Genomic DNA, 144,179 nt, shown 5'->3' on the forward strand with positions numbered 1-144,179 from the left:
GATTTATTTGGATGAAAAATACTACTCAGAGCAACATTGTTCCTGGCTCTGATGAATTGAGCATGTTGGAATTGCCAACATTGGGAGAAAACGGAGACTTTCAAAGAGTGTCCTTTGGAAGTGACACTGCTTCATGATTCAGCCAAACTAATCATAAGAAAGGATTGTATGCAAGTATGGCAACAATGACAGCTGACATTCCTTTCTGCTATAGCAGTGTTTCAGTACTAGGAGTATTTCATCTACAGATAATATTGTTACATTTCTGTCAATAGCTGAAATTCTCTGTTAAACAAGAACTGTGGTGGCAGTACACCATTTTGTATTTTCTTTCTCTCTCAACCACAAACACACATACTGTATGTATATACACATTCTGAAATTATGTTAAGAATTCAGCACCACATATAAGGGGTCAAATATATTTTAATGGCATCTACAATCCAACATTAATTGAAAATTCAGATGTATTTAGCAATCATACTGTTTGGGAGGGATGCAAATAAAATATACTGTAAACAGCTCAATATCATAGTTCAGATATTTAATGAGAACTATGGCTTCTTTCTAAGCTATAGAATCAAATGGAAATGATTACAAAGTTTAGCTATCAAGAGATGGGTTTTAGATTTTGGATGCCCCAAAATAATATATGCAAAGGGAAAAAAACAAAGAAACACAGTAGATCATACAGCTTAGCTAAATCCTGAAATCTGAAATCAAAAATTATTAAGATGGTTTCCCCCAAATATCATTTGAATACTCTCTCTACATTTTCTAGCTTGATATGACAGCACCTAAGAAAATATTCCCACTACTTTCAGCATCACCATTTGATGTTTTCTGCCCTTTTCCTCTAAAGGGCTGAACCCTTCCTTCAAAACTGCATTTACTTACACTGCATTTCCAGACAATGTTGATTGATATTTCTGACAACCCTCACCTTGAAATTATAAAAAGGATAGCATAAATTCCACATCACTGGATCAGATGTATGCAGAACTGGTACTGAGAGTTCAATTCGCTTTCCCAGACGGTTCCTGTTACTCTGTTAAGAAGTGAAGGCAGGCCATAGCTGCAGGCTACACTATAGAAAGAATCTGATACAGAGACAGATTTTGCAGGGTTTTTTGTCAGATGAATCAAAAGGTTTTGTGCAACTGTGTTTCTCTGACAGGTTGAAGGTAGGAGTAATGGACTGTTAGTTTTTTAAACAAAGGTCTCATTCACTGCCTGTAGTTAGCAATTTGAGGGCTTTCTGTAGATTCTGCACTGCAGTGCTTACATCTTCATACTGCAAAGCACTGCCAGCATATTTGCAGTATTTCTGGGCCTTGGCAAAGTCTTCAGGAGTCAAACGAATTTCCCCTGTGAAAATAAAGACAGATGACCAAAAGTTAGGGTCATTATATAACACACATATTTACTGAAGCACTTGAAATGACTTGTTAATATCAATTGTGAATACCAAAGATGCCTGATACCCTTTATGAGTAAGCCAATACTTTGAGAGAGATTTGCCCTTTATTTGAAGCCACTAAGGAAGGCTTTTAAAAACTCTAGTCAATTAAAGGGTAATCATGTTACAATCTACACAAAAACCAAGTACAATGCCTCATGCGTTAATCTTACATTTCCCCTCTTTTCCCCTCAGCTGGGAACACAACTGAGGCCATTCATGCTACTTCTGTATAATTTGTCTAGACAAGGGGACATCCCTGTTACAAGATACACTCATCCTGTGATGCAAGATATGCACAGCATTGCTGTATATTCTTTTCCCTGATGAGTAAAAAGGAGCCAAAAATTATGTATTATTAATACAGCAACAATTTGGTGCAAGCAGCAGAATTTTACGGAAGAAAAAAACACGAGGAACTTGTTCATTTGAAACAAAAAATTAATCCTCTACACTTAATGGAAAGTTTGAAACTACAGGTGTCTCAACATATATTTATGAGACAAAGGAGCTTCATTTCAGGGTGTGTGTGTGGGAGCTACCAGCTATTTGGTGGGCATAGACTCATTGGAACTTGTAGCTTCTTTGGCGCAACCTATTAAAATGGTCCATCTCAGGAGTTTTGTGGATCCGGGTGGATTTATGATGGCTCTAAATTTCAAATATGTATCACTGCAAGTTGAGCTTTACATTCCAGAATGGATAAATCCAACTGTCTCAACTGGAGTAAATCCACTGGATCGGTGGGACTTATTTCTTTTGCTTACAAGTTACCACGTATACAGTGGGCTTACTCTAGTTGGGATTAAAATGACTTCAGCAGAGGAACTGTTTACATTGATGGAATATTACATAACTGCTGTCCATTACAATTTTTGAGTTACTTCCACTGTTGAAGAACTAGATTTGTTTGCATAATTAGTGTTAGGTCCCAGCCAGCTAGGGCACCAAGGCCTGCAGTGTTTTGGGACCTGCACTTTGACATAGATAATGATGAGGAATTTACTGACATTGCACCCTCCACAGAGGGGCCTTTACAGCTGCAGGTGCCTGAAAATGTTGACGCTGGAGATTTGTTAATTGGAGAGGATTCTTCTAGTCCTCCCTCGCAGATAGAGCCAGATGTGGAAGAAATGCCTGGGAACGGGGTTTTTAATCGTAGAGATTTTGTGACTAGACAAAGAAGTGCAAAACAGGAAAACCGCCGCAGCCAGAGACTGGCAAACAGATGGGAAAATGGGTAGCGTTCCCTTGGGAAAGTTTTGGGAGTTTGTACTCCCCAAATTCTGAACAGCCCAGAATCTGTTAAAAGTGTGTTGTTCGGTAGATTCCCTTGCGGTGTCAGCGATGCTTTTTGGAGAAAGGTTTCTCCGTTCCTAGTTCCTGTTTCAAGTTTCCAGTTCCAGTCGGGCCGTGCCATGCCGCAACTCTCAAGTAGACCCTGACTTTACTTCGGATGTTATTCCTTGTTCCTGATTCAAGTTTGCCTCAGCTTTAGCAACTTTGTTACCTTGATTGCTACGAAGCATTTCCAGTAGATAGAAATCTGTTTCCTGCCAGCCTTGCTTCCCTGTATAATTTCATGGACTTTGATTTCTTGGGAGAACTATCGAGTTCTCATTGTGGAACTGTCACTGACTTTCTGAAAAGAACTAATCCTTACTCAGACTCTATACCTAATTCCTTTTGGATTTATAATTGTTTTAATAAAGATATAGTGTGTTATATTGGCTCTTGTCTGGTTTTCGAGTGCTCACGCTGCCTTGGGGTGCAACAATTAGTGTTAAGCGTCAAACCTGGTATTCATTAATTATTTTTGTTGTTCTAATGAAGTTAACTAGCTGGGTTCGAATGTTTCCTTCCTTGAGTGGAAGGAGTCTTCCTTTGACGGATGAAAACATTCTGTTGCAGGAAGCGCCTTCTGCTGGAGGAAGGGAAACTCTGGATCAAATCCAATGCATTTGGCAATGACTGAGTAGTCAACTGGCCAAATCTTGTTTTGATCAGTTCACAGCCCAACCTTTCTAACAACTTATAAAAATACTCAGTTTAGGATTCTTTCTATTATTTTGGATATACTTTTGAAGTATTTATTTCAGAAGCAGTCAAGCTTCTGTGTGCCCATAGCAGACAATATTCACTTCATTGCTGCATCAAATATAACAACAAATGTTCTGTGAAAAATACTGAATTTCTGTCAACTATAACTTCAGTACTGAATCACGTAATTTATTTTACACTTATATTTGTAATATGCAGCTGAAAATCCATCAGCATAAGTTTAAGTCCACATTTCATTTTTAAGGTTTGGTCAGTGGTGACCTCCTTCCCTTTGAAAAACACAGCAAGAACAAATTACCCCAAAGACCGTCTCAAGGACATTTTGTTTTTTTATATGAAGATGCCAAAAGCAACTTGAAAATCATTCTTTTAGAAAACAGACAAGGCATCAGTCCAGTATTCACCGGACTTTTTGGAACAAAGCCTAAATTAACCAATCTAATCTTATTTTTACAGTACCTACTCTATTACATGTTATGTTGGCAACAGGTCTTATTATTATTGAGGCCTACTTCAGATATCATTATAGCAACATTTCAGGAAAAGGGTTTACCATTATTTGTAAATGACTAAGAAAAAACTGGAAATATTTCAAAAAGAGAAACATTTTAAAATAAGAGAGTTTTATATATATAAAGTAGATGCTTTTTGCATCAACTGAAAGAACCAAATTTTGGAATATCAAAAATATTGACACTTAAGTAAGGCTCTGCCTTTTGCAGCCTAGAAAAAGCAAGACTCTGCAAATCCAAGGATAATATTAGCATAGTAGTTATATTTGTTGCTGCAATGTGACAGTCCACAGTTAACTTCTACCAACTATGAATCTTTCAGCTAAACAGTTTGGCACCTGATACAGAAGCTGAAAATTTATTCAGATCAGAGATAAAGGAATTTGGCTATTGAGGAAGGGAAGCAATTTTAAATATATGAGAAAATATGTATCTATTTTAAAACTGGCTATTTGTGGAAAATGGTAGAATATCAGTTAGTCATACCTTTCTTGATGTCCTAGACAATCTGCGTACCTAGACTAACAGTTTGGGGTTTTTTATGTACTGCAATTTCTAGAAGCCTTAGCTAGTATGGCCAATGGACAGGATTTCTGTGAGCTTAAATTGAATCTGTTGAGAACCACACATTCATACATTACACAAAACTGATCAACACAGTTTGCCAGGATGTGACCTCTTTGTTAGGTTAATACAACTATGTCCTTTTCATAAGATAACAGATAATTAATGAATGCCCACTACAGTAAGAAAAGCAAGGGTAATTTGCTTATATGTTTTAATATTACTGCATTCTGTTATAGTGTGGCATATAGCTATCATTAATAAGTAACTGCTTTCTGAAGTTTATGTGGAATTATTTTATTACGGACCTTTATTATTTATTTATTTATTTATTTACTCCCAGCATTGGACCTAAAGTGGCTTACTAATAGGATAAAGAAAGGTAAGCTTAAAAAATCATAGAAAAACTAAATTAGATAATCATCACATTAAAGCATAATTAAATTTTAAAAATATCATTATAGAAATGGCTGATCTTATGCTTCTCATCTGATATTACTATATATAGCAATAATAATAAGAATAATAGGCTGCTGTTTCTCCTAAAAGATACTCAAAGCAACTGATAGCACTAAAACAATACAATATATGGTCATCCATCAAAGAAAACAGTAACATTGCCATTTCTCTGGTACAAAAACTAACAACTTTCAGGTCTTCTTAAAAACTGCCAATGTATTTGGATGTGTGGCATGAAATCCATATTTCTTTATTTTCAACATAACAACCACAGCATTTTAAAAATCTAAGTCTTTGGCCACAGACACCCTAGTGAAAAGCACATCAGTTATGATAGATCGGGGTGGGCAGTGCATGGTTTGGGCGTGGAGCCACCAAGAAGGGCAAGATGCGGCAGAGGATACGGAGGGCTACTTTTCCATTGTGGTTGGAGTGAGGCAGCCTGCTACAGGTTCAACCAGCCTCCTCACCCCCCAAGAACTCTGAAAAAAAAAACCTGAAACTGGAAGAGACTTTCACTTTTGATTTTTGGGTTATGGATTGTTGTGGAAGCCTCTTGACCTGGCAAAACTAAAGCCAACTGCTTCTGAACTCCTCTAGAAACAGTAAACATAATTTTTCATAATTTGTTTCCTATATTTTCTTTCTTGAAGGGAGAATACATATGACAAAAGCCTTGGTGGTCACACATAGTCAATCAGGCACACTACATCTGCCTCATTATGGAGTATATATGATTCTAAGGGATGTATGGATGGATTGCCAGTATCTGACTAGATTCCAAGACACAGGCAATGTATTTTATATGGCAAAATTGTAAATGTGATTTAGAACTTCACAACAGTCAGTGTACTTTTCATATCTGGACAACATATATTACCCTTCTGAGCAGTTCTCACTGAACAAGACTAACTGTTATTCCATTTTGGCATTTTCATATTTTACAAAGCATGTAAGACAGTTTTAAGTTAGAGGGTCAAAACGACATCAAAATATGTTTTGTACAAAATGACAACAACAACGACAAAGTCAGTTTTGTGTGATCACACAGAATGTTCTAATTAGAATTTTTTAATTTTTAAAAATTTTATAGCACATTCTAGTTGCTTCTAAAGCGTTTTGTTTTAACATATTGAACAGTCTCACACACAAAATAGGATAGGAAAGGATAGCAAAGGAATTATGCTGCACATAATCTACTAATCCTAACGTGTCTAATCCTGGCCAAATATTACAATAATAACATTCCATCAGTGTTTTGATTATAGAATAAGTTGGAAAAATATGACACATACAAGCAGTCTCCAAGTTATGAACAAGATAGATTTTGTAGGTTTGTTCTTACGCTGAATTTGTAAAGTGTAACTCCAGCCTATTTTCTTTAGCTTTGGATAACGGAGTGAAGGGTTATCACTCCTGTGGTTTTGCTGTCTGGGCCAGAAGACTTCACTTAACTTTCTGTCCCTGTGATGATTGGATTTAAAAAAATTGGCTGGTTGTGGAAACAAGGATTGGCAAGAAAACTTCAGTTGAAAGACCTTTTCCCTATAACTCTTTCAGGAGAGAATTTCCCTTCCAAGAGGTAGATTTCTTTCAGTTCCTGTTGTCTTACGCCTGTTCTTAACTATGAGTCGCTTGTAAGTCGGATGTTTCTAACTTGGGGACTGACTGTAATGTCATATATATATATATATATATATATATATATATATATATATATATATATATAAACATACTCTTTTTTAAAGCATGAAATACTATTTTTATGTGTGAAGGGCTTTCAGCTAAAATATTAAGAATGACTGCTGCTAGAAGTCATGCTTAGTTCAGTCTTTATTCTTTTAAGACAATTGTTGTAAATTTATGCATTACACTTACTTTCAAGTACAGGTCTACAATTCCATATTCATATTCAGTCATTAATACTTTTTGAATAATTCAAATTGTTGTAGAGAAACAAAATAATTACCTCCAGGTTGGACATTATAAAGTGATGGATCTACAATGGGAATATTTTGAGGAGTGGGTTGAATTGTACTGCTTGTCACACCTGTGGGTTAAAAAAAAAGAAAAAAACCCCTCTGTTTTTGCATTTCAAACAGCTGCACAATCTACTTTACAGGTTGCTGTGAAATGTGCTGCTTCCAAAACAATATAAACTCCTTTTAAAATTAAACATTAAGAAGAACCTAATAACTGATATACAATGTCTATAATCTCATGACTTTATTTTAAATGCAATGAAAAATAATTTATAAAATTTCAAAATATTTTCAAAAAAGAACATTAAAACCATAATTTATGAGCCATATATTAATATAGTATCTAATATTAAAATGTTTATGTCAATTTGTGATTTTAATAGTTCAGTTACACAAACATGGAAAAGAAGTAAAATAAACATGTGATAATTGCACACCACATGTGAACAGCAAGATTAGAAATTTAAGGAAAAGGGATCACACAAGCTTCTTTTTTCACATACATACGACTCTATGATTACTGCAGTGGAAGTAAATTGGAAAGAAACAATTAGGCTCCTTCTCTGTTAAAAGTCCAAGTCAATATTTAAATAACAGCCACTACAAAGAATCTTTCTACTACTTATAAGGCTTAAACACATTAACTCCGAAGGAAATTCCACTGTTCAGTGATGTTTAGATCTAAATAAGTGTTTAAAGGATAGAACTGAATATGCTACTATTTCACTTTTTCATCTTTAAAAGTGTTTAAATATACTACAATTATATTTCATTTTAACTCTTACTTCTAATTAATTTAACCTTGTTTATAGCCAGTACAATTCCTCCACTAGAACATCTACATCTTCATTGCCAAACTTTTCTCTCATATACACAGAAGAAGAAGGGAAAAGCAAAGTGCTCCTAATAAGATCTAAGATTCAAACCTTCAGCTCAACCCTACAATAAAACTATAGCTATATCAATTTACTGGGAAAATATTCACAGCCCAAAATCTAACATTAACATTGGTACTTACTTAGGCGATCCCTCGTAGTTCGAGGAGGAGTGTCTTCCATCTTTGGTGTCTTGGGGGTGGGTTCTTAGGTGGCTGAAGAGACCTATTCTTGATTTGCATGTTCTCCCGCAGTGAGGACATCGGTTTCCAGGTGGAAGGCGGTCCCAGTCAGGGTTGGCTTGACGGGCCTTCGTCTTGGCACGTTTCTCCCTTAGACCCTCCATTCGTGCCTCTTCGAACTCCGCAGCACTGCTGGTCACAGCTGACCTCCAATTAGAGTGCTCAAGGGCCAGGGCTTCCCAGTTCTCAGTGTCTATGCCACAGTTTTTAAGGTTGGCTTTAAGCCCATCTTTTCCTTCCCACCAACATTACGTTTCCCGTTGTTGAGTTTGGAGTAGAGTAGCTGCTTTGGGAGATGGTGATTGGGCATTTGGACAATGTGGCCAGTCCAGCGGAGTTGACGGCGTAAGAGCATCGCTTCAATGCTGGTGGTCTTTGCTTCTTCAAGCACACTGACATTTGTCCACCTGTCTTCCCAAGAGATTTGCAGGATTTTTCTGAGGCAGCGTTGATGGAAACGCTCCAGGAGTCGAGTAGACCGTCTGTAGACCGTCCATGTTTCGCAGGCGTACAGCAGTGTTGGGAGGACAATGGCTTTGTAAACAAGCACCTTGGTATTTCTATGGATGTTTCTATCATCAAACACTCTCTGCTTCATTCTGAAAAATGCTGCACTCGCAGAGCTCAGGCGGTGTTGTATTTCAGTGTCAATGTTGACTTTTGTGGAGAGGTGGCTGCAAGGTAGCGGAAATGGTCAACGTTTTCTAATGTGACACCATTTCTAATGTGACACTGGCATTGCAGAGGGATTAGCTGGTGCCTGTTGGAAGAGCACTTTGGTTTTCTCAATGTTCAATGAGAGGCCAAGCTTCTCGTATGCTTCTGTTTAGAGTGGCTTGTAAGTCTTGGTTTTGTTCCCTGCATTTTTTTCTTGGAGTTGTCATGCAGTGAAGATCGACCACTGTTCCTCTGGAGGGACGGAAGCCGTTCTGGGATTCTGGGAGGGTGTCTTCTGAAACAGTGAGAAGGCGGTTTGCAAGGATTCTTGCGAGAATTTTCCCAGTGGAGGTTAGAAGGGAGATACCGCGATAGTTCCCGCAGTCTGTTCTATCCCCTTTCTTGAAAAGGGTGATGATTTTGGCATCCTTGAAGTCTGTTGGGATTTTTTCAGTCACCCACACTTTTTCAATGAGCTGGTGGAGTTGTTGTATCAGCTCAGGTCCACTCTCTTTGAAGATTTCAGCAGGGATCCCATCAGGTCCGCTGGCTTTATTGTTTTTTTGTTGGCTGATGACATTGCTGACTTCTTCCAAACTAGGCAGTGCTGCAAGCTCATCCCTGGTTTGTTGTTGCGGGATTTGTGAGAGGGCCTCTTCGGCCACATTGGAGCTGTGATTCAGCAGGTTCTGGTAGTGCTCTTTCCAACGTAGTGCAATTGTTGTTTTGGGATATTAGGAAAAGACGGGGTCGGAAACAGCAACTCGAATGGCATCTTGCTTCTCACCAAATGCGGACAGCACAACCTTGTCATCACCAACACACTCTTCTGCCAGCAAAACAAGCTCAAGACATCATGGAAGCACCTCCGGTCAAAGCACTGGCACCTTTTGGACTATGTAATTACACGTGCCAGAGACTGCCGCAATGTGCTTCTCACAAGAGCCATGATAGGTGCTGATGACTGCTGGACAGACCACAGGTTAATCTGATCCATGATGGCTATCAAGATCGTCCCCAAACGCATACTCCAAGGAAGAAAAACTAGGCACAAAATGAACACCCAAGCCCTTCAGGAGCCCTCCAAATGAGCCCTTCTCCAAACAACACTCAAGGATCATCTACCCACAGAACACCTCAAAAATGCTGAGGAACATTGGAACAAACAGAAGACCTCCATCATCACAGCCTGCGAAGAAACCATTGGATACCAAACTAAGAAACATCAAGACTGGTTTGACGATAACGACAAAGAAATCCAACAGCTAATTGATCACAAAAGGAAAGCCTTCCAAACATGGCAGAGAGACACCAACTGTGCTGCTAAGAAAAAGATCTATGCCAGTGCAAAATCTGAGGTCCAAAGAAGGACCAGAGAACTCAAGAACATCTGGTGGACAAAGAAGTGCTGAAGAAATCCAACACTTTGCAGACACCCATGATGCTCAGGGATTTTTCAAAGCCACAAAGATAATTTATGGACCAAGAAACCGTGGCATACAGCCTCTACGCTCATCAGATGGAACCAAACTTCTGAAGGACAAAACATCAATTGCACTACGTTGGAAAGATCACTACCAGAACCTGCTAACATTGGTAATGACGCAACAGCATGGTATTTTTCCTCCTCTCATCATATCTCCCTGAAAACCAGTCCCAAAGGGTTTGCCAAATCCCAAGGCAGATTTACCATGACATTTAGATATTTTTTTCAAACTATAATATTTACAGTATGTCACAAAGGAAACATATACTATAGGAGGGATTTAAAAGAGAAAATGGCCAAACATCACTTGTCACCTGCAGGTTTCAACTCACACCATCCATGTACACTTATAAGTGAGCAACAGCCCATCTTTGACACTGTCACTTTCCTCTCACAAGCTTTGTGTTCTTGGCTTAGGTTTGCCTAAACAAAGGCTTCCAATCCTGTAACAGACTGAAATACCAACTTGATTCCTATTTCAACTCTGAAAACAACATTACAAGAGGCAATAATGTCACTCACAACATGAGCAGCTAAATCACTTGCTCAACTTACAATGTAGTCAATGCTTTATTTTGTCAGCAGTTTCCTTTTGAATTCTACAAGGAGTCGGATCTCTCTACTTCTATGCAAAATGATGGACATTGTCATTGACCTGAATTTAATGTTTGTACATCAAAGAAACTTCAATATGAAAGGCTCTCAAAAAACAATTCATTACGCAACTCCATTCTATAACCAGTGATTTTAATTGGGATAAGAATGGGTTGCTTACCTGTAACCATGTTTCTTCGAGTGGTCACCTGTGACCGCTATGCATTTAATAAAGACTCTTGGCCCGGTGGACAGGCCGAAAGGGAGAACGGAGAAACTGTAACAACGGCGAGCAATCTTAAAACTAAGAAACCTGCGATGGGAAGGCCTAATAGAAATGTGGAAGTAGGCTTGCTTGAGATCAACAGTCGTGAACCAGTCACCCTTCGAAGTAGGGAGAGGATCACCGGGAGCGTCATCATCCTAATCTTTCTACATATGATGTAATAATTCACTCCCCGAAGGTCTAGGATAGGGCGCAAGTCACCATCCTTCTTAGGGACCAGGAAGTACCTCAAGAAGAAGCATCTACCTAGGTCCGGGCCCCCAAATCTGGAGACTCGGTATCTTGGTCAATGGCGTCAGGCAATATATGGGGCTCTAACAGTCCTATGGAAGAGCCTGAATCTGAGTCGATAGCAACATCATTTAGTTGTGATGTCTGGACTCCGGGGGTAGGTTGCCTCCCCTGGATAGGTGGTGTAGGAACCTGGGCAGGAGCAGCCACTTGTTGAATCCGAGGATGGTTCTGTGGTAGCTGTTGTGCAGAATAGCCCGTTGAGCCCAACTGTTGGGCTGGATACATAGGTGCGCTCATGGAAAGGCATAGTATCGAAGCTGCTGGCTAAGATGGAGGTGTTAAAGCCCCTTGTCCATGTGCAGAAGTGTGATGAGTTCTTGAGGAGTGGTGCCTACCTACGAGAGGAGCGATGAGGCATGAGGGAGCAAAAATAATCTCTGGTATAAATTGGGTTCCTGTGGAAATAATAAGGGGAAGGAGACCCGATTCCATAAGAATGCCCTCCGTAGGTGGAGCTTCGAGACCGAGATGAGCGATCTTCTCCCGAGCAAAAGCTCCATGAACTTGAGAAGGGGGACCTGTAGTGTCTCCTACGGGACCGACGGTGGTGCAAGCGCCTTGAGGGTGCATGGTCCCTTGCTTGAACCCTACACCCCTCAGCCATGGCTGTTGTGGCTGATGATACCATCCCTAAGACGGCTGCAAGGGGCACAGGTTCGTGCGGCACTTCTCTCTCTCTCTGCAAGGTCGGGGTGGTGGCGTGGCCATCCGGCTCTCGGCTGCGCTCGTGATCGATCCCTCTGATGACGAGAGCCGTGTGGAGCTAGGGAGCTCGAGCTCTGGGGCGGAAGGACCCGCCCCATCCAGTCCCGGTTGGCGGGTCGAAGGTCCCAACACTGCTGACTGATCCTCCCTAGGGCTATTGCTTCCGCTGGGGCTGGCAGCGAGTGGGGGAGTCCACGCCTGAGCACTTGGTACTTCCCCTCTTTGCTTGTTGCCTCCCTCACGTTTTAAGGGGCTCTGAAGCCCGCAGAGGGGACCTTGGGTCTTTTAACCTTTGCCTTCTTCGGGAGAGTGGGTATCAATTCCGGGGCTCCATCTGAAGGTACGCATAGTTTGGTTGAGGGCACAGGGCCATGGCCAATGCCACTATTGGGCTTGGAAGAGGCCCATTTTGGAGGCTGAGCAGGCGGTGGCAGCAAGACTTGCTCATACAACAGTGCCTTTAAGCACGTTTCCCTGTTTTTCCAGGCTTGCGGATAAAAGCCTGACAGCGTGTCCTTCGCCCAGGCATAGAAGGCACATTGCATGGCCATCAGTGTCAGGCAACTTGCCTCCTCACTGACAGCACTTTTTGAAAAGGCAAGGAAAGAACTGGCCCGAGGAGTAGTCGACAGTTTGGGTTCAATCACTGCGATCAGGGTCCTAATCAGCAGGCAAAGAATGGTCAGGTGAGGTCAGAAGTCAGATCCAACAATTCAAAGTATATATCTATCGCTAATTTAGAAAGGAGTGTAAAAGGCTAGAGAGCAAGAGAATCCAACTGAATGCGGCGTAAAAAAGGAACTTGGGTGTCTGCCCCTCCCACTACCTATATATACTACAAGGGGAGAGTGGGCAGGGCCCCTGCCAAAAATTGTATCTTTGAGCTTCTAGAGCAGGGGTCTCCAAACTTTTCAAACAGGTGGCCAGTTCACGGTCCGTGAGACAGTTGGAGGGCCGGACTATAGTTAAAAAAAAACTATAAACAAATTCCTATGCACACTGCACATCTCTTATTTTGAAGTAAAAAAAAGGAACAAATGCAGCCTCAATGTTAATCATCATCATCATAATAATAAAAATAATAAAGAGGGTGTGAAGAGACCCCTTGGGCCATTTAGTCCAATCCCCTTCAACCTTTGTGCAACAAAAGCACAAGCAAAGCACCCTGACAGATGGCCACCGAGCCTCAATGTTGTTAATCATCATCATCATCATCATCATCATCATCATCATCATCATCATCATCATCATCATCATCACACAGTCCTAAACACTTAGGAAGTATTTAACTTGTGATTTTGTGATACGAAATCCAGCATATATATCTCGTTTGCTTTGTTATACTGAGTCTTTGTGTCAATAATAATAATAATAATAATAATAATAATAATAATAATAATAATAATAATAATAATAATAATAATGAGGGTTGGAAGAGACCCCTTGGGCCATTTAGTCAACCCCCTTCTGCCTTTGTGCATCAAAAGCACTAGCAAAGCACCCCTTAATAATTAATTATGAATTCAATAATAATTAAAATACCATGATAAACAACCAAAGCTTTGGAAGGTGCACACCAGGTGAGGGAGGAGGTGGGAAAGGCATGCACCTTTCCCTCCTCCCTCGTGCCGCACGCAGAGGAAGGAGCCACCGCCGCCATGGGGGCCAGATAAATGGCTTCAATGGGCTGCATGTGGCCCCCGGGCCTTAGTTTGGGGATCCCTGTTCTAGAGAATTCCAAAAGGTTTAGGCAGGTGCAGAAAAACCAATATGTGTGCATTTCACAGGGACCACGAAGAAGGAATAATTATTATGTTAAATTTGTTAAGTGGCATACACAGTGCTTGGTGAACTAGCAACTGTTCTGTGGATGGCCAATACTAATAAGGTAATTCTCACTGGCAATACACTTTACACTTAATTGTTATCACACTAATTGCAATCTCACCTCCACCTATGTGTGTAGTATATATACCTGACATTCTGAATAAAACTAGTCTAAGAAAGCTCAAGCTAGAATAAAGTTGTTAGTCTTTCCAATGCCAGAGCAGTCTTTATTTCTGATAATGATTTTATATACTACTATTAGTGGAAAGTTTAACTGAAGAGTTTTTCTTTTAGCAGTAGGCATAAGACTAAATATAGAGATATATACATTGCAATTTCATCTTAGATTGGATTGATTTAGGACAACATTAAGTGCTGTGCTACACCCACTCACCCCATTTCATTTCATTTGGTTCTGAGTAGAATACGACAGATACCTCTTCATCTAATCTTTGCATTACCACATCTATCTATCTATCTATAATGATATAATAATAATAATAATAATAATAATAATAATAATAATAATAATAATACTTTATTTATACCCCGCCACCATCTCCCCGTGGGGACTCGGGGCGGCTTACATGGGGCAGAGGCCCAAACAACATAAGGACAAAATAAAGGCAACATAATACAATCACAATATAAAACAGATAAAACAGTAATGCAATATATCAATTAAAACAACAATACAGGGTAAACAATTACATTAAAAACACATAAAAGGTAAGGCCGTAATAAATACAGGATAGATTATTAAAAACCCTCTGGGGCTGATTAATTAATGACTGTATCTCCGGAGGCCTGCTGAAACATCCAAGTCTTCAGTTGTTTCCTGAAGGAAGATAGAGAGGGAGCCAACCTAATCTCCCTGGGGAGGGAGTTCCAGAGTCGAGGGGCCATGGCCGAGAAGGCCCTCTCTCTCGTCCCCACCAAACAAAGTTGTGAGGAGGGTGGAAGCGAGAGGAGGGCCTCCCTGGAAGATCTCAGCAACCGGGTGGGTTTATAGGGGACGACACGGTCACGAAGATAGGCAGGTCCCGAACCATTTAGAGCTTTATAGGTAATAACCTGCACCTTAAATTGGGCCCGGAATATAATCGGCAGCCAGTGGAGCTGCTTAAACAGGGGGGTTGACCTCTCCCTATAAGCAGCTCCAGTTAGTAACCTGGCTGCCGACCGTTGTACCAACTGCAATTTCCGGACCGTCTTCAAGGGCAGCCCACGTAGAGTGCGTTACAGTAATCCATCCTTGAGGTAACCAGAGCGTGGACTATCATGGCCAAGTCAGACTTCTCGAGGTACGGTCGCAGTTGGCGCACTAGCTTTAGCTGTGCAAAGGCCCTCCCGGCCACCGCCGACACCTGAGCATCAAGTGACAGCGATGAGTCCAGGAGGACCCCCAAGCTGCGGACCTGCGCCTTCAGGGGGAGTGTGACCCCGTCAAGCACAGGTAGCCACTCTATGCCCCGATCGGCCTTATGACTGACCTGGAGGACCTCTGTCTTGTCAGGATTGAGCTTCAGCTTGTTGGCCCTCATCCAACCCATTACAGCGGCCAGGTCTAGGATCCGAGGGGCTTCCTTGGAAGTAGGACAAAACAACAAAACAACAAAACTACACATCCGAGAAACACTAAACTTGGCAACACAACCCCTCATCCATGCCTCTACGTTCATACAACAAAAAGAAAAGAAAAATAAAGTCCTAATTAGAGGGAAAGGAATAATTGTTTTTTATCCAATTGCTACCAGTTAGAAGGCTAAACTCTGCCCACTTGGTCTCCTAGCAACCTACTCAGCCCAGGGGACAGGTACAGTTAGGCCTCAGGCCTCTTCCACACTGCCTATAAGATACAGATTATCTGATTTTAACTGGATTATAAGGCAGTGTAGACTCAAGGCCCTTCCACACAGCTATATTACCCATTTATAATCTTACTAGCTGTGCCCGGCCACGCACTGCTGTGGCGAAGTATGGTGGTATGGGAAATAAAGTATTGAGGAATTGGTGGTAGCTAAGGTAAGGGGTCCCCTGGGCTGAGTGGGTTGCTAGGAGACCAAGTGAGCGGAGCTTAGCCTTCTAACTGGCATGCAATTGGATAAAAACAATTATTCCTCTCCCTCTAATTAGGACTTTAATTTTCTTTTATTTTTGTTGTATCAACCTAGAGGCATGGATAAGGGGTTGTGATGTCAATTTTCGAGGTTGTGGAGTGTTTACTTTTGTTGTTTTGTCCGCTGCTATGATGCCATCACTCTTTTGTATATATAGATATTATCTGCTTTGAACTGGATTATCTTGAGTCCACACTGCCAGATAATTCACTTCAGTGTGCATTTTATACAGTGTAGAACTGTAATCCAGTTCTAAGCAGATAATATAAGATTAGAAATATACATACAGTACAGTCTCACTTATCCAACATAAACAGGTCGGCAGAAGGTTGGATAAGTGAATATGTTGGATAATAAGAAGGGATTCAGGAAAAGCCGATTAAACATCAAATTAGGTAATGATTATACAAATTAAGCACTAAACATCATGTTATACAACAAATTTGACAGAAAAAGTAGTTCAATGCTCAGTAATGCTATGTTGTAACTACTGTATTTACAAATTATCACCAAAATATCACAATGAATTTAAAACATTGACTAAAAAAACATTAACTACCAAAAGGCAGACTGCGTTGGATAATCCAGAATGAATAATCCAGGTAAGCAAATGTTGGATAAGTGAGATTCTACTGTAATATGAAATAATTACTGTGGTAATCTAGTCCAACCCAATTCTGCCATGGAGGACACAATCCAAGCATGCCCAACAGATGGCCACCCAGCCTCTCAATAATAATAATAATAATAATAATAATAATAATAATAATAATAATAATAATAATAATAAGATCATACAATCATAAGGTTAGGAGACACCCCTAAGGATCATCCAGTTCAACTTCGTTCTACCATGCAGGACGACACAAACCAAGCACTCCTGACAGATGGCCATCCAAGATCTGCACAATAATAATACAAATCGAATCATAGAATTAGACAGTTAGGAGAGACCCCTAAAGGCCATCCAGTCCAACCCAATTCTGCCATGCAGGACACAATCAAAGCACTCCCAACAGATGGCCACCCAGTCTCTCAATAACAATAAGAAGAATAAGAATAAGAATATCATACAATCCTAAGGTTAGCAGATACCCCTAAGGATCATCCAGTTCAACTTCCTTATATCATGCAGGAGGACACAATCCAACCACTCCTGACAGATGGCCATCCAATATCTGCACAATAATAATACACATCGAATCATAGCATCAGACAGTTAGGAGACACCCCTAAAGGCCATCCAGTCCAACCCAATTCTGCCATGCAGGACACAATCAAAGCACTCCCAACAGATGGCCACCCAGTCTCTCAATACTAATACTACTAATAATAATAACAACAACATCATCATACAATCCTAAGGTTTGGAGTGACCCCTAAGGATCATTCAGCTCAACTTCCTTTTACCATGCAGGAGGACACAATCCAAGCACTCCTGACAGATGGCCATCCAGCCTCTACATAATAATGATGATCAAGATGATAATAATAATAATAATAATAATAATAATAATAATAATAATAATAGAAGCATAGAATCCAAGAGTTTGGAGAGACCCCTAAGGGCCATCCAGCCCAACCCTTTCTACTATGCAGCAGGACACAATCCAAGCATTCACAATACATGGATAACATATAAATACTATACAATACTACACAGGGACATAGACCCCCCTCTACCCTCACCACTTTCACAGTACATAAACAACCAAATGCATACTAAACATAAAGACAACCATACAACAGACATTCAATACCACCACTACCTCAATAAGTTCTCACCAACACCACCAGACAACGCCACAGCAACGCGTGGCCAGGCACAGCTTGTGTGTGTGTGTGTGTGTGTGTGTGCCACAAAAGACATAATCATCCAGTCTATGTCTTTCAATAAAAAAACCCCTAGAAAAATAGTCCAAATTACAGAGGATGAGGAAGAGCCTTTCTCCCACTAACTGCCAGTTAGAAAGGTAGGCTCCGCTGCCTTTAGCCCCCCCCCCCCCCCCCCCCCCCCCGCATTTAGGCCCTTTGTATCCTAGCAACTCCCTCAGGCAAAATGGTGCCCAGGGCAGAGGCAGAGTGCACAGGCCTCATCCACGCTGCCTATAAAATAGATTATCCGATTTGAACTGGATTATATGGCAGTGTAGACTCAAGGCCCTTCCACACAGCTATATTACTCAGAGTGCCAAGGCAGATAATCCACAATATCTCCTTTGAACTGGATTATCTTGAGTCCATACTGCCATATAATTCAGTTCAGTGTGGATTTTATACAGCTGTGTAGAAGGGGCCTTATATAATCCAGTTCTAAGCAGATAACAGAAGATTATAAATACAATATGTAATAATTACTGTGGTATAATAATACAGAACAATATAATTTCTAAAACCAGGACAGTAAATAACGAGCAACAGTCTGAAAGCAGGGAATTTGGGAATTCCAGAAAGAAAATAATCAGGGCCAGCTTACACTTCCCAACAAAGGATTCCCCCAGGCCGGAAGCAGCCAGGCTCTGAAGCTGCAAAGCGATTAAATGCTAATCAATGTGGCTAATTGCAGCATTCATACCTGCCACACCGAGACTATTAATTTCTATTCAAACTGGCCAACCAAGGATTCCGCAAGGTAGAAAGCAGCCAGGCTTGCAAGCAGCAAGGCTATTCAGGGCTATTCAACCTGGCCAACCAAGAATTCCCCTAGGTGAAAAACCCCCAGGCTTTGAAGTCAAGAGGCTACTCCGTTCCATTCAACCTGGCCTAGCAAGGATGCCCTACATAGAAAGCAGCCAGGCTTTTAAGCTGCAAGACTATTCAGTGCAATTCAAGCTGGCCAAACAATGATTCCCCTACAAAGGAAGTAGCCAGGCTTCAAAGCAGCTCTTTGATTGAGGGTGATACTGCAGCTATTCCAGAAAACGGCCAGGCTTTGAGGCTGCAAGGTTATTCACTGCTATTCCACCTGGCCAACAAATGATTCCCATTAACCACAGCAATGTGTGGCCGGGCAAAGCTAGTATTCAATAAATCCACAGAAATGACCTGATGGGGCATACATTATAGAATGGATCAAGGAGCATACCGGTGCTGTGAGGCACTTCAGCAGGAGTGTTAGCTGGAGCATGAGCACCAGGCGGAATCTGTATACCAGTGTAATTGCTTGTGGGCACATTGCTTGTGGGCACATCGAAGGTGGAGGATGGCTGTGAGTCTTGGTTGGATAAGGCTGGGGAGCCAACTTCCTCATTTTCATCATCTAACAAATAGAGAACAGGGACACACTGATTATTTTACTGATCTGCACTGCAATTATTTACAGATTTATAAATATACACCAATGGGTTTTGCAAAAAGGTATGTTTTAGGCTACTTTGCATGGCAATCTTGTAGCTCCTTTGAGATTGAGAGAAAGAAGTTGATAGCATAAATTTGCATAGATTAAAGTCTACTTCCTCAGACACACAGAGGCACAATGACTGGTTGTGTGTCGTTCTGGAAGGATTTTATGTCTGCGTTTATTTTTACAGCATGGTGGTTGAGAATTACAGGGAGAACAATACTTCATGAAAATACTGCATTTTGATAAGCTACAGAAGAGAGGATTTCTGTATCGGCCACCCTTGTTAATGATAGAAACTGTTCTTTGGTCATCACTTCAATTATTTTAGCTAGGGACACTTGATTTTCCTTCTTTTTCAAAAATATTTATGAACCACTTAAATTTGCTAGAAAACAATTTTATAACATTTTATTTTTAAAAATATATTACTGAACTAGTATTATTTTTGTCTTGTATTAACTTGAGGCACATGCAAGCTAGATTTCTTTCTTTTTTTAAACTATCTGTTTGGATCAGATTGAGAACCCATCTAAAAGAAAGGATTGATATTTAGAATATTCAGTAAAATGTTCTTTAAAAGTTGTATTATATGTGACACATAAACTGCAACTTTTAGGGTCTTGCAGTGCCAGAGATCATATAGAAATGTATTAGTATTCCAAAATATCCCCAAAAGTTTCATAATTCTTGCTTTGTGCAGTTGAGAAAGAAAAGCAGCATTGTTTAAGTCTACTGGAGGACTTCCCCCATTCCTTTCTGCTTGCTCATTTTTTCCTTCTCTTGCAAGGCCCGTACTGAAAAAGAATGAAACTCACTTTCTTATAGCTTAGTATTGGCCATGGAACAAAACTGATCAAAAGAGAAATGCTACCACTGTTTTTAATTCATATGAGCACTTCTGAGTTCTCTGTCCATAGTAATAAAAAATGGAGACTGGTTAATTTTACATTAGCTGACTGCATAAAATACTGACAGTATCTTTCTTTTTATATCTCTCAGGCATAGGAAAGGTACACTTTACAAGCAAACAAACTAGCTAATAATTTAGGGAAGAGGATAGAATATTTCAGGCACAAAAGAGGCTTCATAGAACTCTCACAGTGGGAGCTGTGAATTTAACTTTCATAATACAGACACTGGCAGGAGTCTGTAAAAGACATGGGTAACCTCAAGGCAAAGATTGCTGTAGGCTGTAATAGCAGCAAGTATCGTCATTGAAGACAAAGCCTTGAAAGTGTTTCAGTTTCCAGGTAATGTAAAGTTACTCTGGCAATTTATTTAAGGCACATTTGCATGTTTCTGCATCTCCTATAGATAACTAGCTCATAGTATTCCACAAAAAAGGAGCTATTCCCTTTGTCTGACAGGAGTATGAAAGGGTACTTTTACAAAAAAAGAGTCAAACAAAAATTATGTGGACAACAGATAACATGCTTGCACATTTCACCCCATATTACCAGTTATTTGTCATGTTAGCCCACAAATGATGGCTCCCTCTCAGTTAGAAACATTTGGGTGGGGACAGGTAGAAGAATTTTTACTGATTTTGCTTCTCCTAGAGCATCGCCTCCCACACTGTTCTGGAGCTCTAATATAACAGCTATTTTAGGGAGCACCAAGAAGGAGAGGAAGGAGGGTAAATTAATGAAAATTGCTTCTACTTCATTCTTTCTGCAGGAGTGGTTCTGTGAATGGAAGTCTGCTCAAGGGAACTCTGAATCTAACCCAAAAATATATGTAACATTTGAAGGGGAAAAAGGGATTACAAAATTCTCCTTCCAATCCAATAGGTCCAGACTGTGGAGTCTCTCCATTTTTTAGACAGTTATGAATATAAGCTGCCTTCCATCTTGCATATTTTCTGTGCTGAATATTCTAAAAAAAAAAAAAAGATAAAATGTATAGTTAAAAATACGAAAATGTATAGTTAAAATCTTTAATTGCTTAGGCTGCAAATGAAAAGTACATAAAGGCAAGGAATGCTTAAATTATAATTATTCACACTTTTATACTAGTTTGCTAGTCCTCTGTTTCTGTATATTGGCATTACAGTTGTCCTTTGGTATCTGCTGGGTTTGGTTTCCCAATGATGTGTTGATTTTCAGTTACTTTTCCTTCCTCAGGGGAAGAAGGGAGTGGAAGCCTTTTCCACCAGCCTCTTTCTTCTGGCACTTGGCAGAATCCACACATTTTTGAATAACAATGTATTTGGAAGAAGTTCTTAACTGATATCTGTATGGTTTTTTAATAGAGAAAGAAGGTATGTGTATAATCGTGATAAAGGAATATTAGAATGAGGTCCAGATATTCCTTTCCTGACAATTTTTAATCCTACCATGGCAATTCACAAGTCTTTGAGTTCAAGTTTGTTTTCCAGCACTACAGGCTTATAATGTGCTCACAATCAAGAGTTGTTGGATAACAGACTACATTTGTGATGCTTTTCTCTCTTTCCTTCCTTGGCTCTTGCTGTTATGCTGCAATGAACAATATGCAAGCTTCAGAGGTTTTTTTTTTTTTTTTTACTATTTACAAGGTGGTTGTTTCCTAGATAAATGTTAACAGGAAACAGTGACAATAACAGGGGCACAATCTATTTCTTATGGATACTGGGTTATTTGCTCCTTGGAACATTTGTGGTGACTGGGAGGGAGGATCACAAATTTGCCTCTTAATGAGAATTAGAAAGTCGCCGGATCAAGGGATTAATGTGTTTGTATATATTTTCTGAACAGCTCTGATTTTTGAATATTCTAATAGAACACTATAAATTATCTGGAAAGTGTAAGAAAGAAGCTTGCTAAACTGTTCTTTTCTCTAGTAGGAAGTGATTATAATATAGTAATGCTAATATTTTAAATTTCTATGTGCTATTTTTGTCAATATACTTTAAGTATATTCATTAAAATATGCAGTTCAGTCTCAGAGATGTAGGCTTTATTCATAAATTGAATTCATGCATCCTGCTTCTGGGATATGAATTACTTTAACATGGGTTTCACTAACTTTACAGGCATTCCAGAGGTCTCTTTGACTAGCTTTGGAGTTCGCCTACACCAATTGAATGATTTTTATTATTTCTGCCTAAGGCTTTCAACATTTCTGGCATTCTTTTCCATTTGGGTCTCTAATTTTGTTCATTTTGCACCATTTCTTCAACTTTATTTTCCAAAGGGGAGATGCCAGAAAATGGAACATCTTGTTTAGAATTTATCTGATCCAGCATGTTCCAGACTAAACCTTCTGCAGAACATATGTCTGCATGGGAAAATCATGGTAGACTTGGCATACATTGTTATTTTAGTGTAGTCTTTATGATGGGTTCCATTTTTACTTTTAAGAGGTATAGCTAACTCTAACCCTGTTCAGCCAAAATAATGAGCCTTTGTTTAAATAAGAAACATGTATGGGGAGTTGCTTAAACAGTATTTACTCTATACTTTGACAAAAGCAGGGGCATGTCACTAAATTGGCACAAACTACAAGTAATTCACCATGCCCTCATTTATTATTATTGGGATTGTCCAGCAAAACCACTATGTGGCTACTCAGGAAAGTTTTGTGTTATCTGACATGGCTGCCATCCTTATATAAATAGATTCGATCTGCCTTGCTTTCCCTGGATCTCTAGACCCTTTCATCAATACAAGCTACCATCTGGCACAAGGTGACCATGAAACATCACTATAAGCACCTAAATAAGGGTTTATCAAAGTTCGTTAGAGTTGCTTTGATGTTGCATGTCAAACAGAATTTCCCAGGAACTAGACCCAGTGTCATACAAATGCAATAAAAGGAACCAACTTCTGGCATAAGCTCTGGATTTATGCAACTAAATAATGTGTCACAATATTTTTCTTTTAAAATCATGTATCCCATAACTGTTTATTATAATTAGAATCTTATCTTCTGCAGAAAAAATGATTTTGTGTTTCTGTTTTTTAAACGGAGATCAGAAGTATGTAGCAGTACTCACCTTCCTATCTCAATATTTTATTCAGATTGTCTTGTTGGTGCAAATATATTAAGAATTAGACAGCAGAAGCACATAGTCCTCTGTTTGGTCCTACTCTTTGCACAAATGGATCTGTCATTTTGTATTACTGGTTTGTCTTTACATATACTTATCATTCTGGCTGGGATGTTAATCCCAGTTAAATATTGGACCCACTCCTGAACCATATATCATGATCATACATCACAGGATACCTTTGAAGGAGACTACAATGCCTTATTTCTTTGTGGTCCAGTGGGCTGAAGAAGCTAATTCTACTTCCACGACACTTCCTCACATATGTAAAGGATAATATTAAGCATTATGTGTTTCAGCTACTAATGAAGTTAGCCTTCCTTTGGGGCTACTCTTTATACAGAAATTTCTGGAGTTGTATAATACAGTTCCCAAAGAAATGTAATATTAATCAAGCTTTGTTATAAAACACCTAAACATCCAGCTTGTTAAAATCAATGCTATTTGTGGTTGTAAATACAGAAGTCATTAAAATAAGTGTGCAGCATCTGGGATTGTAATTTTTGTCACCAACTAATAAGACCACTTTCATAGATGCCCACCCTAATACTACTATAATGGCTTATAACTAGTATAACAAAGCAGCTGTTTCTATTATGTGAAGAAAATATTATGCCAGGATCCAAAAATGCATGTAGCAAGTTTCACCCCTTCATCATGTAAAAAGGTAGGGTTTGTTTTTCAAACATTTTATAATCTTAAAATCTCTTGTCCAAAAATACACTTAACTGCCTGAACCTGAGGTACATTAGCTATGGATTTCAGCATTCAAGGTTTGTAATGTATAATGACTGTTACGAACTTGTGACCAAAATCTAATTGACACAATAGAACATGTTATTTCATAGCTAATAGAAACCCAATCTGAAGGAAGAAAAAGGAGGCTACACCTTCTTCTGGAAGGGACTGCCTGAAGAAGAGCGAAGAATACACGGAGTTGGCTTTGCTATTAGAAATGACCTGGTGAAGCACCTGACTGAAGCACCCACTGGCATCAATGAATGACTCTCAACCCTCCGAATTAACCTTGCCAAAAACCAACAGGCAACCATCATATGTGCCTATGCACCAATACTAGATGCTGACGAAGACATCAAGGAAAAAATGTATTGTCAGCTGGACACCGTCCTATCGGAGATACCTAAGGAGGACAACATCATCGTCCTGGGGGACTTTAATGCAAGAGTCGGACGGGACTCTGACCTGTGGCCAGGGATCATAGGAAAAGACGGGGTCAGAAACAGCAACTCGAATGGCATCTTACTTCTCACCAAATGCGGAGAGCACAAGCTTGTCAGCACCAACACGCTTTTCCGCCAGGAAAACAAGCTCAAGATCTCATGGAAGCACCCCCGGTCAAAGCATTGGAACCTCTTGGACTATGTAATTACACGTGCCAGAGACCGCCACAATGTGCTTCTCACAAGAGCCATGATAGGTGCTGATGACTGCTGGACAGACCACAGGTTAATTTGATCCACGATGGCTATCAAGATCGTCCCCAAACGCAGACTCCAAGGAAGAAAAATAAGGCGCAAAATGAACACCCAAGCCCTTCAGGAGCCCTCCAAACGAGCCCTTCTCCAAACAACACTCAAGGATCATCTACCCACAGAACACCCTGAAAATGTTGAGGAACATTGGAACAAACTGAAGACCTCCATCATCACAGCCTGCAAAGAAACCATTGGATACCAAACTAAGAAACATCAAGACTGGTTTGACGATAACAACAAAGAGATCCAACAGCTAATTGATAATAAAAGGAAAGCCTTCCATACATGGCAGAGGGACCCCAATTGTGCTGCCAAGAAAAAGATCTATGCCAGTGCAAAAGCTGAGATCTAAAGAAGGACCAGAGAACTCAAGAACATCTGGTGGACAAAGAAGGCTGAAGAAATCCAACACTTTGCAGACACCCATGATGCTCAGAGATTTTTCAAAGCCACAAAGATAATTTATGGACCAAGAAACCATGGCATACAGCCTCTATGCTCAAAAAATGGAACCAAACTTCTGAAAGACAAAACATCAATTGCACTACGTTGGAAAGAGCATTACCAGAACCTGTTGAATTGCAGCTCCAATGTGGCCGAAAAGGCCCTCTCACAAATCCCGCAACAACAAACCAGGGATGAGCTTGCAGCACTGCCTAGTTTGGAAGAAGTCAGCAATGCCATCAGCCAACAAAAAAAACAACAAAGCCAGCAGACCTGATGGGATCCCTGCTGAAATCTTCAAAGAGGGTAGACCTGATTTGATACAGCAACTCCACCAGCTCATTTAAAATGTGTGGGTGACCGAGAAAATCCCAGCAGACTTCAAGGATGCCACCATCATCACCCTTTTCAAGAAAGGGGATAGAACAGACTGCGGGAACTATCGCGGTATCTCCCTTCAAACCTCCGCTGGGAAAATTCTCACAAGAATCCTTGCAAACCTCCTTCTCCCTGTTTCAGAAGACACCCTCCCAGAATCCCAGAATGGCTTCCGCCCCTCCAGAGGAACAGTGGACATGATCTTCACCCCTTGACAGCTCCAAGAAAAATTCAGGGAACAAAACCAACCTCTGTACATGGCATTCATTGACCTTACAAAGGCATTCGACACAATGAATCGCAGCGCTCCCTGGACCATCCTCCAAAAAATCGGGTGCCCTGACAAATTTTTGAACATCCTTCGGCTCCTCCATGATGACATGATGGCAACAGTCTTGGACAGCAACGGCTCCCAAAGTGACCCATTTAAGGTGGAATCAGGTGTCAAGCAGGGATGTGTTATTGCCCCTACATTATTTTCCATCTTCATCGCTATGATACTTCACCTTGTTGATGGGAAGCTTCCCACCGGAGTGGAAATAATCTATCGGACAGATGGCAAGCTATTTAACCTCAGCAGACTGAAAGCCAAAACTAAGGTCACAACATGTTATAGAACTCCAATATGCTAATGACAACGTGGTCTGTGCGCATTCAGAAAAAGACCTACAAGCCACTGTAAACACCTTCGCAGAAGCATACGAGACACTCAGCCTCTCACTGAATATCGAGAAAACCAAAGTGCTCTTCCAACAGGCACCAGTCAATCCCTCTGCAATGCCAGGAATACAGCTTAATGGTGTCACATTAGAAAACGTTGACCATTTCCGCTACCTTGGCAGCCACCTCTCCACAAAAGTCAACATCGACACTGAAATACAACACTGCCTGAGCTCTGCAAGTGCAGCATTCTTCTGAATGAAGCAGAGAGTGTTTGATGATTGAGACATCCGTAGAGATACCAAGGTGCTTGTTTATAAAGCCATTGTCCTCCCAGCCCTGCTCTACGCCTGCGAAACGTGGACGGTCTACAGACGGTCTACTCCCAACTCAAGAACAGGAAACATAATGTTGGTGGGCAGGAAAAGAGATTAAAAGATGGGCTTAAAGCCAACCTTAAAAACTGTGGCATAGACACTGAGAACTGGGAAGCCCTTGCCCTTGAGCGCTCTAATTGGAGGTCAGCTGTGACCAGCAGTGCTGCAGAGTTCGAAGAGGCACAAATGGAGGGCCTAAGGGAGAAATGTGCCAAGAGGAAGGCCCATCAAGCCAACTCTGACCGAGACCGCCTTCCACCTGGAAACAGATGTCCTCACTGCGGGAGAACATGCAGATCAAGAATATGCCTCTTCAGCCATCTACGGATCCATCCGCAAGACAACAGAAACGGAGGACTATCATCCTCGAACTACGAGGGATCGCCTAAGTAAGAAAGAAACCTCATTGTTTTTAATGAGATTTAGTCATCTCTAACTTTAGCAAAGTTAGAGACAAAAATCTGTTTCTCTGTGTTGTGCTGTTAATGACACATATTACTTAACTGTGCGACTTACCTCATCTGTTAGTTCTCCAAACACTGTCAGGACATCTATTAGAAGACTTGCAGTATAAAAAGACTTAATCATGTTTCTGGAGAGAGGAAAAATATTTTAACTTCTCAAATGGTTAAAAAAATACACTACTGCAAGCAAATGAATATTAAATTGAGTAACTTTCACACTCCCACACAAGCTGAAGAGAACAAGAGATGGCTACCTAAGGATATCTCTGCCTCAAGTACAAAGTTGTGGTTGTTCACACCAGTAGCTTGCAAGAAGTAATTTCTGTATTACGTAAGTGTATGAGAGTAGGTTGCTAAATTGTTCTGATTATATTTGTAGAATTACCCAGTTTTGATTCCAAATTTATCACAATTATGAGTTCCTGTATGAATTGCCTTTATTATGCCACTTACTTGTGAAACCGCCCAGCTCGATCTTCATTATCTGCATAAAGAAACATTTTCAATGCATAATTCTCCACATGGGCACAGCCAACTATTTCCTGAGTAACAGCCTCGTTATCACCCAGCTGCTTCTTCATCTGAGAAAATACAGAGATGAAAGAGATAATTTACATTTATCCACATAATGAGCAGTAAGGACATATCTCAGATTTCTATTTCTCAGGCCTATTGCTTGATGTGGCCTACAGGGCCAAAGAACCTCCCATGTTCAAAACAGTTCCTGCACAATGTGTTGTCGAAGGCTTTCATGGCCGGGATCACAGGGTTGTTGTATGTCTTTCGGGCTGTGTGGCCATGTTCCAGAAGCATTCTCTCCTGACGTTTCGCCCACATCTATGGCAGGCATCCTCAGAGGTTGTGAGGTACCTCACAACCTCTGAGGATGCCTGCCATAGATGTGGGCGAAACGTCAGGAGAGAATGCTTCTGGAACATGGCCACACAGCCCGAAAGACATACAACAACCCAGTTCCTGCGCATTTGTATGCTGAGACAGAGAGATAAAAAGAATGGCATTCTCCTATTCGGTCCTTTCAGCTGTTGGTTGTGGTGCTTCTGTTATTGCTCATGTTATAAGAATGGAATATAATGAAAATATGACTTTGTTCTTTTTGGGGAGTTCCTATTCATTGTTTGTTAAAGTAAAATATTCCTGAAACTGGCCCCCTTGCCTTCTTACACAGTCTAGCTGGGATTGTGACATTATCTGAGCAGCTTTATCTAAGTATCAGCACTTTGGCCTTGGATGTAACAATTTAAGTGCAATACACTGTGTAAATCATCAACACTATCAAGTGCTAAAGCTGTAAACTATATGGGAAATTTCACATGTTCTCCTCTCCAAATCTCTTTTAGAGAGATCCTGAAATTCAACAAATACACTTAATTTTATCTAATGTATATTTATACATAATTAGGATGAAATTATTTCCTCAGCAATCAGTAATTTTCTGTTACACTTTGTTTGCTTTTATAAAGAAGCATATGGTGGTACTCTCATGCCATATTAATTCAAGTGAGCAAATGAACCAAAATAACATCTATCTATCTATCTATCTATCTATCTATCTATCTATCTATCTATCTCACGGATAGTTCTGGGAATGTTTGTCAGAAAATGGACCTGTAATGTAGAAGAACAAAAGGAGTGAAGTAGAAATGATTGTGCACTGTTCACCATTTTATTAATAAAAAAACAACTTTTTGGTATTTTTATTTTGTTTACTCTAAGATTAGGAACATTCCCTTAAAAAGGTGAACAGCAACATTAATAATTTCCCAACAACCATAACATATTATGTTACTACTCAGCTTGAGTCAGTCTAAATTTATAGATGTTCTGGGACACATCTATATAAAGACTTAATATTGTCTAACTTAAAACATCTTTTCTGGGCAATAACAGACAGTAGAGCTATAGTTTCCTCCTGTGAAGGCACTTGTAGCATTTAACATAAAGAAGGAACTAATGAAATTAAAACCTCCTGTTCAACCTAACTGCATCAGTGACCTGAAAATTTACTGGAATGCTTAGTCAAGCAGCCTATTGCAACTGAAAGACCTCTTTTCAAAGATGTTACAGAGCACAAGAAGCCTCAGGTTTCCTAATAAAATCAGTAAAGTAAATAACACTGTTACAGTTACAACAGGTGGGTATAAGGCACCTGAATAGACTTACTGTTGGCATTTAGGGAAATCCTAGTGTAGCTTTACAAAATAAAAACAAAGGATATTAGACTAAACTTAAATTTATGTGGCCAAAAACTACAGAAAATATGGGGATGGCAGTCTATTTTCTAATACCAATAATATTAACTAAATTTACAGGCCGGATATCTGTAACACTGATGCAGTTACATCAGAAAGGGATTCAGTTCAGGTGATATTCTGATATTTCTTTGAGTACAATAGTTTAAAACATAGCACAATGTAATCCTGTCATTCTCATATCATCGCTGTCCATTTTGTCCCCATCTATGGTTTTCTTGAGAAGCCTACAGAATATTGTTACAAACACTTTCAATCCTTAATATAAATTGGGCATAGAAACTACAGGTTGAATGTTTATCTTAAATATACGCTGTTTAGATGTATCGATAATGAATGGCTAGTAGAGGCAAAGAAGAATGGAAAAAAGAAAGCATACAAGCCTGCAACACACTTTCAAAGCCCTATGCTAAATCCAATTATTATGAAGTAAGTCCCATCAGGTGGAATTTAATCAAGCTTTTCTATTAGTGGAAGAACATTCAAAGACCCAGTTAAGACATAATCTCAGTTCAATAAATCTCAGTTTACTAGATCAGAACTAGCCTTCCATCTGCATCCTCCCTCCTCAAACCGTCTTGTAGTCCTGGATTTAAGAAAGATGCTGCCATTTGCTTACCAGTTGCTTCCAATGGCTTTTGAACCAGTAAATTGTGATTTAAATCAGTTTCCAAATGTTTGGGAACCTCACACAGCTCTCACCCTACCACACACACACACACAAAGAATATTAGACTACCCTTATATTTATTACATGGCCAAAAACTACAGCTCGGGCCCTGCCTATCTCTGTGATTGCATCTCCCCCTATGAACCAGTACGGGCTCTAAGATCTTCCGGGGAGGCCCTCCTCTCACTCCTACTGCTGTCACAAGCACAGTTAGTGGGGACGAGGGAGAGGGCCTTCTTGGTGGAGGCCTCCTGGCTCTTGAATGCCCTTCCCAGAGAGATCAGACAAGCACCCTCCCTATCCTCTTTTCGCGAGGATCTGAAAACCTGGTGGTTTCTGCAGATCTTTGAGCAGGGCTAATCCTTGGCCCTCCCAGCTATATTCCCACTCAGCACTTTGCCCACTTCCTTGCTGTACTGTGGCACCTGACATGCCTAGCACCTTATAGCTGGCCACCCCAACATTGAATCCTGGTCACTGTATCTTGCTTCATTGATGGAGTATTCTGTCATTAGTTTTTAAGTCTTTGTTAACTGACTGATTTGTATGTCTTGTGCACTTTTATTCACTATTGAATTATCTTGTAGTTGTTGTATGGTTTTAAGATGTTATATGGGTTCTGTTATATTGGAAACAGCCCTGAGTCCCTTGAGGAGATAGGGCGGTATATAAATACAGTTTTATTATTATTATTTTAAAACATGGGGATGGTAGTTATTTTCTAACACCAATAATATTGACTAAATTTACAGACCAGTTATCTGTAACACTGATGTGGTTTATATCAGATAGGGATTCAGTTCAGGGAGGCTGTCTCCACTCTCCCATTTCTTTGCTTAACAAGACAGACCTAAAACGTATTGGGAGACATGTCATCATTGGCCCACATGCTTCCTGGATCATGTAAAACACCTTTTAACGTCAAATAATAAAAAAGATGGGGAGGTTTTACTGGATTCTCGGGTATCATTAGTATACTGATGAAGCACAGCTCTGTCTCTCTTTTGTAACTGAGAAAATGAGGTTATTGAAGTCCTCTATCTCTGTCTGGATGGAATGAAGGATGGGGCCTGGGTAAATAACTGGGACTTGATGCTAACAAGATAAATGTTCTGTTATACCTGTACCAGGTGGGACTGTACTCCTGTTGAGAGATCAAATGTGTAGCTTGGGGTTGCTCTTAGATCCAGCAAAATTACTAAATTACTAAAGCTAGATTACTATCATGCCAGGGAATATCCTTGCCCACTTGTTTTCTTTCCTAGGCAGAGCAGATCCAGCCACAGTGGTTTGCATTATCTGTACTGTAATACTGTATACTCTTTAAGAAGCTATCCTTGAAAATTGTTCAGAACTTACAGCTACTATAAAACATTGTAGCTGCAATGTTTATAATGATTAAAGGCCATATATATCATCTGGTCTTGCACAAACTGCACTATCTTGCAGTTTGTTCTTGCATTCAATTTCGGATTAATCTGTTATTGACATACAAATGCCTGCCTGAAATTTAACATCCATACAGCAGAGGCCATGTTGCATGTCCTATCACCCTGTGATAGGATATGCAACAAATGAAATGACTTTTCTGCAGAAGCATACAGACTATGAAACTCCCTCCCAAAGGAAGTCAGACTGGCTACATCCTTTTCAGGTTGCCAGTGTAATTATTTTGCATGAACTTTGATTTTTAAAACTGGGGTGGGATGGAGGTAGGGGAGCTACAATTATTTTAATTGTTTGTAGAATTCCATGACATAGTCATGTTAGTGTGGAACATAAATATGCAAAAGCTTAAAGATTAACTAAAAGAATAAAGTTGGCAGCATAAGTCTACTTTATCAGATATTTGAGACATTGTTTTTGTCTCCTTAAAAGTGACTTTATTTGTGAATTCAATGTTTTAAATATGTTTACCTCCTGTACATTACCTAAGACAACTGAGCAGGGAAGCAAAAGAGAAACATTTCATGTAAAACAAAACAAAACAAAGAGGAGTATGCTGGATGTTTCCCTTTCTTTCCCTTACTTTCTTTCTTTCCCTTACTATGAGTTTCTCTCTCCCTGTGAACCAATCTGGGAATCCTGCACAGATAAATGCCACAGAGTAAAATATAATGAAATAAATAGTTAATAGCACCAGAAACAATCTTACAGTCATCCTTATGAAAGACCAAACACAAGGGAATTTTCCTCTATGTTTCTATAACCAAATACCAACAATTATAGACATAGCAGATAGACTTACAGCCTCAAGTTGATCCATGAGTTTGCATAAAAATTTGCGGCATTCTGGATTTTTACTATCAATCTTCATACCTGTCTGCATGGCATACAAACGGCCTGTAAGAAATGAGACTCAGTGAGGATGGTATATAAAAATACAATCTCCTTTATGCCACATTGGGGTTTCTTAAAAACTAGATTAATACCACATCACCATTATGTTTCTTGTAACAGAGGCATACAAAAAGTTGACCCTAGAACAGGCATGGGCAAAGTTCAGCTCTTCAGGCTTTTTGGACTTCAACTCCCACAATTCCTAACAACCTACTGATTTTTAAGAATTGTAGGAGTTGAAGTCCAAAACACCTGGAGGGCCAAGGTCTGCTCATGCCTGGCCTAGGATAAAAGAACTGTGCAAATATAGTTCTACATATCCAAGAAATTCTGAATCCATATTTCTGAACAAAAAAAGTCTTATCCCTATCTCCCACCATGTGATATGGTAAGCTTTTGGAAGTTGATGGGCCTTCAAAGCAGTTTGGGACTCTTGTTTAATAGACTGCTGTATCAAACAGACAAATCAAAATTCAAGTGGAAGTGTTCAGGTTGAGCTACTACAAGAAGACATCAACAGAAAGTATTTAAGATTTATGAATGGCTAAATTCCTGGAAGGTTTCATCTTGAAAAATCTTGAAAAGGATAAGGAACAGAATGAAGAATCATTCCATAACTGGTAAATAAATGGGTGTCACGACCCAGGCTACAGAGCACCAATAACCATACGCAGAAGCCAGAATCTATCTAATATCTTTATTAAGGAAATATATAAAGTTAGTAAAAGCAAATGTAAAAGATAGTCCAGAAGCAGACCTTTCAGGAAAGGTCAAAATTAGTCCAAAGAAATAATGTCCAATATGAAATATTAAGGTCCAAAGTTGTAATCCAATAACCGAAACACTCACTTTGCCAAGCAAAGTGAGGGGAGATGACAAGGTCCTTTAGTCCATAAAACTTGAGCGTGGCTAGGAAATAACTTGATCTTGAACGTGGAACAAGGTAACTAAGAACAAGAACAAGGTCCGTGGAATAACTTGATAAATCCGTGGAACAAGGCAAGGATTGATCCTGGGAAACTAGGCAAAGTCCGTAGATCAACAAGGCTGGGAAGCAAGGCGAAGGCTGGATAGCAAGGCAAGGCTTGAGCAGGAGCGAGGCTTGAACCGGAGCGCGCTGTCCAGACACAACTCGCTCCGTAGGCTGACGAATTGACTCCGCGAAGTTGCTACGCGGGCAAAACACCTATATAGAGTCCAACTTTCTCACCAAAGCGGTTCTCTGGGAATCAGAAACGAAAGCTAAACTCTGAGACCAGATGTTAAACTCCTTAAAGATTCTCACGAGAACCAGTGTTAATTGGCAACATTCTTAGCTGCTATCCTCGCACTCCTGCGCGAAGCTGAATCCAAACTTCTCTGTTGTTTACAAAACTCCCGGCGCAAGAACACGGGAGAAGTAGGCTCTGGGGTTGTTTGACATACTTCTGGGGCACAACTTTCTTGCAGGTGTAAGGTTCCCAGATCTGCCTGGGAAAGATCTGGCTGAGAGGAATCCAGTTCAGACTGGGAAGGTAAAAAACCCAAGTTTTCATCTTCATCAGGAATTACAATGTCCTGAGCAGGACTACAAGGCCCATGGTTCATCACACTATCCCCCTCCTCAAGGCCCCTCCCAAACTGGGGCCCTCTCCCCGAGGCGCGAGGTCGCGGTTTGTTGGGATAGGTCAGATGAAAGCGACGGGTTAGATCAGGAGCATGGACTGTGGAGGCGTCTTCCCAAGAGCGTTCCTCAGGCCCAAAACCCACCCAGTCAATGAGATATTGTAGGCGGCGGCGATGAAAGCGAGAATCCAAAATGTCCTCAACCTCGAACTCCTCCTCCCCATTCATCAAAACAGGAGGGGGGGCCGGTTGGTCTGTATCAGGACGCACACCATCCGCCGGAAGGAGCAGGGAACGGTGAAACACTGGGTGGATGCGCATTGAACGCGGAAGTTGGAGTTTGAAAGTCACGGGGTTTAATTGCGCCACCACTGGATAGGGGCCGATGAAACGGGCATCTAACTTCCGGCAAGGGCGGTGGGAGGGCAGAAAGCGAGTGGACAGAAAAACCCGATCTCCTACCTTGATTTCAGGGCCCGGCTGGCGGTGTTTGTCAGCGTGGCGTTTATAGTCCTCTTTGGCTTGGTCCAGTTGCTGGAGCAAAAGTTGTTGCACCGCTGTGAGTTCCTGCAGCCAATCCTCTGCTGCGGGAACTTCTGAAGTTTCAATGACAGGGGGAAAGAAACGTGGATGGAAGCCGTAGTTTGCAAAGAACGGCGTTTCTTTTGTAGAAGCTTGAACTCCATTATTGTAGGCAAACTCAGACAGTGGTAACAGAGAAGCCCAATTGTCCTGTTGGTAGTTTACATAACAGCGAAGATACTGTTCCAAAGTGGCATTGGTGCGCTCCGTTTGCCCATCTGTTTGGGGATGATGAGCTGAAGATAAGCGAGAGTCTATGCCCAGTAGTTTTTGTAGTGCCTTCCAAAAACGAGAGGTGAATTGAGATCCACGGTCTGTGACTAAACTCTTGGGCAATCCATGTAGTCTGAAAACATGCTGAAGAAATAGATCCGCAGTTTCTTTGGCCGTGGGGAGGCCTTCGCAGGGAATGAAATGGGCTAACTTGGTGAAAAGGTCCACCACCACTAAGATCGTGGTGAATCCACAGGAAGGTGGTAGGTCAGTGATGAAATCCGCGGAAATTATTTCCCATGGGCGAGATGGGGTAGGAAGGGGGTGTAAAAGCCCTGAGGGCTTTTCCCTTCGTATCTTGGAGCGCTGGCATACTGGGCAGGTGTTGACATATTTTTCTACATCCTTGCGGATCTTGGGCCACCAAAAATCCCTTAGGATCAAATGCATAGTTTTAAATAGTCCGAAGTGTCCTGCTGGTTTGCAGTCATGACACAGGCGAAGCGCTTTTTCCCTGCCCGGTCCGGGTGGGATATAAACATGATTTCTATAGCAGAGCAGCCCATCTTTAAGCGAAAAGGGAAAATGCAGACCTTGGCGAAGTTGGTCCTGCGCCCAGGCATCTGCTTGCTGACTAGCCCTGATTTCTTGAGCACAGATGGGTCCTGGAGTAGGGGAAGTTGAACCAATGGGAATGGATTTGGTGTTCCCCACCGTGAGCGTGGCAAAGTTCTCGGGTTGTAGCAGTTGGGATTCAGAGGTCTCCTTGCGTCCTGCAGCGTATTCCGGTTTACGTGACAGGGCGTCTGCTTGCTTGGTTTGGGCTGGGGTCACGTAATGGATCTGGAAGTTGAAACGTTCAAAGAATAAAGCCCAACGTTGCTGCCTCTGGTTTAGTTTGCGGGCAGTTCTTAGGTGTTCTAGATTACGATGATCAGTGTGGACTTCAATGGGAAATTTGGCCCCTTCTAGCCAATGTCTCCAAGTTTCAAAAGCTGCCTTTATGGCCAGTAGTTCTTTTTCCCAAATGGTATAATTTTTCTCTGGTGTGGTTAGTTGACGGGAGTAAAAGGCACAGGGATGAAGGTGGTCTCCCACCGGTTGTAAGAGTACAGCCCCAATTGCCACATCCGAGGCGTCCGCTTGCACAACAAAAGGGGTTCCAGGATCTGGGTGCTGTAGAATTGGCTGGGACGTGAATAATTTCTTTAGTTGCTGGAACCCTTTCTCTGCTTGATCAGTCCAGCGGAAGGGCTGTTTTCCACGGATGCAGCTAGTGATTGGGTCAGACCAGTGGGCAAAATCTGGAATGAACTTGCGGTAATAATTCGCGAACCCCAAGAAACGCTGCACCTCTTTCTTGTTAGTTGGCGCCCGCCAGTCCAATACTGCTGAAACCTTGGTTGGATCCATGGAGAGCCCTAAAGGCGAGATGCGGTAACCAAGGAAATCTACCTCTTGTAGATCAAAGGCGCATTTTTCCAGTTTGGCATAAAGTCCATGATCCCGCAATCGTTGTAACACCATTTTGACGTGGTTCTCATGTTCTGATTGTGATCTAGAAAACACCAAAAAATCGTCCAGGTAGATTATCAAGAACCTGTCCAGATAGTCCTGAAAAATGTCATTGACAAAATGCTGGAACGTTGCGGGGGCTCCGCATAAACCGAAATTCATAACTCGGGACTCGAATAATCCGAATTTGGTCTGGAAGGCGGTCTTCCACTCGTCCCCTTCCCTGATGCGAACTAAGTTGTAAGCCCCCCGAAGATCCAGCTTGGTGTAAACCTTGGCTCCTCGAAGCCGATCCAGTAGATCCGAGATTAAGGGCAGGGGATAGCTGTTCCGCTTGGTGATATTGTTCAATGCTCTGTAGTCCACCACCAATCGTAGTTCCCCTGACTTCTTCTTCACAAACATCACTGGAGAGGCGGCTGGGGATTGAGAGGGTCTGATGAATCCCTTGCGAAGGTTTGTCTCTAGGAATTCCCTGAGAGCTTCTTGCTCTGGTTCAGTCAGGGAGTAGAGATGCCCTCGCGGGATCGGGGCCCCCTCCACCAAGTCAATGGCACAGTCATAAGGTCTATGTGGGGGTAATTTCTCGGCTTCTTTCTCATTGAATACATCCCAATACTCGGAGTACTTCTTTGGCAAGGTGATGATGGGCTCGGTGTCTGTGGCATGGCATACCTTGGCTACGAGGCAATGGTTTTGGCAGTACGGTGAAGCAAACTGCAGTTCTCTGTTGGACCAGGAGATGTTAGGGTCGTGGAGAGTCAGCCATGGAATTCCCAAAATCACAGGGAAATGGGGAACCTCGGTAACAAAGAAGGAAATCTCTTCCATATGTTCTCTTATCCACATCCTGGTGGGTTCCGACCATTGACTTACGGGGCCCGTCTTGAGGGGGCGGCCGTCTATGGCTTGCACCACACGGGCATTCTTGAAATCATGATATTGTAATCCCAGAGAGTCGGCATACTCTCTATCAATGAAGTTGTTGGTAGCTCCAGAGTCTATCATGGCGTGGATCATGACGGGTCCCCTTTTTGCTGACCATAATGTGACCACGAGAAGGAACAGGACCCCGGTTGGCGGCTCTTGAATGGATTTTTTGACCGGGTTGGCGAGCCTCTCTACACCCGGTCGTTGGCTTCCCCCGCCGGCTGTGTGCCAGTCGGCTCAGACGTCTTCGTCTCCGTGGAGGACGCCGCCGCAAGCCGGGCGGCAGGCTTCCCCTTGGCTGGGCACTCTCTGGCGAAGTGGCCCCCGTTCCCGCAGTACCAACAGAGGTTTAAGCGTTGACGACGGGCCTTCTCGGCGGCATCTAGTCTGGGACGCACATTGCCCAACTGCATCGGCACCTCCTCGCCTCCTCTGGGGTATGGGGTTGGCGGTGGGGGTCTCCACGCTGGACGTGGCTGAACGCTGGCGGGAGCGGGGGGTTTTGCCCCGGCTCTACTGCCCTGGCCTCGAACCCACTGTTTCCTGTTGGCAATCATGACTTCAGCCCGTAAACATTGATCAATGAGTGTCTCGAGGGTCTGGGGAGGATCCACCTTGGAGATTTCTTCCAGCATTTCAATGTTGAGACCCTCCCGGAATTGTCCTCTGAGGGCTACATCGTTCCAGCCGGTGTTGTGGGCCAACACTCGGAACTCGGCTATATACTGAGACATAGGTCTGTCTCCTTGGAAAAGGCGACGGAGTTTGTGGCCGGCTGCCTCCAAATTGTCCTCGATTCCCCAAGTCTCCTTGAGGTGGTCCAAGAAATGTTGCGCTGATCTTAGGTGTGGAGAGGCTTGGTCGAACAGTGCCGTCGCCCAGTTGGCCGCTGGCCCGTCTAGAAGACTGTAAACCCATGCCACTTTGATGTCTTCTTGGGGAAACTCGGCATCACGGGCCTCTAGATAAGCTTGACATTGGCGACGGAAAACATGAACCTTGGAAGCTTCTCCAGTAAACTTGGTAGGCAACGCCATGGCCGGGAGGCGGATTCCGCGCTCCCGCAAGCCCTTTATTTCTCCATCCTGGGCGTTGAGTCTGTCGCGGATGCGATCCACTTCGTCCTTGCTGATGGTGTAGCTCAGTGGCTGCCCACCGGGCACGGTTCCGGTAGACATTCTGGCCAAGGTTAATTGGTGCTTAGGGTGGCGGAGTCAAACTGTCACGACCCAGGCTACAGAGCACCAATAACCATACGCAGAAGCCAGAATCTATCTAATATCTTTATTAAGGAAATATATAAAGTTAGTAAAAGCAAATGTAAAAGATAGTCCAGAAGCAGACCTTTCAGGAAAGGTCAAAATTAGTCCAAAGAAATAATGTCCAATATGAAATATTAAGGTCCAAAGTTGTAATCCAATAACCGAAACACTCACTTTGCCAAGCAAAGTGAGGGGAGATGACAAGGTCCTTTAGTCCATAAAACTTGAGCGTGGCTAGGAAATAACTTGATCTTGAACGTGGAACAAGGTAACTAAGAACAAGAACAAGGTCCGTGGAATAACTTGATAAATCCGTGGAACAAGGCAAGGATTGATCCTGGGAAACTAGGCAAAGTCCGTAGATCAACAAGGCTGGGAAGCAAGGCGAAGGCTGGATAGCAAGGCAAGGCTTGAGCAGGAGCGAGGCTTGAACCGGAGCGCGCTGTCCAGACACAACTCGCTCCGTAGGCTGACGAATTGACTCCGCGAAGTTGCTACGCGGGCAAAACACCTATATAGAGTCCAACTTTCTCACCAAAGCGGTTCTCTGGGAATCAGAAACGAAAGCTAAACTCTGAGACCAGATGTTAAACTCCTTAAAGATTCTCACGAGAACCAGTGTTAATTGGCAACATTCTTAGCTGCTATCCTCGCACTCCTGCGCGAAGCTGAATCCAAACTTCTCTGTTGTTTACAAAACTCCCGGCGCAAGAACACGGGAGAAGTAGGCTCTGGGGTTGTTTGACATACTTCTGGGGCACAACTTTCTTGCAGGTGTAAGGTTCCCAGATCTGCCTGGGAAAGATCTGGCTGAGAGGAATCCAGTTCAGACTGGGAAGGTAAAAAACCCAAGTTTTCATCTTCATCAGGAATTACAATGTCCTGAGCAGGACTACAAGGCCCATGGTTCATCACAATGGGGAGGAGGAACAAGCATGCATACTGCTGACTGACTCTCCAAAAAGCCCTTTCCTTTCATCCATACTCTTCGATTTTGGTGGCAAGTGACTAGATTGGCAGTTTAGGTTGCAATTCATTAAGCAAGAAATGAAAGAAGCTTAACAATATGCTACAGTAGAGTCTCACTTATCCAACATAAACGGGCCGGCAGAATGTTGGATAAGCGAATATGTTGGATAATAAGGAGGCATTAAGAAAAAGCCTATTAAACATCAAATTAGGTTATGATTTTACAAATGAAGCACCAAAACATCATGTTAGACAACAAATTTGGCAGAAAAAGTAGTTCTATACGCAGTAATGCTATGTAGTAATTACTGTATTTACGAATTTAGCACCAAAATATCACGATATATTGAAAACATTGACTACAAAAATGCGTTGGATAATCCAGAACGTTGGATAAGCGAGTGTTGGATAAGTGAGACTCTACTGTACTTGTTAAATGGTTTTATATTGTCACACCTCTGAGCATACAAACTGAAACTGCAGGTATTTTAATGTTAAGGTCTATCTTTTATGAAATCCCCCTTTAGTCTATGGAGTGTGGTTCCCGTATCAAAAGCAGAGGAATCTTGAAACCAATATGTCAAACTATCCATTAAAAATGATTTGGGCAATATTAATAGCAAGCTCAAGCTCAGACACATTTCCTGGCAGGAGTAAAAGAGCTGTAGTATTAATTCCCACATACCGTGAACATCTTTAATTAGACTGAATATAACACAATATCACAAAGGACTAAGATGGGAACACACAGTAGCATCTCACACAAAATGCAATTTAAAAGATTCCATAAACATCAGCTTTCGCTTCTATTTACCAAAGTACATGATATAAGCTGCTATTTAACTGTATATCTCAAAACATGTTATAAATTAAAAATTCTCCCAAATCACATAACAACTGACAATTTCAGAACAAGACAATAAAAACTTAAAGGCCTAAACAGGCAAAGTTTTCAAAAATGCCAATAGGATGGCATCCAAAAAATGTAAAGTAAGACAGGTGTCTCTGACCATCATCTGCCTTTCTTTATGGAAGAAGAATGGGCGCAGAGTCGGAATACTTTGACTTACGAGGATGCAGAGTATCTAGTTCCCAGGGATTTTTTTTTTAAAAAAATGCTTAATGTCATTTTTATTTTTACAAGATTTGAAAACGATTACAAATAAAAAACATAGCGAAAGTTGAACCATATGAACAATGTAAAGTGTAAAGCTTTAAAAATATTTGGCAAATCCCAAATTCATGATGTAGTTAATGTACTGGAGACAGACAACATATATAATGGCATCAGCCTGAAACCTTTCTTAGCTTGATATATTAACAATAAATGTCACATGAGATCTGTTAGCCTTGTCATTAAACCCTATTTCCCTGGGCCATGTTCCAGTAGTGTCATAGAAAGAAACACTTGCAAAGTACATTAAAATGGTCAAGTTCAGAAGTAAGCAATATATACCTTGTATGTTAATTTGTGAATTAAATATTTCAGCTGCTTTGCTATGTACAAGAGACTAGCTCCTAAACACTTGCTGTTTAGAGCAGGAATAGGCAACCAAATGAAGTGAGAGGGGTGACAATGACTCTCATGGGCTGTCACATACTCTTTTAATTTTTTTCTCTATCTACATTTGATTAAGTCAAAATGCCCATCCCTCCCAACTGAACATATGGCAAAATGTGTCCCATAATGATGATGATAACCCGCTTCTTCATTAAAACCCTATTAAAAGACATACAACAACATATACAGAGTTAAAATATAAGTTAAAATCCACTGATAAAATGCAGATAAAAATTCACAACTTAAATTGACCGGGTAGGTTTGCAGAAGAGATGAGTCTTCAATTGTGTCTTAAATTCTGACAGTTTATCTAGTTGTCACATCTCTTCCAGAAGGTCATGCCATAGTCAACTGATGAAAAAGTTCTCTGGGTGACTGTTGCCAGTCAGGATCTGGTAGGTTGGAGGAGATGCCCTCAAAAAGTCCTAGGTATGCAGGGCAGATTATATGGTAGAAGACAATGTTTTGCACATTTGGGAGTCATGAGTACCTAATGGGCCACTCTGGATTCTTCCTTATTTTTTGTTTTTAACTAGTTAAGAGCTAAATGTTATTTTGATCTTACTGGCAACCAAGCCAGGTTGTTGTTCATTACCCATTGCTCATTTTGGATTACTTTGTTGTCATGGCCATTTGCCTTCATGTCATTTTGACTTTTGGTAACTATAAGGCAAACCTTAGGAGCCCCTGGTGGCACAGCAGATTAAACCGCTGAGCTGCTGAACTTGCTGACCGAAAGGTTGGCGCTTTGAATCCGGGGAGTGGGGTGAGTTTCCGCTATTAGTCCTAATTTCTGCCAGCTGAGCAGTTTGAAAACATGCAAATGTGAGTAGATCAATAGGTACCTCTCTGGCAAGAAGGTAACGGCGCTCCATGCAGTCATATTGGCCACATGACCTTGGAGGAGTCTACGGACAACACCAGCTCTTCGGCTTAGAAATGGAGATGAACACTAACCTCCAAAGTCGGACACGACTAGACAATGTCAGGAGAAGATCTTTACCTTAACCTTTACCTAAGGCAAACCTGTCATGGTGTTTTCTTGGCAAGACTTAGGCTAAAACAATGTGACCTGCCCAAAATCATGAAATAGGTTTCTATAATACCATAATTGAAAAATACATACTGAAAAAGCGGAAGACTTTCAAAACAGACCTAAATGTACTTTCAAAGGTGCTGAAAGGATCTCAGAGTAGAACTGGAATTCACTCCCTGGACTCTGTCTGTTTTATGTAGGTACAAATTTGCCAGCCTCTGCACTGGACTCAATTATTTTCTTTTTGAGGAACAAGGCAAACTTTGAAACTGTGTCAAATGATTTACATATGTGCTTTAAGAACTATGAACTACAGTAGAACATGATGTTCTCTGAGAGAAGCAGCTTGTTTTACAAGACAATTAATTGAAGAAATGAGTTACACATGCTACTATAAAGTTTTGTAAGTCTGAAATGTAATTGGTAAAACTGACAAGAACAACCCTTCAAAATACAACGGAAAGCGTTTTCTGTCTTCATGTGTTATCTCTTCTACCCTCCTTGCCATACTTCCAAAATCAGTAAGGACATATAATGCTACTAACAGAGTCCGCAGATTATTACTTAAAGAGGGACATACAATCACCTGGAAAATCTAAAGCTTTACTCCACAAAAGGAACATTATTGTTATCAACTGCTGTCATGTCAACTTTGAATTAGGGTGACCCTTTGAATAAGAAACCTACAAATTACCTTGTTATCGACAGCCCTGATTTTAGGTCTTTTAAATTCAGGGCCATGGTTACCTTGCTTGAGTTTGTCCATCTTATAATGCAGCCTTCTTATTTTCCAACTACTGTCTACCTTACCAAACATTACCGTCTTTTCTTATGAGTCATGTTTCCTCATGATATGCCCAATATGTCTCAGTTTAATCATTCTAAGTAGACATCAGGCTTGATCTGCTCTAGGACCCATTTATGTGTCTTTTTGGCAGTCCATAATACGGACATTCTACAGCACCACATTTCAAATAAGTTGATTCTCTTCCATTCAGTTTTCTTCACTGTCCAGTTTTCACAATTCTACATAGAAATTCTAAGTCATGGACAATGTTGATACATTTTTAGAATTAAGATTTTATCTAGCACAGGCAGTCCCCAAGTTACGAACAAGATTGGTTCTATAGGTTTGTTCTTAAGCTGAATTTGTTTCTAAGTCGGAACAGGTTCATTTTTAAGTGCAACTCCTGCCAAATACATATTTTGTAGCTTTTGATAGCATAGGGAAGGGTTAACACCCTTCTGGTGTCTGTTCTGCTGTCTGTGTTCCTGTTCAGAAGATTTCACCTCACATTCTGTCCCTGTGATAATTGGATTTTGAAAATTTAGGTTGTTGTGGAAACAAAGATTGGTAGAAAGCTTCAATGGAGACTCCTTCCCCTCATGATAGTAACTCTTCCAGCAGTGGATTTCCCTTCCGAGGGGCAGATTGCTCTTACTTCCTGTTGTCTCAGCCCCGTTCTTAACTATGAGTCATTTATAAGTTAGATGTTTGTAACTCAGGGACTTCCTGTACTTCCATAGTTGCCCCTCAAGTGCAAGACTTTTTCAAATTTCTTGAGTACAACTGCTATTCTAATTTATGAACCAAAGGATAAAAAATAATTCAACTATTCTCTTCATTGTCATTATTTTTGTGTTTTTAAATCTTCAGTTGTAAATTCGCCTTTGTACCTTGTTTTCTTAAATTTATTCAATTACTGTTTCAAGATTTTGGTATTTTCTACTAATAGTGCTGCTACTGTTTTCTAACGTATGTTGACATTATGATCTCTAGTGCATTTTCCTTCTCTGAACCCAGTCTGAACATCTGAAATTTATTATTCTGCATATGGTAAAAGTCTTTCCTGTAAAAATTTGAGCATCACTTTGCATGCATGGGATGATCGGGCATGTCCCCAAGTAAGCCGCCCCAAGTTCCATAGGGGAGATGGAGGTGGAATACAAAAATAAAGTTATTATTATTATTACAATGATCTTCCCTCACTTATCGCTGGGGTTACGTTCCAGGAACACCTGCAATAAGTGAAAATCCGCAAAGTAGGGACACTATACTTATTTTAATATTTATACAATATAGACTATTTTAAGTCTTTATCAACCAATTGTGTGTTGATAAATCGCCTCCTTCTCCTTCCATTGCCGCTTGGGCTCCCTTTTTCTCCCTATGGCTTCTCCTTCACAGATTCTTTGTCAGGGCTTTGATTGTGCTTCTTTTTTGACTTGGGTGATGATTGGAGTTTTTATGAAGGTATCTATCTGTGTGTGTAGGTTTTCTGTAAACTGTGTGGCCCAATTGTTGATTGGGTTTGCAGATGACCAGAACATCTAGAAATGGCAGTTTTCTTTCCTTTTCTTTTTCCATGGTGAATTGGATGTTTGGGTGGATGCTGTTAAGGTGGTCCAGGAACTTGCTGAGTTCTTCCTCTCCATGGCTCCAAATTGTGAAGGTGTCACCTACGTATCTGAACCAAACAGTTGGCTTTTTTGGTGCTGTTTCTAGGGCTTGTTTTTCAAAGTGTTCCATATAGAAATTTGCTACTACTGAGCTGAGAGGGTTCCCCATGGCCACTCCATCTTTCTGTTCATAGAATCCATTGTCCCACTGAAAGTAGCTAGTGGTGAGGCAATGGTGAAACAGGGCTGTGATGTCTTCTGGGAAGTTTTGTTTGATTAGTGTGAGGGTGTCAGCTACCTTGGTAAATAGGGACACCACATCGAAGCTGATCAGGATGTCCTTGGTGCTTAGCTTTAGTTTTATCTTTTTGTCATCTTCCATTTTTATGTATTAATAACTGTACTTGCCCCTCTGCACAAGTTGCTTAACACTTGCATTTAGGAATCTGACTCTATTTAGATTCTCATATGTCCTTAAAGAGGATACATGTTTAAAGGATTCATCTATTATTTTTCTTTGTGGCTACAGATAGTCATTTCTGCATTGTTCCCTGACATCTTCTTTGGCTTTGGTACAAGGTTCTTCTGGCTCTGTTTCAAATAGGTTTAATAGTGTAAATCTTTTCTTTTATATGGTTATTAAATGCTACAGGAATTTGCTTCATGTTGTACTTTGACAAGGTGATTTATTTAGTGTTCTCCTTTAGCCTTCTGGTTGTTTTTTATATTAGCAGCTGGATATTAGCCTCTCTGTATTCTGCTTTCAATCAATTTAGTTGATTTCTAATTGGTAATCAAGTGACATCCATATATACAGTTGTCCCTTGGTTATGCAAAAAAGTGTGTTTGCAATAAACGGTTGTCTTTATAAAATTCAATCATTCTCTTGCTTAATGTCTTGATCCAAGGCCAATTTTTCCAACGATGTTTGATTCTGCTGTTTCTTACTTTTGTATTCCATAACTTTATGATTGTCAACATGTCTTGTTTTGTTGTATAATCAGTTTACTCCTGGATCCCAGCATAGACTCTTTCAATGTTCCTCCTTTTCTGCATCTATCCGTGAAGCATAGACCTGGATCATGGCAATAGTGACTGGTTTTTCCTGTAATCATCTTGTTAATATTTGGTCAGACTTTGAATTGTATCCTCTAGCTTTGGCTACATCTCTCCTTGCTATTAATCCCACCAAATGAGCCTATCCACCTGTAACTTGCTCATTCCAGGTACATATTGCAATGCTCATATGTTCCATTTCTTGTTTTACAATGTCTAGCTTCTCATAAATAATGCCTCAAACATTCCATGTTTCCATAACATATACTGTGCCGTTTTGGACTTCTTTTCATCTCTGCACATGTCAACAGCTGCATGCCTTTGTGTTCAAGCACACCATTAGATACAACTCTGCTCACACTGGTTGTTTGCATTTACCCAATGTCTGGCTGAGTGCATTCTGAACTGGAAGCGTCATGTTTGACCACTACCTCTTGCCTTTACCATGCCTCCTTTTGTGTAGTACTAACACATGTTGGCTCTGGTGCCACTGCTGCTGTCTCTGAAAGATCCTTTACTTGTGTCATCCCCTATTACTGCTGTTGCTCAATAGATATTTCTCACATTTTGACTGGTTTCTAGCAAAAACCTGTCTGAGCTGGGATGTACTACCAGCAGCAGTGTTACCAGCAGTATAGCCTCTTGCTTCCCAGGAGCACACAGTGACACAACAGAAAGGTGGTGCCATGGTTAGTGAATATCTGCCTTCTAATGAAGCATACATCTTAGAATATATATTATTGAGTGCATTCAAATGTTGTTTTACTTATGATGACTCCAAGGTGGTCCTATCACAGTGTTTTCTTGGATATATTTGTTTAGAGGGGATTTGCCTTAGCTGCCCTCTGAACTTGAGATGGTGGTACTTGCCCAATGTTGCTCAATCAGTTTCCATGGCTGAGAAAATCTGATTTCTAGTTGTAGACTAATGTAGTTTAAATATCTAGCTCTACAGTTTATGAGCTATCACAGAAAATGCAAAGTACCTTTGGATCAACATAGCAAAGGAATACAATAATAAAGAATGTGTCCGTCTTAGAAAAAGGACTACCACACAGGGCAGAGACAGAGATGTAATGCTCCTACAAATGTTGCAGCCTAAAAAAGAAAGAAAAAAAGGCTCCTCCTTTCCTGAAAACCTGAAATACATACAGTACTTTAAACTCACACATAGACACTACCTAATAATCACAGACAAGAAATAGCACGTAAGTAAATAAGCAAGAGCTGGCAGAGGGTCAGAGCACTTCACTCCTTCTCTGCACTCTATCCCTGCCAAGAAATTCTCTCAATGCCCATAACTAGACCTAGTAGATTAATTTATATGTTATTAACTACTAAATTATCTTAGCTGGTTTACTTGTAATTCCACAGTTTGCTTACTTACATTACCATTGTAGCACCATTAATGGGCAGCACAATGTAAATCAGTTATTTATTTATTTTTAAAAAGCACAAATACTTTCACATTAATTCCTTTTCCCTTTCCCACAAATCCTCAGTGCCACTAAAAACTAGGTCCAGAGCATTTTCCTGGGTTCTGGATTTTTTTCCAGGGCATGTGAGGGATTGCAATGATTGGGTAATAATAATGTTCTCAATTCTTCTGGCAAAAACACTCTGCTGACCGAACTGATAGAATGTCTGCCCACTGTGAGAGAAAACACTACCAAAATCTTAAAGACAGTAAAGGTGTCTTTTCACTTTTGCCAATTAGGGGAGGGGGGATTCAACCCAGAATTAACCAACAAACAAATGAAACACATCTTCAGACTCCAAGGTGAAAAGTGGCATACATATCTCCGCATTAACGCACTAAACAGGAAACTGATATTTAAAAAGAAAAGGAGGAGAAGATAAAGTAATTCTGTAACAGCTCAAAAAGTTCGTAATGTCCAGAGCAGCTTAGGACAGGGCAGAGAACACTATGCAAGAAACCGAGGAGTGTTTTCCAAAGCAAACTGCGTAATAAGAGGCATCAGTAGTTGAAAGCAAAAAAAGGCAAATATTTCACAGGGCACTCCTAAATACTTAGGTGTGCACAAAACAGCTGTGAGGATTTTGTCCAATATTTATCTTGATGGCTTGAGTCTAGAAAGGTACCAGTGGGAAGGGGATAATACTGGAAAATGCCTTTCCTAGCTCTTCCTTCTTTTTGCAACTCTTCATCCATACAATCCTCTCTTGAACATTGGAAAACAGCCCTGAAAGAAGTGTGACTCAAAAGGATAAAGTACACAGGGGATTACTGAAATTTTGGCAAAGATACCTTCTGCAAGAGTAAAGGTAAAGGTTGAGTCCAGTTGTATCCGACTCTGGGGGTTGGTGCTCATCTCCATTTCTAAGCCGAAGAGCCGGCATTGTCCGTAGACACCTCCAAGGTCATGTGGCCGCCTTGACTGCATGGAGTGCCGTTACCTTCCCGCCGAAGCAGTACCTATTGATCTACTCACATTTGCATGTTTTCGAACTGCTAGGTTGGCAGGAGCTGGAGCTAACAGCAGGCGCTCAATCATAGAATCATAGAATAGTAGAGTTGGAAGAGACCTCATGGGCCATCCAGTCCAATCCCCTGCCAAGTAGCAGGAAATCGCGTTCAAAGCACCCCCGACAGATGGCCATCCAGCCTCTGCTTAAAAGCCTCCAAAGAAGGAGCCTCCACCACAGTCCGGGGGAGAGAGTTCCACTGCCGAACAGCTCTCACAGTGAGGAAGTTCTTCCTGATGTTCAGGTGGATTCTCCTTTCCTGTAGTTTGAAGCCATTGTTCCGCGTCCTAGTCTGCAGGGCAGCAGAAAACAAGCTTGCTCCCTCCTCCCTATGACTTCCCTTCACGTATTTGTACATGGCTATCATGTCTCCTCTTAGCTTTCTCTTCTGCAGGCTAAACATGCCCAGCTCTTTAAGCCGCTCCTCATAGGGCTTGTTCTCCAGACCCTTGATCATTTTAGTTGCCCTCCTCTGGACGCTTTCCAGCTTGTCAACATCTCCCTTCAATTGCGGTGCCCAGAATTGGACACAGTATTCCAGGTGTGGTCTGACCAAGGCAGAATAGAGCATGACTTCCCTGGATCTAGATGCTATACCCCTATTTATGCAGGCCAGAATCCCGTTGGCTTTTTTAGCAGCTGTATCACATTGTAGGCTCATGTTTAACTTGTTGTCCACGAGGACTCCAAGATCTTTTTCACACGTACTGCTGTCGAGCCAGGAGTCCCCCATTCTGTATCTTTGCATTCCATTTTTTCTGCCGAAATGAAGTATCTTGCATTTGTCCCTGTTGAACTTCATTTTGTTAGTTTCGGCCCATCTCTCTAGTCTGTCAAGATCATTTTGAATTCTGCTCCTGTCTTCTGGAGTGTTAGATATCCCTCCCAATTTGGTGTCATCTGCAAACTTGATGATTGTGCCTTCTAACACTTTGTCTAAATCGTTAATAAAGATGTTGAACAAAACCGAGCCCAGGATGGAGCCTTGCGGCACTCCACTCGTGATTTCTTTTCAAGATGAAGAAGATGCATTGGTGAGCACCCTTTGGGTTCGTTCGCTTAGCCAATTACAGATCCACCTAACCATAGTTTTGTCTAGCCCACATTTTACTATTTTGTTTGCCAGAAGGTCGTGGGGGACTTTGTCGAAGACCTCACTGAAATCCAGGTACGCTACATCCACAGCATTCCCTGTATTGACCCAACTTGTAACTCTATCGAAAAAAGAGATCAGATTAGTTTGGCATGACTTGTTTTTGGTAAATCCATGTTGGCTATTAGCAATGACTGCATTTGTTTCTAAATGTTCGCAGACCACTTCCTTAATGATCTTTTCCAGAATCTTGCCTGGTATCAATGTGAGGCTGACTGGACAGTAATTGTTTGGGTCGTTCTTTTTTCCCTTCTTGAAGATAGGGACCACATTCGCCCTCCTCCAATCTGCTGGGACTTCTCCCATTCTCCAAGAACTCTCGAAGATGATTGCCAGTGGTTCTGAAATAACTTCCGCTAGTTCCTTCAATACTCTTGGATGTAGCTGATCTGGCCCTGGGGACTTGAATTCGTTTAGAGAGGCCTGGACAACTTGTTTCCCTATTTGGGGTTGGATTTCCCCCAATCCTTTGTCCATTCCAGGTTGCTGAGGTTGAAGATGGCTTTCTTTTTGTGAGAGGACCGAGGCAAAGAAGGCATTAAGTAGTTCTGCCTTTTCCCTGTCCCTTGTCACCATCACCCCATCTTCTCCTCGCAGAGACCCTATCGCCTCCTTATTCTTCCTTTTTCTACCAACGTAAGCAAAGAAGCCTTTTTTGTTGTTTTTTATGTCCCTAGCAAGCCTGAGCTCATTTTGCGCTTTAGCCTTGCGAACCTTTTCCCTACAGGAGTTGGCTATACGTTTGAATTCTTCTTTGGTGATTTCTCCCCTTTTCCACTTCTTGTACATGTCTCTTTTGAGTCTTAGCCCGGTTAGAAGTTCTTTGGACATCCATTCTGGCTTCTTCGCACTTGTCTTATTTTATTTCTTTGTTGGCACTGTTTGCATTTGCGCCTTGAGTATTTCACTTTTTTAAAACTCCCATCCATCCTTAACTCCCTTGTCTTTTAATATTGGCATCCATGGAATGCCACACAGTAATTCCTTCATTTTTTGGAAGTCAGCTCTCTTAAAGTCAGGAATGTGTGTTTGACTTGTCTTAGTTTCAGCCTTCCTTTGTATGGAAAACTGCAGGAGCACATGGTCACTTGCCCCTAAGGATCCAACCACTTTGACTATATTGATCAGGTCTTCCACATTTGTTAAGATTAGATCAAGAGTAGCCGATCCCCTTGTTGCCTCTTCTACCTTCTGGACCATAAAATTGTCTGCAAAGCAAGTGAAGAATTTGTTTGACTTTGTACTCTTGGCCGAGTTTGTTTTCCAGCAGATATCGGGATAGTTGAAATAGCCCATGACTACTATATCTCTTCTTTATGCCTGTTTGGTCAGCTGTTGACAGAAGGCTTCATCAAGTCCTTCATCCTGACTCAGAGGTCTGTAGTAGACACCCACAACGAGATCTTTTTGAGTCCCGGTTCCCTTGATTCTTATCCAGATGCTTTCAAGCTGGTTTCCCGGATTACAGTCTCGCATTTCTTCTGCAATGTAACTGTTTTTGACATATAAAGCTACTCCCCCTCCTCTCCCCTTTGTTCTATTTCTGTGAAAGAGGTTATAGCCCTCAATGGCTACATTCCAGAGATGGAAGTCATCCCACCAGGTTTCAGTGATGCCTATGACATCGTACATGTGGTGCTGTGCTAAAAGTTGGAGTTCGTCTTGCTTATCCGCACCCGGGATTTGAACCTGGGACCTTTCGATCTGCATGTTCAGCAGCTCAGCGCTTTAACGCACTTCGCCACCGGGGCTCCTAGATAAATGGTATTTTTATAAAATATTAGCAATTACAGAGGTCTAACACTGGAGTAGGATGTTCCTACATTCTTGTACCAATTGAACTTATTTCGAATAATACTTTGTAGCTTGTAATTTAACATATCACAACCCTGCTTTATTGTGTGGTTGACAAATCCTTTGAAGATTTATGGGAGAGGAATGATTTGCAACTCAGAGCATTGAGGTGGTTGTGCATAAGGGGAAATGGCAGAGCAGAAGTTCTGTATAGTATCACAACATTTCAAGTGACAGGAAAACAAAAAAAAATTCAACATCAAAAAGATATGTATTCTGCCTTTAAAAAACCAAAACTTAATAGCCATACCTGAATAGCCTCCACACAGCAAAAGCAGATTACTTAGAAGAACTGAGATATGTTTATTACATTTGTGAAGACAAGATGGGGGAATATGGCAACTCTATCTTTTGATAAACAAATAACAGAGATATGCTGTTAGTGGAAGAGTACCGAAGAGAACATATAATCAAAGTTCAAAGTTCAAATATGTATCAGCTATGATTTTTGATTAAGGTAGAGGAAGCTGTATTATCCCTCATTGTAGTGTGCAGTGTTTAATTATGTTAGAAGCGAATTGAGAACATACTGCAAGTTGCTTCTGATGTGCGAGAATTGGCCATCTACAAAGACATTGCCCAGGGGATGCCCGGATGTGTTATCATCCTGTGGGAGGCTTCTCTCATGTCCCCACATGGGAAGCTGGGGCTGACAGACAGAAGCTCACCCCATAGTGCGTATTTGAACCATCAATCTTCAGGTCAGTTCAGCCGGCACAAGGGTTTATCCCACTGCGCCACTGCGGCTCCTAGTGCACAGTGTTGTTTAGTGTATACTGTTCCTGTACTATATAAAATGTAGAGTTTATGTACAGATCGAGTACCCCTTATCTGAAATGCATAGGATTTCAGATTTTTTTCACGCTTGGAATACTTTTTTTTACGCATGTACATACCCTGTTTCCCCTAAAATAAGACATCCCTAGAAAATAAGACCTAGTAGAGGTTTTGCTGAATTGGTAAATATAAAGCCTCCCCCAAAAGTAAGACCTAGCCAAGTTTTTGTTTGGAAGCATAACCGCCAAACAGAACACCAGAGCATGCAGGATTGGTAAATGTACGTACCATAAGAGTGTTGTACATGGAAATATTGGTAGTAACAAGAAATTCTTGATAGGATTCACAGTTTGTCTGGTTATGCTGGTTTGTGATGACAACTACTGTACAGTATATAATAAATGTTCAATTTTTTGTTCAACAATAAATGTGAATTCTTCTTCATGGAAAAATAAGACATCCCCTGAAAGTAAGTCCTAGAGCATCTTTGGGAGCAAAAAATAATATAAAACACTGTCTTATTTTCGGGGAAACATGGCACCATAGATATTGATGTACATGGAAATAATGATAGTAACAAGAAATTCTTGATAAGATTCACAGTTTGTCTGGTTATGCTGGTTTGTAATGACAACTACTGTACAGTATATAATAAATGTTCATTTTTTGTTCAACAATAAATGTGAATTCTTCTTCATGAAAAAATAAGACATCGCCTGAAAATAAGACCTGGTGCATTTTTGGGAGCAAAAATTAATATAAGACACTGTCTTATTTTCGGGGAAACACGGTAACGAGATAACTTGGAGATGGGACCCAAATTTAAACACAATATTCATTTATGCTCCATACAACCTACTACACATAAATAATTTCATATGCATAAAAATGTGTACACTGAACGATCAGAAAGCAAAGATGTCACTATCTCAGCCACCCATTTGGATAATTTTGGAATATTTTGGAATTTCAGAAAAGGGATGCTCAACCTGTTTTTGTTTGCTGCTCAAGAGACTCCCAACTCATAGAAATACAATGGAGAGCAGCATCATTTCTTTTTGTTTCAGACAAACATCTGAGACATAACTGAGCAAAGCCTGTATTAATTCCCTTAATCTAGGTTTTCCTTAATATTGTTTTTTATACATGAAACTTGCTTTGTGTTAATAAAATTAGGGTACTGTTCCATTATCTGGGTGGAGACCACCATGGGCACTAGAGAGAAAAGGAATGTCCCATTTATGGAGATGGAGGGTGGGTAGGAAGAAAACCATTTCCCCCTTTTTCTGTTATTCCCCCACCCATGTTCCTGTCATGGAACAACCCTCCTTTATGAGTTTGGAAAGGGGGGCATAGCCAACGAAAGTGGGGAAAATAAATGTCCCCCATAAATGGGACAACAGTTCTCTCTCTAGTGCCCCTGGTGGCCTCCGCTCAGATGATAGAACAGTACCAAAATTATAAAACAAACTGAAAAGCCACAAACTGAAATGGGTTTCACCACAAACCCACAGAGGAATTCCCCCCCCCCACCATGTGTCCCACAGGGCTCTTGCCTGTTCAAAGCACATGCCAGTGTCCCCATATGATTTTGAGATTGCCTTGCAATGTTGGGCCAGGAGAAGAGGGAGTGCATCTACACCTGCCATGGGCAAACTTCGGTCCTCCATGTGGACCGAAGTTTACCCATGGCTGATCTACACAGTAGACTTAATGCAGTTTGACACAACTTTGACTGTCATTGCTCAATGGTATTGAATCCTGGGAGCTGTAGTTTGGTGGGGCACCAGCACTCTTGGACAGAGGATAAAAACCTTGTAAAATGACTACTCCAACGACCCTACTTTAACTGCTGAGCAACAATAGTTAAAGTATTGTCAAACTGCATTAAGTCTACAGTGGGCATGGGCAAACTTCGGCCCTTCAGACTTCAACTCACACAATTCCTAATAACCAGTAGGCTGGGTTGCTGTAAGTTTTCCAGGCTGTATGGCCATGTTCCATAAGCATTCTCTCCTGACGTTTCACCTGCATCTATGTAAGCATACTCAGAGGTTGTGAGGTCTGTTGAAAACTAGGCAAGAGATGTTTATATATCTGTGGGAAGTCCAGGGTGAGAGAAATAATTCTTGTCTGTTTGAGGCAAATGTTAATGCAGCAATTGGCCACCTTGATTAGTATTTAATGGCTTGCAGCTTCAAGGATTGGCTGCTTACTGCCAGGGGAGTCTTTTGTTGGGAGGTGTTAGCTGGCCCTGATTGTTTTCTGTCTGGAATTGTCCTTTTTCAGAGTGTTGTTCTTTATTTACTGTCCTGATTTCAGAGTTTTTAAATACTGGTAGCCATATTTTGTTCATTTTCATTACTTCCTCCTTTCTGTTGAAATTGTCCACAAGCTTATGGATTTCAATGGCTTCTCTGTGTAGTCTGACAGGGTAGTTGTTAGAGTGGTCAGGCATTTGTTTTATCAAATAATATGCGGTGTCCAGATTGGTTCATCAAGTGCTCTGCTGTAGGCTGTTAGGAACTGTGGGAGTTGAAGTCCAAAACACCTGGAGGGACGAAGTTTGCCCAAAGCTGATCTACACAATAAACGTAACACAATTTGACACCACTTTCACTGTCACTGCTCAATGCTGTTTAATCCTGGGAGCTGCAGTTTGGTGGGCAGAGGATGAAAACCTTGTAAAACTACTTCCACAACACCACAGTATTGAGCCATGGCAGTTAGTGTCAAACTGCATTAAATCTACAGCAGGCGTGGGCAAACTGGAAGGCCGAAGTTTGCCAATGCTAGGTTTACAGTGTAGATCAGTGGTTCCTAACCTTGGGGCCTCCAGGTGTTTTGGACTTCAGCTCCCACACTTCCAGCAGGTAAACTATCTGGGACTTCTGGGAGTTGAAGTCCAAAACACATGGAAGTCCAAGGATTGGGAACAAGTGGTGCAGATCCACAAGGGTGGGAAGGAATGCGTGCCTTTGTGGAGGGATCTGGAGCAGGGATGCCGCGCCCAGGGACTCACACTGAGAACCTCCCCCGTCCCCCAAACAAGAGAAGCAAGCATGGCGCGCCCCTGAGCATGCGCACTTGATGCGGGAAAGGGGCTCCTGGCATGTGGAGAGGGAGGGGTCCTTTGGCTCCTCCCCCTCCGCGCCTCTCATTCCCGGAGACAGAGACAAGGAAGGGGAGAGGGAGACCGCGAGGGCGTCCCAAGTGGGCGGGGCCCCGCCGGCCGTTGGCACCACTCACTTACAATAGTAGGCCACCACAGGCTCCCGCTTCTCGACCTCCTGCGCAGTTCTCAGGAAGTGCTGGATGGCCTTCAACGGCGGGGGCAGCGGCGGAAGACCCGAGGCCGCCATAGTGCTAGAGGGCTACCCCGAGCTCGGTGTCACTAACTACTACGGATCACAACCGCCTCAGTTGGTATCCTAAGCAGTTCCGCTTCCGGTGCGATGACTGAGGCTCTAGCCCAGCACAACTTAAACGACGCATGCGTAATGAGTCGTGACGGTGAAATACCCAAGACGCGCCAGCAGCGACATCTTGCGGGCGGATGAAGGAAGGACAAGCAGAAGGGGCTGGGCTTGTAGGCTTCCAGGTATAAGGCAGTGTAACTCATTATATGAGTCTGCACTATGCCTGGGCGAATTTCGGCCCTCCAGGTATTTTGGACTTCAACTCCCACAATTCCTAACAGCCCACCGACTGTTAGGTATTGTGGGAGTTGAAGTCCAAATCACCCGGAGAGCCGAAATTCTCCCATGCCTGGGCTGCATTGACCTTATGCATATTCAAACAGCAAGAATTGGCAGTGTTGTATGGGACACAGGAAAATTTCCTTTTACAAGTTGAGTGTTTTTATTCAAAATGCTTGGGGCCAGATGTGTCTTAGATTTTGGAATGCTTGTGCTGGCACATGTCTGCACAATGAGAAATCTTGGAAATAGGACCCAAGTCTAAACACACAATCCCGTTTATATACATCCCATGTATATATATATATCTTATACTCATCACCTGAGGGTAATTTTATACAACATTTTAAATAATTTTGTGTATGAAACAGTTTCAGAAAGCAAAGGTGAGACTCCCCCAGCCATACATACTGTTGTCTGAGTATTTTAGAATTCAGGATTAAGGATGCTCAGAATTAGCTAAGGCAAAAATCTTCCATTTGTGGAAGAAGAAAGATCGAAAAATGTAGTAATAATAATATAATAATAACTTTTTTTTTTTAACCCCACCGCCATCTCCCAATTGGGACTCGGGGTGGCTTACACATGGGGCAAATGCCCTTAGATACAAATACAAATAATCCATCAAAAAAGAAGATAAAAATAAAACAATAAAAGTAACAAAATAGTTAAAACACAATTTCAATAAAACATAATAATATCAAGCAGTGAACTTTCCATAGTGCAATGGGAGTGGTCGGTATACAAAGGCAAAGGCATGGGCTAGTGAAAACAGCGTAGATAGGGCCGGGTATTGGATGAAGTGAGATAGCAGCATAATCTGCTATGCTGCTAGATAGGAATGGAGAAAGTTAAAAAGAGGCAAGATGAAAGCCTACTGTCCCCTTTTCAAAGTGCATCAGAAGCCGATAAAGGAAGTCGTTGTTTCTGGGCCTGACTCTATTCACACTTGTGTTCCAGCATCACAAATGTTCGCTGCCCTTTAACAATGTGTTACCCGGCCAGTAGAAATAAATTACTAAACCTATTAGCAAACAAATTTGCTAAAGATGAAGGGGTGATAAAGGATTGTCTTCATTCAATAGCCAGTGTCCCCTAACTTTTAATGACAATGCTTCTCTGCCTTTTTTTTTTAAGGGAGGGAAAATGAATTATGTATGAGCACATTATTTGGGACGAAGGCACTATGTCTTTCAAAGTTTATGATATGGATGGAAACTGAACAGATATAGACTTTCCACACCTTCAAGATATTGAAGTTATGCTTGATTTTCATTTTCTACCAAAGACTCATGAAGTTTCCCAGTTGAAGCACAACAATACTGTAATAGTAACATACAAGGAACATTTACAATAATCGTCAAAGGCTTTCATGGCAGGAATCACTGGGTTGTTGTGTGTTTTTCGGGCTGTATGGCCATGCTCCAGAAGCATTCTCTCCTGACGTTTCATCCACATCTATGGCAGGCATCCTCAGAGGTTGTGAGGTATATTGGAAACTAAGCAAGGAAGGTTTATATATCTGTGGAAAGTCCAGGGTGTAAAAATAAAAAACAAAATAGATGTATCAGGCATTTACAATAATGTCTGATACATCTATTTTATTTTTGACATGCACAGTTTATAAATATGGTTATGATAGGAGAAACAAAAGACTTGTAAGCCTTCTTTACAGGCGCCATCAAATCTTAACATATTTATCGTGCAGTAACAAACTTATGAGTTACATGCTTATCATGTGAGTTAGTACCTTCCCATTTGGTGTTACTAGAGAGTTAGTTGGGCTGTTGACATTTGTGTTTAAACTTGGTGTATTGACCCACATGGCTTCTGGTTTATGGAAGTCATTCCTCATTCAGTGATGTCCAAATAACTGAATTGGGATGCTATCGCCTTGCAGACTGATACACCTTTCTTCAACATATATTGAGCCAATGTTGCAATGTTTACTAAACCTCTCTTTCATTCTGTTGAGTTGAGCTCTGGACACCAACAACACAAGGTGCATCTATGCTGCAGAATTAATAAAGTCTGACACCACTCTAACTGCCATGCTAGGGAATCCCGGCATTTATCGTTTGGTGAGGCACCAGCACTCTTTGGCTAAGAAAGTTAAGACCTTGCAAAACTGCAACTCCCTTCATTCAGTAGCACTGAGCCATGGTAGTAAAGGTGGTCTCAAACTGCATCACTTCTACAGTGTATGTGCACCCTGCTTCTAGCTCTGTGGCTATACTGAGTGTATATTGTGCTTTCAAAGTTTTAAGGACAAAACTGAGAAGGGTTAAGTTTGCGAATGACTACTACAGCTCTACAGAATTACCCATATCCCCTTTGATACAAGTCGCAGGAGAGAGGAACAAGATACACTGCCCATAATGCTTTTATGTGCTGCTTGTGGAGTTTCCTAATTGACCACAATGGGGCTTAGGATCCTGGTTGATAGAGACCCTTGGGATCGTGGTTGATAGAAACCCTTGGTATAATCCAGCAGTACTTTAAAAAGTGCTACTTGCAGGGATAGGATGTGAGTAGAATGTTTTTACTGATAAACATGTTTGTACACATTGCCACTGTGTGTGTTTCAGACCTTTGTTTCTCAAGGTTTTGTTGGGATTTCCATTTTCTGGGCAAACCCATGCTTTTTGTTCTTGTTTTAAATGACAGTTTTTTATTTTTCTCTTTCCTTCTCCTCTCTAGCAGATTATGTAATCTGAATTGGGGAAAGACCACCACTTTAAAATTTGCCATTTATATCACATTGCAAGGTAGGAACATACTATCCTCTATTGTTCTTTATGACTTTACACAGTTAATTAAACTTGTCCACTGAATAACAAGTTCTTTGTCCCCTGTTCATCTCCATTCTTGTCAAGCTCACAATGGGCCAATTTCTTTCTTAATAGTAACAGAATAATTTTGACCCCAGCAAGCCATTTTTATTCCAAAAAGTACTAAGAAAGCAGTAAGCAAAATTACTTCTGCAGCAGAGAAGGCATATTGATTAACCCTGCCTCATGTTTTGTTTCTCTTTATACTTTAAATCCATCAACAGGGAATAATTCCCATTGTTTACTTCACTACTCATGTCTCCCACATCAAGGAGCCTAATCATATTTTAATATAGGAAAGGTATATAACCAAAACAAGGCTATATGTAACCATTTTTGTTTGTGTTTTTGGATATAAGTATACAGGAGAAGATTGTAGAACCATATTTAAACTAAGTCTGATGGTGGAGTTCACTTTCATAGAACTTGATCCTATGCTGTCTTCTCTCTATCTTCTCTCCAATTCTCTGCACTTCCGAAACGGAATCCCATGGAGGCCATCACATGGTTGCCCATGGGACTCCATTGTGGCGGTGCAGAGAAACAGAGGGAAGACACCATTTTGAGGAGTCGGGTGCTGCCTGACTCCCAATGACCAAAGACAGAGAGAAGGCTGATGGAAATGGGGAAAGGCAGGGAAAGGACATGCATCCTTGAAGAGGGAAAGACATAGGACCTTGACGGTTGGGAACAAAAGATGGTTCCCTCCTCTTTCCCCCACTTTCATGTGATGAGGTCCTGAGACATGTTAAAGAATCATAGAACTATAGTGCAGCATGGAACACCAAATTTAGTCCAACTCCCAGCTCATTAGAAAATCCACGCAAAAGCATTCCTTTCATATTGACATTCAACTTTTGCTTAAATATCTCCCATGAAGAAGAATCTGTTTGGACTGTAGTTTTCAGTTTTTTTGACTCTGTTGACTAGAGCTGATGGGAGCTGCATTCTAAAAACACTGAGGCTGTGCTTTGTCAATCGTGCTGTAGGAAAAATGTAAAAATGCCAGCTTTGTTGGTCTATATCAGTTCTAATAGGGTTGTATCTCTATAATGATCACATCTTTTGTAAAGGTGATGTGCCTTTTTTGTTTATTGAAGGCCAACCCACCAAAAACACTTTGCATTTTGTCACTGGGAGAATCCATTTTCCCTCCAGCTACTGTGAGGATTGCAGTTGGAGCATGAAAGACTGAAGGGTATGTGAAATTATTTCACTCTCATCATTATTTCACCCTAAATGATTGTACTTGTACTTCATGAAACTTTGTCCTCCATGTACAGATTCAAAATGGGTTTGGCAATAATCTAACTTATTTTCATCAGAATGTATAACACAGTCACATACGTCATATTGTTTTGAGTAAAAAGTTTTTATTTTACCTGAGATCATACATTTGAAATCTGGGGGGAAACAACAACTCATTTGTTTATAAAGAAACATGGATGGATATTTGATAAAACAATAATAAGCATATCGCAGCTGAACAAAAAACATTGCACAATGTAAAATAGCATTAATAATTGAATGGAAAACAGCATCTGGCCAGTTATTGCCTCTTTAATAACAGTTTGATTTCTAGCCATCAGCCAAAACAGCTTTTCATAGTGTGGGGGTAAACATTATGCCACGTGGTGTCATCAAGCTGCTATTAAAATCATGGGGTGGTTTGGGAGAGAAAAAAGAATCTGGCAAGCCTAATTCACAGCATCCTTTTTATATACATAATCTATATAACTGATATCCATTCAGAAACATAAAACATAAATTTATAAGATAAATAGTCTCAGAAACCATAAGTGTAATTGTGTGATCCCTATAGGAAATATAGGAAGTTCTGACAGTAGGGTAAGCTCCATTTAACAGCAGGTCCCACCCAGTTTCTGTTGTCAAGTCACTCTTTCTTAATCTAACCTCCAAGGTTATTGAGGGTTTGTTAAAAGTGTCACTTTGAACTCTTTGGGTGATGGATATGTTACTAATGTTTCAAATCGAATGCTAACTACTTGTCACAGTTGAGCTGGGTTTTTTAAGCATTAAACAATTAGTTAGCTTTAAAATGTGTCTTTTTCTTTTTAATACATTCAAAGTGCTCATACAGAATATACAAAACACATAGACACCATTCTGAGAATAATGTGCAAAGGAACTGGATAGTACAGTTTTTCCCATTGCTTTCACTTCCAGTAGTTCTTTGTGTCTTCTTTTGGCAAATCAATGATTGTTTTTATTTTCAATTTATATATTATATATTTATAGTAGTAATGCAAAGTCTGAAAAGTAGGACTGCTGCTGGGAAGATTATGAAGAAGCGTAGAGCCCATGCTGTTTGTATCTTCTGTTGTTTGGACTTGGGAGCATGGCTAGAGTGCATTAATGATCTAAATTACAGCCAAAGCTATATATAGGGAAGTCTTGAATTTATAATTGGGATAAAAGGGTCTCATAAATGGAAAAGAAACAAGACTGCCGTGTATTACGTTACAGGAAAAATCTGTAAGAAATATTGAACATTGGCTTGGCTCCATATTAAATGTATGAGATTTATACTGAGCTGTGAATTCATTGAATATTATGCATGTTATGAAGTCTGGCTGACCTGAAATATCAACATCAGACATGCATATGTATGATTTTTTTTCTGTGTCAGGAGCAACCGGAGTTGCTTCTGGAGTGAGAGAATTGGCTGTCTGCAAGGACGTTGCCCAGGGGGCGCCCAGATGTTTTGATGTTTTTACCATCCTTGTGGGAGGCTTCTCTCATGTCCCTGCATGGAGCTGGAGCTGATAGAGGGAGCTCATCCGCGCTCTCCCCGGGTGGAATTCGAACCTGGCAGCCTTCAGGTCAGCAACCCAACCTTCAAGTCACAAGGCTTTTATCCCCTAGGCCATCGGAGGCCCCTATATGTATGATTGTGGCACTTTTCATACTTCCCCCCATGATCTAATGCCTTTTTGTTGTTTTTAAAATAGATAAAAGCCTATTCTGTATAGTGTGTTTGTTCTGCAGTCCGCAAGTTTTTAATTTATATTCTGTATTTCATTCAAGATTACTTTTGCAGTCTGGGATTTAGTGTTGGAATACAAATACAAACTCTGTGTGTGTGTGTGTGTGTATATATATATATATAAAATGCCTATGTGCATCCTTTCCATTAGTGTTTATTCAGAAATTCCTTTGGGTTAATGGACTGGGCTTATAGAAATATTAAGGATGGATTGAAATATACTTAGGATATACCAATAGCACTAAATTTTAAATAGTAGTCTATAAATCAGTTAAAGAGATAATTTATTTTGCAATAGACTTAAAATATTACTTGATTATTTACGGAACTATAGGAAAGTAAATGTGAAGACTGTCAGCATATATGTGGTTTTCAGTGCTGTCAAGGAAGCCCCTCTGTTACTGAAAATGGATTAATCATTTATAACCTTATAAATATAGAAACATGTCCAGCAATTTTCCCATGTCTGTCTTTCAGAAAAATGGCAGAGTGGCTTGACCTCATTGTTTTTCTTATCCATTATCTGTCAGACTAGTACAATTGGCACAACACAATTACATCCTTCTTCCACTAAGACATATAATTTCTTACTGATTACAAAATAAATTGGTGCCCTCTCATTATCTTATCTAAAACTACAGGAAATAGTGAATTAAATCTCTTTCATTCCACAACAGTAAATTTTCTATGCATGAAATATTTTTGGCAAGTTCCTGTACAAGTAAAAAATATAAAACAAGAACAGAGGAAATAATTTATCAGTGTCTGATATTTCAAATAAGCAGATCATATAGAACAAGGTAAAACAGAATGGAATATAGAACAAAAGAAAGAACAGTTTCAAAATTCTGTGTTAAAAGTAATTTACACGCAGCAAAGAACATAGCTAATTCTATTCTGAACAGAAACTACTTCATAATGCTAAAAGCAATGTTATAAAATGGAACCAGTGAGTGTGTTCTCTGAAGAAATAGCTGTTAGTCCATGCAACAAAACCAACAAGAAACATTGACATCTTAAAAACTAACACATATATTATGGCAAACCTTTGTGAATTATAATATGCATCTGCTGAAATGGGCAATCATCCATGGAAGTTTATATTGTATTTATAAATGGGTCAGTCTTTAAGGTGGCATAAAAGTATTTATTGTTTGTACTGAATCTGGTAATTCAGGACTGATTGTTGGAGTCTGTTTAGTGCCTGGAATTGTTCTTTTTCTGTATGAGGTTTAAAATAAATTAAATTTCCTAATTTTGTCCAATAAAACCCCATGTTGGAAAACACAATATGTTAAAGTTAAAATGCATTTATGATACTTTCAGTAACATTTGTTTGCTTAAATGATGTAAGTGACTAGCCTCCTGTTTGTCTCTACCCCAGTCAATAAAGTTATCATTATTCTCCTGATGTTAGAGTGTATTATCAAGTATTTAGACTCACAAGAAAGCTACATGTCTACTTGGAAGTCTCACCTGAGGTTCAGTGACATTTGCTTTCACTTAAGTGTTTGTAAAAGCTGCATTTATTTCACTGTAGGAGACCAAGGTCTGAACTCCAGTGTGTGCGTGCGTGTGTGTATGCACATTAATATAGATATAGAAAGTGTGTATATGTGAATTTGTTGCGCTAAAAATTCAATCAAGGAGAATGCCCTATAGAAATATTTAAAGATATTTTAAGGTGCCTATTTGCCCTGTCACCAAATTTTGGGATTTGAAAAAAAGTAATTTCTGTTTAAAACAAACAACTGCATTGTACACAAAAATATATGTTGATAACATATTAATTAACAAATAAAATGTATTGTTAATAAAGAAATTAACAAAGTTATTGCGTATTCAAGAAACCTAGCCTTCTATACAAGATTTCAAAAACTTCTGCAATACATAACATAATTGTGATCACAGTAAAAGTGTACATAGCAATAAGAAAGATTGTCTTTTCAAAATGTTCTGGTACCATGCATCTGGTAATATTAAACTTTTTATCAAGGGCTCCTGCATCACATCTGTAGAGTGGGTTCACTTGAAAACCAAAGAGCTGACTCTGGAGCCAAAAAGCCACAACTTCAAGGATGATCCTTAACAGAACAGAGAGAATATAAAAAACGGTGTAGGCAGGTCTTTGAAGGATATCTTCCTGAGCGATGCTTTTACATGCAGCATAAAGATGGAAAATGGCTCCAGGTACCAGTACGGTCACTAGTTGTAAAGCCCAGAATACCTAAAGTGTAGCAGAAACTCGGCTGTCAGATCATTTATGACTGTACCATACTATCTGATATGGACATCCTTCAGAGTATCTTGAGACGTTTGCTTTGTTCTTTGTAGATCATCTTAAAATACTATTTTAAATATAGCATTTATCTGAAAAATGATATTACAATTTATTTCAAAATATGGTTCATTGTATATGAACAATGAGGTGGGGAGTTGAATGCAAGAGTGTCTAGGCCTACACAAGCCTTCAATGCAGTCCTGATTCAGCGTAATGTACACCATGTTTCACTTTTTTTACAATGAACTGACTTTTTTTTTGCATTATATAAAGACTAAATGAGGTGGGGCAGGGGTAAATGGTTATTCTCATGACACATAGAGTCTATTTGCCCTAAAACCCACCAAGGTTTCTTAACACAGTCTTCAGACAGATTATGGCAGTGTAATCAGTTTTGCCAGTTCTGATTCAGAACCAGCCATAGCTGTTCACTCTCGGTCCCACTTTCCCTGGGCTCAGGATGCCAGGAGACAGCACTTACCATACCAGCCCTGTGTCCTTGCCTAGTAGGGTGCAGAATTGCTAGTGATCATTGTTCATCTCATCTGCTGATGCTTGTTGGGCGCCAGAGTGTTTGGAGAAAGGAGAAGAAAAGGAGAAAGCAATTATTCTCCCCCACTTTTCCTGCATGACTGGTGTCTTGGGGCAGCATCACTAGATGTGAAGAGCAATGGCCGCCTGCAGTTTCATGTCTGATGGTTGCTTCTAAGCTGAGGACAATAAAGGTGGCTGTCCAGCAGCACCGAACTGGGCTCAGCATCACTAAGCCATGCAGACTCCTTTCAGCCATCAGGCCAGTTCAGTTTACACATGCAGACGCCTGGCAGTGGCCAAATCATAAAACACTTTCATGGTGTAACACACACATATAAACACTGCAAGTAAAATATAGATAATGATAAAGTAAAACCAACGTTTCTGGTCATCTACACATCAGAAGGGACATTTCAACTTCTCATTTTGCCAGGAAGTAACCTGTCAGGGAAACATAGTTCTGTATCACCACTTCATTGAAACCAGCAACATAGGATAGGAAAGCTGCATCAGTGTTTACAAATATCTTGAAGTTTTTGGAAAGTTCTGCATCGGAGGGATATAAGATGTGTACAGCATCCCAAGCTGGAAGAACTATTGGCTTTCAAAACCTTAAAAGTTTGTACTTTTGGAGAAATCAAACATCAAAACTTCCCTCAGTTTTTACTCTAGATGGTTCTCAAATGGCAAAACTGTTAATTTTGATTCTTGCTTTCAGCTACCATCATATAAACTAGTTATTTTTGTGAAGCAGTGCTCTACCTGCACGTACACTTCATAATTCCCTTTCAGCATATTAATTTATCCTGTGTTGTCTTACAAGAGAAAAATAATTACCTGTGGGGTTATAGGCCTGAACTGGTTGTAACAGAATAGATTAACTTCCCTCTTGTCTGGCTCACAGCTGAAGTGTAAGGCTTCATTTCCATAAACAGCAAAACCCAAAACACCAAGGAAGAACATTCTCACTGAGCCAAAGAAAAGTGTGTGGAATTGTCCAATCACGGTTGGAGGCCTAAGCTGTAAAGAACCATACAGAGATTAAATAGGAAAGAATGCAGAAAATGAAACAAAAACATATTTCTTGAAGGTTTTATCGTTACTCTCCATTATTCCTTCAGTATAGTGAATCTTTCAATTTATGAAAGCAATATGAAGATTTATGGTTTAAAGTAGTTTATTAATGATTTTCTGCTAGTATTGTTTTATCTAAATTTGACTCCAGGGAGATGCAGTAGGAAAATATTGTTTTTTAAAAAGCATTTAATGATTATTTTCTCGTGAAGGAAGATTCTTGTCTTCTTCCAGCCACAAAAAAATGTGTTGTCACATCACCCTTATGGAAATGAATACATTCATTATTAAGAGTTTCATGACATTTGGGATATCTTCCTTTTAAATATTAAATGAAGTTTGATAAAGATTTTAAACTCTTAGCCTAGAATGGGAAATATAATCCTCCATATTTTTGGACCTCAGCTCCCACCTTCCCTCACCATTGCCTGTGCTAAGGATCATGGGAATGACAACATTTGGAGTGCAATGAATGTATCATTCCAATAATCGTAACATATTTGGTATTTTAGTTAGGAAAAGAAAACATTTAGTACAGCTTTGGAGACATGTTCAACATTTGTCTCTAAAGTGATAATATAAAAGCTATCTTGGTTAACCAAATCAGGGATTGTAAACCCAAAGAAAACTGAGATTCAAATGACCCGAGGCCAAATGTAGATTTCAAAGGTTCATTTCCATATTATAGTCAAGACCAGAATTGCACCCTCCTATTGATGTCAGCTGATTTTCCCCCTTCCAATTATAGTCAGACATTACATGGAAGGCCTTCTGGATCCAGACAGTGCATTACAGAGCATGCTACAAAATTTCCTATAATTGAGATTTGATTCAATGGACAACTTATTGATTTTTTAAAAATAGCACGACCTCCCAATAATCATTCCAGTAGGAATAACCATGTATACCAGATCAAACATTTTCTAATTATAGTATTGCACTATAAGAACTGGTAACTTACATAAGTATTTCAGACAGACAACCAAACAGACTCATAAGTATTTCAAATACAGTTTCAAAACTTTTAGGCTACTTATACAAGTGTAATTATAATCAACAAGTATCATTACAATCAACTATTGTTTGGCCTTAAAATAATGTGTTGACATCTTGCGTCATTTCTAGAACTTAGCATACATTTTAAAAATTAGACGCTAGTAGCAGAATACACAATTGCTTTTAGGGAACACAATATTCCATTCTATATACTGGGAATGTTTTTTGTTATAGCCTCTGTATTTACTCAATTGTTTGTAACAAACCCGCCTTTTGAATCCTCATTATCTCCCAATAATGGGATTTGTTTTTCCACGAGCACTTTTCATCTCACTCATACTTACACATCCTTCATAGAAGTTCTTGATGTAATTTAAAGACATGTCTTGTAAGATGTTCTCCTAGTACAATTGTGGAAATAATTCCTACGCTTCATTGCCAATTTGCTGTCATCGGGCTCATTCTGGTGCTATTACTCTCTTCTTGACCTTTGCTATGGAAAACTCTTGTCACTGCACAATTTTGCTGTTTTATCTCTGGGGCCCCAATTAACCTGACACTTTCAGGGATGGAGGGAGGGGGTTGGGGGAAGCCCAAACAAAAGCTGTGCACATGTGGCCTGCCCAATAATCCCCTGCAAACGCAGTCAGCAAAAACAATCTCTCAACCCAACCTCATAAACTAGCAGCCGGCAGCACAATGGGAGAACGTGCAACTGGCCACCGAGCCACCTTGTTATGTTAGAAACACATGACACCCCCTGCCTTCACTCCCAGGGCTGGTCTAGGTGCCAGCTATCCCCAGGGCTAGTTTTTCAAAACAGCACACAACTGGCTTAGCTGTGCTACACAAAAGAGATGTATCAACTAGCTCTGAATACAAAAACACTACTTGGAACATCGTCATCTCTGTAGGGCTCCTTCCTCCCATTGATTCCCATGTGAGAATCTACAATGTTCTCATATAGATGGAGAATGACGGGTGTGCTGAAAGAAATCTAATTGCTGAATTATATCATCTTTAAAAACACTATACACTTGTCTTCGGGTTTTACACATTAGTCTCACATTGAAAATCATTGTATGTTTGAGAATAAAAATAACTTCCATAGCCAAAACATTGCAACATTAACATTATGCAAAACCATTATCTTTATGGTTTTACAACAAATTTCTGTAGATTTACTCAACATTCATCATCTTCAGTCTTCATCTTCCATCTGAAATCATGACCTAAAACAACTGTGTTTTCCTACTCCCATCTCTAGATAGATTAAGGCCCCTTCCACACAGCCCTATATTCCAGAATATTAAGGCAGAAAATCCCACAATATCTGCTTTGAACAGCCACACATTGCCATATATTCCAGTTCAAAGCTGATATTGTGGGATTTCCTGGCTTGATATTCTGGTTTATATGGCTGTGTGGAAGGGCCCTAAGGTAGACAGAGACGGAATGATATTTCTCTCAGCCCCATTCTTTATCACATATCCTATCTTATAGTTCTAATCTATTTTTCCTTTCTTCTTCATTTATTGCAAGCTTGCCAGAGTGAGGGCCCTTCTACACAGAATATCAAGGCAGAAAATCCCACTATCTGAGTGTGGACTCAGATAACCCAGTTCAAAGCAGATATTGTGGGATTTTCTGACTTGATATTCTGGGATATAGGGCTGTGTGGAAGGGCCCCTGAAATATCAAGGCAGAAAATCCCACAATATCTGCTTTGAACTGAGTTATCTGAGTCCACACTGCCATATATTCCAGTGCAAAGCACACAATGTGGGATTTTATTCAGCTGTGTGGAAGGGGCCCCAGATAACCCAGTTCAAAGCAGATATTGTGGGATTTTCTGCCTTGATATTCTGGGATATAGGGCTGTGTGGAAGGGCCTTGAGTTATCTGAGGGCCCTTCCACACAGCCCTATATCCCAGAATATCTGCTCTGATCTGGAATATATGGCAGTGTGGACTCAGATAACCCAGTTCAAGCCAGATATTGTGGGATTTCCTGCCTTGATATTCTGGGATATAGGGCTGTGTGGAAGGGCCCTGAATTATCTGAGTCCACACTGCCATATATCCCAGTTAAAAGCAGAAAATGTGGGGTTTTATCCAGCTGTGTGGAAGGGGCCTGAAACTGGAGAGGGCCCCTATATCTTTAATGGTTGCCTAGAAAAAGGAACGCGAGGAGGTGACACTGGTCAGGCAACCAGATAACATGCAACACCTGCTCAAATTCCCTCTTCTACGTAAGGATTACAGGCACAGGAGCCACCAAGAGTTCAGTTTCCAGCCTGGGAATCAATCCTGTGCGCTTTCACGCCGCCTTCCAGCGTCAGGACCTGAGCAAGTCTCCCAAGAGGACGCCTTTCCTTGGCCTCCCCAGGAGCCTTGGGGGCTTTCCCAAGGGAGCAATCCAAGGGGAGCGGGGGAAGGCTGGGGTTGTGAAGCCAGCCTGGAAGGCGAAGGCAGGCGAGCCAGTGGGGCTGGGCGGCGGGGGGGGGGGGGGGGGATACGCACCAGCCGCAGTCCTGGCGTGGCGTTGTTGGGGCTCCCCATCCGGCCGGCCGCCTGCCTCTCGCTCCAGGGAGACGCTCTGCGACCATCCTCGAAGGGAAAGGCTCTCCGGTCGAAGCGAAGGGCTTCCCTCGCCCTTTTCCCCCGCCCAGATGACATTCGCGGAGAGAGAGAGAGAGAGGCAGAGAAAGGGAAGCGTCCCAGGACAGTCAGCGACAGCGCTCCACTCGCAGTGACGCTCCCACAGCCCCACACTTTCCCCTCCCTCTTGCTCCCCACTTCTTTTCTCTCTGGGCAACTCAATACTCAAACGTCACCACGTCGAACACAACCACACGCACAGGTCCCACCTCTCGGAACTTTAGTGAAGTTGCACTTAGACTTGGGGACGGGGTGCATCTACATTGTAGAATTAATGCAGTTTTGACACCGCTTTAGCTGCTATGGCATCCTGGGAGTCGTTGTTTTAACATCGCCGTCCCAGCCAAAGAGCGCTGAGGCCTCCCCAAACTACAACTCCCAGGACTCCATAGCATGGAACCACGGCAGTTAAAGCGATGGCAAGTTGCATTAATTCTACACTGTAGATGCAGCCTTACAGAGCCTCACGCCCAGAGATCCTCTTCCCATTTGGCCATCGGATAGGAAACCCCTGGCATTTTTCGCGGTAAGGAGGAACAGCAAATCCTCGCTCTCCGTTGAATCGCGATTGTTGTTTTATGTATTGTCGAAGGCTTTCATGGCCGGATCACTGGGTGAGTTTTCTGTCCTGTATGGCCATGTTCCAGAAGCATTCTCGCCTGACGTTTCACCATCAGGTTGTGAGGTGTTGGGAACTATGTTTATATATCTCTGGAATGTTCAGTGTGGGAGAAAGAACTCTTGTCTGTTTGAGGCAAGTGTGAATGTTGCAATTGGCCACCTTGATTAGCATTGAATAGCCTTGCAACTTCAAAGCCTGGCTGTTTGACTGCCTGGGGGAATCCTTTGTTGGGAGGTGTTAACTGGTCCTGAAGCAGCCAGACTTTGAAGATGCCAAGCTATTCAATGCTGATCAAGCTGGCCACTTGCTCAGGCAGACAAGAGTTCTTTCTCCCACCCACAGATATATAACCCCCAATTGTCTAGTTTACAACACCTCACAACCTATGAGGATGCCTGCCATAGATGTGGGCAAAACGTCAGGAGAAAATACTTTTGGAATATGGCTATACCGCCTGGAAAATTCACAGCAACCCACTGTTGTTGTATGCCTTCCAGTCCTTTCCGACCCATGGGAGCTCTAGCAAGGGATTTTCTTAATATTTATTCAGAGGGAGTTTGCCTTTGCCTTCCTCTGAGGCTCAGAGAGTGTGGCAACTTATCCCCAGTGGGTTTCCATGCTCCAGTGGAGACTCTGGTCTCCAGAGCTGGAGTCTGACACACAAACCAGCGTGGTGTTTCGACACCTGAGGAAGGAAATGATATTTCTCCCCATTTGTGGCAGAACCCCTCTGCAATAACAGCAAAGTAAATGCAGTCGTTCTTTCTATTCATAGAGCATGTATCCATGAATCCATCCATCCATGAAAATATTTTTCAAAAAACTTGATTTTCTTATTTATATAAGGGGCTCCCTGGATTTCAGTATTCACAGGAAGTCCTAGAACCAAACCCCAGCAGATAGGAAGGACCAACTATAAGTAACATTTTGCTGTTTTTCCATGATACTTATAGAAGGAAGCTTCTGTATGAATTTTCTGTCTTTCCATGATACCCAAAGCCCCTCCTTCCATGTGAAGAGCAGTCATCACATGCTTAATGGTAAGACAGGATTTGATTTTTTAAATTGTGTTGTTGAGAACATACTGCAAGTTGCTTCTGGTGTGAGAGAATTGGCCATCTACAGAGACGTTGCCCAGGGGATGCCCAGATGTGTTACTGGGAGGCTTCCTTCATGTCCCCGCAAGCTAGAGCGGACAAATGAGAGCTCACCCCGTCTCAGGGATTCAAACTGGCAACCTTCAGCTGCTACTGTGGCTCCTAGGGTTTGATAATGAAGTGGATAGTGCGGAAGGACTTTGTTATTCCTTCATGTACTAAGTCCTACAATTCCACCTTGGCAATTCAGTTCTAGAAAACTAAAACCTGACTCTCTTGATTAAAACAAAAGAAAATCTACTATCATCTCCTGAAGCCATACTCACAGTCACTGACAGTAACAATGATTTTGGAAAAAGAGATAAATCATTTAAAGCCTTTTAAAAACCAATCTAATTATCATAATTACAATGTAACCAAGAGTTGTAAGCAAAGGGACTTCAATAAAGCCAAGACTCACCAAAGTTTTGACTTATCTGCTGGACCTTTGGCTTATACCCTAAATCAGAGTTTCTCAAACTGTGCTCCTCCAGATGTTTTGGACTATAGTTCTCACAATTCCTAACATCTGGTAATCTGGATGGGATTTCTGGGAGCTGAAGTCCAAAATACCTGGAGGAGCATAGTTTGAGAAACACTGTCTTAAATGATAATTAACAGGTAATGGATAATATGTACATATGGAACTTGAATTTCTGGAACATAAAGAATTTCTCTAACTTTTCTGGATGAAAACATTTTCATTCAGTCCACTTCAATATTCTCCTTTTTTCTATTCTGAGTTTTTAGTCAGTCTCACATACTATAGACATGGTGAAGGAAGCATGGCAAATATGACTTGCTTCTTAAAGTAATGCCTGACTTCCAGATGTATTTAAACTAATGATTAAAAATGTATAGGCCCCCGACATCTTAAAACAGGAGGTTTATCTTTGTAGTAAACAGACAGCCACATATTTGTGTTCTAAAGAAGTGATTCAAGATTGCTTACATATTTGATGCAATGTGGATTTGGGAACTCAGATGAAACAGCATATGAGAGTGAAAAATTGATAGCAGCAAGCAGTGTCTTTCCATACACTTGTATTCTTATATCCCCACCTGAGTTTGCTTAACCATCTATATGTAAATAGAGGACTGGGTGCAGATGTGTGTGTGTGTGTGTGTGTGTGTGTGTGTGTGTGTGTGTGTGTGTATGTATATATATATATATATATATATATATATATATATATATAGAGAGAGAGAGAGAGAGAGAGAGAGAGAGAGAGAGAGGGCCATAGACAGAAAAGTAGTTCCATAACACAAAATAATTTAGAAATCAGGCTCCATTGATAAACTTCAGTGGACACTCAAGACAGATAAACTTCAGTGGACACATATATCAAACAGGTATAAATACCAAACATTTGCTGATAACAAATCAATATTTGCAAATCTTGCACAATAGGCTGATTTCTCTTTTTATGAAGTACAACTGAAGCATCTTCTGCAGAGTCCACTGTAAACACTGCACAACAGCCATAAGGTGATGTTCTGAAATCTCTTCCTGTTGCCAAATTTTTCAGGCCCCCAACATTGAGATAAATGGATCCCATTTGGGTTGGGACCCACAGTTTAAGAAGCAATATGTTACATAATCATCTGTTCCCTTCCAATATTTCAGTTCTATGAACATTGTCACATGTCAACCTTTGTTAGCATATTATTTCAGGCAATGTTATATGTAATGGAAAAAAAAATAGAAGACCCAGGCAGCCAGTGATTCAGGAAAACATTTCCTTATTCATTTTTTTCAAACAGAAAGCATCTTGATTATATCCTGATAGGACTTCTACCTCTCCTACTTTTGAAGAACAGGCAGAAATTCAAGAGGTGACCCTCCCTCATTACTGGCATTTTAATGGGGTTTTTTTCTTTTTGGTGTGTGTCAGGAGTGACCTGAAAAATTGCAAGTCGCTTCTGGTGTGAGAGAATCGGCCATTTGCAAGGACGTTGCCAGGGGACACCTGGATGTTTAATGTTTTACCATCCTGTGGGAAGGCTTCTTTCATGTCCCTGCATAGGGAGCTGGAGCTGACAGAGGGAGCTCACCCACTCTCCCTGGATTTGAACTGCCAACTTGTCAGTCAGCAGTCCCAGCACAAGAGTTTAACTCACTGCACCACTGGGGGCTCCTTATTTTCGTGGTGGCCTGTGTAGAGTGTTACCAAGGAAACAGCTTCATTAGGAGGAGGGGAATTGCTGGATTAAAGCATCATGTAACACGCTGGATGTCCTTACACAAATTATTGGTTCATGTTGATGGACCAATTCATGGGGATCTCGTTAAGTTGGACGAAAAATATAAAATCCTTTATTAGAAAAGTGTGAGGCAAGCCAATTGGAACAGTATTTGGCAATGGCTGTGCAGTTGTGAATCCTAACTCTCCTTTGTGACAGTATGAATCTATGGAAGTTTACTGCCAAAGTAATATTTGATCCTCAGTCTGCCAAAGCAATGTTCCATTCCAGTCTGGACAGACAGCAGGAGAACATTAGGCAATTCAAGTTAGAATGGTTGCTTTAGTTAATTTGTTTTCTTCACTTTTCATCATTCCAGGCTTCCAGATAGTCATTTTGACCTATTTCTTACTGTAGAACTCAAACAGGTCATGAGGCTGGGGTTACTGGGATATGCAGTCCACCACACACTTAAACCAATAAACTCATTCAAAAACAGAGGTACTTACTGATTCCTTGCTGTTTAAGATTTCCTTCTACTAGTCATTTAAGTGTCTGGGCAACTTTTCAAAGGCTTTGCCTTTCATGGTTTTCCAGAATGGAAGAGGAAGAAAATGATCTGATGACAGTTGTAAGTTCTTTGATTAATTTTCAGTATGCATGGTCATATGAAGACGACCATGTTCATTTTATGGTTGGCTCTTTCTCATAATCACTTTCAAAGTGATGGTGCTTCCCTTCAAGGCCTTACATGGTCTAGGGCCGATGTACCTGAGGGACCGCCTCACTCCCTACAAACCCCAGAGATCCCTCTGTTCTGAGGACCAAGACCTACTGGAAGTCCCCAGTCTTAAGACTTTGCATCTAACTGCAACTAGACGCAGAGCCTTTTCAGTAGTGGCACCATCTCTCTGGAACACCTTGCCACCTGAAGTTCGTGCCCTGCGGGACTTGTTGGCCTTCCGCAGGGCATGTAAGACACACCTGTTTCGACAGGCTTTTGAGTTCTGTTGTTGATGTTTTAAAAGGTGCTTTTAGGATGTTTTTAAGATGTTTTTAAAGATGTTTTTAAGATGTTCTTTAAATTGTTGATTCTAGCCGGTTCTTGTAAGCCCCTCCGAGCCCTAGGGGAGTGGCGGCATATAAGTTTGAAAAATAAATAATCTATAGTGTGCAAAAACATTGTTATTCCATTGCCATTATGATAATATATTTAAATTAAATGTGCTTGTATTCACTCCCATTATTTTCCAAGGGCATATCTTTTTTAAAAAAAGTAGGTTACAAACGTATTAGATGTATGTATGTGTATATAGAAAGAGGGTGTGTTTCTGTGTAAGGATTTATGTGTCACACCTCAAAGCACACACATACACATCTCCAAAAGAGAAAAATCTACGACTTGCAAACACCCATGAAAACTGGGTTGCTGTGAGCTTTCCAGGCTGTATGGCCATGTTCCAGAAGCATTCTCTCCTAATGTTTTACCCACATCTATGGCAGCCATTCTTAGAGGTTGTGAGATCTGTTGGAAACTAGGCAAGGGAGGTTTATATATCTGGAAGGTCCGGGGTGGGAGAAAGAACTCTGGTCTGTTGGATGCAAGTGTGAATGTTGCAGTTAATCACCTTGATTAGCACTGAATAGCCTTGTAGCTTCAAGGCATGACTGCTTCCTGCCTGGGGAATCCTTTATTGAGAGGTGTTAGCTGGCCCTGATTGTTTCCTGTCTGGAATTTCCCTGTTTCCTGAATGTTATTCTTTATTTACTGTCCTGATTTTAGAGTTTCTTTAAAATACTGGTAGCCAGATTTTGTTCATTTTCATGGTTTCCTCCTTTCTGTTGAAATTGTCCACATGCTGGTGGATTTCAATGGCTTCTCTGTGTCGTCTGACCTGGTGGGTTGTGAGAGTGGTCCAGCATTTCTGTGTTCTATATACTGTGTCCAGGTTGGTTCATCAAGTGCTTTGCTATGGCTGACTTCTCTGGTTGAGTTAGGCTGCAGTGCCCAGAAAAACTGCAGGAATCAGCCAACTCTTATTCCTATTTACTGGAAAGCAAGTCCAAAAAGCATCAGTGGGATTTCGTTTCCAGATAGGATTTCAATCCTGTACCTATGTGTAAGCTCCACTGGACTCGACGGTTTGCCTGTTATGTAGCTATAGTAAAAAACAAAAAAAACGAAAACAAAACCACCGCAACTTGTACCGTATTTGCAAGATTAAGAAAGGGCGAAAGGCGCTTTCTTAGACCCCTTTCAGCACTTCGAGGCGGACAGTTCCCCTTCATCCACCGCCTGATTGGCGACTCTGTGGTTTAGAAGAGGGAAAGCGTAGAATGGAAGGGTTGCTCTTCCAGGTTGGCGCTGGAAAATATTTCTTTCCCTTTAGCGGTCGAGTTATTCTGGCGCATATTCGCTCAGTAGGAAATCCCAGGCACTCACTCAGGTAAGCAAGCGTAAGGGTTGAGAGACTAGGACTAGTAGCCCCTACCTTCGCTACGTCTTCCCACCGGCTTGGAAACCTATTCTTGGGACCCATTCGCTCTTCTAAGGCAGAGAGGCAGCGCTCATTTCTACCTCTGGTTGGGGAAAGTCTACCTCGAGGAGAGAGAGAGAGAGCGAGAGGGAGGGAGGGAGGGAGGGAGGGAGGGAGGGAGATCTGTTGTCTCCCTCCCTCTCGGCATCCAGAGCCCTAGTTTCCTCCCGGCGGAGGGCTCCTCCCGGCGGAGGCGGACCCCGACGCTTATAAAAGAGAGTAGGAGACTTTCTGCCGGCGAGTCAGACCCGCTTTTGCCCTGAAGGAGCCTCTGGGGCAAGAGGACGTCTAGGGAGAGCTTTCCTCTCTCGAGAAGGAGAGAGCCGGGCTTGTGGGGCTGTCTTCTCAGGCTGGACGGGGCTTGGCTCCTCGGAGAAAGTTGAGAGAGGCGGGGCAAGGGATGCCGCCTGGGGGCAACCTGTCGCGGGAGGCGGCGTGGGGCAACGGGAGCGCGGCGGAGGGCCCCGCTCCCAGCCCGGCGCCCCCCTGGCCCCTGCCCTTCCCCTGGGAGGAGGAGCTCCCCGCCGCGGAGGGGGCGGCGGGGCTGGTGGCGCTGCGCTGGGCGGTGCCCTCGCTGTACCTGCTGCTGATGGCGGTGGGCGCGGCGGGCAACGCGGCGCTGCTGAAGGTGCTGGTGGGCCAGCGGGCCTCCCGGCGCAGCGTGCCCAACCTCTTCATCGCCAGCCTGGCCGCCGGGGACCTGCTCCTGCTCCTCACCTGCGTCCCCGTGGACGCCTCGCGCTTCTTCCTCCAGGGCTGGCCCTTCGGCCGCCTGGGCTGCAAGCTGCTCCCGGCCATCCAGCTCACCTCCGTCGGCGTCTCCGTCTTCACCCTCACCGCCCTCAGCGCCGACAGGTGAGTCGCCCCTCGGGAGCACAGCAAGAAGAAGGAAGGGGAAGGGGGAGAAGGTGGGCAGGGAGCGCCATAGGAAGACCCCGGGGAGCCCAAAGCACCCAAGGCAGGAAACCTACGGGCGGCTTGTGTCCCTGGTCTGTCCCAAAAGTAATTCTCTTGCCCCTCGAAGAACAGCAAAGGAAAGTGGGGTTGAGGCAGGTAGAGGAGAAACCCTGTCATGCAGTTTGTTCCTGTTCCCTTGAGTCCCAGCCTTTTGTAGCAGCACGTTCGCAAAGCTCCCTGTCGGCCGTCACCGCCCCCAGTTCCTTCAAGGATACCGTCCATCCATCTTGCCCTTGGTCGGCCTCTCTTCCTTTTTCCTTCCATTTTCCCCAGCATCGTGATCTTTTCCAAGCTGTACAACAGAGCATCCTCTCATCCATCTCAAATAAAGAGTGAATTGAGCATGACTTCTGTGAAGATATGCTTCATTCTAGCAGTAGTCGTTCTCAGCATTTTAGCTGAAAGCCTTTCACACATAAGTAGTAGTCCTTCATGCTTAAAAAAAGAGTATGTTTCAAAATACATATATATATATATATTTGACATTACAGTCAGTCCCCGAGTTACAGATATCTGACTTACAAATGATTCATAGTTAAGAATGGGGGTGAGACAACAGTGAGATAAATTTACTCCTAGGAAGGGAATTCCCCTCCTGAAAAGAGTTATCATGGGGAAAATGTGCTTCCACTGAAGCTTTATCACCAATCCTTGTTTCTACAGCAAGCCACATTATCAAAATCCAATTATCACAGGGGCAGAAAATGCGGTGAAATTTTCTGAACAGGGGCACAGACAGCAAAAGAAACACCACAGGGGTGTTAACCCTTCCCTGTGCTATCCAAAATATACGAACACACACAGCTGGAGTTAAACTTAAGAAATATACCTGTTTTGACTTACATACAAATTCAACTTAAGGACAAATGTACTAAACCTATCTTGTTTGTAACTTAGGGGCTGCCTGTATATGTAAATCAGTTGCTAAAGCAGGAAAATTAAGACTGCTTGATTCTCATATTCAGAAGCAGTATACTTTGGGATATTAGATCCAAGGAGAAAACAGTGGTATAATATTGGTTTCCGCTGCTTGAGAGTTTCTGGAAGCACCCAGGTGGCAAGACTGATCCAAAGAATTTTGTTACCTGAGACAAAAGTCAGGATGATATACCCTTTCCCCCATTTCAAATATACAGAGAAGTGAACAATTGTAGAATATCTTTCCCTGTCTGTTTAGAAAAAGTGAAACAGATTCTGTTGCATAGTTGACTTCAAGAGACAGGTCAGAGTTGGGGAGAGTGATAAAAGTTCAGCAGAGCAAGGATTTCACGACGTGTTCTCCATACAGGTGTCATTGCTGAAATTGCTTTAAGTTTTGTCAAAGCTGGATCATTTGTAGCTGATGTGGTAAAAAGATGTATCATATATTTGTGTAGTTTGTTTCCATAAAGTATCAAATTTTTAAAAAATTGAAAAATGAGTTATAGGTGACAGCACATTGTTGTCTAGAAGAATAATATTATGTACAGATCAAAACTATCAAATATATCAAATCACTTCAGAAGAGGACTTTGAAAATTGCATTTTATAGCAAAAGTTGGCATATCCTCAGTATGATTTTTTTTCAAATCCTGTAAAGTTTGTTCAGATGGATTTGGTACCTTTTGGAAACAAATGACCACGAACAGCTTAATTTTGAGACTACAGCTGGGTTTCAAAGTGGAGTTCAGTTATTTACAGGTCCACCTAGCTCTGCCGCAGGCTGTTTAATCACTGTATTTTGGGATGGAACAAGAATATCACTAGGAGACATTCTGGCCATTTTATTTATTTATTTATTTATTGCAATCATTTATATCCCACCCTTCTCACCCCCGAGGGGGGGACTCAGGGCGGCCTTACAATTAGCATCATTAGACGCTGAACAAACCAATATAAAGCATAATATATAAAAACAATTACAGTTAAAATAAATAACATTAGTTAAAACATCCATATAAATATACATTCAAGGGCGCATTCCAAATCATAATCCAGGTTTGTCCATTATTCATCCTAATTTCATTTTACAGTTAGTGCTGCTTCTGTTGCTCAAAGGTGTGGTCCCATAGTCAGGTTTTGAGATATTTACAAAAGGATAGGAGCGAGGGAGCCTGCCTGATCTCATTAGGGAGGGCATTGCACAGATGAGGGGCCACCACTGAGAAGGCCCTGTCTCTTGTCCTCACCAGTCGTGCTTGTGAAGGTGGTGGGATCGAGAGCAGGGCCTCCCCTGAAGATCTTAAACTACGAGGTGGGTCGTAGCGGGAGATACATTCAGACAAGTAAGCTGGGCCAGAATTTGTTTAGCTTTCCACTGTCATCTGGTTGTATTACTTTAAAAATCTTAGATTTTCTAACATCATAACTCCCTAGCCCTTGCATTTTTCCTTTTGAAACTTTATACCTTGTTGTCTTTGGTACCTCTCCAAATTGCTTGTACAGAAACATAAGGAGAAAGAAAGGAAAAGTGACAATTTCTCCATATTTTATTTTAGGCTTCTGGTTAATTTTTAAAAATCAAAGGAGTGGGTCAGTGGTTGCAGCTACTACTGTACACAAACAAAAGAAGCCACAGAATAGTGAATCATGTAAGGTAAGCAGAGATGGGAGGGATGACAGTAGAGGTGCCTATTGACAGCAAAATTATGACAGCAAAATATCACTAAAAGTAGTTACTCCTTCCTGCAACCAGTCTTTTCTTCCCAGTATGATATACTCTCATTATTGAACAGGTTAGGGACCAGGCTATTGTAGGTTCCACATTTCAGGCATTTATGCTTCTTGAAAATATCCTGGTCCCTAATTTGTTGAATAACTGTGAAACAATTGTACAAGTAATCTAAAAAAGTAAATGGCTTTATACTATAAATGCATATTTTTTTATTCTTTTCATATAGAAACTAGCACCCTGCAGATTTCTTCCAATACAGCCAAAAATAGACAGATAGTATTAGAAGGATTCTTTTTAAATGAAAAATAAAGGCAATTAACACCCACTAGTTCAACCACTTGCAGGTCTCTTGATTTTATTGCTGCTTCTCCCATAGCTTCTTTAAATGGTAAAAGAGCTCTCCTGGTGCTGAACCTGCAAGACAAGATTCACTGTTTCTGTGGCAAAAGATCCACTGGCTGCCCTTGGTTTGGCAAAAAAAAATGCTGTTCCCTCTATGCCTACAAATGCCATCCAATTTGGACAAAAAAAGAAAAAGTCATAACAATTACTGGATTTTCAGTGATAGTCAGTGGGAGCTATGAATGCCAATTCAGCAGAGCTGCACTGAGTCTTTGGCTGCTTCAAGCAGCTTAGCAAATGTAAACCTCTATTTCCAGATCAAGGTCCAGAGTAGCCAGTCACAGCCAGTGTGTCACATCAAATCACACAACTACCTCTTCTCATCCTTGGGGGTAAAATACAATGATAACAAAGTAACATTAGGAAAACTTCCTCACTGTAGGAGCTGTTCGGCAGTGGAACTTGGCCACGGAGTGTGATGGAGGCTCCTTCTTTGGAGGCTTTTAAGCAGAGGCTGGATGGCATCTGTCGGTGGTGATTTGAATGTGATTTCCTGCTTCTTGGCAGGAGGTTGGACTGGATGGCTCATGAGGTCTTTTCCAACTCTATGATTCTATGACTCAAACATAACTAGCAATTCTATGCTCATTCATTTCCTGGGCAAATTTCCTTCCTGGGGAAGCTGTATAATGCTTCACATTGTATAATGCTGGCCCTCTAAATCAGGATTCCAATGGAAAAACCAGTAAATTCCTGTTAATGGTTCCTAAATAATATAAATGTTTCCCTAAAAGGTATGGGATACAAGAAATGGATGAAACAAATTACAAAGTCTGCCATTCTTTTTCAAATACAGAAGAATTTGGCAATTGTATGAGCTTAGTCAATTTGTCCATCTCTAATTATTACAGTATTAGATTTCTTCTTCAAGTTTGGGAGAGTCTGGAAGTTGTATAAACCTGATATATTTTTCCATTTCTACCAGGTCAATCATTTTTGTAATCTATAAATAATGGGTGGGATCCCCTACCCCCTACCCCCTGGGGCCGGGCTGTGGCGCAGCTGTTGAGCAGCTGCCTTAAATCACTCTGACCATGAGGTCATGAGTTCGAGGCCAGCCCGTGGCGGGGTGAGCACCCGTCAATTAAAAATAAAAAATAGCCCCTGCTCGTTGCTGACCTAGCAACCCGAAAGATAGTTGCATCTATCAAGTAGGAGATAAGGTACCACTAATAAAAAAAAAAGTGGGGAGGCAAGATTAACTAATTTACGACCTGGTATGAGGAAGTGCCGTCAGTGTGGATGATGAAGCAGCTGCTCCCCCCTGTGGCCAGAATCGAACATCCCCTCAGAAGGAAGTTAACTTGCCTCTGCGTGTGTGTCTCTCAGTCTCTGTTTGATGTGTTTATGGGCATTGAATGTTTGCCCTATGTGTGTTATAATGTGATCCGCCCTGAGTCCCCTTCGGGGTGAGAAGGGCGGAATATAAATACTGTAAATAAATAAATAAATAAATAAATAAATAATTGCAAATAATAAAAAGCTATCCTTATTTTGTTTGGCGAATCCAGTCCATTTATTTTTAAAGAAACTACCATCCGGACCCTCATTCTTGAAATAGTAGATGATCATCCAATTCTTCTTCATCATATGGAGTGGCCTGCCACTGTAGTTGAATGCTTTCTTTATCAAGGATCTCTTGAGGTTGCAGTCTCCTCCTGCCCCCCCCCCCCCAGATGTTCTCTTTCTCCTCTGATTTTTCCTCTGGATCTAGGTTTGAACCTCTGATAGAAATCCTGGGCCTTCATGACTGATGTTAACCAATACCTTTGTCCTTTATAAGATATTATCTGTTCTTCTGGGTTTTCCCATCTGAATCTGTCTATCAAGTACACTTATTTTCTTTATTGTCTGAGATGGAAGTTCTCTTAGTACTGCAATCCTGGTATTCCCTATTTCAATCAGATCTTTGGTGTGGGCTTGCAAAACTTGGTCTCGTACTTTCTTTCTTGTAAACAACACAATCACATCTCTTGGAAGTTTATTTCTTATTGCATGTTGAGATTGGACCCTAAGGGTCTTGTCAATTTGAGTCTTGACCACTTGCTCTTCCAAGGATTCCAGCATTAATTTTTGTTATTGCCGTATCAAATTCCTGTTAACCTCAAAGAGTTTTCTCTTTGTGCATAATCTAATCTTTGGAGCTGGATTGAGTCTCTTTGGAAATCCATTTGCACCTCCTTTTGTATTTCTTCAGTTATCTACCCTGGACAATCCGCCCTGGACATTTAGCTCCTTTTGGGTGTCAGCTCCATCCTGTTAGAATCCGACTAGCAACCGTCACTCAGAGGACCTTTTTATTAGCCACCCCAAGACTGTGGAACAACCTGCCAGAAGAGCTCCAGCAGCTAGATCAGCTGTGACAATTTAAAATACAAGTGAAGACTTACTTCTTCAAGCAGGCCTATCCAGACAGTTTTAATGATGAATCTTAAACTTGAATCTTACATTTAATCTTTGTTTTGTGTATTTTAATATGTATTTTGTGGAAATATGTTTAAATATGTGTATTTTAAAGAATGTTTTTAGATGAATGTATGTTTTAGTAATGTTGTAACCCATATTGATCTGTGAGGAGGAGCAAGCAAGAAATAATAATAATAATAATAATAATAATAATAATAATAATAATAATAATCACAATGATAATGATAAGGAGAAGACCTGGCTATGGCTCATGAATGGGACACTGAAGAAGGAGACAGAAGGCCTGATCCTTGCAGCCCAGGAGCAAGCCATCAGAACAAATGCAATTAAGGCCAAGATCAAAAAATCAGCTGATGACCCAAAATGCAGACTGTGCAAGGAAACCAATGAAACCATTGATTATATCCTCAACTGCTATAAGAAAATCACACAGACAGACTACAAACAGAGGCACAACTATGTGGCCCAAATGATTCATTGGAACTTATGCCTCAAGTACCACCTCCCAGCAGTAAAGAACTGGTGGGATCACAAACCTGCAAAAGTATTGGAAAATGAGCACACAAAGATACTGTGGGACTTCCAAATCCAGACTGACAAAGTTCTGGAACACAACACATCAGACATCACAGTTGTGGAAAAGAAAAAGGTTTGGATCATTGATGTTGCCATCCCAGGTGACAGTCGCATTGACGAAAAACAACAGGAAAAACTCAGCCACTATCAGGACATCAAGATTGAACTTTAAAGATTCTGGCAGAAACCAGTACAGGTGGTCCCGGTGGTGATTGGCACATTGGATGCCTTGCCAAAAGATCTCAGCCGGCATTTGGAAACAATAGACATTGACAAAATTACTATCTGCCAACTGCAAAAGGCCACCCTACTGGGATCTGTGTGCATAATCCGAAAATACATCACACAGTCCTATACGCTTGGGAAGTGTTCGACTTGTGATTTTGTGATACGAAATCCAGCATATCTATCTTGTTTGCTGTGTCATACAATGTTGTTATGTCAATAATAATAATAATAATAATAATAATAATAATAATAATACATCTTTATTTTCTGTTGTTGCTGCTGTTGCTCTTTCAAAATACAACTCATTGTGTCTGCTATTTGTTGCATTTTTTTCTTCATTTCTTGTTGCCCTTTCTCATCTTCAGCCTATGTAATTCTCTTGTCAATTCTGGCTTCCAAATTTTTCATTCTATCAGTAATGGTTCTTAATTGGGTCAAGACTTCCCCCATTGGATGTTCTTGTGGAATAGATCATTTCCTGGAAACTTCTTTCTGGTCTTCCTGATCTTTGAAATAGTCCTTTTTTATCTCTACAATTCCCAACAGAAAAAAAAATACAGTTTACCTCTCAGAGAAGTTTTTCTCAATGAAGTTGGTAAATTTACAGCAAATTTAAGGGCATCTTTTCATTTTTTTCAGCATTGCATAAATAAAGTATTTTAAGAAGTGACTTGAAACTGTTTTCCTCTGCATCTGCTTGCATGACAACATCCCTGGGGTGCACAATGTCTCTTTCTCCTCTCTCCCCGTCTCCTTTTTCATTGGGGAAGGTGAGATCCTTTGAGTCTTGAGTGATAGGCACCTGTTCTTTTTCTTTCTGAAAAAGTATTTCTCAACTCCATAAAATTGATAAGCTCCCAGTGATATCCTAGTGTTTCAGACAGCTCACTGAGACACTGTTCACAGCTCCATTTCTTAACCGGAAGTCAGTGACGTTTCAATACAATGTTGCAATATGTAGAGCTTCTTTTGGGCATTCATTGCCATCCAGTTATCTTCCAAGGTCCTTGATTCTAGGTTTGTTTTATCAGTCTCTTTCTCTCTGCACAACAACAATCAAACAAATCCACTCTTCTGTCCTCAGTCTCCAGTGATTTGGGATGCATTGTTCCTTCTATTTGTTTTTCAAAGGTTCCTTCCAGCACCCTTGTTTTTCATTTCTACAAACCATGGACTTTCCCTAAGCTTTTTTCTGCAGTGATGACATCCATAGTCTTAGGAGGTTTCACAGTTGTCATTAGAAGGCACTGTGTCGCTATTCCATCCTCCTTCCCTTAATAAATCATTTCTTGTAAAAGAATGGACAGAAGCAGCAGTAGAAAATAAGGGAGAATGATGAGTGGAAGATGTTGTGTGAAGCCCGGTAAAATCCAATTTATGAAGCAAATTGATAATATGAAAATAAGTATTATTTTAAAAAGCTTCTTTGAGTTTACTGTTAAGATTTCTGATGTGCTATGTCTGAATTTTGCACTTTTCCTAAAACATATTACATCTCAGATCTCTCTCTATCCATCTCTGTCCAAATTAATGTGCGTCACTGCTCCAGCAGAGATGCATTGACAAGAAGTATTGGGAATGAGATTTGAAGACCTTTCTGTATATAGATAATGAATTAGGTAGCCCTCTTCTCTTGAAAGGTGAAATAACAAAGACATTTCTGCCCCCCAGCAATGGATCTAGTCTGTTAACCATAAGAAAAAATGTTTGACAACAAACCTGTTTACCACTATGGGCTGAGTTAGCAATGTTTTGCAATACAGGGTTCCCTCACCTATAGTGGGGGTTAGGTTCCAGGACCACCCGCAATAAGTGAAAATCTGAAAAGTAGGGACGCTATATATTTATACATTATTTTAGTAGTTATACATTATTTAAAGTCTTTATCAACCAATCGTGTGTTGATAAATCGCTTCCTTCTCCTCCTGTTGGTGCTTGGGCTCCTTTTCCCTCCCTTCGGCTTCTCCTTTCTCCCTTCCTCAGGCTTTAAATTGTAATTTTTTATGATTTATAATATTATTTTAGAGTTTATTGAAAAACTATGAAACAGTGAATCCACAAAAAGCGAACAGTGAAGTAGTGAAGGAACACTGTATAGCACAAAGACTTTCACAGCTTTTCTTTAATCTTGGCATCTGCTGCTGGCTATTTAAAGTAGACGGAGGAAATAGGGAGCATAGTACCATGAAAGTAAAGGTATTATGAGGATAAATGGTTATGAAACCATCACCACACTGCCCTCAACTTTCAATCATTTATGTGGGAGAAAAAAAAACCTGATATGTGGATTTGACCTTCTTCACTTGTAATTGTATCTCTGGGAGATAAACATTGATCTTGCTTATCTGAGCAGGCCTGCCTCAAGAGGTAGCTTCTTGATTCATTTCTGTGCAATCGGAAATGCTTCTGAACATAGTCAACTATATGAAATTGAGATTTTTTTTATGTTTAGAGAAAGGCTAACACAGCATACCACTTGATAACACTGAAATAGTTTTCATTTCTCTGCCTGAAATGTCTCAGCTATAGGTGAAAAAAGCTTATTAGCTTACTGACATTCCAAGTAGCAATCTTACGCATTTAACAGGCCAGTAATATAATGTGCCTGTAATGTGGTGATCTCTCCAAGTAGCTGTAGGGGGCAACTGATGAGTTACTCATGTATTACCATATGGTATGCAGATTAATTGGCTAATTTCACAATAATGCAGACTTTCTCTATGGACTGTTTGAGGAGCATAAAACAACTGTTTCATCTGTGTAGTACGCCATTGGGAGGAATTCATTAAGGGCTGGGAATATCCAAATGAATGATTAAAATAAACTCTTTTGAAAGCCATATTATATGTGTGTAAGTTTTACATACACACCCGCTTTTTAATAAAGCTGGTTACAGTATTTGGGCTTAGTATAGGTTATGTATTCCTTACCCAAAATCACTGGGACCAGAAGTGTTTGGGATTTCAAATTGTTGTCATGTTTTTCATATTTTTTTGTATTTGCATAGATGTACATATATCCATCTTGGAGATGAGATCCAAATCTCAATATGAAATTTATTTGTTTCACATATACCTTATACACATAACCTGAAGGTATTTATAATATAAAATTTAAATAATTTTTGAATATACCTTGAATGGTCAGAAATCATAGATACGAGGGTTGAATTAAAAGTAATGCCTCCACCTTCATAAGTCCTCAACAGACGGCAGTACAGTGTTCCCCCACTACTTCACGGTTTGCTTTCCGTGGACTTGCTGTTTTGCGGGATTTCTTAGATGCAGGCCCTGGCTGAGGGGTGCGACCTGTCCTGTCCTGTTCTCCTCAGCCACCCTCAGGCAGTGCCAGTAGGTCTGGCCTGTGCCTCAAAAACCACCGGGCTGGGCCGGGGCCTCTTTCCTCCCCCGCCCCGGCTGAATCCCTGTGGGCCCCATTCTGGATGGCATCACCTCACATGGCGCTGACCCTGCCGCCGCCACCGCTGCTCTGTGCATGCACCCCGCCGCAGCAGCTCTGCGTGCAGCCTGCTGCTGCTGCTCTGCTGCTCTGCATGCACCCTGCTGCCGCTGCTCCATGCACGCATGCCCTGCCACTGCTACTGCCACTCCGCATGCGTGCACCTCGCTGACATCAACGCTCCATGTGGAGCAGTGGCGGCAGTGGCAGGACACGCACGTGGAGCGGCGGTGGCTGTGGTGGGACGTATGCAGAGTGTTGGCAGCAGCAGCGGCCCACCTCCAAGTCCATGCACAAAGCTCTCCGCAGCTTGATGGCCATGACTTAATACAGAAGGTACTGTACATTAAAAGAGGGAGGGAGGCAGGCTATACAGTACAGTATTTATTAAAATAAATATAGAGTCCCTACTTCACGGATTATCTCTTATTGTGGGTGGTCCTAGAACGGAACACCCGCGATAAGTGAGGGAACACTGTACTGGTATGCGGCAGGTACTGCTTTGTTCAGTAGACTCTAATCTACAGTTCCATTTGGCGGGAAGCCTTAGCATTGAACGATTGTGTTGTTAAAGTGCAAAGTATGGAACCCTGCACAGACGGTGCGACTTAAGCAATGTGCAGTCATTGAATTCTTGACAGCAGAAGGTGTCATCCCAAAGGAGATTCATCAGAGAATGCAAGCTGTTTATGGTGATTGTGTTGATGTGAGTACTCTGTGCGTCATTGGGCAAGTAAGTTTAAAGATGTTAAGGTGGAAACATCTTACTTGCATGACAAACAAATAGTTGGCTGTCCCATGACAGCAACCACCGAGTTTCACAAGCATAATCGGCATTTCACAAGAACGTTTGGGTCACATTATTGCTTTGCTTGACTACTGAAAGATTGGTGCATGATGGGTACTGTGAGACGCTGGTTGTGGAAACAGAGTGTCGACTTTATCCCTGTTCTTCAAACACTGACAACCAGGGCGACATCTGAAGCTGACAAGGTACTGCAAAATCCTAAAGGGAACAGTTTGGAACTAAAATTAGATATATTAATAGATATTATGCGTGGAATGGAATCTTCCATCCGAGAATTATCTGTTGTAGTACGTGATTCACAAGGTAAAATGACTGAGATTAATTTAAAATCACAAAGTAATGAAAAAAAAATGGAAGAACTGGAACAGGAGATTAGATTCCTTAAAGCCAAAGCAGTTGATCAGGAGAATAGATCCAGGCATTGCGATTTAAGATTTTTTGGATGGCCACAAAATGTAAAAAAAATGTGGTTTAAGCAAAACTTTATCAACTTGGTTGAGTGACCTTGGAATTCCTCTGGCAGAACGGGACATTGTAAGTGCACACATAGTTTCCCCTCAGTTTGGCTCTAAGAGAGAACAATTAAAACAGATAATTATGGCTTTTACAACTGAGAAAACCAAAGACTTTGTTTTCCAGAGTCTAAGGAAAATAAAGAATCTACAGTATAAAGACAAGAAAAATTTTGTTTACCCAGATCTAGCCAGAGATACGATCACAGCAAGACAATCCCTTCATCACATAACAAGAAGATTGACTGCAGCTGGACTGAGATTTACTTGGGGCTTTCCTGCCACAATTATTGTGTTCAAGGACAGCAGAAAATTTACAGGATCAACTCAAGAAGAAGGAGAGCAAATGATAAAAGATCTAATCAACACAGCGGGGAAGAATGACAACAGACCAGTTCAAAGGAAAGGGGAAAAGCAAGATGATACCCCAGAAGAAGATATTGAGAAAAGGAAGAGACAAAAAACAGGGAATAAGGAAAAACAAATAGATCCAAATAGAATTGGAACTAGAAGTAGAGATAAATAAGACAGTGGAGATTACAAACATCTAAAGACAGCAAGTATAAACTGTAATCTATATAGACACTTAGAAAGACTGGACTATTATTACAAAGACAATTGTATAAAATACAGTCTAAATAATGAACTACAAACTGTATAGATAATTAGATTAACTAGATATACCTCAAATTACAAAGTAGAATATGAATACCCTCCTCTCAGATGGGAGGGAATTTTGATACTAAAGACAGTGATCCTGGCAAGGGAAGTCCTCACTTGTGGCCTATTGGACTTTACATTGGGATAATTGGATAACTGATTGACACTTAATGACAGAATGCCTATTGGTATGATCTATTACATTTACTTTGATTTTTGGAGGGGGTCTAAATAGAGCCAGATGGGGAAGAGGGGGGATGGGAGTTATGTGGGGTATGGGTTAAATGGGAGGGATGGGAGGAGTGGGAGGGAACAGTTAAGAATAGAGAAGGAACATTGGTTAACAAAATCATGAGGAGACTGCTAAAAGAACAAACCAAATATGATGGATGAACTAAATGTTATGTCAGTAAATAAAATTGGTCTTTCAACACTGGTTAAGAGACACAAACTATCCAAATTGTTAAAAGAAAATCAAGTACATTTAGCATCATTACAGGAAACACACACACAAAAAGGATAAATGATAGAAACTGGGAACGACAATTCGAATCAAGGGGTACAGATAAATCTAGAGGGGTGGCCATACTTATAAAGGATAATTTAAATTTTGAGTTAGAAAAGGTAATTAAAGATACTGAAGGTCGATTTATAATGATAATAGGCAAAATAAACAACACCCAAGTAACCATAGCAAGTGTTTATGCCCCAAATCAGAGACAGGTCAAATTAATAAACAAAATCTGCACAAAAATAAAGAAACAAGCGTTAGGAGATATAATAGTAGGAGGGGACCTGAACTTACAATTGTATGGAAAAACAAAAAGCAATGGAACAGGGAACTTAGGAGCAAACTGTAAAATAAACTTTAGGAAGTGGAACCTAGTAGAAGCTAATAATAGAATAGGGGAAAGAACTGACATTCCCACTTTCTTCTCACATAGACATTCAACATTCACCACTATAAATTACTTTCTAGTAGGGATTAATAATGTAATGCCAATAAAAGAAATAATGGTGGGTAACCAATGGCCAGGAGACCATGCACCTCTTTATTTAAAATTGGGAAATTATATCAAAAACACAGTGAAAAAATGGTGATTTAATCCAAACGTTGCCTATAAAGAGACAGATACAAAAGTGATAAAAGACCAAATTATTCAATACTTTAACCTAAATAGAACCCCTGGAATGAAAGAAAGTATAGTTTGGGATGCCTTCAAGGCAGTAATTAGAGGTAAATGTATAACAATTGAGAAGGGCATAAATAAAAGAGAAAAAGAGAGATTCAGAAAATTGAGACTTGAAGAAGAAGAAGAATTCCAAGCATTTCAAAAAGACCAAACGGTGGGGGAAAAAGAGAAATGGATAGAGACAAAAAAACAAAAAACAAAAAACAAAAAAACAAAACAAAACAAAAAACAACAACTAGAAAACTTTGAGGAAATTGAAGTCACAAAGAAATATATCTGGGTCAAGAATGACTTTCAAATTAAATTCAATAAACAACACAAAGAAGTTAGCAAGTCTTCTAAAAAAGAAACAAGAGAAAGCAAAGATAATCAAATTGAAAGACAGGAATGGGCAAATAAAAACAAGTGAGGAAGACCTATAGGAAGTAATGGCACATTATTATGAAAAGCTTTATAGGAACAAGGATACAGTGAATTCAGAAGGAATACTTAACAAAAAATTAGATCCTCTCTCTCAAGCAGCATTGGATTCAAATATAACTAGCAATGAAATAGCGGAGGTAATAAAAAACTTAAAAATTAAGTCATCACCAGGACCCAATGGGCTCACTACAGATTGCTATAAAATCTTTCAAAAGGAAGTTACCCCTAATTTACAAACCTTATATAATAAAATTATGGAAAATAAAATAATTCCAGAGACATGGAAAAAAATCAGAAATTATAACAATTTTTAAACCAAATAATTGACCCTAATTCATATAGGCCTATCACATTAAGTAATGTGGATTATAAAATATTCACAAAAATTATAGCAAATAGACTGAAAGAGACAATGCCTACTTTAATTGGGGAAGATCAGTACGGGTTTATCAAAAAAAGAAAGATTGCTGATCCAATCAGAACTATTGTAAATGTAATCGGCCATGCAACAAGAGAGAAAACAAAATTACTCTTAATAAAACTAGATGTCTACAAAGCATTTGATACAATAAATCACAATTACTTGGCCAAATTATGTGAGGAGTGTAATTTAGGAAAAAGGATCTGTGGAGTAATTAGAGAATTAAACAAAGAAAACTCAACCCTTTTGAGTTTTAGAAAAGCCCTGAAAACATGGGTATGCGCCCAGGCTTTTGAAGATTAAATGATAAAGACGACCCAGACTGATTTATGGCTACAGCACGAGGATTTTGGATGAATGGATTTTTAATCACATGTTTTATATTTTTATATTGTTTTAATTGTTTTAATTGGATTTTCATTGCTGTTTTAATTATGTGTAGGCATTGAATTGTTGCCAATTGTGTACGCCACCCTGAGTCCCTTCGGGTGAGAAGGGCGGGATATAAATGTTGGAAAAAAAAAAAATTAAGTTGAAGTACTAGTAAATGGATCAAATTCAAGAAGTATTGAAATAAAAAGTGGAACCAAACAAGGTTGCCGTCTCTCCCCACTACTTTTTGCCCTAGCAATAGAATCCCTAGCCAACCTGATTAGATCAGATAAAAGTATAAAAGGGTATAAGATAGAGAAGAAAGACAAATTCATTTATACACAGACAACACGATAGTCCTAATAGGTACAATGGAAGACTCGGTAAAGGCAGTAACATAAGTAATCAAAAAATTTGAGAAGATCTCAGGCCTAACTATTAATATTGAAAAATCAGAAATTTTATATAAAAACCTGAACTGGAAGAAGTTAAAAGAAGCCCAATCTACTCTAGGGATGAAACTGGGGAAAAAGAAGTTAAAATACCTAGGCATTCACATACCTAAAAATGTAAGCAATATAATCCGGATAAATTATAATCCATTATGGAAAAAAGTAAGTAAACAAATTAATGATTGGAAAAATGGAATTGGGACATTACAACACGGCTGAAGGCATATAAAATGATGATATTATACTTATTTCAGACCCTCCCTTTTAGCATTTCATCTAAAATAATTAAAAAAGGGACAATTCAATTAAAACATGGATAGTAGGTGCCAGTAAGAATAGAATTGCTAACATAGTATTTTTTACTTGACAAGAAAATGTAGGCTGGGGAGCTCCTTGCCTACAAAACTACTTTGAAGCCTGCCAATTGGACAGGATACCTGAACTGGATATTGGTGAGCCCAAAAGATGGGTCAGATTAGAGAAACTAATAAATGGATGGGAATACGGATCATGTTTGATAGGGAAAATTGGGAAAAAAGACCTAAAAAATACAAAAGGAGGTCAGTTGACCTTAACTATGGAATGTTGGGGAAAGTGTCAAAACAAACTTCCAATAAATAAAATAGACAAACTCCCAATAGGCTCCATAGAGAACAGAAAATCCCAGCTATACCGGAATATGCTAAAGAAATTAGAACAACATAGTAAAACAAAGATCGAGGACTTACTGAAATCCGACGGAACAGTCATACAATAGGAGGAGATAAAAGATAAATGCAGGCAGGGTAATTGGCTACTATGAGGTGGGTTGTCTAAAAAACTAACAGAATGGAAGAGTAAGGAGACTCCAGAAACAGATCTTGATAAAATAATAAAATGGAAAGTAGAGAAGGAGAAAGGAATCATTGGATTCATATCAGAGGTGGCCCTAGGTAACTTTGGGGGGTAGGCAAACCAAATCTTTGCACCCCCCCCCCCCGAATTTGGCGCCTCCTCCCACAAACCAATACCTGAGAGCTGGAGAATGGCCGAACGAGGAAGGCCAGGCTCCAGGAAGGCCTAGCTCTTCTAGGGAGACCTCGTGAGGTCTTGCGAAGTTTTGTGAGGTCTCCCGAGAAGAGCCTGGCCTTCCTGGAACCTGGCCTTCCTCATTCTGCTGTTTGGCGAGCAATGGTCCCCGCCGCCGCCGAGGGGAACCTATTTATTTATTTATTTATTGAATTTATATACCGCTCTTCTCCCCCAGGGGGACCCAGGGCGGACTTACATAATGGCAAGATTAATGCCACATATAATACAAAATATAGTAAAAACCAACAATCCTAAAACACACTTAAAAACCAATATCATACCCAATTAAAACAGTAAAACACTGTGTGACTGTTACAAAGGGCCAGTAGCATTGGGCCAAAAGTCAGAGCCAGTCTGTATTCAACTTCACATTAATCCAACAAATACATCAGGTTATATCTACTTGTATCCTAGAATGGGCCAAAAGCTTGGGCCCACATCCAGGTCTTCAGCTGCTTCCTAAAAGACATGAGTGAGGGGGCTTCCCTAATCTCCCTTGGCAAGGAGTTCCACAGCCACGGAGCAATCACCGAAAAAGCCCTGTCTCTCATCCCCACCAAACGCACCTGTGACGGCGGCAGGACCGAGAGCAGGGCTTCACTCGAAGATCTTAATCTGCGGGGCGGCTCATAGGGGGAGATACGTTTGGAGAGGTAAGTCGGACCAGAGCTGTTTAAGGTTTTGTAGGCCAAAGCCAGCACTTTCAATTGTGCCCGGAAGCTAACAGGCAGCCAGTGGAGCTGCTTCAACAGAGGAGTTGTATGCTCCCTGAATGGCGCTCCAGTTAATAACCTGGCTGTGGAACGTTGGACTAGTTCCAGCTTCCGAACAGTCTTTGAAGGCAACCCCACGTAGAGTGCATTGCAATAGTTCAAACGAGATGTAACAAGAGCGTGGACCACCATGTCTATGGCAGGCTTTCCAAGGTACGGGCGCAGTTGGCACACAAGTTTGAGTTGTGTGAAGACCCCCCTGGCCACCACCGAAACCTGTGGTTCCAGGCGCTTTCAGGGGGAGTGTGACCCCATCCAGCACAGGCTGTAACCCTATACCCTGTTTGGCCTTACAACTGAGCAGGAGGACCTCTGTCTTGTCTGAATTCAACTTGAATTTGTTCACCCTCATCCAGTCTGACATAGCAGCCAGGCACCAGTTCAGGATCTGGACGGCCTCCTTGGAAGCTGGAGAAAAGGAATGATAGAACTGGACATCATCTGCGTACAGATGACATTGAACTCCAAAGCTCCGGATGATCTCACCCAGCAGCTTCATGTAGATGTTAAACAACAAAGGGGACAGTATACCAACATGTGGTGGGAATGCGAAAAAATCCAATGATTCTATAATATAATTAAGAAGGAAATATAAGACCTACTGGGGACAAAAATAGACTGGAATAAAACACAATTTTTTGTTTAAAAAATGGAAGGCAATGGGGAACTTAAAGAATGGGAGGAAATAATAAAACATATGTTAGATGCGATTAAAGCTCAGTTGCCCTAGGATGGAAAGACAAAAAAAGAAGAGATACAAAAACTTGGTATAAATATTTAGCCGACTACCTACTTCAAGACTATATTAGTGAAAGGAAAAGCTACTATAAATTGGGCCAAACCAAAAAGACCTGGGAGGCAAAATAGAAGAGCCTCATTTCCAGGATAAAGGGGAAAGACAAATATAAGGAATTAAATAAGATTATCCTCATGATTGAACAACTATAATAAGCATAGTAAGAGTAGTTAACTGTTCCCAGCGGGAAAAGGGAGGGAGGGTGGGAAGGAGAAAGAAAGAGGGGGGACGTATACATGCTTAGTTATACTTAGGTATAAATATTAAATAGTATATCTCTACCCTCGTATTATGTAAGAATAAGTTCATGGGTGATAATGGGGAGGTGGCAGGATTGGGGAAAAATACTGGTATTTTGATTGTGGAATATCAAGATTGTATGTCTCTATGTGTGTGTACGTATATATATATATATATATATATATATATATATATCCCACAATTTTTAAAAAAGTGGAAAAAAAGACTTCCTCCATGATGGCTTCAGAAAACTTGTTCATCATTAGCAGAAATGTATCCAATTGTTTGGTGATTATGTGGAAAAGTGAATAGTGGTAGTTAAAGAGCACATTCTAAGGATTATTTATGTGTTGGATTTATTAAAACACTCCCATGCAAACCCAAGTAACATTTTCATTCAACCCTCATAGTATTATCTCAACCACTGACATGGACAATTTTGAATTTTAGAGTATTTCAGATTTTGGAATTCCATATAAAGGATGCTCAACCTGTACTGGTGTGTAAAGTTCTGACCAATCCTGAGTTGCAGTCCATGGAAAAGAGAGAGAGAATTAATAAATGATATTCTCTTATCAAGGTATAAGAGTCCTTGGCTTCTAACTGAATAGTGATAGCAGTCATTTATGACATTATGATTTTCCAAATGCAATTTTTGTGTGTATGTTCATATGCATTTGTGCATGGTGAGGCAATTTCATATTACATGACACCATAAAGGATAATACTTCCAGTCCCATCTCAGCACCACAGTGAAATGTAAGAGCCTTTATTATAGTTCTAGAACTGAAAATTATACTAACAATGATATAAGAAAGCATAAACCTCTTAACCACTTTGCTTATATTCTGTTATAATTTTACTTGTAAACTTTGTGGTTTTAAGTTTTTCCATAAACTATCTATTGATTTGTTTGTTATTGTATATACCAATTGTTGAACATTCAGCATGGATCAAATGCTCCATCCCTTTTCCCAAACAAAGAAATATATTCCCATGAGATACATGGGCAACTAACAGTTCAATTTAATTGAATCTAAGTGTAATTACTAAGTGTAAGACTCAGATGATCTTGAAGAAAAACAATGTGATTCTGAAAAATAACTATGTGAGACATATCTGACACTGTTCCTTAAAATATGTTCCTGAGAATTCTGATTCTGCTCAGTTGCATTCTACAGTATTTCTATGGTCATGAATACCATTTGTAGTCTCTATTTAAAGCAATACATATTATCGTTTGTATTAAACCATTTGCTATATAGTACAGATGTGTGCCAAACATAAGATTTGGTATGGATCTTGATTTAGCTGCCTTTGTAGGAAAATGGTCTGCTTTGGTGGCCTGGATCAAATCAGAACCAGCCTCCTTTGCCTTGGATGGAATTTCAACCAGAGTTGTAATTTACAAATCCATGATTTGTGCCTCCCATTGACTATTATTAAAAATTTTAAATGACTATTTTTATATTATTGGATGAAAATACTAAGTACATTATTTCATGCCAAGTGTAGAAATCTTTATGCTACATCTCTCTCTCCCTCTCCCTCTCTCTGTGTATATATACACTCACTCTCTCTCTCACACACATAATGCTGTCGACTATTTAATTTTAATGCACTCATATTGTTTACTGCAGTTAAGATGAATAGGTAGAGGTAGTTTCCTAAAAAAGCAGTCTTTTCATTTGGATAATACCTACAAAAGAGATCTACCAGGATTCTTGTTGGATCATTGTTTTAAAAAGGAAAACAGGCAAACTATAAAGCATAGCAATTAGAGAAGCCCTCATATTATTTGTCTTTGGATTTAAAAGTCAACCTGTCAATGAACATTTAACCCTCACCGCCTTTCCCTTTCCCTAGACATTTCCACAAAAACAAACCCTAAATCATGTCCTCTATTTGTTTGCTCATCATGCTTCTCTTAAATTCCAGTGCCAATACAAATATTGGTGACAATCAAACTTTGGTTCTGTTATCCTTTGAAGCACCAGATATGTTCAAAGGTGTCCTGGTTTGATAAAAAAATTGTGAGCTTTATCCAGATTCCAATTTTCCAAACCACAGTATATAGTATTCTGATGGGGCTTCCAGCCTCAAACAAGGTAATCATCTATGATCCAGGCTCATTAAAATTAGTTTACTTAAGAACTGCATTAATCTGGGACTTAGTCTCAGAAGCTGTTTCCATTCCATACCCAGCTGCACAAATGTCAGCAGTCTTGAATTTATGGCAGCTGAAGTCTCTCCCTGGAGCATATGAAACATGGGAGTCTGTTTTTCTCCCTTCCATAGTGCTCTGCAATGAGCTGTCTAGATTTACTAGAGGATTTAGATTTACTAAGGGGATTTCTTAATCTAATCAACATTCTTATTGGTTAACTGGTGTTTAATAAAAGGAGCAAATCTCTAGCTTCAAATTTCTGGACACCATTAATCACGGTTGTTTGTAAGAAGCTTGAAAGCACTTGACCCTTGAAGACAAATTGTTTTCATTACCCTTAGAGCAGAAAGAATGTGTGTGTGGGCCATTTATCTGTAACGGAACAGAAATGGGTGTCCGTAGGGACCAATTTATGGATAAGCTGGGGTTAGTCCTTCATGCAGTACATTTTCATGCAGGGTTTCTAGGAAATGGCTCCATTTTATAAATGTAATGTAGTGGGGGGGGGGGGGGGGAGAGCAGAAACACAGCTTTGAACATCTGTGTTTAATTTTAAATGATTCACAGTACATTTCTGCATCCACTCAGTAGAAAGCCCCATTGTGTTATTTTCAAGTAAGTGAATAGAATTAGGATTAATTTCTATAATAATATCTGCAACACCAAAAAGCTCTGTATTTGAATTTTGTTGCTTGTGATGTGATGACTTGTAGATATTTTACTATTTTCCAGACTTTGTTGAACAGAAGTATATGAACTCAAACCTGTTTCCTGTTATATTTTCTGTCTTCCTTCGTCTTCCTAAAATTTTTCTAGCTATATATTTTCAATAAAAGATTGTCTTCTTCAAAAGATAACATTCATATCTCCTTATGCACTTTTAGGTACAAGGCAATTGTCTATCCAATGGATATTCAAGCACCCAATGCAGTCCTGTGGACCTGTATTAAAGCTATAGCCATCTGGGTAATTTCAATTCTGCTAGCAGTTCCTGAAGCAGTATTCTCTGAAGTGGCACACATCAATGATGCAGACAATATCAGCTTTACAGAATGCATAAGATATCCCTTGAAGGATGATTTGCACCCAAGGATCCATTCAGTGATGATACTTCTGATATACCTCCTCATTCCACTCACCATCATTAGTATTTACTACTTCCATATTGCAAGGACTTTAATCAAAAGTGCACATGATCTTCCAGGGGAACACAGTGAACAAACTAAAAAACATGTAAGTCCCTGTTTATGCTTAGAATGATATTTTCTAGACATCTTTCATGATCCAAGTAATTTTCACCCTTGCTCTCTTTCTTCTCTCTAACTTAATTCTTCTTGTTGGGCTAGTTTCTGCTTCCTTTCTCCTCTCATTCTCAACATCTATGTGATTATGGAACATACCCTTACAAATAAATATTTGTATCCTTATTTTCATTTGTGGGAACTTGGAAGGTATGTAAGTCTACAGATGAAAAAAAAGGAACTCCTCGTAGTATTAAGTCATAAATATGATCCACAGCACATTGAGGGGGGAAATACTAGCCTCCCACTTCCATTTGAGAATTGTTCTAGCTGAAGACCATTTTTGTACAGTTGCACAAAAAACAATGGAGTCATTTGCACGAAGGAAAAGTGATGTAACAAAGCAGAATAAAACTCACAATAAGCTTCTTTTCCTAAAGTTTTGTGGAGTCCATTTTTTAAATTTCATTTACTTCCCTCCCCTTCCTCCTCTTTTATATGCTGCCTTTTAATGAATATTTTGAATCAAGAATACTTATATAATATTAACATCATAATTACAAGAGAATCAATCAGATACCCACAGACACAAATATTATTATTATTATTATTATTATTATTATTATTATTATTATTATTAAAACTTTATTTATATACTGCCCTATCTCCCGAATGGGACTTAGGGCGGTTTCCAATCATAAAAACAACACAACATTACATAACAACATAATAACACATTATTAAGCAAAGTAAAATAATACAATTATAGCAATAAATAACACTTACATGACCTGATCAAGGGGTTACTGATATTCTTATATTACTGATGTTCTTATATTTTTAAAAGTTTTATGGTTTAAATGTTTTATAAATTGTTCTTGTAAGTTATTAATGTCTATGGTTTTAATATTGTATGAATTGTCTTGACTCCAAGTTTATGTATGCGTGTGTCTTTGGGTATATATGTGTATGCAATACACACATATACATATTTATATATCTCTATTAAATAATCAATAGAAACAAAACTATTTTGAATTTGTTCAAAAGCAGACAAAAACACAATATTAAATGACCACCGCAACCAATTCCCTGAAGCATGTTGAGATAGGAAAGTTTTCATTTCTTGATATAAGGAAAGTAATGAGAGGGGTATTCTGATTGAAACTAGTGCTGCTGGCACATATTGTTTGCGAGAGACCTTTATATAAGGAGGAAGTAAACGGAAAGTTCTGTGTTAATTCATACTTTAAAAAGGTCTCTCCTGAGCATAAAGCAGCCTCGTTGCATTTCACACCTCTAGATAGTGCAAGAGCATTCTGAAGAACTTATTTAAAAAGAAGTTTTAAAATTAGATGGGAGGTTGACCCTCCAAGGTCTGATAGTAGTTGGTCTACTCAGTCAAATCTGGACTGCTGTTACCCATTCATTAAGGAATAGGTAAAATATACAATGTCAATAGAATGTTCTGTAGTAACACGTTCACTGTAATGCTATAAGTACAAAATATTGTACCTGAAAATATCTGGATATAAAAAAAAAGTTTTGTTGTAGTTTCCAATGCTATCAGCAAAACAATAATCCATTATTACAGTAATAAAGTGATCACAAACATATACTTATGCTCTGCTTGTGTATGTTTACATTGTGAAAGTGAAGAAAAAGCATGATGTTATATATTTTGATGGAGTCTGAACCTTTGCTGATTTTCTCATTCTAGATGGAAACCCGAAAGCGTCTGGCTAAAATCATACTAGTCTTCGTTGGCCTTTTTGCTGTGTGCTGGCTGCCTACTCATGTACTCTACATGTATCGGTCCTTTAACTATGACAAGATTGACCCATCACTTGGCCATATGGTTGCTACTTTGGTAGCCCGAGTGCTCAGCTTCTCCAATTCCTGTGTCAACCCATTTGCCCTCTATTTTCTCAGCGAGAGCTTCAGACGGCATTTCAATAGCCAGGTTTGCTGTCGCATGGTACCTCCTCAACGGAGATCTACTAGTTACTTGCACAGCACCTCAGCCATTCGAATGAGCACCATGGAAAACCATACCAGGAACTCTGTTGCCATGGCAACACCTCTAAATGGGCACAACTCCAAACAAGATATACCACTGTGATTCCATCAGTGGTACATCTCAGCTTGAGAAGAGTTTATTTTAACTACTTTTATTGCATATTTGGATTGTTAAAAACATAATGAATCAGCACCTCTTAACTTAGGAGGAAGATTTTGCTAATTTTCGTATCTTGTTTCTAAACTTGTTTGGAACTCATGATTTTGCATGAAGATAATACTGATTTACTTCCATGATGGCTAGAAGATGGAAACCTTGGGTGTTGTCTGCCTGACTTACAAAAGACCTTGTTCTGATTCTAGCAAAGAGGATCTGTACACTCTTTCTAATCTTCATAGTTCATCAGGATAGAAATTTGTGTTTTTCCTGGCTCCACTGACTTTCATGGAGATGTCTGATGAAAATAAAATATTGCATTATTAATTTATGAAAATAGAAATACAGTATGTACATATATGCAATGAAAATGTGGAAGACCAGGACCACTAGTTCTGTATAACAAAGCCTGCTTAGGGCTAGATAAATGTCTATTAACTCTCTCCCCGGGGCCGTGGTGGAGGCTCCTTCCTTGGAGGCTTTTAAGCAGAGGCTGGATGGCCATCTGTCGGGGGTGCTTTGAATGCGATTTCCTGCTTCTTAGCAGGGGGTTGGACTGGATGGCCCATGTGGTCTCTTCCAACTCTACTATTCTATGATTCTATGATTCTAGGTGCAAATGGAGCATCTACATGCCATATAGCAGTGGTTCTCAATCTGCCCCCCGCCCAGATGTTTTTGGCCGTCAACTCCCAGAAATCCTAACAGCTGGCAAACTGGCTGGGATTTTTGGGAGTTGTAGGCCAAAAACATCTAGGGACCCCAGATCGAGAACCATTACCATACAGTATATGGTGAGGAGGAATAATTGGGATTGGAAGCCATGTGGATTATGTTTTGGTATTCACAGAGATGTGTTCCCATTCTATGAAAGATGAAAACAGAAAACTCAGGGAGTCTTTCTTCCCTATGATGGAAAGAGAAGCCCTGAAGCAGGGAAAATACTCCTTACCTGTGGGATCCCTCCATGCAATTTGGGACCCTGCTTTATAGTGATATAACACAGTGAGTTGAGTTAGCAAGCATATCCCAAGTGTGATAAGAAAGCTCAATCAAATCTATTGTCTGTCCTGGCACAACCCTAATTTGGTGCAAATCTGTCTTCATAAATGTCATTAAGTCTGCCTCCCCCATATGCAAATAAATTCACTTGAGGTAAAGAGATGCTAGGTGTTCAATGTACATCTCAGTGTGTAGCTGATGAAGCAGTTATTTCTTTTCCTTCAAGGCTGGAATGCCTGAGCCACAATGAGCTCCATGAAGATGATATATCTCATCAGATTACACACAATTTGCATATTTTCATTGCATTTTACTGCTTAATTTATATGGCCTGCCTGCTCAGAAAAGTTTTATGCCATAAAACTGTTGAATTGTTTTATTATGGTACATTTTCATGGAGTGAAATGCATGTGGTGTTTAATAATATTGAATGAAGAATGGTTGATGAAATCAATGGATGGTTAAATATTTAACAACTCTACATCTATATAAACCTAAAAGTCAGGTATGTTGGTTACTACCACAAAGGTTCCTACGTGGCTTGATGGATCTGGGCCAAACTTTGCTCACATACCCTTCATTATATAACTTAAAATAATGGAGGGGTTTGAACTGAAAAAAACCCCCATCCCTTTTGGGCCTTGAGTAGAGGGAAAAGAAAAGTCACAAAAGTGGATTGGTTGTGGCTAGGTGAAGGATTGGCTATTCTTAGATGAATTGTCTCTCTCTGATATGACTGGGAAAGAAAGGGAGTAAAGCATCTTGGCTGCTGCTAGGTGTTGTGTATGAGGGGAATAATAATAATAATAATAATAATAATAATAATAATAATTTTATTTTTGTACCCCGCCACCATCTCCCCAGAGGGACTCGGGGCGGCTTACAGATATAAAACCAACATACAATAATATCAAATACAAAAGCACACAAATAAATTTAAAAGGCATTGAAAAATCACACTCATTATAAAACACTTGAGAAACACAGCAATAAAAACATAAAATGAGCTGGGCAAAGTGCACAGAGTGGAACTTGTAAACAAGAAGGAAGTTAAGGTGCTACAAGGTCATGGTAAGAGCCTTAGACCGGGGTGAACACTGAGGCTATGTCAGGGAGTTAACCAACAGGTACAACTAGTCAGAAGAACCTGCTAGTACCAGGGTTTAGTATACAGTGGGCGGTACTTCTTCAAAGGCCTGTTTGAAGAGCTGTTTGAATGAAAAAAGGAAGAATAAAAGAAAGAGAAAGAGAAGGGAAAGAAAGGAAGGAAGGGATTAAAAAGAAGACATTGTGAGGTCTTCTCATTGCTGAAGACAGAAGAAAGCAGGCAAGCAGTGGCCCCTCTGACACCTGGGCATATACGCTAGTGACACAATATTTTTAAATAATAATTTTATTTAATTTATATAGAAAAAAATACAGTACATTATAAATATGTATAGTATCTTCAATTCAACTACTTTATCTACCATTATTAATATAAAAATGTCCCTAATAAAAATAAATTTAACTATGCTATTCTACTACTCCACTTCAAAAATACATAAGGTTAACCTTCCATCCTCCAACTCCAAGGACTAATTCCGTTCAATTATTAAAATGCAGAGTGTGAATTTCACTGTACCTTTGATACGGAAAGCACCAGCTGCTGTTGGATTTCAACTGGTTTAATTAACATCTAACTTCCACTGAAGATGGACTCAACCTGGGAAGATGTTCTACATTGCATGAGTAGGATGTCAGTTCTGTTTTGCTACTACCTGCTTTGCTAATACCTGACATTGCATGTCTCCTCACTGTGTGCTGCTCATGAGTGTTTGCAAAGGAGCAGTTATGTACTCAGATGTCATGGCATCATGGTAGCATGGAACACCTGCATGCAAGTAATGGCTACATACAAGTAAGAGCCACCTCTTTACAGAAGACTATCAATTCTGTGAAGCCAGTGGCAACTTGCATGGAGTACTCTGGTTCTTTTCTACTTTGTGGAGATGTCTTTCATTTTGAAAATCAAAACCGCTTTGGAGTAAAGCATATTTTCAATATTGGAATGTTACAAATTTGTTTTGTGCAACTTGCCTTTTAATAGCAGTGGGGAAGCAATGTTCCATTTTAATGTGCATTCATCTATGTTTATATAAAATTATTTGCATTTGTTTTCTGATGTTTTTCATCATTCTCTGGGCAGCATGAGGATAGCAGAAAACTTTGATCCGAGGAATAGATTTAGAGTGGCAAGAGGAATGCAGTTGTGGAAAGGTGTAAGCCTCTGTTTTTGGCAGAGGACAGAACAACCACAACTACAGAAGAAACTAATCATGCTGTTTCAGCTTCTTTATAACTTCTTGCAGACAGGAAATGAGTACATCTTTAACATATTGCTTTGGAGACATCTTGTGTGAAGCTCAACACGGGCAAAATAATAGCTTTTCCATGTAGTACGATATTTGTAAATGGTTATTGCCCTGCATTCCTTTGGAATTCCTTAAATGTTGTTTGTAGACAAGTGGGTGTTGTATTTTCAAAACAGCGTTAATAATTTTGTTACTGTAATGTGATAAACTTTGTAAATGTTGAAATTTATATGTAAGATGGCTTTATGCAAAAACAATTAAAAACAAATTCAGCAGAATATATTACAGGTGGATGTTCTCTATTAGTAAGATCGCTAGACAACTATTTGATATATACTAGAGAAAGAAGTCTGCATTTGTATTAGGCCTTGAATATTTGCCTTTTTATGTCTGTGAGCTGCCCTGCGCTCCCACAGGGAGATGGGGTGGGATATAAATAAAGTTTTGTTGTTGTTGCATTTCAAGAAGAAGACTAAACAGGCATTATATTCATTGGACTGGGCTGTACTGAAATTTCAAAAATGATAAAACATTTTTTATGTTTTATGTTTTAAAACATCCTCCAAATAACCTAAATGTATGCTGCAGATTATACAGGAGACAATCCTATAAATCAGTGGTGCTCACAGTGTACTCCAGGAAGCCCTTGGGGCTCTGTGAAGCATGCTAAGGGGCTCCGTGGTTCCCTCCTCTCCCTTCCTCCCCCTCCAAGCCAGAGGTGTTTAAGAGTTTAAGAGAGAGAATCCACACCATCCGCAAAGAACTCGCAAACACAGACAAAGAACTGCTGCACCTCCATATCAACATCAGCCAAAAGATGAATACCCAGGACTGGGATAAAATAGATAGCCTCACCTACAAAAAAATGGAGAAAGACATGGTTCTCCACACCAAGAGACAAAAACAAAAATTCGACAAATGCCGTAAGCAACAGTCAAAACCAGAACTGGATAAATCACGGACCATCATCAACCTGACTGACAGACAACTCACTGAAGACCAAGTATCCATTCTGGAAAAAGGAGGAAATTTTGCGGTCACCACCATCAGGATCCCAGTGGAAAACATCATTGCTAATGTTGAATCAGCAATTTACCAGCTCCCTGAGGAAGAAGCAGAGGAGGTAAGAATGGAAACAGCAAGGATCCTGAGAAATGCAAAACTCTCCCCCCCCCCCCCCCAGCAACATAACAAGAAAAGAAAGACGGGCCATCAAAGATCTCAACTCAGATCCAGAAATCATCATTCTTCCAGCTGACAAGGGGAATGCCACAGTAATCATGGAAACAGAACAATACAAAGAAAAAATCAGACAACTTCTAGATCCCACAATTTACAAGAAACTGAAACAAGACCCTACTAACAAAATCACCAGAAAAACGAACACTCTAATCAAGAACTCCTCCATTAACTTTGACATACGCCAACAGCTGTGCAAATCAGAAGCCCTCCCACCCAGGCTTTACGGACTCCCCAAAATCCACAAGGACTCCATCCCACTCAGACCCATTGTAAGTGCCATTGGATCGCCGACCTACAACCTGGCAAAATTTCTGGCTACACAGCTACAAACCCATATTGGGCTCACTGCACATTATATCAAGGACTCTACACACTTTATAGAAAAGATCAGCAACCTCAATCTAAGCACCAAGGACATCCTGATCAGCTTTGATGTGGTGTCCCTTTTTACCAAAGTCCCAGTAGCTGACACCACACTAATCAAACAAAACTTCCCAGAAGACATCACAGCCCTGTTTCACCATTGCCTCACCACTAGCTACTTTCAGTGGGACACTGGATTCTATGAACAGAAGGATGGAGTGGCCATGGGGAGCCCTCTCAGTCCAGTAGTAGCAAATTTCTATATGGAATACTTTGAAAAACAGGCCCTAGAAACAGCACCAAAAAAGCCAACTGTTTGGTTCAGATACGTTGATGACACCTTCACAATTTGGAGCCATGGAGAGGAAGAACTCAGCAAGTTCCTGGACCATCTTAACAGCATCCACCCAAACATCCAATTCACCATGGAAAAAGAAAAGGAAGGAAAACTGCCATTTCTAGATGTTCTGGTCATCTGCAAACCCAATCAACAATTGGGCCACACAGTTTATAGAAAACCTACACACACAGATAGATACCTTCATAAAAACTCCAACCATCACCCAAGTCAAAAAAGGAGCACAATCAAAGCCCTGACAGACCGTGCACAAAGAATCTGCGAACCTCACCTCCTCCAAGGTGAACTAAACCACCTAAACTGGGCTCTACAGGCCAATGGATACTCCACCACAGACATCAGAAGAGCTGCAAGGCCAAGAACAAGCCATGAGAGTCAAGACAAAGATCCACCCAGAGGAAAGGTGTTCTTACCATACATCAAGGAAACCACTGACCGCATAGGCAAACTGATGAATAAGCACAACCTACAAACTATCTACAGACCCACAAAGAAAATCCAACAAATGCTACGGTCAGCAAAGGACAAGAGGGATCCTCTCTCCTCTGCAGGAGTCTACCGGATACCATGCAGCTGTGGACAAGTATACATAGGGACCACCAAACGCAGCACCCAAACAAGAATCAAAGAACATGAAAGGCACTGCAGACTAATTCAACCAGAGAAATCAGCCATAGCAGAACATTTGATGAACCCGCCTGGACACAGAATATTATTTGAGAACACAAAAATGCTGGACCATTCCAACAACTATCATGTCAGACTACACAGAGAAGCCAATGAAATCCACAAGCATGTGGACAATTTCAACAGAAAGGAAGAAACCATGAAAATGAACAAAATCTGGCTACCAGTATTACAAAACTCCAAAATCAAAACAGTAGATGGGAACCAAAACTCTGAGGGCTTGATTGACAAAGGATGCCCCCAGGCAAGAGACAAAAACATCTCCAATGCTAATTAGGGTGATTAACTGAAACATTAATGCTGGCTCCCAGTGACAAAGGACTCTTGCCACACCCCGGACTCTACACAGATATATATATATATTCTTTCCTTCCCTTACTTAGTTTATCCATACCTCACAACCTCTGAGGATGCCTGCCATAGATGTGGGCGAAACGTCAGGAGAGAATGCTTCTGGAACATGGCCACAGAGCCCGAAAGACATACAACAACCCAACTCCTCATATGTATGCTTGCCCACAATGCCCTGCCTCATGCACGGAGGAGGAGTTGTTCAAAGCTACAGACAATGCGATTGCTGTTACCCACTTGTGGTCTAAAACTATTTAGCTGTTTGTGATTCTTTTATCTTATCGCTTTTAAACTTATTTATTATGCAATGCTTTTGACACGAAATAAATAAAAACAGTGACTTAGTGTGGTTTATGTCAGATGCCATATCAAGACTTTTTTGCTGAAGAAAAATTGATAGGGGAAAAGTAAGGCTGAAGAGTTGTTCACAAACAAGCAGGCTAACAATGAAATCACTTTTTTCAATTGCAGTCAAAAAGTTTGAAGCTGAAGAATAAATTTTCCATGGTTTCTCTAAGATTTCTTCTAAGGCAACTACAATCGGCTTAAATAGTTCAACGAATGTCAATACACTGTCATACCTCCCAATGAAACAAATCTCACATAAATGTGTCAGTCTTTTTTTCTTTGTTTCTGGCACATGAACACTAATAATAATCTGCAAAATATTGTTAGCACTTGAACTGTTTCTGAAGAAATTTGTTATTTCTTTTATTGTTTCAAGACCATTTCTGATAGAAGAGTTTGAAAATGTATCACTCAATGACTTGCACAATGAAAATATCTTGCTTTGGGGTATGTTTCTCGAATTCTTGTTTGAACTCCGGTTAGATGGCCAGCCATGGTGGCAACTCCATTGTAGCCCTACCCTACACACTTGTTCATGTCCAATTTCAACATGTTGCATTTTTCTAGGATAACTTTAGTGACATTTTCTGCCAATTGGTTGTATATGGGTATAAATCCTACAAAATTTTCTCGGATGACTGGTAAGTTTTCCTTGTCTCCGTGTGTCTATTTGAGAGCAAATATCTTTTTGTTTTCCTGGCATTATCTTAGTGAAATTGTCTGCAAACTCAAGACAGTAAATAAAAATTCAGAAATTTCAGACATAAAGCAATCAAGGCCTGCTAACAACTCCTAACAAAATGATTCCCCCAGGCATAAAGCTGTCAGGCTTTGATCTGCAAGGCATTGCAATGCTACTCAAGGTGGCTAATTACAACATTCACACCTAGCTCACACAGACAAGAGTTCTTTCTCCCTCCCTGGACATTCCACAGATATATAAACCACAGACCTCAAATCTCTGAGGATGCCTGCCACAGATGTGGGCCAAACATCAGGAAAGATTGCTTCTGGAACATGGCCATACAGCCCAGAAAACTCACAGCAACCCAGTGATTCCGGCCATGAAAGCCTTCGACAACAAATTGTATGTTTTATATATCCAAGATTGTACTACAATATTTACAACTTAACAGTACAAAAAAAGCTAGTGAAACATACTGTGTCTAGTCATATCATGCAAGTTGTTCCTTGAACATGCCACAGATGGCAGCACTAACAGTCCAGTCAGTGCTGCTCTTGTGGCAAAACAAAGAACTTCAATAGGCAAGAGAAAATTTGAGGCCCACTAGTGTCGCACCTCAGGCTAGCTTCACCTTGCTATATACACCAAACTGCACAGGTTGAAGTCTTTTTAGTTTATTAGAAAATAGAAGGTAAAACGTTCTTAAAAAGCAAAAGTAAAGTTCCAAAAGTTCATTACAAAATAAAGCCTTAGAGAATAATTTAAAAAATCACAAGGAATCAACGAAGTCCCATTAGAGCATGACAAAGTCCCAGGAACATGAACTCATAGGCTGCAAGATAATCCAGGAAAATGAGAGCTTGCTTCTTGGTTGAACAAAAAGTTGCTTTGACAAAGGTTTGTCTCCAAACACATTGCTTAATATCCTTTGCAAAACATGAAAGCATTTCTCTGGCCTCTAACCTCCCTCTTGTTTGCGATTCTCACACTCCTCCGAACCCTGAATTCCAAACAGTTAGCTCGATCTGAGGAGCCTGTTTTATCAAGGTCAGCCTGCTCATTAGTTTGCTGAGCCTCGTTATCAGACTGAGAACTGTTCTCCTTTTCTAAGTCAGTTTGCAGTTTCAGTATCATCAACATCATTCCTTACTGTGGGAAAATGAATTTGCACTCTTTGTTCCTCATCTTCTACAACAGGGACATTTTGAACCTGAATCCCATTATCCTCATCAGCGTCAATCTGAGATTCCAGCTGAGTCACAACAACTAAGCTAATAGGCCTCAATTTTTCTCTTGCCTATTGAAATTCATTGTTTTGTATTAGCCTAATAGATCTAAATGCTATTATAATATTTAAAAAGATGGATCAAAATCAAGAGACGTGCAAGTTTTAAAAGAAAAAGGATTGAGCAAGCAATGTATGATAAATATTTAATTTAGTGTTTTCCGGATAAAACTTAACTTACCTTTAACTTTAGATGAAATGTCTTCCTCTCTGGGCTTTTTAAAGAATGATGTTATGCTCTTTTGGCTTCGTTTCATGTTAGTTGTTCTGTCTTCATGTGCTATAGCGAGGAAGAACTGTTTAATGATGATGATGATGATGATGATAAAACAGGGCATTGAACCAAGCCAATGCTGGATCTGGACCAAACTTGGCACATATAGCCAATGTGCCCAACAGTGCATACAGGCAGGGATTGGGGAATGATTGCCCTTTTCAAATGGTAGTTGTTGTTTACCTGGATCCAGAAAGCACTGAAGGTAGCCAACATCATATCTGGACCAAACATGGCCAACTGTGCATACAGGATAGGCAGGGATTGGGGGTGATTGACCTTGGATCTGGTAGTTGCAGTGCGCCCTTATCCAGAGGGCATTCTGGATCTGGACTAAACTTGGCATATAGAGCCAATGTGCCCAACTGTGCATAGAGGCAGGGATTGGGAAATGATTGCCCTTTTTCAAATAGGCAATCAGAAGGCAGCCGACAGGCTCGACGCACTCCACTCCCAGCCACGAGTGTTTTGGGAAGCCCCTCAAGCCCCCCCACCCTTCCCCGGCTACATGTTTGACAGATGGGATGAATAGCATGACATATTCACGATTACTAAAAATTTAAGGTATTGAAGGAAAAGAAATCTGAAATATTTATTTTATTTAAATTTGACATATTATTAAAAGAGAAGATGAATACATTGCCAAGAAGAGCATGTAAGGAAAGAAGTGCAAAATGAAAGCCAAAACAAAACATGAATAAGAAAAATGCAGGAATATATGCTATATTATTAGGCTAGATTTAAAGCACAGTCTCAACCTTTGCTAAACTATCACAAGAAAGGCATTGTACAATTCTTCAGGATTCCAAGAAAAGACAAAGATTGAGGTTTTAAGTTTTTAAAGAAGGTGTTAATTTAAAGAAATACTCAAGATGAAACCTGCCAGGAGTTTTCATGGCTGCTTGATCAAGTCCAGGGAACAACAATCAAAGCTGGGATTGCTCCAGATGCTACTTTATTAAAGCTTCCAGGAAAACATGAACTCAACAGGCACCATCAGCTTAGATTGGCGAGAATCCCTCAGCCAGAGCACTGTGCAGAGAAAGAGGTAATTTGTCACTGTTTTGGGAGCCAACAGAAGACAATTGCTTTAAAAAGCTCTATCTCCTTATTAGCACAGCTGTTTGGAACAAAGTCAGCAATTATTTCCTTTAATTTAATTTTTAGTGCTATCTGCAATGGTGGAACTTTTTATTTTATTTCTTTACAGTATTTATATTCCGCCCTTCTCACCCTGAAGGGGACTCAGGGGGGATCACATTATGTATATATAGGGCAAACATTCAATGCCCATAAACACATTGAGACAGAGACAACAGACAGACAGACGCAGAGGCAATTTAACCTTCTCCTGAGGGGATGTTCGATTCTGGCCACAGGGGGGAGCAGCTGCTTCATCATCCACTCTGATGGCACTTCCTTACTTCCTCATTCCAACACTGTAAATTAGTTAAACTTTTGGGAGTAAAGGAAGAATGTTTTGGGAGAAGTTTAGCCATGAATCTCTTTCACCATCTATCTTATTATGGAGAGCACATAAATTCCAATGGCACAATACTACTCACAGAAAACAGGATTGAAAAATACAAATACAACACTATATCCAATGTAACTTCATAATACATCAGTTATTACTCTTAACTCATTGACTAGACCATAAAATACAACTCACTATAACAAATAATTATTAACCAAGATTATTTATGAATATATTCACAAAATGTTGCAAGTAATCTTTCCTGTCTTCAGGAGAAAATCATGAGCTTCACATTATTTTTTGCATCTATCCACCAAATTATGCACGTCAGTGTGAATGAGGAGAAATGTTTTAAAAAAACCAACAATATGCAAATAGGTGCTTTTATCAATATGTGTAAATAATATGTGTAGAGTTAGTATTTTAGAAAATATGCGCACTTAAATAGCATAATTTTTTGTGTGGAAATAGAAAAAATTATCTTAACCCAATGTGGAAGTTGAATGGGAAGGCTGGGATAATTGTAGATGATGGTTTCCATGTCAATGGGATGATGAATCTGCTTGATCTTTAAAGGTGGATCTGTAATTGACTAAGTGAACGAACCCAAAGGGTGCTCACTAGTGCATCCACTTCATCCTAGAAAGAAGTGACGAGTGGAGTGCCACAGGGTTCCGTCCTGGGCCCAGTTCTGTTCAACATCTTTATTAATGACTTAGATGAAGGGTTAAAAGGCACAATCATCAAGTTTGCAAACAATACCAAATTGGGAGGGATAGCCAATACTCCAGAAGACAGGAGCAGAATTCAAACTACCATAACAGATTAGAGAGATGGGCTGAAACTAACAAAATGGTCTTCAACAGGGACAAATGCAAGATATCCACCTGGGCAGAAAAAATTAAATACAAAGATACAGAATGGGGGATGCCTGGATCAACAGCAGTACATGTGAAAAAGATATTGGAGTCCTTGTAGACAACAAGTTAAACATGAGCCAACAATGTGATGCGGCAGCTAAAAAAGCCAACGGGATTCTGGCCTGCATCAATAGGGGTATAGCGTCTAGATCCAGGGAAGTCATGCTCCCCCTCTATTCTGCCTTGGTCAGACCACACCTGGAATACTGTGTCCAATTTTGGGCACCGCAGTCGAAGGGAGATGTTGACAAGCTGGAAAGTGTCCAGAGGAGGGCAACTAAAATGATCAAGGGTCTGGAGAACAAGCCCTATGAGGAGCGGCTTAAAGAGCTGGGCATGTTTAGCCTGCAGAAGAGAAGGCTGAGAGGAGACATAACTATGTCTAAATATGTGAGGGGAAGTCATAGGGAGGAGAGAGCAAGTTTATTTTCTGCTGCCCTGGAGACTAGGATATGGAACAATGGCTTCAAACAACAGGAAAGGAGATTCCACCTGAACATTAGGAAGAACTTCCTCACTATGAGAGCTGTTCAGCAATGGAACTCTCTGCCCTGGAGTGTTGTGGAGGCTCCTTCTTTGGAGGCTTTTAAGCAGAGGCTAGATGGCCATCTGTCAGTGGTGCTTTGAATGAGATTTTCCTGCTTCTTGGCAGAGGGTTGGACTGGATGGCCAATGGGGTCTCTTCCAACTCTATTATTCTGTGATAAGTACAAACTAAATGCATGCACTATTAGTGAAGTATTTTTATAAGTTTAAGCCTGAGGAGAAGACATTGTTTAAAGTTCCTGACACAGATTGTTGTACTTCTTTGGCCATTGTACAATAGAGTACATCTAGTTGGGATTATTCAACAGATTTGAAGTAATAGGGGGTGAGTTTTTGTTTGGTAGTACTTTCAATGTCATACTTTATTCATTGGGATTGCAGAAAAAGCCACTGTGCTTTCCCATTGCAAAATGTGGCATGAAGCAGACACAGTAGCAGATGTAGAGGGGTGATATAGTCCCTGGTGGCACAAGCTGGTGTTGTACTACATCACCTCTCTACATTGTGTAACCAGTTGTATATATCTGCAACTGTGTCTGCTTCATGGATGGTAAAAACATCAAAACACCTGGGCGTCCCCTGGGCAAAGTCTTGCAGATGGCCAATTCTCTCACATCAGAAGCGACTTGCAGTTTCGCAAGTTGCTCCTGACACAACCATTGTGTAATTACATGAGTGTGAATTTACAACTTGCAAACAGGATGTAGTATGCCAATATGGTTTCTTAATGTGCAAACACTGTTTTCAGAGAACAAAACTATTAAGGAATTCATTTTAAAGTAATTTATTGAACATTTTGTATCCAAGTCATTATAAAGAGAGGGCAATGGTTCCGTAAAAATGCAAAAGTTAGTTAATACAGATTGTCTTGTCATTATCTGCTTTTGGCTGTTATTAATCTATGTTTCCACTTTTATGTAACTTTTGAATACTGTAATATATGACCAAATATTTTCCCCTGAAGAGGAGCCATGGGCCAACAAACCCCAGCATGATGAGCTGATAAGTCAAGAACAGGGTTTGGTAGGAAAATTACAGATATTGGTAAATTGAAGGTTGTTCTATGGAGAGGAGAAAAACACCAGCTCCTCCATAGGAGACCAATCTCCCGTGGCCACTGCCTCCAATTTCCTACTCAGTCATTCAAAAAGGTCAGAAGTGGCACTATGGTGAAGAAAGTAGAGTAGTTAGTGCTTTTTAAGGTTCTCTCATTATGTACTATGAACCATTTGTCCCTCTTGATTGGAAACAGCTCAGAACTGCTCGGAAGTCTGACTCCACAAACTCTCAGTCAAGCCTGATGGCTGGCAGGTGAAGTCTAACATGGGGCTTTTCTCCCAGCCAATCAGGGCTTACGTTTGAAGGAGGGTGGGGTGGGGTTTGCTCGCCATAACGCTAAACCCTACTGCATGGCTGGAAAGGCTCATTGTAACCAGGAAAGGGATTGTGGTGGGTGGTTTGGCTGACTGTGTCTGGCTGCCAATTTGTTGCTGCCTGCCTGTGTGTGCTGCTTGCTTGTTTTTTTTGTTTGTTTTTTTTGAAGAAGGAAGGGGAAAGAAGAAGAAGGGGAGAGAAGGGAAGAAGGTGAGAAATAGAACAAAGGGAGAAAGAAAGCTGGGTTGTTTTCCAGACTGTAAGAGAAAGAGAGAGAGTTTGTTTTTGTGGGCAGGAAGGGGAAGGGGGCTCTCTTTTTTTAATGTAATTCATAATTTTTTTAAAGAATTCCCTAAAAATTAGTGGATCATCCAAACGTTCTGAAATTCTGTGAGCTAACAGTGGATGATGTGTTCTACTCTGTAGAAAATTTGATCAGGATAGCTGAAAATACGAGGGCAGGAGAACCCCCTGAAGCTTCCCAACCAGCAGTGGTGATTTTCCCTTTTGTACATGCGCATCCGCCATTAATGAAGCACTTATGAAGATTCAGAAGTTTCATAAAATTTCAAACTTTTTGCCTTCAAAAATCAGAAATGACTTCAGAAACGAAGCGCCAGTACCCCCTACTTTTGAACACAGTTTAGAACTATTTTTTGTGTGGATTGCACAAGTCTAGTGTATATACTGTGCTGTTTGGCAGCCAGTATTTGTTTATGTTCAGTATGAAGATATTTTTCCTTTCATTAGTCTTGAATTTCCCACCCCTTACTTTCAGTGCATAACCTCAGATTCTACCGTTATGGCAAAGGAAGAAGTATCAGCCCATTCACTTTCTTAATATTATGAGTAATTTTATGCATTTCTGTCTTTACTTCTTTTCTAAGCTAAACAGCAGTTCACAGTAAAAAAAAACCCTAATTTGTAAAAGCTCTGGTGAAATTGAAATGACATAGAAAAAAGTTGAAAGATGAGCAACAACATCAGTGAGTGAGAAAAAATGATTTTAGAAAGTAGCTGCATCCAAGAGAGGTCTAAAAATATACATTTAGACCAATATATTATGTCTTCCCCTTATAAATCCTGAAAATAATAATTTCATGAGAGTGCAGAGAATTCTCTGAAAACCCTAACCTGCATCATGGGACAAGAGTTCTTGGAAAGAGAGGATTATGGTGGCAGACTAAACCCATTGCTGTGCCAGTTTAAAGTCATAGCGCACAGCTGGTTAAAAGGAATACAAATGTTAACAAACTGAAAAAGCTGTGGATAAGTTTTTTAAATCAGATCTGGGCCCACAAACATAAATTGAAATTGGTTTGGAAGGTGGGGTTGAGTCATTTATGTGGCAGAAACACTTGGTGCTTACGTTAAATTCAGTTCTAATTTTCCAGATGAACAGGATTATCTCATCATCTCAGATGTTTGAAAGCTTATCAGAGCCTAAAAAACTGATTCCCCAATTTGGTTTCCAAGCCAGAATTGTACCATGCAGTGTGAACCATTTTTTGTCTAAGGGGGCTTCTCTATCAAAACTAAATGTTCTGAATATTAACCAGATATGACTTACTTGCATTTGGGAGGCTGTTTTAGTTCATCTTGGTGTAGAAGGAGTTTCCAATCTGCATTTTATTTATTTATTTATTTATTTATTTCCCTCATTTCTATCCCGCCCTTCTCACCCAAAGGGACTCAGGGCGGCTCACAATCTTCAGGGCGGCTCACAATTTATTTGACAAAGCCTCTAAAAATCTTGCTTCATGTGCATAGATATGTGGCTGGGATACCTGTAGTTTATAGGTGTAATCACAATCTGATCTCTATGCATGGAAGATTGGCATTCTGTTTGTGATATCTACCAATACATAGGCAGATGTCATCAACCCTGGTATCTGCGAAATCACTACCTAAAGTTTCATGTACTCATATCTGACAAAATATGTCCTCTAGTAATTTCTAAGTCCTCTGAATCAGTGGTTCCCAATCATTGGTCCTCCAGGAGTTTTGGACTTCAGTTCCCACAATTCTTAACAGCAGGTAAACTGGCTGAGATTTCTGGGAGTTGAAGTCTAAAACACCTGGTGGGCGAAAGGTTGGGAACCATTGCTCCAAATGGCAAGTTTCTGTCAGATATTGATCATACACTCATGTTGAAGGATCTAACAATGTCTAGAGAGGAACCCTCTCTAGGCATTTCCTAGAGCAGCGGTGTCAAACTTGTGACCTTGCAAGTGTTTTGGACTTCAGTTTCCAGAATTCCTGGCCGTTTGATAAAATGGGAGTTGGAGGCCCAAACATCTGGAGGCCACAAGTTTGTCATCTGTGTCCTAGAACTTCTGTCAAAAGTTGTTGTTCAATAGAGTCTGCCATTACCTGCAGTGTCTTGCAGAAGTAGTATCTCTAGTATCTTCTTCATGAGCCCCCCACTCAGGCACACAAGGAAAGCTGCAAAGGGAGGTGGGATGATAGAAGCTGCTTCTTCTTTCTGGCCAGCAATAAACTGTGGCCAACCTAGTCTTCTCCCAAAGGTGAGCACAGAGAAAGAAAGTGAGCTTAGAGGGGACTCGATTTTTTGGAGGATGGTCCAGAGAGCACTGCGATTCACTGTGTCGAATGCCTTTGCACAGTCAATAAATGCCATGTACAGAGGTTGATTTTGTTCCCTGCATTTTTCTTGCAGCTGGCGTGCAGTGAAGATCATGTCCACTGTTCCTCTGGAGGGGCGGAAGCCATTCTGGGATTCTGGGAGGGTGTCTTCTGAAACAGGGAGAAGGCGGTTTGCAAGGATTCTTGCGAGGATTTTCCCAGCAGAGGTTAGAAGGGAGATACCGTGATAGTTTCCGCAGTCTGTTCTATCCCCTTTCTTGAAAAGGGTGATGATGGTGGCATCCTTGAAGTCTGCTGGGATTTTCTTGGTCAGGCACACTTTTTCAATGAGCTGGTGGAGTTGTTGTATCAGCTCAGGTCCACCCTCTTTGAAGATTTCAGCAGAGATCCCATCAAGTCTGCTGGCTTTGTTATTTTTTTGTTGGCTGATGGCATTGCTGACTTCTTCCAAACTAGGCAGTGCTGCAAGCTCATCCCTGGTTTGTTGTTGTGGGGTTTGTGAGAGGGCCTCTTCAGCCACGTTGGAGCTGCGATTCAGAAGGTTCCGGTAGTGCTCTTTCCAATGTAGCGCAATTGATGTTTTGTCCTTCAGAAGTTTGGTTCCATCTGATGAGCGTAGAGGCTGTATGCCATGGTTTCTTGGTCCATAGATGATCTTTGTGGCTTTGAAAAAATCCCTGAGCATCATGGGTGTCTGCAAAGTGTTGGATTTCTTCAGCCTTCTTTGTCCACCAGATGTTCTTGAGTTCTCTGGTCCTTCTTTGGACCTCAGCTTTTGCACTAGCATAGGTCTTTTTCTTAGCAGCACAGCTGGTGTGTCTCTGCCATGTTTGGAAGGCTTTCCTTTTGTTATCAATTAACTGTTGGATCTCTTTGTCATTATCGTCAAACCAGTCTTGATGTTTCTCAGTTTGATATCCAATGGTTTCTTCGCAGGCTGTGATGATGGAGGTCTTCAGTTTGTTCCAATGTTCCTCAACATTTTTGGGGTGTTCTATGGGTAGATGATCCTTGAGTGTTGTTTGGAGAAGGGCTCATTTGGAGGGCTCCTGAAGGGCTTGGGTGTTCATTTTACACCTTATTCTTCTTTCTTGGAGTCTGCGTTTGGGGGCGATCTTGATAGCCATTGTGGATTGGATTAACCTGTGGTCTGTCCAGCAGTCATCAGCACCTATCATGGCTCTTGTGAGAAGCACATCGCAGTGGTCTCTGGCACATGTAATTACATAGTCCAAGAGGTGCCAATGCTTTGACTGGGGGTGCTTCCATTATGTCTTGAGCTTGTTTTTCTGGCGGAAGAGCGTGTTAGTGATGACAAGGTTGTGCTCTCCACATTTGGTGAGAAGTAAGATGCCATTCGAGTTGCTGTTTCCGACCTCGTCTTTTCCTATGATCCCTGGCCACAGGTCGGAGTCCCGTCCGACTCTTGCGTTAAAGTCCCCCAGAAGGATGATTTTGTCCTCCTTAGGTATCTCCGATAGGATGGTGTCCAGCTGACAATAAAAATTTTCCTTGATGTCTTTGTCAGCATCTAGTATTGGTGCATAGGCACATATGATAGTTGCCTGTTGGTTTTTGGCAAGGTTAATTCGGAGGGTTGAGAGTCGTTCATTAATGCCAATGGGTGCCCATGTGCCATTCTTTGACTAGGGGCTTCCAGATTTCACAGTCCTGCAACCAGGTGGAGGAATAAGAAAGAAAAGCTTTCTCTGCTTTCCATGACCACTCTGGTGGAGATTTATGCTTCTGACACACTAAACAAACTTTCAGTGATCTTATCTATATAGCATTTTCTTCTGGGCACAGAAATAAGTAAGGTTATCATAATTAATAAAATGGTGGAAGTCTGCTATAAATTTCTTCAGTGCAGTGCCTCTGGCATGGAAATCAGCCAAGTAAAAACCCAATTTCACTTTTAATTAATCCCAATAAGCTCTCTGGTGGACCATGTTAGGAAACACAAATGGAAGCTGATTGAGTTACTAATTACCAAAGCAGGTTATAGGAGTTAGGATTTTAAGCCAACTCCAATCAGACAGATGCATATTCTTGGCAACTGGGATCTTTAATTCTTTTCTTTTGGCAAATCATGTGCATTTCTAAAAGAATATCAGATTGGAATAGGAGAACCTTCCATCCTCACCTATTTGGAAACATCACAAGGAGAACAAATTATATAATTTATTTGCTTATGATAACAGACTGGATTAATTATTATACCAGGAGTTCATACTAAGGATGCAGATTCCCCACCCCCGATTTCTACACACTTTAAAAACTCCATCTTAAATGTGTGTTTAAAGTGTGTAGAACCTGAGGTTTTAGGAGTTGAGTAGCAACTGTCTTCAGAGCTCCCAATTTGCGAAGAAACAGGTAATGGCGCTTATTTACATGTGGGATTGGAACAGTCAGATTCCCCATGTTAGATTATTATTGTGGCATTAAGGAGTGGATGTCCCTGTGGGCGGTCTCTAAATGAGCCTCAATACTCCTTTTCTCACAAGTAATCCTCTTGCATGGAACTTTTATAGTAATTTATCTGAATAATTTATTCTTCAGGAATTGTGCAATTTTGATACAGCACCATTTTGCTGTGGCTATATTTTCCCAATTTTTAGAGTTAGAGTTCAGACTCCCAAAATTGCAGTTTTTTTTAAAAAAAAGAAGAATTAAGAATTGGCAGGGGCTACACTCACCCATGTGACAGCTCAGAATTTGGAGGATTACAGTAGAAATTAGCGAAAGTACATTGTGTGTGATGGGGTGAATATATTATCCAATTTCCTTATAAATGGAATGGAATGAAATGATATGGTATGAAGATGTTTCCCTTCTCCCCATCCCATTCCTCATAGGGTGAGGTCCTGAGAGATACCTGATTTGATGGAATGAGTGGGTTAAGTTCAGGGTGCACCAGTTCTTTGAGGTCTGCATATGTAAGCCAATTCATATCAGTCCACTGTATACACCTGCCCTAAATGCATAGTGTAGGGAGAAAATACTGGAATGTCAGGATATGGTTTTAGGTCTTCTGTGAGTCTTAAGAGGTTTGCTAGATAGCAACTCTATTATTCTATTATTCTATTCCTTCTTTGGAGGCTTTTATGCAGAGGCTGGATGGCCATCTGTCGGGGGTGCTTTGAATGCGGTTTCCTGCTTCTTGGCAGGGGGTTGGACTGGATGGCCCATGAGGTCTCTTCCAACTCTATTATTCTATGATTCTAGGTGGCTTTCACTGTGTTTTTTTATAGCCTGATGCTCAGGTCATACAAGTATTTTCCGAGCAGCTGAGAATAAATCATGAAAAGGAAATATTTTTAAATGTTTATATTTATATGCATTTACTTTGTTTTTAATTTGTATTGCATTAATTTCCAACATATCTTCCAACATTTCATAGATGAAAAATAGGACATGTGTAGACAAACATCAATAAGCTTTTACTGGACTGTGACTCATTCTATACAAATATTCATTCACAGTGGGCCTGATGCAGAGGTAAGTGTTCTCAAAAGTACTGTTGGCCCTCCATGTCCATAGATTCTGTATACATGTATTCAGCCACCCACAGCTTGAAGACATGTTTTAAAAATCTAAGAAGCAAAACTTCATTTTTGCTAGTTTATATAAAAAACACAATTTTACTATGCAATTGTATATAATGGGACCCAAGATTCATTAATTTTTGGTATCTATTTATTTATTAACAGTATTTATTTTCGACCCTTCTCACTCCAAAGGGGACTCAGGGCAGATCAGAACACATATATGGCAAACATTCAATGTCGATTATAACAATGACAAGACATACAACAGAGATATATATATATATATATATATATATATATATATATATATATGAGAGAGGGGGGGGGGCTTTCCCATCTTTTGGCTTCTTTGGAGGCTGTGACTACCGGGTGGTGCTGTCGCTCCATCTCCCTGTCAAAGACTTTTCTTTGTTTGTAAACTTCCTCCTTTTTTCTGAACAAACACCGAACCTAAATACCTCCCTGCTTTAATGTGGTTCCTATTATCTACTCATATTTGTTTTCGAACTGCTAGGTAGACTGAAGCTGGGCTAAAGGTCAGGAGCTCACCCTGACCCGGGCTTCAAACTCTCAGCCTTCCAGTTGGCAACATTTATTGCCGCTTGATGATTAACCTTCCGTGCTGCTAAAGCCTGGCCCATGGTGCATGTGTGTACAGTAGAGTCTCACTTATCCAAGCTAAACGGGCCGGCAGAACTTTGGATAAGCGAATATCTTGGATAATAAGGAGGGTTTAAGGAAAAGCCTATTAAACATCAAATCAGGTTATGATTTTGCAAATTAAGCACCAAAACGTCATGTTATACAACAAATTTTACAGAAAAAGTAGTTCAATATGCAGTAATGTTATATTGTAATTACTGTATTTACAAATGCAGCACCAAAATATCATGATATATTGAAAACATTGACTACAAATATGCCTTGGATAATCTAGAACCTTGGATAAGCGAGTCTTGGATAAGTGAGACTCTACTGTATTTGCAACCAAATTCCAGCAGATACCAAGGACTCATTGTACAGCATTACTCATGATGAACATCTATGGGAATTAAATGTAACTCAATTTGAAAACAATGTACATCATGTACTAATGTGTAGAGTTCATATTACATTTCCTTTTTGTACGGTTAAAAGATTTTTTACACAGCCACCTCAGATTACTTTCTTCAGGATACCAACTGACTACCAGTGTGAGATAGAGGTGGAATACCTTAGAAGATTGAGTCTGCAACTGTTATGGGCTTCTATTGTGTTCGTTATTCCAAAACCTAAAGGGGAAAATAACACCTTCTTTTGTTGAGAAATATAATTAGGCAGGTGTGACAGCATCTGCAGAGCAATAGGCATAAGTGCATGAACACCATGGTAATTTAATGAAAGAAAACCCTGGATGTCTATGTAATTGCTTCCATTGATAAATAACAAGCTCCACATTGAGGATTAATTTTAGCCTTTCATGCTAGAACCAAGAGGGAATATTTTCACAGAGCAAGTTCACACAGATGCTGGAGGAAAGGCCTGCTGGGATTGTTAAAAATGACTCTGGAAGCGAACATCTAATTTCCTCATGAAACATAATTCAGCACAGATCCCAAATATTTCACCACCCATCTTGGAAAAAAGATAGCTCAAATGACTTTTACAGCAATTAACATACCATTCACATTTCTGCATATGATGGTGGACATTTAAACTTTTAAAGAATATATTTGCTTATAGGCTAATCATTTCCTGGCAGAGTTGGTCAGTATGATATCAAAGCCATGTGCATCCAGAGACCGTACATACTGATTGTTACTTCAGCACAACATCAGACTATTAACATTTTCCCCCAAAGCTTTGGTAATAGAGTTAGAAGTGGAGCCATTGCAAAATGGTGCACATGGATCCCAGTTTAGGCAGCCTATCTACAAGGATACCATAGCTGGTGACATCAAGAGCTAAGGAAGTCAAAGAGAAGAAAGTAGAACTGTTAACCATGCAGCCTAGCTATCTGTAAGGGTAAGGCGGTTTCAATGGGTCTAAATCAGTGGGTCCCCAGATGTTTTGGCCTACAACTCCCAGAAATCACAGCCAGCTATTCAGATTTCTGGGAATTGAAGGCCAAAGCATCTTGGGTCCCACAGGTTGGGAACTACGGGTTTAAATCAATCTAGATAAACAGTGTCATAAAAAAGATTTTGACGTACCAATCATTTAAGTACTGTGCTAAGAAAATGATATTGTATTATTTTATTCTGTATGAGCACAGAGAAAGCAGCAGCTCTAGTGCTGGATGCAGGGCAAAATCCAGTCTGAGGAATGAATAAGTTTATTCCTATCTCTGGCTAATAGAAAATATTTTTTAAAATATTTTGATTTTCCTAATATTTTACAGAATAGAGAATGTAGCTTTTCTTGTTCCCATTTTCTTGTTCCCATTTCTTGTTATTTTTGCACATGAGGGTGGGTCTTTATTGGGTTTTTTAAAAGACACATACTTCCTTGTTAAGATTATCTTTTCAACAAATCATTCTGCCAGGAGGAAGTATGCCTATTACCACCCAGTTCTTATTACTGACATGACAAAACATGTTATAACAGAAAAGTCAACAAAACATGAAAGGATTAAGGATAAATTATGACTTTCACATGAATGACGGTATATGCCAGCAGACCTGATTTTGGTGAATAAAAAAACTGACTGAAAGTATGATAGTCAGAGCTTCTGATATAATCAGGCTTCATTTGGTTTTGGGTTTAGGTGCATTCAGTATAATGGGATTAAACGTGATTCACTATATATATTTATAGAATGATTCCATTGGAACAAGCACGTTGTTTAGAAAGGAATCAGGCTGTCAATTGTGTGCAATTTTATTCATCGCATCCGAGTCTCTTAATGGCCCATCAAATGGCATGGATGATGTGTTCACTTAGTCAAAGTTACTACAGGAAGGCCAAGTGGGAAATTTAATTAGCATGCCAAATAACTGCAATCTTTACGCATTATCATATTTTCATTTGTGTGATGCATTTGCAGTCTCTCCATTGTATAACAACACTAACAGAATAGTTAAATATTAAATGAGTCACTAGACCAACTGAAGCAGATACTACTAGCTGTCTTGTTTAATTACTTATTCACCATTTTAGATACCTCACCATTTTCAGGATTTTTTGTAGTGTTGCCAATCATGAAACGATTCAAGTATGAAAAGGTCTATATATGAGTGGACTCCATTTCTGCAAACATCTGACACATCCACCCATACATGGCCACACTGAAGAAAGGACTTCAACATTTTAAAGAAGTGTTTAAAATAATTGGCTTGAGAAAAGGACAGAGAACTAAAAATGCACAACAATGCCACATTGGGGATGAAGAGCATAGCCGATAAGCAATTATAGCAAAATAGTTATAAAGTAAATTACAGAAAACTTCAGGAGCTAGATATGTAAAGAATGAACATGCCATTTGAACTGTTCTGATTTGGCAGGGATAGTCCCGATTGATGCTCTGCCCGCCCATTTTTCAGCTGTCTTGAAGATGTCTCAGTTTCTCTTTCCTCCATCTACTTTCCCCTTTTGTCCTCACATTATTTCAGTTGCTACAAACTTAGTTCAAAGTGCAAAAGTAGTTTATACAAAATTAACTCACTGAGAAGAAAGGAGAGGATGGAATATTTTCCTTTGGTCTCAGGAAAAAAGAAAATGTTCAACCTCTCCACATAATGAAAAATGAGTTCTTTATTAATAATGTTTGTCATCTTGACCACTCACTGATGTATTTTGGCTTCATTTGACTTGGTTTCATCTGTGACATGTTGGAGTGTATGGGTGAAGTGACCTGCTTCATATAGCACTGTAACAAAGTGAAGGAGGAGGAGGAGAAGGAGAGGGAGGCAGAAATTTTAGCTGAAGACATGAACTGTGTGACTAATAATTGAGACATTTTGACTTAATAACATTGGAAGGAGCCCCGGTGGTGAAGTGCGTTAAAGCGCTGAGCTGCTGAACTTGCAGACCGAAAGGTCCCAGGTTCAAATCCCGGGAGCGGCGTGAGCGCCCGCTGTTAGTTCCAGCTCCTGCCAACCTAGCAGTTCGAAAACATGCAAATGTGAGTAGATGAATAGGTACCGCTCCAGCGGGAAGGTAACTGCGCTCCATGCAGTCATGCCGGCCACATGACCTTGGAGGCGTCTATGGACAACGCCGGCTCTTCGGCTTAGAAATGGAGATGAGACCAACCCCCAGAGTCAGATATGACTGGACTTAACATCAGGGGAAACCTTTACCTTTTTTAACGTTGGAAAAAGGGTGGTGCTGGCATTTGGGCTTGGCTTTAATGAGTAAGTGTTTTGGGCCTTCTTTTTTGCTTCCATCCAGTTTGCAAACAGGAACAGATGTCATTATTTGATAACATTTTTTTGTTTTGTTTTGGAACATGGAAGATATGGAAATAGGTAAGTATAAGTGACTGGAATTACTGAAAATTCATAACATAATGAAAATGTGCTGAGCATCAATGATTCAGCAAATCTGGGTGCTACAGAGATAAAAAAATATTAATACTGTGTCAGGAAACCTATCCACTTTATGAATAAACCACAAATTAAAAGTATATAAAGACCAGGTGGCAGCTTGTGAGATGCTCCTTATCTTTCCCTGACAACTATGGATGCAGTGTTAACTAGAAGATTCCATATCTATGCAGCAGTGCTTCTAATGTAAGTTTTTGTCTAAATGTTTAAGCATCCAGCCAAAGTGTGGATGCTTGAATTTAAGAGTTCAGCACCTTGAAGAGCTCCTTCAAAGTTTGGCCTGAACCTGGGATAGACTCTTTTTTATACTGATCAATCACCACTCAACTGATGTCTGTATAAGGGGAAGCTGACATCTATAGAGCTTTTCACACATTGGCTTTTCCTGTTTTCTGGAATTCTAATGGGGCCTGATTCTACAATCCAGGGGAAACCTACATACTGATAACTTTACTAATGAAAGGTTTTTTTCTCTCCAAACACCTATGTATGGACCTTGGGCTAGGGAATCATCTGCTCAGTGTGAACAGTGTGGTGTCAGTCCTGACATAGTAGCCTCTGAATGTACAGCTTCATTTATGAAGCTCTTTTACACACCATGTAATACATATGGGAGTGTGCATGAGCAGCTATAGTGAACAGGTGGACATGTGCAGTTACATCAGTATAACTCAATTCAGTATAACCCAGCCACCTATAACACAGGTCTACAAGGGCCAGAAAAATAGTACAGGTCAATCACTGGCTCAGAAAATGGTGCCAGGAGGAGCGTTTTGGCTTACTCGACCATGGCCTACTCTTCGAGGAGGATGGCCTACTGGCAAGTGATGGGGTGCATCTCACACAAGTAGGAAAACATCTTTTTGCACACAGACTCACAAACCTCATCAGGCGCATTTAAACTAGATCCACTGGAGGAGGGGAACAACAGCCTGGCGAACACTATATTACCCACGACCACAGGGAACTGCCAAAAGGCTAAACGGAGGGCTGCACAAACACAGCAAGGACCAAGTACCAAGAGCACAATAACCCAAATAAACAGCTCGGGAAAAGGTCACAGGGGCTTACATGTCTTTACACTAATGCACAGAGCATGGGAAATAAGCAAGACGAACTCCAACTTTTAGCACAGCACCACATGTACGATGTCATAGGCATCACTGAAACCTGGTGGGATGACTCCCATCTCTGGAATGTAGCCATTGAGGGCTATAAACTCTTTCCCAGAAATAGAACAAAGGGGAGAGGAGGGGGAATAGCCTTATATGTCAAAAACAGTTACATTGCAGAAGAAATGCAAGACTGTAATTTGAGAAACCAGCTTGAAAGCATCTGGATAAGAATCAAGGGAACCGGGACTCAAAAAGATCTCGTTGTGGGTGTCTACTACAGACCTCCGAATTAGGATGAAGGACTTGATGAAGCCTTCTGTCAACAGCTGACCAAACAGGCACAAAGAAGAGATATAGTAGTCATGGGCAATTTCAATTATCCCGATATCTGCTGGAAAACAAACTCGGCCAAGAGTACAAAGTCAAACAAATTCCTCACTTGCCTTGCAGACAATTTTATGGTCCAGAAGGTAGAAGAGGCAACAAGGGGATCGGCTGCTCTTGATCTAATCTTAACAAATGTGGAAGACCTGATCAATACAGTCAAAGTGGTCGGATACTTAGGGGTAAGTGACCATTTGCTCCTGCAGTTTGCGATACAAAGGAAGGCTGAAACGAAGACAAGTCAAACACACATTCCGGACTTTAAGAGAGCTGACTTCCAAAAAATGAAGGAAATACTGAGCGGCATTCCATGGATGCCAATATTAAAAGACAAGGGAGTTAAAGATGGATGGGAGTTTTAAAAAAGTGAAATACTCAAGGCGCAAATGCAAACAGTGCCAACAAAGAAAAAAAAATGACAAGTGCGAAGTAGCCAGAATGGATGTCCAAAGAACTCCTAACTGGGCTAAGACTCAAAAGAGACATGTACAAGAAGTGGAAAAGGGGAGAAATCACCAAAGAAGAATTCAAACCAATAGCCAACTCCTGTAGGGAAAAGGTTTGCAAGGCTAAAGCGCAAAATGAGGTCAGGCTTCCAGGGACATTAAAACAACAAAAAAGGCTTTTTTGCTTCCGTTGGTAGAAAAAAGAAGAACAAGGAGGCAGTAGGGTCTCTGCAAGGAGAAGATGGGGTGATGGTGACAAGGGACCGGGAAAAGGCAGAACTACTTAATGCCTTCTTTGCCTCGGTCTTCTCACAAAAAGTAAACCAACTTCAACCTCAGCAACATGAAATGGACGAAGGATTAGGGGAAATCCAACCCCAAATAGGGAAACAAGTTGTCCAGGAACACCTGGCCTCTCTAAATGAATTCAAGTTCCCAGGGCCAGATCAGCTACATCTAAGAGTACTGAAGAAACTAGCTGAGGTTATTTCAGAACCACTGGCAATTATCTTCTAGAGTTCTTGGAGAACAGGAGAAGTCCCAGCAGATTGGAGGAGGGCGAATGTGGTCCCTATCTTCAAGAAGGGAAAAAAGATCGACCCAAATAATTACCGTCCGGTCAGCCTCACGTTGATACCAGGCAAGATTCTGGAAAAGATCGTTAAGGAAGTGGTCTGTGAACATCTAGAAACAAATGCGGTCATTGCTAATAGCTAACACGGATTTACCAAAAACAAGTCATGCCAGAATAATCTGATCTTTTTTTCTTTTTTTTGATAGAGTTACCCATTGGGTCAATACAGGGAATGCTGTGAATGTAGCATACCTGGATTTCAGTAAGGCCTTCGACAAAGCCCCCCACGACCTTCTGGCAAACAAAATAGTAAAATGTGGGCTAGACAAAACTACGGTTAGGTGGATCTGTAATTGGCTAAGCGAACGAACCCAAAGGGTGCTCACCAATGCATTGCCTTCATCTTGGAAAGAAGTGACGAGTGGAGTGCCGCAGGGTTCCATCCTGGGCCCAGTTCTGTTCAACATCTTTATTAACGACTTAGACGAAGGGTTAGAAGGCAGGACCATCAAGTTGGCAGATGACACCAAACTGGGAGGGATAGCTAACACTCCAGAAGACAGGAGCAGAATTCAAAACGATCTTGACAGACTAGAGAGATGGGCTGAAACTAACAAAATGAAGTTCAATAGGGACAAATGCAAGATACTTCACTTCGGCAGAAAAAATGGAATGCAAAGATACAGAATGGGGGACGCCTGGCTTGACAGCAGTACGTGTGAAAGAGATCTTGGAGTCTTCGTGGACAACAAGTTAAACATGAGCCAACAATGTGGTGTGGCTGCTAAAAAAACCAACGGGATTCTGGCCTGCATAAATAGGGGTATAGCGTCTAGATCCAGGGAAGTCATGCTACCCCTCTATTCTGCCTTGGTCAGACCACACCTGGAATACTGTGTCCAATTCTGGGCACCACAATTGAAGGGAGATGTTGACAAGCTGGAAAGCGTCCAGAGGAGGGCAACTAAAATGATCAATGGTCTGGAGAACAAGCCCTATGAGGAGCGGCTTAAAGAACTGGGCATGTTTAGACTGCAGAAGAGAAGGCTGAGAGGAGACATGATAGCCATGTACAAATATGTGAAGGGAAGTCATAGGGAGGAGGGAGCAAGTTTGTTTTCTGCTGCCCTGCAGTTTAGGACGTGGAACAATGGCTTCAAATTACAGGAAAGGAGATTCTACCTGAACATCAGTAAGAACTTCTTCACTGTGAGAGCTGCTCGGCAGTGGAACTCTCTGCCCTGGACTGTTGTGGAGGCTCCTTTCTTGGAGGCTTTTAAGCAGAGGCTGGATGGCCATCTGTCGGGGGTGCTTTGAATGCGATTTCCTGCTTCTTGGCAGGGGATTGGACTGGATGGCCCACGAGGTCTCTTCCAACTCTACTATTCTATGATTCTATGATCTTGAACGGATGTTTCTTGTAACAAACAATGTTATTTTGGAGAAGAGGCACACATACCTCTACATAATGCCTTTGTGATATGTTTTGTCCTGACATCTGCTTGTTGTGCAGAATTCTAATCAAGTAGAAGTTTACTCAAAGGGTATGAGTTTAGAACTACATTTTACATTCTTCCTCTATAAGGATGTTACTACAAATAAACCCTGACATGAGGCATTCCTATAGGACAAAGAGATGACTCACCTCTCACAGAAGTGCTTAGTGCAACAGGTGTGATTTTATAATTGCAGCTGTACTATAAGTTGACATTTCTTTAGTTGTGTAATGTGGGAGAATAACATGTCTTCCCCATTGTGTCAGTTACTGTATCTGTACCTATCATTTACACTTGTTTCTTTTCTGGCAACTCTCCAGAGACTGGCAGCTGATAGCTTAGGGACCAGCGCTGGTCTATGGATCACCATTTTGAATGGCATTGCTATAAATAACATTTCTCCAATCTTCTATTTCTCTTCCTGTTCACTGCTGCCTGATGAAATATGCAGTATTAGGAGTCTTGGCAAGTAAACAAAATTTATACTTCTTTCACTAATGAGCCTAGTAGAATGGAATTGAAATAAATTAATTTTATGTCAGAACAATTGGTAATCATGCTTTGAGTTGTTCCAGATCCTCTGAATTATCTCTCAAGATGACACAATTAATATAAAGGACTCATGCCTGCAATCTGTTTACCATTATATCAACGTTCTGATAAATTGGAACAAGTGCTGTTCAAAGCTACTGGGTTATTCAACACCGAAACTGGTCTGATGAGTTAAATCCTTCAGCCTAGTCCTAATAAGAGTTTGAATGATATCTAGTTGCACTTTAGAGATGGTGAATGAGAAAGATGAGCTGCTGTCATACTGAAGTATGTAATAGCAACTAGTGAATGATCTTGGATGAGGGCCAATAATAATTAAACAAAACAATCACTTTTGCAATACATCAAATGTCATTTTGTGGTGCCTGCCTTTCAGTCTACCACAATTCTGTAACAGAGCAAACTACTGTATCTCATTGCATAATAGAGTTTTTATTCCTTTTCGAAAATAAAAAGGTTTTGTGACTATTACACGATAAAACATTTTCCCTGCTGTAAACAGTGTAGCTAGGTTCATTTCCACATGTGTTGCTGCGCTACATAAACAGCAGCTTTGCCCACCTTCCTGCCCTCTTTCAGAAATGATACCTCTTTCATTCACTTACTCACTCACCTGCGTGCGCACTCGCCTTCATGTGAATGAATGAAAGAAGATCCATGCCTGAAAGGGGGTGGGCAGGTGATCCTGTTGTTTATGAAGTGCAGCAAAACCCATGGAAGGGAAGCTTAGTTAGACTGTTTACAGTGGGGAAGCTGACTTCTTCTAATGGCTACACTGTTTGCTGATTATCTGTCAGCGGTACATTGGGGTGAATAATTAATGATGTGAGTATTATGCAATGAAAGCAAGAATACTGATTTTTGGACCCCAGAAATGGCCAGACAATCCCCCCCCACACACACACTTTCTTTGCTTCCAAAACCCCATTTCCCTTCTACCACCCAGGGTATGCTTTGATTATGTTTTTCCTGCATGGCAGAAGGGGGTTGGACTGGGTGGACTCTGGGGTTTCTGCTCTTCTTCTTTTTCCTCCTGCTCCTCCTGCTCCTGCTCCTGCTCCTCCTCCTCCTCCTCCTCCTCCTCCTCCTTCCTCCAAAGGTTGAGTGGTGCTTTGATTGTGCTTGTCCTGCATGGCAGAAGGGAGTTGGACTGGATGGTTCCAGGGGTCTTCCACTGAATACTGTTAAGTTTATGTTGGTTAAAATGGTTCTTCAGTTTAAATATTGTATAGTTCTTTCTTTCCTTTTCCTTTTTTTTTTTTTGCATTGTGTGAATTAGTTGACACAAACACTTTCCATCCATCTCTCACTGGCCTGGCCCAGGTCTTATATATATACATTATATATAATATATAAGCATTTCTTGGTGCTCCACAAGAAACTTTTGCTTCTGAAAGGGCTCCATGGCTGAAAAGGTTTGAGAACCCCTGACTTACAGAATGGGGTCAACTGCTATTGTGTCAAGTTTTTCAGGGCCTAGCTCCACATAGATGATATCATCAACTCCATCCCAGAAGCAGGAAGAACACAGGATATAAACTGGCTTTAAGCTACTGCCCTTAATAAGAAATAAGATACATCTTTTTTTCTGGAGGCTTGCCTTGCACTGCAAGCAGCATTCTGGTTCAATTGGCAGTATGAATTTCATTAGTATGAATCCTTCTGGTAGTTCCAACTAGAACAGACATATCAATTGATGTAACTATTGACTTCGCATTTAATTCATTCAATAAGCCTATACCAATAAGCTTATAGAGTTGTGCACTGATTGTGCTACCAACACAATCAGTTAATGTGTTGTCAGATTACATTAATTCTACAGTGCAGATGCACCCACAGATTATTTGACACCAGGTTTCAGTAGGGTGCTTTCAGCAAATACTGCAAATATAGATTTGCTTTGAAAGAATGGGATTTTACTCTAATCAATCCTGCTCTAGCTTTCTGCGCCTGTCTACAACAGGAAAAGTAAACAGCAGTTTCATCTAGAATCCATTACTGAGCATGCATGAATAGCAATACGGAGAAAGGAGGAGTCTTACTGTTTCACTTGCTTGTGTAGCGTTGTGAATGATTTCATTTAACATTTAACCCACAGATCGTTTTATATCGAGTATTTGTTGTTTTAGTTCAATGCCTTTTGAAATAGCTTCTTATAGTGTATTTTAATTAACAAAGGAACTGTTCTTCATTTGTTTGTTCTTCATTCTGTGGCAGAGGTCAAACCAATTGAGAGGATCACATGGATTTTGCAAAGTAATTTGATTACGTACTGTACATTACTTTTAACTTGTTTTCTACTGTTCATCATTTAAAATGTTTGCTAGTCCGCAAATACCAATTTGCTGTAATTATCCATGAAATAATGAAACAAACAAAATCTGAAATAGTCTCACCACTGGAAGAATCTGATATTCTCCTACATATGTTGTAAATGATGCCAAGGAAGCGTGATGTTGCTGAATGCTGTGCAATTCAAAATGGATTTAGAATATTTTTCAAGATTCAAACCTATGCTGGTATTAAAGATAAATAAAATACACTACTTTACCCTCCATGAACCCATTTGTGGAGTCTCTACTATTACTACAGGGATGTAAGAGTGGCAATGTAAACACCAATTATGCTAACTTATTCAAGAACATATTAATGACTTAAAGTTTATTATCACACCTACTTTTTGTGTTTTGATGGAATTAAAAAAAAGGTGCTACTGGGACTGTATACCCCCAGGGCTGGTTTTGTGTCTTTTAACCCATGCAGACTCTATAGGCCATTCTTTTTCAGGTCAAAAGAAAGGGATGAATGCCTGTCCTGGAAGCCTCTACTTTATATTTTTAAAATCTCCAATTTTGAGAACCAAATATAGACCTTCAGCTACTGTAGTTCAAACGGTGGGCTGTTGCTTGGAATTTATAGCAGTCAGTGTGGTTGTTAGGAGATTCCAAGGCCAGAAACCTAGCACCGTCATAGTTCCTAACAGAATGCCAGCTATGATTAGTGAGGATGGTAATAGCTGATGAATGTAAATGGTTATAATCCAAGATTAATTGACAATATGTGTCTTTGATTTTAATCATACGTCCCAGTAGTGTTGAAAATTGTGCACTGTTTTTATCTTCAATGTTTTTAATTATGTTTAATGTGTTTTCCACTATTTTAACCATCTGTTTTTAATGGTCCTTTCTAATACAACATTTTAGCAAATGTCTATTTTAAATTATTGTGAGCCACCTTGAGTCAACTGGCAAGATAAAGGCAGAGTATACATTTAATGACTTAATGATTGGGTACAATAGATAGATAAATAGGGTTTTTTATTTGGTAAAAAAGAAAAAAGGGAGAAAGAAAATATATTATTTTTCATTGTGGATTAACCTGCAAATTTCTGATCACTGCATATAGCTAACATTCATCATTTTCCTTTATACGTTTGAGTTTTAGATATTCATAAAATTGTTTACATTTGTAGCCTTAATAATCTCTCAGACATCATAATTAGTGGGGGATTCTGAGAATTGTGGACCAAAAATAATTTTCCTGAGCCCTGACAATTACTTCTTTTGGTAGGATGGGATTGCTCTGGCTATAAATAATCATACTGGCATTTCGATGGATGGGTATAAAAGGAGAAATGAGAATTTATGCATAGACCTTGTTACCATATGCCTTCAGCACAACTTCTGAAAAAGCCTACAGGTTTACAAACTACTGTTACTAGTTTTTTCTAAGTAATTAGGAGGTTATATACATACACCCTGCACACAGCGACTGTTATAGAATTTATGCTGAATGCAAGTAAGAATAAGATGAAAATGTGATCCTGCTTCCCATTTGTGTATATTCTTTGTGATACAAAGAGCGGGCTTTATGGTTTTGTTGTCGACCGCGTTTCTGGGGGATCGGGCCCCTTAAGAAGGGAGCCGATCCGGTCCTGAGGGAACGGACCTTGGCAAAGCCAAAAGAAGAATATAAGCCGCAATACAACCTGAAGCCTGAAATGAAGAAGGTCCGCCAAGTTGAAGGAAAATCCGCCAAGGAGTTTTTATTGAGCAATTCAGCTGAAAAGGACGCTAATAGCGATCATTCAATCTACTAGCGTAACATATGTTTCAAATAAAGCCATATTTATACAATGTTTCGGTCTGACAGCCCTTTGAATTTCCCGCCCCGCTCCCCCGCCCATCTGATCGCGGATAGGCTGAGAGGTTGAACGAGGCGGGCTTTCGTTTCCTGCCTCGCTCTGCTGGCCCAATGGGGAGCCGCTTTTTGTCCCCCCTCGGGCCAATCAGAGAGGAGGAGGCGGGAGCTATTGAAACAATGAAGTGACCGGATGGATTAATCCTAACCCGGCCGATTTCTAAAGGAATTAATGGCACCCATCAAGGGTGTCCGGGGTCCTGTCACGTTCTCAGATGCCTTGGGGTGTCAGACGGGAAGTGGTGATGGGTGGTGATGAGCCGTCATTGACGGCCCCACAGGGTGCCTTCCTGCGGCGTCCTGGCCTGGGATATGACAATGTTTGCCCTGGGGGTGAGTCACCTTTAGGAATTTGGTGACTCGCCCTATATTGTCCATGCGATCGGAATGAGATTGGATTAAACTGTGGCAGATTATCCTTTTGTTTTTTTGGGAAGGGAGGTCTGGGTCATAGGGCTAGAGTTCAGGTTGGGGTCATAATATTTCCTATTTGATCTCATGATTTGACAATTATATGGGATAGAATGAAAACTAAAATAAAGTTGGAACATAAACCCTGCTGGGAAGAATACATATTTTCCGGGGATCCCAAAGAGTACAAATACATATAGGCAGATAGATAGATTTCAAGGAAATAAAGGAGAATCCATAAAGGTGGGTGACATTGTATAAAGGGGAATCATGAATGATATAAGCAATAGAAAACATTTGATAAGGACGAAGTTCACATCATCTGGGGAACCCGATATGGAAATTCATAACACAACAGTGGGTCATGAGAGTGTCCAAGTACATAGAATATGAAAATTCACAAATACATGAGGGAAAAAGAGTTCATCTGTGATGGGAGGAATTCGTAGAGATGGCATGGGGAAGAGGCACATGTGGGTTGCAGTCTTTGGAAGTATAGGATTTCATAAGTCCAGGGGTAGGTCTGGGGAAGAGTGTTCTTCTCCTTCATAAAATCATGAAAAGTATGAATGAAACGTGGAGGGCACCCGTCCGGGCATCCCCTGGCAGCTGTAGAGGGTGAGGGTCCTTGGAGAACTATGTCTCCCCAGCGAGAGAGCGATCCCCCATCCCCAGGTCACAGAAAGGGGGTAGGTATCTCTTAAACCCATTCCGCGGGCCGCGGGGAGAGGAAAATCCGGGATAAGGCAGCAGCTTGGCTTGAAAGGAGCCGTCGGTCCCGTTTGACAGTCAGCTGTTGAGGTGCCGAAAACTGGACCGATTCCGGTTCTGCTGGTTGTCTTCGAGTCAGGAGCCTTAGAAAGGGTTAGGACTAAAAGAGGAGCGTTCTAGGGGTAATTTTGATAGAGATATGAGCCAATTTGTATCGTCCGCCATGTTAATCTATGGCGGAGAAACCTCAACCGGAGTTAAAAGGACGGGAGGGAGAGAGAGAGATTTCATGCAAAGGAGGGAGTCAGAGAAAAGATACAAAATAACCAGATAGAGAGTGTTATTGTTAAAATAAATGCTACTTTTATTGGGGGGATTTGTTACATAGTTCAGGGAAGGGGAAAGTAAAAATAAAAAGATCTCTTAATAATAGTCTGCTGCGGTCCCGTTCCGTTCCTTTGGTGAGCAATCTATGGAACTCTCCGCTGCGTTTTCAAATCAATTTGAAAGCTGGGGTGGCGGTTATCAGTTTGATGGCTATAATGGACAAAGTTGGTCCTTTGATATGTTTTCTTTGATAGCATTACTCACCATAAGGAGGCCAGTTTCAACGACTTTCATGAGAAACTAATGTGTTCCTTATACCTAAGAAGATGTCTCTTTCCTAACTGGCACTTGTCAAATGGTTAGAAAGTTTTCCTTCATTATCAAAATCAGAACATGCCTTGGTAGCTGACATCATGTATTCCTATGACCAAGTCAGAGATTGCAAGAAATCAGTATTTTCTTTGTGTGAATCAGCTGACATTTATCAAAGCCAGAAAGGAAGTCACAGCATGGAAGTAATAATGCTTTGGGGAAGAAAAGCTGCAGTGGCTTTGAGAAGGAGATGTGGGGTACATTATTTATTCTCCTTGCCCATCAGAGGCCCTATTTCTTCTGAGCTGTTTCACCACCAAAAGCAATTAAAACTCTTTCACCTTTCCCAGGACAAAAGAAGATTAACAGCTTCCAGACCTGAACAATATTAAAGAAGACTGTGTCACATAACAACATCAGCAGGGATAGAGAATCGAAAAGTTACAGTAGCTCACAATGATAGATAGGGCTATAGCTCCATATTGACACACAGGGATAGCTAGAAATATTTGTCTTCCCTTCTTTAATCAATTTTGTCCTATTGTTTGGGGATGTACAAGGAAAAAGGCCTAAAATGCAGAGGCTTACGATTATTTGTATTTCTGATTATGGGTGGCCATAACTCCCATTAGAAAAAGTTATAAAAACAGAAATGTAAATGGCATTTCATTAAGCAGTTGTTGTTATTTACCAAAAGATCAATTTCTACTTATGGTGCCCCAGTGAAAAAGTGACCTCCAAGAGTCCAGGTCATAACTGGTTTAGGTTTGGCAAACCCAGGCCCCTTTCTACACTGCCATGTAAAATCCAGATTATCTGTTTTGAACTGGATTATTTGGCAGCGTAGACTCATATAATTCAATTCAAAGCAGATAATGTGGATGATTTGCTTTGATAATCTGAATTATATGGCAGTGTAGAAGGGGCTTTAGGGAAATGGCTTTCTTCATTGAACCAATCCCACCTGTAGTCTTCTTTTCCTACTCCCTTTCATTTTACCAATCTTTATGAATTTTTCCAGTAAGTTGTGACATGTCATGATATGTCCAAAAATGACAGTTTCAGCTGAGTCATCTTCACTTTTAGTGGAAATTAAGGCTTGAGTAAAGCCATACTATTGTACTATATACTATTGTACCCAATACAAAATTGCTTTCTATTGAGTTCTTTTCTGAATTGTAACAGAAGTTACTGGCCATATTGCTAGGAAAATTTTGAATCTGTAGTTCAAAAACAATTTTCCAGTCTCTGCCCATAAAGCATACAAACATGCATACTAAGAATGATCCCAGTAATATTAGTCCATATTTAGCACCATGTACATTTAAGACAAAGGTATTAGCAATCCTGAGAGCATTCATTGTGAGGAGGTATAAAACAACTACAGCAAGAAAAGCCTTAAGGCAGTAGTTCTCAACCTGGGGTCCCCAGATGTTCTTGGCCTTCAACTCCTGGAAATCCTAACAGCTGGTATACTGGCTGGGATTTCTGGGAGCTGTAGGCCAAAAAACATCTGGGGACCACAGATTGAGAACCATTGCCTTAAGGGCTGGTACCTTCTGTTAGATAAAAATGGTAAAGCATTTCTAATCATAAGAAAAATACTATTAGCTGAAAATGTGTTTGATTGATACCACATGGGTAATTTTTGTGAATGTCATGATGCAATACCTAAGGGAATGTGGTAATGACTGAGTCATAACCATGTGAGGGTTATTGCAGAGGGGTTGCCAGTGTCCCTTACTGATGACCTATCAGCAGGTGGCTATATAAGGAAGATGAAAGAATCCATCTTTCTCTCTCCTGTGTGACTTGGGTGTGAATATCTGCTAATGTTGTATGTGCCTATTTGATGACTCTGATTGATCTGTGTGTCCTGTACATTTGTATATATTGCAACAGTTGATATTTTGGATGAAACCTGAATCTGTGAGTTTACTAAGTAGTGTGTGTAGATAAGAGACCTTGTTATATGGCTGGCGGCAGCTGGTGACAGCATTCCTCTTAAGGGTGAGGCATGGAGCCCTTGTCTCACCTCATCTTGCCTCGCTGGCTGGCAGGACAAACTTCATTAAACTTGTGGAGGATGAAGATCTCCTACCAGGACAATGTTTTCATCATCTAGTCACCCTTTCTCATCTTTTCAGGATAAAAGCAACGAGGAACAGATATGTATGACTCAGGAACAAAATGCTTGAATGATGTGCATATTTGCATTTGCGCATTGAAAGTTTTTTTTAAAAAAACTGAAATTTCCGGCATACATCCCACAGTGGTCATTTTGTGGGCTTTGAAATCCCATAAGGAAGCAGCATGTCTGGACATCACAGACAAAAATCCCAGGACCAATAGGTCTGTGTGTGGACCTGCTCTCAGATCCTGTTTTTTTTTGTCCTACCTATTAAACTTGTAATTTAGTGTTGTCTGGAAGCGCCCTGGGGCTAATTTCTAAATAGACTGCACTGCAGGAGAGAAATGGATAAAGTAACAATATCTATTTCTTTAAATCTGCTGTAGAGACTCATTCTGAATAAATGTGGGATCTATCTAATCACTCATCCATTCATCTATATTCAGATGAAAATATATGACTTCTTCTAAACAGTATTGCATTTTTGTATTTATTGAAAAACCATGTGTATTGAAATTAAACACGTTCAAGAGGCAAATGCAGTTAACAAACTACCATTACCCTCTTGATGTTTTTACAAAGAAGGAAGTAAAGAATGGGATTCACAGACAATCAAGAAAACTAAATTATTTGAAATCTCCCAAAGGCTCTAGCAGAAATAATTCATGTCATCCATCTTCTAGATCCATTATTTTCACTGAAATTCTTTTAGAACCTCTCTGCCTCATAAATCTAACAAATCTATCTTGGCAGTTGCTGACATCATAAAGAGATAACAATGGTCCTCTTGAATGCTTAGCTCCTAACAAGAGCAGGAGCAATGAACAAACACAATTGTTATTATGATGAATGATTTCATAATTCCAATATCTAACTTTTAAGATTTGGGCTTTCCCTGGATTTAGCTGAATCCTCAATAGCATTTAGCTGCCACCGGCTGATCCACTTACACACTGACCTAAGTAGTCAGTGTATATGAGACCCTAGTCATATTGATCTCTGATAGGAATTGGGTCCGTTTGTTCCATCAAATCCAAATCCTCAGGGTATTTCAATTGTGACTAAATGAGGATATGGGATTGAGATCCTCCACTAACACCTAGCAACAAAGAAACAAAATATTTGGTAAATGTTTAGATTATATGGAACTGCCTCTTCTTCCCTCTCTTCAAGGCCATAGCAGAGGCAGTTGGGATAGAGGAAAGGCTTTCCCCCTGCTTCTGGGCCTAGGCATGAGGTCTGACCAAAGCAACATACTATTATTTTTCTTCTGTTAGACATCATAGTTTTTTTCGCTGCAAGCTAGAGTTGCATTAGCTTGCTTTCTGCTACATTAAACTGTTGATTCATGTTTCATGTGAGGAATGGTCTACTAAAATCCTGTTTCTTTTCCTCATGTTACTCATCCCATATTTCTTGCTGAGATCTATGTTGTTAATTTTGGCCCAAAGTGTTGACGTCATGGCCTGATTGTCTTTTGAGGTTAAAGGTATCCTCCTCTTCCAATTTAGTATCATCTACAATTTTGATGGGCATTCTCTCTGCTCTTTCATCCAAGTGATTTATAAAGATGTTGAATAATAACAAGCTTGGGACTGAATCTGCGGTATCTCACATGTCACTTATCTCCACGATGAGGTAGAATCTTTGGGTTTGGCCATTTAATTAACTACAAGTCCACTTAACACTATACATAATTTAGAAAATGATGAGAGACTATTAATTGTTCCATGTGCTCAGATACATTGTTTAAAGATTAATTGGCATTTAGCAAGTTGCTATCTCTTTTATGTACTTAAAAAAGTTTCTGTTCCTATCTACATTTTTACCTGTGGCCAGCATATGTACACATTCCTGCTGTCAACCCATTTATTATAAAAACATTTTCTTACCTTCATTCATATATAATATAACCAGTACAAATGTTTCAAGATTTTGCCCAACCTCTGCTCAGTTATTTCATAAATAGCATCTATAACCATAGCCTAGCAACTTCATAGGCTTTGGGGCATAGCGAAAGACTGAATTTATGGAGACAAATCTCAATAGCAGTCTGCATTTGACTTAGGGTTCCATTTAAATATGAGACATAAAATAATATTTATTGATGATTTTCAGTTCATCATTTTCTATGATGAGATAAAAGGAAAATGTATATGTACTTAGCTGGGTCTAAATCCTTTATTTATTTATTTATTTTATTTACAACATTTCTACCCCGCCTTTCACTTCAGCTGTGAGAATGCTTTGTGTTGCTGTTTGAACTGCTCTGTCATGAACAAGATACTATACATTCCTTTTTATTTTCTCTTGAAAAATGAGCTCTTTTTATACTTTTCTCATATTATTTTGGAACAACAACTTCATTGAAAATATTGTCTCATTTAAAAATCTGATGGGGTGTGTGTGAGAGAGTAACGAAACAACTTCCTTGCATTATATAGCACAAGAAGGATTGTTTACAACACACTATTTATTCTGCAATGTGTAAGGCAGAGAGGGATGTTTTATCTTTAAGGTGACTTCATTTTTGGCACGAAATGAAAGAGCCCATTTTCAGATGAAACAAAAGGTGAAACGAAAGAGAAAGTGACATGGTTTTAGTTTCTTTGTTTGGTTTTCGGGACGTGTGGCTTTCTTTATGCAGCCCGGGGAGTTCTTCTGCATGCATCAGAGGAGAAGGAGGTGATGTTTGGAGCTTTTGGCCAATCAGAGGCCAAGGAAACTGTGATATTGCCAGGGTATTTAATGGGGCCACTCCCCCCCCTCCCAAGCATCCATTGTGGGCACATCCTTTGCTGGTGCTGGCTGACTGGCTGGCTTCCTGGCTTGCTCCCGCTCACTCAGCTCACTCAGTCTCTGTGCTAGTTTGTTTGCTTGCTTGCTGCCTTGTTGCCTTTCCTCTTGCCTTGCCTTGCCTTCCTTGTCTTGCTGCCAGGAAAAAGAGATTTGTTTGTATTTATTTTTTTTCCAAGCTTGGCTGCTTGGTTTCTATTTTTATTCTTGATTGAAGGGAAGGGGGGATTTTTGAAGGGATGGGGGTGGGTTGGGTTTGGCTGGGGACTACGTGCGGGGTTTTGGGGTGGGGAAAGAAGGGGATCTCTGTAACTTCTATTTGCTGTACTGTAATATTTTTTAAAATCTTTAAATCTTTTATCTTAATTCTTTGTTTAAACCCCCTCTTTTTCCTCTCCTTGGATAGTATTGGTTTTTTTTTAAAAAAAGAAATATTTTCAAAGGAAAAACATTGTTGGGCTTCTACCTTCTCCATTTAAAAAACCTTTAAAAAACCCACCAAGGCTAAAAGGGGTCGATTTGTCCTCCATGTATGGTGATTTTCACCCCTCTAGCCCTAAAACTGAGGGGAGGGTGAGCCTTGGAAGCCTTCCCATTGCTGCCAATGGTCCAAAATGTTTTTTTTTCTTTTGGACATGGGACAAATCTCCCATTTGGATAGAAGCCCCATTTTCGGCAGTGGCAAATAAAAACAAAAATGGGGTGAAACAAATGAAACAAAACAAAATAGATAGCAATTCCATACAAATGCAAAAGACTACTGGTTGCTACTTCCTGACTGATGTCAGGTGGTGCAATACTGGCTAGACAGTATAATTTCTCCAGTAATGTGGGGCATAGATAATGTGACATGTTTCATTAAGAGCCACATCGACTGTTTTAACATGGTGAGATGTATTCTACACTGGCCATGTGCCACCCGCAGAACACTAACATGCCACTCAGTTTTGTAGAACAAAAATACAATAACTTTACTAATTCCGAGAGATCAAAAAACAGTAGTATTTACAATGGCCCCTTTGATCACTTACAGAAGTCCACAGTCATAAACAGTCTTTTTTCAGTCCACAAATCTGCTTCAGAGAAGAATACAGTTCTGGTTTTCACCCTCTTTCCTCAGCAGCAAACAGGCCTCAAAATAGCAAGGCCTCTCTGAGTACACTGCTCTCGGACCAGCAGTACTCTGTCAGCACTCAAAAACTTGTCCAAATTGGTTTTGCTGCAGCAGAACAGAAACCGTATCAAATCAATCCCAAGGTCTTTGCAGGTTGAGCCAATTGGCTTCATGCACTTCATTTTCCAGTTAACACAAACAGCACAGTGTCATAGAATCATAGAATCATAGAATAGTAGAGTTGGAATAGACCTCATGGGCCATCTAGTCCAACCCCCCACTAAGAAGCAGGAAATCGCATTCAAACCATGACAGAAATCACCCCCGGATGTCTACATGAGGTTCAGGGACTTAATACAATTTTACCTCACATTAGCAGAAGTCAGAGAATTCTCCAGAGCTTCTCCACACTTTGGGGTTAGTGTGAATAGCTAAGCTGGTTCTAACTCAAATTAGTCCAACTGTCCACAAAGAGCAGCATTGGCATCTCAGCAGTATTTCTCAGTGCAGGGAAAAGATGATGGCACATCTTACCTGTTGTTGGACATTGGTGTGATCTGAGAAGTGGGTAGATGTAGATTTGTTGTCATATTTGATATTTCTGGCTTTTTTTCAATGGTTGTGGATGTTCAGATCTGGGCAGAGGAGTTGGCCATGAGTATGACCATGGTGCAGGTCATTATTTCCCTGTTGTCCAGGTCCTCATGAGTCATGTGTTTAGGCAAGACCATTTTACTGCTGTGTATTTTGTATGATTTACGTTTTGCAGTGCTCCATATCCTCAGCGGTTTGGGGTATGTATGGACAGCCATTTGCTTCTCTAATTATAAGACAATTGTTCACATATCTTCTTTAATTGCCTTGTTTGGTGCCTTGTGGATTAGTGAACTGGTTATACTTTAGAGAGAATGCACTGGGACAGTAATATGCTGTTCCATGGTTTCTATTGGCCAGCCTGGTGGCAGAAAGGGACTATGCAGATGCTTTTCCTTTGCTGGTGACAGGTAGTAGAGGGAGAAAATGCAAGTATGGAGAACACCGTGGCACCCTATTGGTGAAGGAGAGGGCTCTGAAACTGCCTTCTGGAACCCATGATTTGGGGAAGAAGAAGACCATTGGGGTTTGTTGAAAGTATTATAATGTTTGCAAAATTATATAGTTCATGTTTAGCCAGTAGGTCTGTACCTTTAACTGGTAGTATGCTTGTATTTTGAGCTTTGTCAATCAGATACAGGTGGAGCTATGTTTGTCATTTATATATTCTCTACACTCTGCCTGTATTCTCTCTCTGAGTTTTTTGTTCCTGCATTATGCTTCTGTTACAGCATTAAAGTAAGTTGACTTTATGCTACAATGTAATTTTTTATTTGACCACATTACTTCGGGGCTATGTTTCTGTTGCAGCTTTATTCTATTTTTCTTTGATACTCTGCAACCTAAGGTTTTTACCTTTGCTAACAGGGTTGGCCTAGGTCTTTTAAGTCATGTGACTTAGAAAAGCCTATCTTCCAGTTGATGGCCATATGGAGAGCAACCCAGCCATTGGGTTGTAAATAGGGCTCAGATTGTTTTCTCAGGAAAGGATGAGGAAGACTTAAAAGAGTGATGCCTACCTCAGTTAATACTGCTCCTCTTCTTTCTCCTTTCTTGGTTCAACACAGTTTTAAAAGATTCTAAGTTAAACAAAGTGGCCCTATTCACCTCAAGACTCTGTGGCTGGCCTCACTGTTCCATACTTAGTAAACATAGCTCTTTTATTTCACTCTGTACGTGTATCTGCCTTCAAGTTATCTGTCAACATATGGCAACCCCACAAAGAGGATTTTCTAAGCCAAGGAATACTCAGAAGTGGCTTTGCCAGTTCCTTCCTCTGAAATATAGCCTATAACACCTAATACGTATTGGGATTTCCCATCAGGAATTGGTGACTTTGGGAGCTGGGGAAAGCGGGGAAAATTGTCTTCTTTTTGTGTGGAATAATCCTCTTTGAGTGGCATTCCACCTTTAAGGATGGAGAATTGACTTACCCCCATCACACAAACACAATTTCTTTCCATGGGCTTATTTGCTTTTCTCTCCTTATTCTCAAGAAGACAGGATACATTGTTCTTAAGACAGATTTTGGGAAAGAAATATAATATCAATGCTTGGTAGGAAACCGCCTATAGGAATGCACATTACTCCATATCACTGAAGTGATTCAGCACAGGCAAATTTGACAAATCTCATCCCAAGGGGTTTTCTGCTTTTTCTCATTTCCACATGCACAGGAAGCTCAGAAGATGCTTTCTAACTGACTCCAGTTCTGCCCATTTCCCTACATTTCAGAGAGTTTACAGATGAAGCAGCACAGGCAAGGGCCAAAAGTCCCCTTGTGACTTTATGTACATTTCTAGAGAATAATGACAGCATATTTCTTTCTTCATTTAATCGAAGGGGGTGGGTTATTTGGCATTTCCTTGCTTTACAAAGCATTTACCCCAATGTATCAGAATGATTGTTTTTGCAATTCTGTCTGTTAAGAAGCTCCATGACATTCAATGGGACTTGCTCAGCTAAAATATACTATAGTATTGCAGCTCAAGAATCTCCAATATAAGGATGTTTGGGATTATCAAGGCCTTCACCCAGCATTGATGATGTTAATCAGACAATGATGTCAACTGTAATGTCCTAGGGAATGTTTCAGCTTTGGGAGACCTAAGGGGGGGGGGGGGGGGGCTGCAGAAAAAGTGATCAAAGAATCACAAGAAGCACAAAAACAATTGTTATGTCATGTTCAGTGAAAAAAGGACTCAGTCTTCATTTGTCAGCTGAAGTAACTGTTGAAATGAAAGAGTAATGCTTTACTGTCTGAATCTGGAGTGAGCTATCACTCAACTGAATTTTTAAAGGAAGTTCAGGTGAAAGATTGTTCAGATGCATAACAAAGTCTATTTATTTATTTATTTACCAGGACTTGATTTATATTCTGCCTGTTTCTCTATGAAAGGTACGAGGCAACTTACAGCATATAAAAAGGAACTATTAAAACATTCTTTACAAAAGTTAAAAATAGAGCTAAATAGCAGATGTATTAAAAGCAGAAGATTAAAGCAATATAAAATGCAAATCTTTATTAAAAAAAGAAAAAAAATTACAATTAATCTACTAGCCTTTTCTGTTACACAGATTTTCAACCAAAGCCTACCTGAATAAGAAGGTTTTAGACTGCTAGCAAAAGGAGAGGAGAAGGGGGACCAACTGAACCTCTCATGGAAGGAAATTCCAGAATCTGGGAGCAGCTTCTGAGAGACTCTCTCTCAGGTCCATGCTCGTGATGGTGCTAGGCTGAGAAAAAGCCTTAAAACTCAGGCAAGCTCCTATCATATTTCAAATAGTGTAGACCAAAGCCACATAGAACTTTAAAGGTCATAACTGATACTTTGAAACTGGCCCAGAAATGGACTGGTAGCTAGTGAAGCTGCTTCTGTGTGTGCGTGTGTGTGTGTGTGGGGGGGATGCGGATTATAGGTTTTCCCAATTTAAATTTTCCAATCAGGATATTTAAAATGGTGCATATGTTTCTTACAACTTGCTCCCTAATTTATCTACGGTAATATGTGCAATTGCTAGTTTATTTCAGAATTTGGAATATTCAGTGAAAGGTAATATACAAAATTTAGAAAATAAGATAAATGCACACTCTGATCTCTAGATGAGATCTCTGGTACCCCTTTTGAGGAATCCTCTCAAAATTATTTGAAGACCATTAGAAAACTTGTCATTTGGTAGCTACTGAATTGTAGAAAACAAAGCACATATAATTAGAAGGGCTGTGCAAAAAGTCATTTGTGCCTCGTATGTTGGATATATTTCATAAGATTAGTACTTACAATGCAGTTTTAAGAAACGCGGGTGGTGCCTTGAGGTTCAAAACACTGACTTATGACTTTTCAGAAGAATCATGTAAGACTTATACAGTAGAGTCTCATTTATCCAACATAAACGGGCCGAATGTTGGATAAGTGAATATGTTGGATAATGAGGGATTAAGGAAAAGCCTATTAAACATTAAATTACATTATCATTTTACAAATTAAGCACCAAAACATCATGTT

General features: G+C 40.4%; 4 protein-coding genes across 8 annotated transcripts; 2 read left to right on the plus strand and 2 right to left on the minus strand.

Annotated features, from left to right (window-relative positions):
* Positions 1-408: 408 nt before the first annotated feature.
* On the minus strand, positions 409-55,475 carry vta1 (vesicle trafficking 1). 2 transcript variants are annotated; one of them, XM_003215703.4, is made up of 8 exons: positions 55,249-55,470; positions 32,504-32,598; positions 27,769-27,896; positions 27,368-27,443; positions 21,233-21,341; positions 19,209-19,382; positions 7,025-7,105; positions 409-1,368 (listed from the first exon to the last, which is right to left on the minus strand). In XM_003215703.4, exons 1-8 carry the CDS (start codon positions 55,355-55,357, stop codon positions 1,223-1,225), a joined length of 918 nt encoding a protein of 305 aa, XP_003215751.1. In that variant the 5' UTR covers positions 55,358-55,470; the 3' UTR covers positions 409-1,222. The 2 variants fall into 2 exon arrangements, with proteins under 2 accessions (XP_003215751.1, XP_062834054.1); XM_062977984.1 differs by lacking the exon at positions 7,025-7,105 and having other exon boundaries at positions 55,249-55,475.
* Positions 55,476-59,877: 4,402 nt separating this feature from the next.
* Positions 59,878-70,036, minus strand: gje1 (gap junction protein epsilon 1). Of its 2 annotated transcripts, none has more exons than XM_008122239.3 (3): positions 68,940-70,034; positions 65,184-65,366; positions 59,878-63,758 (listed from the first exon to the last, which is right to left on the minus strand). In XM_008122239.3, the coding sequence occupies exons 1-3, from the start codon at positions 69,093-69,095 to the stop codon at positions 63,363-63,365; spliced, it is 735 nt and encodes a 244-aa protein (XP_008120446.1). In that variant the 5' UTR covers positions 69,096-70,034; the 3' UTR covers positions 59,878-63,362. The 2 variants fall into 2 exon arrangements, with proteins under 2 accessions (XP_008120446.1, XP_062834104.1); XM_062978034.1 differs by having other exon boundaries at positions 63,485-63,615; positions 68,940-70,036.
* Positions 70,037-75,345: 5,309 nt separating this feature from the next.
* Positions 75,346-103,199, plus strand: nmbr (neuromedin B receptor). Of its 3 annotated transcripts, none has more exons than XM_003215706.4 (3): positions 75,346-76,411; positions 97,031-97,379; positions 99,108-103,199. In XM_003215706.4, exons 1-3 carry the CDS (start codon positions 75,957-75,959, stop codon positions 99,507-99,509), a joined length of 1,206 nt encoding a protein of 401 aa, XP_003215754.3. In that variant the 5' UTR covers positions 75,346-75,956; the 3' UTR covers positions 99,510-103,199. The 3 variants fall into 3 exon arrangements, with proteins under 3 accessions (XP_003215754.3, XP_062834076.1, XP_062834086.1); XM_062978006.1 differs by lacking the exon at positions 75,346-76,411 and adding an exon at positions 78,991-79,088; XM_062978016.1 differs by lacking the exon at positions 75,346-76,411 and adding an exon at positions 94,438-94,559.
* A 133-nt stretch (positions 103,200-103,332) lies between these two features.
* LOC134298313 (uncharacterized) lies at positions 103,333-107,327 on the plus strand. Its single transcript, XM_062977994.1, has one exon. The coding sequence runs from the start codon at positions 104,074-104,076 to the stop codon at positions 105,844-105,846; it is 1,773 nt and encodes a 590-aa protein (XP_062834064.1). The 5' UTR covers positions 103,333-104,073; the 3' UTR covers positions 105,847-107,327.
* Positions 107,328-144,179: the final 36,852 nt, after the last annotated feature.

The sequence above is a fragment of the Anolis carolinensis genome, chromosome 1 (assembly GCF_035594765.1).
Source record: "Anolis carolinensis isolate JA03-04 chromosome 1, rAnoCar3.1.pri, whole genome shotgun sequence".
Classification (NCBI taxonomy): domain Eukaryota; kingdom Metazoa; phylum Chordata; class Lepidosauria; order Squamata; family Dactyloidae; genus Anolis; species Anolis carolinensis.

Coding starts and splice junctions, on each gene's coding strand:
- gje1 (XM_008122239.3), bottom strand. CDS start 69,095: ATGTCATCTGGGCGGGGGAAAAGGGCGAGGGAAGCCCTTCGCTTCGAC. Junction 65,367..68,939: donor CCACGCCAGGACTGCGGCTG/GTGCGTATCCCC, acceptor GGTTCTTTACAG/CTTAGGCCTCCAACCGTGAT. Junction 63,759..65,183: donor TCAGGCCTATAACCCCACAG/GTAATTATTTTT, acceptor GCTACACTTTAG/GTATTCTGGGCTTTACAACT.
- nmbr (XM_003215706.4), top strand. CDS start 75,957: ATGCCGCCTGGGGGCAACCTGTCGCGGGAGGCGGCGTGGGGCAACGGG. Junction 76,412..97,030: donor ACCGCCCTCAGCGCCGACAG/GTGAGTCGCCCC, acceptor ATGCACTTTTAG/GTACAAGGCAATTGTCTATC. Junction 97,380..99,107: donor GTGAACAAACTAAAAAACAT/GTAAGTCCCTGT, acceptor TTCTCATTCTAG/ATGGAAACCCGAAAGCGTCT.
- LOC134298313 (XM_062977994.1), top strand. CDS start 104,074: ATGCAAAACTCTCCCCCCCCCCCCCCCAGCAACATAACAAGAAAAGAA.
- vta1 (XM_003215703.4), bottom strand. CDS start 55,357: ATGGCGGCCTCGGGTCTTCCGCCGCTGCCCCCGCCGTTGAAGGCCATC. Junction 32,599..55,248: donor GCCTGTGGTGGCCTACTATT/GTAAGTGAGTGG, acceptor CATTTCTTACAG/GCCGTTTGTATGCCATGCAG. Junction 1,369..7,024: donor TTATAATGTCCAACCTGGAG/GTAATTATTTTG, acceptor TTATTTTCACAG/GGGAAATTCGTTTGACTCCT.